The 144179-nt window shown below is 35.7% G+C and overlaps 1 protein-coding gene across 2 annotated transcripts; it reads left to right on the top strand.

The window, feature by feature from the left end:
• The first annotated feature begins 66130 nt into the window (after positions 1-66130).
• CHD1 (chromodomain helicase DNA binding protein 1) lies at positions 66131-134136 on the top strand. Of its 2 annotated transcripts, XM_058276619.2 has the most exons (37): positions 66131-67113; positions 69163-69362; positions 84798-84999; positions 85973-86083; positions 86930-86994; positions 88800-88949; positions 89082-89353; positions 90486-90711; positions 91064-91164; positions 91390-91568; positions 91911-92038; positions 92525-92741; positions 93391-93480; positions 94490-94680; positions 95373-95561; positions 97823-97985; positions 98714-98866; positions 100721-100792; positions 101359-101508; positions 108340-108488; positions 113174-113270; positions 113363-113458; positions 114569-114745; positions 117935-118095; positions 119410-119451; positions 120284-120414; positions 121105-121243; positions 121483-121633; positions 122668-122790; positions 123580-123708; positions 124149-124409; positions 124768-124908; positions 128962-129140; positions 129685-129781; positions 130700-130751; positions 131005-131215; positions 132573-133570. In XM_058276619.2, the coding sequence occupies exons 2-37, from the start codon at positions 69310-69312 to the stop codon at positions 132919-132921; spliced, it is 5397 nt and encodes a 1798-aa protein (XP_058132602.1). In that variant the 5' UTR covers positions 66131-67113; positions 69163-69309; the 3' UTR covers positions 132922-133570. The 2 variants fall into 2 exon arrangements, with proteins under 2 accessions (XP_058132602.1, XP_058132606.1); XM_058276623.2 differs by lacking the exon at positions 124149-124409 and having other exon boundaries at positions 132573-134136.
• Positions 134137-144179: the final 10043 nt, after the last annotated feature.

Below are 144179 nucleotides of genomic sequence, written 5' to 3'. Positions count from 1 at the left end.
TATGCAAATAAAAATGCAGGGTCCTTTGTTCAAAATGTGTTTAAAATTTCAAGACAGCAACAGCAGAGCATTAACCAAGTGCCAGGTGCTTCTATGCATGAAGTCCTGTGTGACTGCTCAGCTCACACTCCCCTGAAGCCAGCCCTGGTTGGGGCAAGAGTTTGATTTAAGACAGCAAAGGACACCAGATGGGAAAGCCAAACAAGACACCCCAGGGAAAAACAGAGGTCTAAACATTTGTAAACATTAAAGCACACACACAATGTCCAAACAAGGGGGGCAGAAAAGGTGTGCGGTGGAGATGAGATGTGAAAAATCACCACACATTCAGGCGGGTGCCTGGGTCTTCCTTTTATGGACCAGCAGGAATGGGGGTGGAAGAGAAGGTGATCAAACTCAGAAGCAAGACGAACTGTGTGGGAGCCACAGAATTTAGGATAAGGCAGGCAGCTATATAGATAGAATGGTCAACCACTACAGTTGGACCCTTCATATTCCAGGATGAGAGAAAATAGAGCAAACTAGGAGGTGACAGGTGGGCAATAGGAAAGTATACAAGGGAGTGGACACAGAAAAAAGCTAAGGCAAGCTGGAGTGGATGTGGTTCAAGCAGTTGAGCACCTGCTCATGTGGGCTGTCCCAGGTTTGGTCCCTCATGCCTCCTAAAAAAAAAAAAAAAAAAAAAAACAATAACAAGCAAACAAAGGGAAAAACCAAGTAGGGGAGCCCATGTGGCTCAGTGGTAGAGCACCAACTTCCCATATACAGGGTCCAGGTTTCAATCCCTAAGGCAAATTGCCTAAGCAAAATAAGAAACCAAGATCCTTGGTATTCAGTTTTATCTACCAACACCTGGAATAATTGTATCTAATGTTAATTAAATATACAAATATAAATCTGTGCTAAGATTAGTTTCTCTGGGTTTCAGATATTCAGGTATATTGATTATGGTGATGGGGTGGTTATATGAAAAGTCAATAGTAGTCCATAGAATACACCTCAGTTGTAGCTCATCTAACTGACATTCACTTAACAGACACTTCTCATTCCCACTGGCTGATGCCCACAGCTTGAGGAACCTTGAACCAATAGTCTCCTTTCTGGTGCCTCCTCATATTCTGTTCCCCTGAGATGAGTTGTAAGCTTTCTAAGTGTCAGCTATGTGTTTCCCAACCTATTTATGCCTGTTGTAATTTTCATTGTAATTATTTAATTTACAAAAGGCTATATTTTATTAAATGATACATAAATGTTAAAATGTAATTTAGTAAAATTTAAAAGCCAAGAAAATACGAATGTAGAAAAAGTTATATCTATAAAAAGCTAAATTGTTTAATGCCTTGTAAAAACTCAATAAAGTAAGTCATTATTAAAATGTTGCTGCCAAATTAAAATGGACAAGGTAATTATAAAGAATTGAGAGAAGGGTCTTAGAAGCCCAAAGTGTCTGCACTCAGTATGTGTCATTAAGACCCATTTCACTTTAAAGAAATAGAAACCAGAAATCAGAAATGATGCAATTTGTATATTGTTCTACAATTTTGAGCATTTTTTCAGACCAGAAATATATGGAAATCCTATAGCAGACTTCACTCTAGAAAAATTCCTGAGTGAATGAGCATATATATGTTTTAAACTTAAATAAAATATTTAAGATTTGTTTGTGCCTTTTAAAAATGATTATTCCATCTTAGTTGACTTTTTTGACACAACCCAAACAATAATGGATCATTTTTGGGTGCCGACTGCATGGATTTAAAGGTTTTTATTGCTGTTTTTGATTTGTATCTGAATGCGTTTATGCATTTGTTTCATGAGGTTGTATTGTTTTATTTCCAGGGAAAAATAAATGACATTATAGAACTAGAGGAAATTTTTTAATACATAGAGCATAATGTATATGTAGAGCACAAAAAATAGGTAAATAACGGACAGATTACTCAGACCACCAATAAGCCATAGCTTTCCAAACAACCTTAAAAAATTAGGCTATGTTTGGAAGTCAGTTTTTGTACTTAAATTTTTATTTAATAACATTTTTATAAAAAATATTTCAATAATATTGCACAAAAATTTTTATATAAAATGCATACTATAGTAATATTCTGTAGACAATTAGTGGAAATAATTTATTTAATGTTAACTGAAACTTATTACAAGAATTCTAGAACAAATTCATATTATTACATTCCAGATGCAATACTCAGAGTTCCTTCCCTTCCTTCTAGCCCAAATTGTATAAATTAATCATAAGTGTTTGTAAAAAGCCTAATGAATGTGCAAATATACAGGTGACTTTCAACTGAGTCTAATTCTACACAGCAGCCCAGGTAACCAAAAAAGTAGTTATCTATATTTATCTCTTTTTTCTTTTCATTTGTTTGTTTTTAGGAGGTACCAGGGATCAAACCCAAAGTCTCCTACAAGGGAAGCAGATGCTCAACGAATTCAGCTACATCCGTTCCTCATCTTTTAATGTTCTAACACACTTTAGAAACTAGGAGATGAGAAGGAGCTATATTAAATCCTAGCTTTGAAATTAAAAATTTTTATGTTAATAGTACAAGTAACTTATTTAATAATTATGTTTGATTTTACATAGATTGCCTTTCTAATCATATTGGCAATAAAAGGACAACTTTCCAATCACAGTAACAAATGTCTAAGAGAAAATTTTTATACCCAAGGGAAATTTTTAATTCTATTTATATTTACTAAATATAAACAGAAAAAAAAATTTCAATTTGCAAGTACACTCCAGTCATAACTCACCTGTGTTCCCTTAAAAAGCATCTTCCTTATCTCTTTTAATTTATATTGCCAGGAACAATAATATATTTAACATTTCAGCAGAATTACTGATTAAACTTTAAATAAAATTCTAAAGTTCTTCTCATTAGAAGAGTTTTATGTGACAAATTATTCAATAGAAAGTAATAATAAAACTCTTCTCCCCTCTTGGAGATTCAAAAATGATAAAAAAACACATTATGAGGTTCTACAAGGATAATTAAGTATAACACTTAATCTAACATTCTTAATGGCACATGTTTTCGAGTTGTTCTTTTAAAAAAAACAACCAAGGACATATATATTATCCCTTTTTATTTATAATGAGTATGGGAATTAACCTACTTTTCCCTAACTGGATAGAAATCTTTATTTCTTCACTTAAAAATTAGTTATTGAATACTAATGATGACTGATGCTATTCTAGATTCTAGAGATAAAGCAGGAAGCCAAATAACCCTAATATAGCTTATATTGTAGCAAAGAGAGATAGTCAATAATAAAATTAATAAATGAAATACCGTCTTTCACCTGGTGACAAGTGCTATAGAAAAACAAAGCAGGGAAGGGAGTTCAGGACTGTGGGAAATATGGGGCAACACAGAAAGTATGTCACAATTTAAAAATAGAATGTCAAAAAAGGTCTCACTAAAATGATGTTGGTAGGGCTTATAGACATATACAAAGACTTGGGCTTTTTATTCTAAGTAAAAAGGGAAGCATTTGGATGTTTGGGAAAGAAAAAAACTTAAATGTCTTATCTTTTAAAAGGATCCCTTGCTGCTCTTGTGAGCATAGACATGGGGAAATGGAGAAAGCAGGTGATGAGGTTATGATGATAAACTAAGTGTGAGATTAAGATTGTTTTAAAAGGTGAAAAGTATTTGGATTTTCTCTCATGGGGGTTTCTCCTAATAAAATTTTTTTGGATTTTTTTTTTTCGTGTAACCCGACTTTATTAGCCCTATCTTACCAGTGCTTAAACCAGGTATTCAGGAACATAACTTTGTACAAGATTTGAGAGCTATTCATCAGATAGTGGAAGACATTCATCCAGTGGTGCCCAATCCCTACACATTCTTTTTTTTAACACATTTTTTTAAATTAAAGTTAATAGATGACACAGAATGTTACATTAAAAAAACATGAGGTTCCCATATAACCCACTCCCCATACCCCACCCCATCATTTTTGTAAATTGTATTTTTTAAGATATATACATCACAAAAAAGGTTATATTAAAAAAACATAAGAGGTTCCCATACGCCCCCTACCCCAACCCTCCCACACCAACAACTCCCCCATCATTGTGGCACACTCATTGCACTCGGTGAACACATTTTGGAGCACTGCTGCACTACATGGATAATAATTTACCCTGTAGTTCACACTCTCCAGTCAGTACATTCAGTGGGTTATGTCAGGATTTATAATGTCCAGCATCTAACCCTGCAATATCATGTAGGACAATTCCAAGTCCCAGAAATGCCCCCACATCACTTCTCTTCTTCCCTCTCCCTGCCCTCAGCAACTACTGTGGCCACTTTCTCCATATCAATGCTACAATTTCCTCTATTATAGTCATAATAGTTTTATAGTAGAATATCAGTAAATCCATTCTAGTCCATATTTTATTCCTCCATTCTGTGGACCCTGGGATGGTTTTGTGCACTCCACATATATATATATCAAAAGGGGGCTTAGTTTCCACATGTATAATGAATGCAATTCTTCTGCTTGCAGTTGTAGGCACTCTTGATTGCTTGGCGTGGTGGTTGACCATCTTCACCTCCCTCTTAGCTGACCTGGGTAAGTCCAACAAACCAGAGAGTAGGAGTTGCAAGTCTGCTGAGGCTCAAGGCCAAACTGGCATATGGGCAGTCCAGAGATACAAGTCCCCTGAGTATACACCATCCCTAGCACCAACCACAGGTTCAGTAAAAGTGACAGAAGAGGCATGTGTAGAAGGGTCACAACTGAGTCAAGCTCCATCACTCTCAGAAGCACAAATTCCAAAGTAGGGTCCACTGACATGGCACAGAACTCCAAATCCATCTGCCATGACCATATACCCTGTGGGTCTCAATAGCCTTCAGGAGAACCAGTACCTAGGGTTGTATCTACTTTGACTGTTTGTGGGGTCCTGCTGAGGCGTGCATAAGCACGACCCCTCTGATGATCTCCCGATTCTTTTTTGAAGATTCTTAGCCATATAAACTCATTTGTCTTTGCCATTTCCCCCTTTTATTCAATGTCAAAAAGCAGTTGTTAAGACACAATCATACATGCAGCCTGAGATATTCTGTTGGTCTGAGTTGACCCATTTATTCAAGGTCTCTTTCTAGTTGCATCACCAGTTAGTGATTGGTAGTAATCCCTTGGAGCCAGGAAGGCTCATCCCCAGGAGTCATGTCCCATGCTGGGGGGAAGGTAATGCATTTACATGCTGAGTTTGACTTAAAGAGTGGCCACATTTGACGCTCAAGAGGTAACTCTTAGGCACCCTGCGGCTCTAGGTCTAGTTCATATTTCAGGCACACAGGTTCATAAGCATAGTCATCAGTATCAAGGGCTCATCATTAGGCCATCCTTCCTGGTTGGTCTTTGCTGTTTCACTTGGGGGATTATTGATGTTCCATTGGGGACTGTGACAGAGCTCCCCTGAGTAGGACCTCAGCACTCCCTCAGTTGTCATTTGTAACTGTAACTACTATGAAAATACCTAAACATGTATCAGAACATTTTTATGTTTCCTATATACATGCTCTAGAGAACTCCCTCCTAACTATGTACCCTCCATCAGTAACACCCCAAACCAGTGTTCCTCCCCTGCCATAGTTGAACCTATCTGTGGTCCAAACTTCTTCAACAATAAAGCCTAATATATTGCCGAATTCAAATAATAGGAAAATGAAATATAGTGATGGGTTTAAAGATTCAAAATATGCATACTAATTTAGAAATACTAAAATAAAGTAAAAATAAATTGGTATATTAAAAAATATTATAAAACTTTGTTTTTGCGATTTTGCCTTTCATCACTGTAATAGGTGTTGCCCTATATGTACAGTGACAAGGCACTTTCTTTCATTTCTTCCTCAGTGCCTACATCCTTTATTTTCTAATTTTTAATTTTGTCTTCAAAAAAGTTTTAGATAACAGTAATTCACATATAAAATATAGGGGACTCCCATACTTATCTCCAGCTTATCACAGCCTTCACCCATGTAGGCATCTGCTCAAAATCTTCCTCTCCCCTCTAAATTCCTTTATGCCTATCTTCCAGTCTCTAGCTTTCTGAGACAGCTTTGTTTGCTTATTTCATATCAGAGAGGTCATGTAGTATTTGTCCTTCAATGCCCGGGTTGCTTTACTCAACAAAAAGTCCTCAAGATTCATCCATGTTATCACATGTTTGTACTGTACAACTTCTTATAGCTGAGTAGTGTTTCATTGTATGCATATACCATATTTTATTTATCCATTCATCTGTTGATGGGCATTTGGGTTGATTCCAACTTTTGTCAATAGTGAATAATGCTGCTATGAACGTTGGTGTGCATATATCAGTTTGTATCCTTATTTTCAGTTCTTCTGGGTATATACCTGGCAGTGGAATTGCTGGGTTATATGGCAAATCTATAGCTAACTTTTTGAGAAACCAATAAACTGTTCTCCAGAATGGCTGGATCCTTCTGCATTCTCACCAACAGTGGATGAGTGTTCCCATGTCTCCACATCCTCTCCAGCACGTGTAGTCTACGGTTTTTTTGATAGCTTCCAGTCTTATGGGAGTAAGGTGGTATCTTATTGTAGTTTTGATTTGCATTTCCCAAATAGTCAGTGATTTTGAGGATTTTTTCATGTGATTTTTAGCCATTTATATTTCTTCTTTGGAGAAACATCTATTCAGATCTTTTACCCATTTTTTAAATGGTTTTGTTTGTCTTTTTATTTTCAAGTTATAGGAATTCTTTATATATGCAAGATATGTCTTCTCTCAGATATATGGTTAACAAATATTTTCTCCCATTGGGTAGGCTCTCTTTTCATTTTCTTGACAAAATCCTTTGAGGTGAAAAATGCTGTAATTTTGAGTAATTCCCATTTATCTATTTCTTCTTTTGCTGCTTGTGCTTTGGATGTGAAGTTCATGAAGCCATTTCCCACTATAAAGTCTTGTAGATGCTTCTCTACATTGTTTTATGATCTTGGCTCTTATATTTAGGTCTTTGATCCATATTGAGTTGATTTTTGTATAAGGTGTGAGATGGTAATCCTCTTTCATTCTTTTGCATATGCATATCCAATTCCCTAGGCACCATTTGTTGAGTGGGCTTGGTGGCCATATCAGATGACTGTATATATGAGGATTTTTATCAGAACTATCAATTCAGTTCCATTGATCAGTGTGTCTATCCTTGTACCAATACCTTGCCATTTTCACTACTGTAGCTTTGTAGTATGTTTTGAAGTCAGGTAGTATGATTCCTCCAATTTCATTTTTTCTTTTTCAATATGTCTTTGGCTATTCGGGGCCTCTTTCCTTTCCAAATAAATTTCATTTAGTTTTTCTGGTTCATTAAAAAATGCTGTGTTGATTTTTATTGGGATTGCATTGAATCTGTAGATCAGTTTTGGCAGAATAGACTTCTTAATAATATTTAGTCTTCCTATCCATGAACAAGGAATATTCTTCCATTTATTTAGGTCTTCTATGATTTCCTTGAACAGTGTTGCATAGTTTTCTGTGTATAACCCTTTTACATCTTTAGTTAAATATATTCCTAGGTTTTTTAAATTTTACTATTTCTTAAATTTACTATTGTAAATGGTATTTGTTTCTTGATTTCCTCCTCAGATTGCTCATCAACAGTGTACAGAAATGCTACTGATTTTTGTGCAGTGATCTTATAACCTATGACTTTACTGAACTCATTTATAAGTTCTAGAAGCTGTGTGGTAGATTTCTCAGGGTTTTCTATGTTTAGGATCATGTCATCTACAAATAAGGAAATTTTGACTTCTTCCTTTCCTATCTAGATCCCTTTTATATCTGGTTCTTGCCTCAGTGCTTGAGCAAGTACTTCTAACACAATGTTAAATAGAATGATGATAGTGGGCATCCTTGTCTTGTTCCTGATCTTTGAGGGAAAGATTTTAGGATTTCACTACTATAAATGATATTAGCTATGGCTTTTTTATATATACCCTTTATCATGTTCAGAAAGTTTCCTTCTGTTCCTATCTTTTGCAGTGTTTTTATCAAGAAAGGGTGTTGTATTTTGTTGAATGCCTTTCCTGCATCTATAGATATGATCATGTGTTTTTTTCCTTCAATCTGTTTATGTGGTGTATTACATTAATTGATTTTCTTACGTTGAACCATCCTTGCATACCAGGAATGAAATGTAGTTGGTCATGGTGTATAATTCATTTAATGTGTTGTTGAATACAATTAGCGAGTATTTTGTTGAGGATTTTCACATCTAGGTTCATTAGAGAGATTAGTCTGTAATTTTCCTTTATCGTGGTGTCTTTGTTTGGCTTTGGTATTAGGGTAATGTTGGCATCATAAAATGAGTTAGGCAATGTTCCTTCTATTTCGATTTTTTGGAAGAGTTTAAGCAAGATTGGTGTTAGTTCTTTCTGGAATGTTTGGTAGACTTCACCTGTGAAACCATGTGGCCCAGGGATCATCTTAGTTGGGAAGTTTTTAATGACTGATTCTATCTCTTTATTTGTGATTGGTTTGTTGAGATCAATGACTTCTTCTTTCTGCTTATGTATTTCTAGGAATTTGTCCATTTCCTTTAAATTGTCTTTCTTGTTGGAATATAGTTTTTCAAAGTATCCTCTTATAATAGTCTTTATTTCAGTGGAGTCAGTGGTGATATCCCCTTTCTCATTTCTTATTTTGTGTATTTGCATCTTCTCTCTTTTTTTCTTTGTTAATCTAGCTAAGGGTTTGTCAATTTTATTGATCTTCTCAAAGAACCAGCTCTTCACTTTGTTTATTTTTTTTTGGAGCACTTTCTTATTTTCTATTTCAATTCATTCTGCTCTGATCTTTGTTATTTCTTTCTTTCTTTCTTCTTTCTCTGGGGTTAGTTTGTTGTTTTGTACCTAATTCCCCCAATTGTGCAGTTAGTTCTTCAATTTTAGCTTTCTTCTTTTTTGATGTATGAATTTATGGCTATGAAATTCCCTCTCAGTACAGCTTTTGCTGCATCCCATAAGTTTTGGTATGTTGTGTTATCATTTTCATTTGTTTCAAGGTAGTTATTGATTTCTGTTGAGATTTCTTCCTTGAACCACTGTTTTTCTAAGAGTGTGTTGTTTAACTTTGATATCTTGTTGCCAAATCTGGGTCTCTGGTCCTTACAGATTTTCAGCTTCATTCCACTGTGGTCAGAGAAATTGTTTTGTATGAGTTCAATCATTCTGAATTCACTGAGACTTTCTTTGTGGCCTAGCATGTGGTCTATCTTGGAGAATGATCCATGTGCACTTGAGAAGAATGTATATCCTGCTGTATTTGGGTATAGTGTTCTGTATATGTCTATGATGTCCAGATCCTTAAATATACTGTTCAAAGTCTTTGTTTCTTTGTTGATTCTCTTTTGAGATGTTCTGTCCAATGGTGATAGTTCCCATTATAATTGTAGAGGCATCTATTCCTTCCCTTAGCTTTTCCGGTGTTTGCCTCATGTATTTGGAGGTACCCTTATTAGGGGCATAAATGTTTATGATTGTTCTTTCTTCTTGAAAGATTATCCCTTTCACTAATATGTTGTGTCCATCTTTGTCACTCACAATAGTTTTGCATTTAAAGTCTATTTTGTCTGATATAATATAGCTACTCCTGCCCTTTTTTGGTTATTGTTTCCTTGTAAGATTGTTTTCCAGCCATTCACTTTCAACCTCCTTGAATCCCTGGGTCTAAGATGAGTTTCTTATAGACAACATATAGATGGGTCATGTTTCCTTATCCAATCTTCCAATCTGTGTTTATTAACAGGTGAGTTTAATCTGTTGTATGTGATGGCTCTCTTTTCTCTTGCTGCTTTTTGTATTTTCTCTTTGTCTTGAGCATTGGATAATTTGACAAGTATATGTCTTGGGGTAGGCCTGTTGGGATTTATACTGTTCGGGGTGCATTGTGCTTCCTGGACATGTACATACATCTCCCTCAATAGGTTTGGAAAGTTTTCAGCCATTATTTCCTCCAACACCCCTTCTGTCCCCTTTCCTTTCTCTTCTCCTTCTGGGATGCCTATAATGCATATGTTTGTGTGTTTTGTGCTGTCATTCAGGTCCCTAAGTATCTGGTGGATTTTTTTCTTTTTATCAATCAGTTCTACTATTTAATTTCAGAATTACTGTCTTCCATATCACTAATTCTTTCCTCTGCCTCTTCAAATCTGCTGTTATTTGCTGAGAGTGTATTTTTGATTGCTTGGATTGTGCTGTTCATCCCCATAATATCCATTATCTTTTTGTGTATGATTATAATTTCTTCTGTATGTTCTCCCAGTGTTTTCTTAATATGCTTAATCTCTTCCTTCACTTCATTGAATTGGTCCATGATATATGTTTTGAGAGCTTTAATTAGTAGTTCAATGTTCCTTTCCTCTTCCTGGTTTTTAGTTTGTTCATTGGATTGGGTCATATTTTCCTGATTATTGGTGTGGTTTGTAGTTTTTTGTTGCTGTCTGATCATCATTTTATCTTGATGGGTTTATTCAGTTGATCAGCTTCTTCATCTTGGGGTTTAATTAGTTGTTGTTTTTGTGTGTGTTAAGTCTTCTCTTTGTCACTTTGTTCTTCTTATTCTATTTCCTTATTGTTTATTGCGGTCACCCCTCGGGCTGAAGTGTGGTTTGCTGGCCTGGCGAGGGGAGCGGCCACGGTAGGCCAAGCTGCTGCCCCCATAATAGGGTGGTTGGTCGGGCCCACCGCCACCCCTGAAGGGAGCTCGGCATGGGCGCAGAGTGCCCTCGGGTCTCCCCTTCTCGGCAGCCATGCTTCCGCGGCCGCCCCTCCTCCCAGATGGCGCCACACGATGCCTGTGGGGTGGCACCCTTCTTCTTCTTTCTCCCTGCGCAGGCACAGGGTGGAAAATTCCAGTCTGCCCTTTTCCCCTCCCCCGACAGCAGCAACAGCCAGGCGTGGGCGGAAAATTCCAGTCTGCCCTTTTCCCCTCCCCCGACAGCAGCAACAGCCAGGCGTGGGCGGGAAACTCAAGTCTGCCCTCCACCCCAGCAACAGCAGCCACCAATCCCTAAACCCTGCCCCTTCCCCCAGCAACAGCGACAGCCAATCCCTAACCACCACCCCTCCCCCGTCCAGTACCGCCCACTGACCTTTCGCCGGCAACCAATCAGAACAGGGCGTGGCTTTGACCAATCAGCCTTCCCCAGCCCCTATAAAACTGTTGCCTCTGCCTCAATAAAGTGGACTTGTGTGTTTACCTTGTCTCCGCGGTAGTTCTTCTGCCGTGCGCCCTCCAGTCCTGAGAGCCCCCGACAAGGGCCTGGCCTCCCTTGTCCCCAGTTCGTCGCCTGCTTCTCCGGGCAACCCCTTCGTCGCCTGCTTCTCCGGGCGACCCCTTCATCGCCGGCTTCGCCGGGCGACCCCGTCAGCCGAACCGCACAACCCCTTGTGAGACCGAGCCCTCGTCTGCTGCCGGACCGACCCCTCGTCCCAAGCGGGACCGACCCCTCGTCCAGAGCTGGACCCACCCCTTGTCCGCAGCCAGACCCCACCTCTACCGACCGAGCAAGTCGCCGCAGTTTATTAAGTTCTCTTGAAGGAAAATATTAGGACCAGAGAAAGCAAAAGGGGTAAGAAAAGAAATATATAATAGTAGTATTGGTAGTGAATGTTAGCAGAAGAACCATGTAAGATCTAGGAGAATGGATAATGAACACATGTAAACTGTGTAGTTACAACAGTAAAAAAGTGGAGTACCTATAATGAGACAGTAAACTGAATATGGGGAGGAATATAGTACAAATTAAAAGTCCAGTATGGTCAGGAGAGAGGGAAAGAGAAAAGAAAGAACAGTAATATAAAAAGTGAATAAAAGATAGAAAACAGAATAGAGGTGTTAGAGATAAAAAGTCAGAAATATTGGGGGCTAAACAAAGAGAGGTGGAATGAAAGAGAAACAATAAATGATGGAGGGTAGAAAGATGTAAAGGACAGGGGATAGCATTGGTAGCCAAAATCAGTACACATAGGAAAGAGGAAATTGAGGATGAGGAAGTACAGCCAATAAGAAATGTTGCCTGCAGCACCTAATATAAAAAGAAGGAAAAAAATGGAAAAAGGAAAAAAAAAAAAACAAGCAAGAAAAAGAGAAAGGAAAAAAGGAAAGAAAGGGCCATGGGGGGATAATGAGGAAGGAAAAACTAGTAAACAAACCAACAAAACAGACCAGACAAGGTCTCAAGCAAGGAATCTTCTTTGCAACTGAATAAACTGCTTAGGAATATGACCTTCCCCCTTTCTCCTGTCCTCACTTCCCTCTCTCCCAGGGCAATAGGAAGACGGTGTGAGGGCTCCCAGAAGAGATTCAAACCGGTAAACCAACTCACCTCAGAAAATAACGTCTCTTAATTTCTTGAGAGAGAGAGCACCCACCCCTTGCCAGGAACCCTAAATATGATATTGGAAGCCTACAAAGCACATTCTACTGTCCCTCTCCTTTACATGTGCTACAGGGGGGCTAGTTAATTTTCTGACTACACCTTTTCCCAGACCAACTTTCCTATCGCAGGGTGTTCAGGTAAATCAGGCTCTCTCAGCAGATTTGCCTCTCCTCTCTTCCTAGGCTCTCCCCAAGTCAGCTGGTATGCTCCTCCAAACTCAATAAAAGGGGGGTGGGGACCAGAAAATTGAACCTGCACTCCTTGGGGCCCTCTGCACCCCTCACCTAGACCTTCCCATTCTTGGAGTTAGTCTGAGACCAGAGTGCTAGGGCAATGCCAGATTTCCAGCAGTGCTGGGTTTGGGAAATAGAGGGCTGGGAGAATATGAACTCGGGGTATGTGGGTCTGTGAAATGTGGGTTGCTAGGGTTCAGGGAATGCAGGCTTGTGGTTCACACATTTGGAGAACACGAGACTTGGGAACTCTGCCGCACAATCAGCAGTTCTCAGGGAACACCGCAGCCCTTAGCGCTAGGGGGAATGGATTTACCTTCCCACAGCTTTCGAGGTCAGTGTTAGAAACCCGCAGTTTTACCTTAAGCAAGCACTAATTTTGTTGCAGTCTCTCCAGATCGACATCCAGACACCTCTTGCTTTGTAGGTTCCTGAAACTGCCTGCTCCAGCAGGATTCCATCACCACTCAGCAGATCCTTTACATGAGAGATGATGATAGTGTACTTACTCGGACATCATCTTGCCCCACCTCCAAATTTTTTTGTATTTAATCCCATCTTGGCTTCTACTTCTTGGAGGACACAGACTAGCACAAGACCAGGATTCAATATATGATTTTGTGCCTATATGATTATAATTTATGATTTTAGTATTTTAAATTTTAATTAATTTTGATTTTATTAAAGTAATTTATGCACATAATTGGAAAGTTAAATAGCACAAAAAAGCTTATAACAAAAATAGAACTGGGGAGCAGATATGGCTCAAGTGATAGAGCTTCCGCCTTGTTGTGGGAAACTTGCTTATCTAATAGCTGCTTCCTGTTATTGTAAATTGCCTTATTGTAACGTTGCAAGTTGCTTCCTGTTATTGTACAAGATGTTCTAAGTTGCTACCCCTGTTATTGTAAATTATCTTATTGTAGATGTTGCAAGTTACTTCCTGTAGCCCACAGCTGCTCGTTAGCTTTCACATAAATACTATGGGGAAACTAGTGTTGAGTCTCTGAGTTTCAAAAGCTGTAAAGTCCCTTGGTCACATCTTTGTTTCCTTTCTTGTGTCTTTCTTTCTGTCCTTTTATTTCTTCAGTTCTGCATCACCTTCCCTTCATGCAAATTTATTGCTGAGCTGGTCTTAGCACTACCTACCATATTGGAGGACCTGGGTTCAGTCCCTGGGGTCTCCTGGTAAAAAAGAAGAGAAAGTGTGCCCTCATGGTGAGCCAGTGCCCGCATGATGAGCCTGTGCCCACATGAGTGCCTGCGCAAGTGCCCATGTGGTGAGCCAGTGCCCTGTACAAGAGAGTCATGCAGCAAGATGATGATGCATCAAAAGAGAGACAAGGGGAGAGACAAGGTGAAGTGCAGCAGAAACCAGAAACTGAGATGGCACAATTGTCAGGGAAACTCTCTTCTTATCAGAGGTCTCTACAATCAAATCCAGTGAATCCTAGGGAGAGAAAATGAGAAGAAAAGACAACACAGACAGCAAAAACAGCAGGGTGGGAGGAAGGGTAGGGGGGGAAATAAGTAAATAAATAAATCTTTAAAAAAAATAGAACCTGCCCCCTCCTACTTTTTTTAAGAGTACATTTTGTGTTGAGATGTTTTAGGGAAGAAAACCTCTTTTCCATTGGCAAATTATAATCTATAAAAATATGCAGATACCCACAGATTGGCAATTTCATAAAATGTTCTGGAAAGCCTTTTCCCAGTAATCTTGATGATATCTGAAATATAGAGCAAATTCTCAGATAATGAATTTATGTTCATATGTCTATTATTAAAATATATAATGCAGTAAAATCTCAACGCTGAAAATTTCTGGGAGACCTGAATCTATAAAACACATCCCCCAAGACAATGGCCCTTCATTCCTTTTCTTCAGGGATCCAAATACACCTTACACTCTGTTCAACTTTTACACTCTTTGTCCACATTTAAAAGTCCACTCCATGAATTAAATCTTGGAAGCAGCTAGAAATTACATTTAACACAGTGGAATCATTATTTATTGTCTTTATTGTTCTTGGCCCAGTGTCCCTGATTGCATTAGGCCATGCTCTCTTCACTGCCCCCTGGGAAGTCGCTAGCATGGCAGCAGCTGAGCTTTTTCACCCAGGCTATAGAAAGGAGAGCAAATTCTCTCCAATGTTGCTGCAGGGGAATGAAACTTCATCCCGTCCTCTGGCATGCTATATCCTGTTTCACACCTTCCATCTTCAGCTTCTCTTTCTTCTGCAGAGGATTTCTTAATTTCCCCCCTAAATCTTACAGTGACCTCTGCCCACAATCTGAAGCCAATTTCTAGTGTATCCTTGAGTTATGGTTCTTGCTACATTTACAAATTGCACTAGTGCTTCAATGAGGTGGCTGGAAGGGAAAATGAATTCCTGTCACAAGTTTCTATCAAAGTACTCCTTTAAAAGTATGCACCCTCAATCCTGAAATGAATTCTAGCTCATTTGCAGAAGCCAGGAGGGTGATAACACATTTATAGCCAATGAAAATAGGCAGTTCCTAGATTTTAAGATTAATACTTTTGGAAGTATCCTAGAACGGTGTGACTGTGTGAAGCTGAGTGGACCCCAAAATGTTCTTAGACCTAATCTATTCCTGTGCATGTAAACTTATTGTGGGTAGGACCTTTTGATTAAATTATTTCAATTAAGGACCTTTAGTTAGATTGTATGACCCAGGGTGAGTCTTAATGCTCTTAATGGAGTCCTTTTTATAAATGGGAGAAATATACAGAGACAGAGAGAGAAACTCCCTAGGAACTGAGAGGGAAGGCCCCAGGAGCCAGAAGCTGAAGTCATTGGAACACAGAGGTTGAGAGGAGGCCACTGAAGCTAGACATTGAAAGCAACAAGGCCTAGAGGAGAGGAGAGTGATCAGTGGATGCTGCCATGTGTTCATCACTCACAGCTGCAGCTCTGGGAGAAAGCATCACCTGCTGATGCCTTGATTGGCACGTTCATGGCCTCAGAACTGCCAGCTTATCAGTTAAACATCTCTATTGTAAAAGTCAACTCACTTCTGGGATTTTGCCTAGGCAGCCTTTAGGAAACTAAGATAACCAGCAATTCAAGCACATAAGATTAAGGGAAGATAGGGGAAAGAACTGCAGAGCTGCTCGTGGGGCTGTAAGACCTCCAGTGATATGTTGTTAGTGGCTGTTATTATGATTGAAGTGACACTTAGGCAAGTCACAGTCTGAGCTTATTGTTCCAGCTACAATTTCTAATGCTTGGGAATTTGTAGATCCATCTAGATCCATCCTAGATCTACAAAAGCTCCAGGACACCAAACTACTCCCAGATATGTAAATGCAATAATGGAAAAAAAAGATTATGTCTACTAGTTTCCACCTTCATTTGTTGGCCAAGACATAGCCTAGGGAGGGTATTAGGGTGCCTAATAAAAGACACATCCACATAAACAAGCCATAGACCTCAGCAGAGTTTGTGCCTGGCATAACCATTCGTGAACTCTGTTCTTCCGATGTTTAGGTATCAAGTTTCATGCCTTGGGCGGTGGCTGCTCTGTCTAAAATATCTAGGAGCTAGTCTTCCCCTGGGGCATCTATCCTCCACCTGAAGAGTGAGGCAATTCTGTAGACCTTCTGGAGTTCAAGAATGTAGCTCGATACCAACAACCAACTTAATTTATTCTAATGACATTGAAAGAAATCCTGGGCACCCAACATGGCATGAAATGCAATGAAGGTTTCTGTAGTGCAGAAGGCAGCAGCATTTTCCGGCAGGAAAGGACTGAATTTAACCCAGTGCCTGTGTTAGGTTGCCTCTCATTCCAGACAGTTCACTCATCTTGGATTCAAAATACATATGTCCATCCAAAGTACAAATCTAGAAGTTCAAGGGACTGTTAAAACCACTTCTAACCTATGAACATCTTTGAAGGGCTCATCTCTATGTTATCCTGGGCCTTCTACTAAGTGGTGGGAGTGGTGGTAGACAGATCTATTCAAGGCCATTCTCAGCCATTGGCACCACAGCCCTTTGGTCCTCCATGGTACGCCAAAACATTCTCAGTTCATCTTCAGTTTTTGGAAAATATAATCTCAGTGTAAAGATGGAGAAATTCTTATTTTAGGAGTTACTATGAGTATTTCTTATTGAGAGAGAGCTGTTTACATTGGGAAAATATTTTTCTTAGAGTTGAGGGTAGAAGCTGGGGTTCTGAAAGTCTGGTCATATGCTGTCATGATGACTTAAGAAGAAAGGAAAAGAAACTCTTTATAATAGAAGGAGAGGAATTTTGAGTTTCCAGGGGATATTTGAGAGGGAAAAGAGGAGTGAGTGAAGTCGATGGATGTGGATGGAAGGGCGAGAGAGAGGAATAAACCCATGTCATGACATCTAAGAAATAACTTGGAAAATCAATAATGTCATAGGAATATGAACTGGGGCATGTAAAATCCTCTTCCTTCTCCCTTATGAAATATCAAATGAAGTCTATTTTTCTCGCTAATACTTGAAAGTGAGTGGATTTTTATGTGAAACATCCAAATTCTGTATCTTGGATGAGATGGTAAAATAATGTGAGAATATGGAGGTGCAAGAGGCAAAAGGAAAGGCATTTCCCTGTTGATATGTTCATACATCTCTAAGACATCCATACCCAGGTGCTCCCATCCACTGTCCACCAGATGGATTGTTTAAAACTTGTTCTAGGAGAAATCCTCAAATACTATTCCCAGTTGGTAGTTTTGAAGGAGAAATTAAAAGCATTCATCAAAAGGGGAGTCAAGAGTAGAGACCAAGGGAAATGTGATAGTTTCTCCTGAGTAATTTTCCTACTTGACGGAGGCCATAATTCAATGTTCTCTAAGTATGTTGACTATCCCAGTGAAAGAGTCTGGCAGACACTGTACACTCACAAACCCACGTCTCTTCCTAGGCAAACAGCTAAACAATATTTCCCAGCCTTTCTTAGAATGAGATGTGTGATAAGATTGTGGAATATGGGTAAATGTAACATGAGCCACTTTCAGCCACCAAACAATATTCCAGAAATGGATTGACTGTAACAATGGAGATTTGTTAACATATAAGTTTATAGTTCTGAGGTCTTGAAAATGTCCAAATCAAGGTATCATCAGGTGACGCTTTCTCCCTGCGCTGCAGCTGTGGGCAATTAGGCACATGGTGGTGTCTACTCATCTCTCCTCTACCCTGTGGGCCTTGTTGCTTTCAGCTTCTGGCTTCCATGGCTCCCTCTCAGCTTCTGTGTTCCATTGATTTCAGCTTCTGAATCCTGGGACCTTCTCTCAGCATCTAGAATTTTTTCTCTGTCTCTGTGTCTGTGGCTCTTTCTTCCACCATTTATAAAGGACTCTAGTAAAAGGATTAATACTGACCCCGGGTAATACGATCCAATCAAAGGCTCTTAATTGAAGTAATTTAATTAAAGATTCCCACCTATAAGAAGTTTACATGCACAGGAATAGATTAGCCCTAAGGACATAATTTTCTAGTGTCCACAAAAATTTCAAACTGCCACAGCCATAAAAACCTCACATATAACACCTTCCATCTACCACCTGATTGGAGAGATCTTGGAGGACCTAGAATAAGACAAAACCTAAATCCTTGAAAAAGTACTTGTGAGGCCTCTCAATCAGGAACTTTAGAAAGAGTGAGAAATAAACTCAATGAGCTTAGCCACTAAAATTTGGTGTTCCTGTGTTAGAGAAGATAATGTTACCATCTAATTAATACAAAGAAATAGATTTTGCAGTACAAGGAAAGATACAGATTTTCCTATGGGAGCTTGAATCATAAAATACTGGAGTTAAGAGTGAAATAAGAAATCTTCTAGTCCAAACTATATTCTGAATTTAATGAACCCCAAGTGTATTAAGAATTCTTTGTGAACTCTCTCTTCTAAGTTAGGTTACTAACATCTACTCATTTCCCACATCCTTTGCTATTCCTAGACTGGATTTGGGTACACCATTTCCAAGTATGATATCTTAACTATACAGGGAATAGTGCTTGCTTTTAGGTTAATCCAGTGACAATGTAAGCTCATAGGCAAATTACTTAAGATTTTAAGTAACAAATGTTCAAGGAGCTCATATTGTTCCAAATGTAGTTATACTACAAACACTTGTATAAACCCTTAAAAATAAGGTCCAGTACTCTCCATTTAAATGAGCAATATCCAGGAATTCAATACTAGGAACATGTGTTCCTATCATATAAGGTTATTGTGATGTTCCATGAATTTACCTCAGTAGTTTATATTTTCTCATGAATTTATTTCCCCATTTTGATTACCCTGTTTCTTAGTTCAATGCTTAGTAACATTAGTAGCTTTATTACATGATAAGCTTGATAAAACATTATTTTGTGGCAGATCACCCAAGAGCACCTAGAGTATTCTCTCATATTCCTTTTTCCAAGGCATTCATGTTTCACCCTAAAGAACTCATTAGTTGACTTTTATGGTGTGAAAATGTCTTTATACCTTATATTCCAATTGTTACAGTGAAAGTTTGTGTTGTAGCAGTTGATATGCAATAAAGTATATATTAATAAATTACATGTTAGATGTTTTATTTAAATGCCAAAATAAAACTTTATCATTTTAATAGCTCATGACAATAGTGGTCATTTTCAAGTTGCATGTATTTTCAAGTTTTATGTCCCATTACTGAGTCAGCAATCCTTTAAAAAGAGCATCAAAATGATTCTCTAATAACAGAAACGTATGTAGCCTTCCTGCTTCATAGTTAACAGTTGCCACCTGATGTTTTCCAGCACATTTTATTCTCATTCTTCCAAGACAGATCTCTTGCTTCTTCTAAAACAGTGACAGAATTCTTACCATCTTTGAAAAATTACAATCAAGATTTTTCATAAAACATATATTTAGTGTTATTTAGAATTCTGGTCAGTGAATTTCATTTTAATGGCTTTTTCCATTTGAATGTCTGAAATTCTTTTCACCTAACCCAAGTGAAAGCACATACAGTTTGATTAAACATTGGTATACCTTTATTTTCAGAATAAAGAAATATTATTTCTAATTGTATGGCTTCAAAATAGCTTCATATTGCATTACTCTTTATGTACAATATCCTTCAGGAAAAGGTTTTCTTTTTTCCTAAATCGTCTTCCTTATTAATATCTTATGCATTATTCCATTTTATCTTTTTCTGTTGACACATACTAGTGAGCTAGGTATTGATCCCTGTATATAAATATGACTTCGGAAGATTCCTCATTGATTTCTCTGACTTTAAAAACTCCAGTCTCTTCTGTACACAATGACCTTATTATTCTTCTTAATATTCCTTGTTCATTAGATTATTTTCTTATTCAATAATTTGCCAGTGTTGCCCAAAATACTAATATTGTTGTCTGTCAATCATATCGTATTCATTTTTGTATTCCTGGTATCTAATGCTAAGTATATCTTTGCTAAAGAAACAGTTTTGTTTTGTTTTGTTTTTTATAATTAATGGATTTTATATTATTCCAAGTGAGTGCTAGGACAGTTCATAGTAGAAAGTCAGTAAGACTGCCAAAGAAAAAGGAAGGCAAAGGCAAATAGAATATTATGAACCTTCACCATATCATCTCATACATTCCTCCCAAAAGCCTGTAAGCTAGATATCATTATTCTTTTCTTTCATAGATAAGAAATTGAGACTAAAACGTTATGTAGAGTGACCAAGTGCTCAAAGCTTGATAGTGGCAAGCCACAAGTCAGAGCAGGCTCTGACTACAAAATATTTGCTTCACTCTATGGCTTCAAGGCAATGCCATGTATGGTTGTTTTGTTTTGTTTTGGATTTGTTTTTTTTTGTTTTTTTTTTTAAGAAAGTACCAGGGATTGAACTGGGGACCTCTTACATGGGAAGCAGGTGTTCAACCTCTGAGCTATACCCACTCCCCACCATGTATGTTTTGAATCATGATTATGTGTTCCTCATTTGGAAATTAAGGGGAGATATCAAGCTAGGAGAGGGAACAGTGTGAAGAAGCATACATGGACATTGAGGTATTGATCAGAGGCTGGTCCCTGGAAGGACAGTGAAGTGGGAAAGTAGGGATGAATAACGTGGTGATAATGGAATGAGATGATTGGCTGGATGGGTAGAGCAATGCATTCTTTGCAAATTCCACTATATATTTGCCCTGTATGAATTAAGCTGTGGACATTTAGAGGATATAGCAATGGAACTATTCTTACAGGGTAAAATTTGTGCAGTCATAGGTCTATGATGACGGGTCATGGGCAAGTGGATGCAGAAATGGAGAACTTTGAACAATACCTGCTGGAAACATGAGGAGAACAGGCTAAGTGGTAGGAGATCAGTGTTATACAAGGCAGGTTTCATTTTTAATAAATTGTATGACAATTCTTGGGGGAATTGGAGATTCAGTAAAGAGAGTGAATTCTGCCATTCTGGTGAGTTATCTACCAAGATTGTGATGTGATCCTTGGAAAGATGCAAGAATTTATGAATTCTAGGGTAAGGATTTTCAGAGGAATTAGGTGGTTGTTGTGAATGAAGAAAGTCCTCCAGGACTTCCTTATCCCATTGTGCTGGGAAAGGGAACAAGCACATGAAATTCCAAGAGCAGCATGAGCTTGAGGGCACAATTAAGACTTTGTTTTGTATTTCCTCATTTGAAATATAAAGCAAGATGTGTTTGTCTCATTTAGGGCTTGACTGGGGCTGTGTGTGGTTCATTATAAGACACTATTAGGTGGCAGACTTGGCCCAGTGGTTAGGGCGTCCGTCTACCACATAGGAGGTCTGTGGTTCAAACCCCGGGCCTCCTTGACCCCGTGTGGAGGTGACCCACCCGCAGTGCTGATGCACACAAGGAGTGCCCTGCCACCCAAGGGTGTCCCCCACGTAGGGGAGCCCCATGCGCAAGGAGTGAGCCCCATTAGGAGAGCTGCCCAGCGCAAACGAAAGTGCAGCCTGCCCAGGAATGGCGCCGCATGCATGGAGAGCTGACACAAGATGACGCCACAAAAAGAAACACAGATTCCTGTGCCACTGACAACAACAGAAGCGAACAAAGAAGACGCAGCAAATAGACACAGAGAACGGACAACCAGGGTGGGAGGGGGGGAGAAAAATAAATAAATAAGTCTTTTTAAAAAAAAGACACTATTAGGCATAATCTCCATTTCTTGTTTCTGCCTAATTGTCTTTATTGTCAGCTGAGGTCAAATGGTAGACTCAGCAATCTAGGCTAGCATCCTGGTCAGTGCTCTCTTGAAGCCTTCCTGATCTAAGACATACATGTAGGGCAATATCAGGCCAATTGCCGTTAGCAGAAGTTAAATTCTGCATGGATACTCTCCAAAACAGAAGTGCTAAATTATTTTGTTAGGGTATGTTAGACACTTCAAACATAGTCTAGAATAGGATTCTTAACCCTTTTTGTTCCACTGACCCCTTTGCCAGTCATGTGAAAACCATGGATCCCTTACTAAATCAAAACAATATAGTGTATTATTTAATAAGCATATCACACCTGCACCAACATGTCCCCACAAGAATATGTGGTGTTTTTTTTATTTCGATTCAAGCTCATGGACACCTTGTTAAGAACCCCTGGTCTAGAAGATGGCCAGAAACTCCCACATTGTTCTTCAGGGAGAAGTTGACCATTTATCTAAATAGAATTAACCACCTCTTTATGTGTAATTAACAAGAGATTAAAATATACTATTTTTTGGATTCGATATTCATTCAAAACATTATTTATTGAGCACTTATTATGTGTCAGGAAACTTTTTTAGGTTCTGGAAGTGTTTCTGTGAATTCAGCAAGTAAACATCCCTGCCTTCATAGAGCTTGCATTCTAGTAAGGAAAGACAGACTTTAAACAAAATAAAGATAACGTACCGTATGGAAGAAAATGCAATAAAGCCTGGGATTTGTTTTAAAATACTCCAGAAAACAAGGCTAACCAAAAAATGGTGGGGGTGTAAATTTAGTAAGATTGGTAAACTATTGGTAATTATTGACGTTTGGTAATGGGAACATGGAGGATTCATTATACAGTTCATAGACACACATACACAAACACACACCACAATTTGTTCACTTGTGATAAGTGGTATATGGAAAAGTAAAGAAGAGGAGGATAATAAGGAGTACAACTATAAACAGGGTAGTCAGGGAAAGGCTGTTGAAAGGTGACATCTGAGCAAATGCCTATGATTCTTCTTTACTCCCTACACTCAGATGTATAAGCACATCAGATTTTCATCTGATCTTTTTTGAAAGTTCCTACCATTTTGGGGAACAAGGTGGGGGGAAATCTAAGTTGAATGCTACCCAGTAAAATTTTGGTCTAATCTGCTTCTTACCTCAAAGGTATAGGATGGGACTGATAAGGCAATGTGAAGACACAACTGTTAATAACTATAGTGAACAAACCTTATCAGTTAGTTATAACAGGTCTAAAGCACCCAAGTACTTTCCAAGTATGCAAGTCTGTACATTCTTCTTGCACAACTCCCTCCACCCTCCTGCTCCTCAAATGCTCCCTGGCCTTTTCCTTTTCCTCAAGATGGCACTATCTAGACGACAGGTTGCTCCATTACAGACAATCAATTATTTCATTCTCTTGTGTTTTCCCTTATTATAATATCATCATCATAAGGGGGAGATTCCATTAGCCAGGACATCAGGAATGAGGGGCTGTACAGTTTTATGTTGGTTATAACCTATACTTCTTTGGTCAAAATCCATTTGTGGTTTCAGCTCATTTTATGCTTATCATCATTAGAGTATAAACATTGCCTCAAACTTATCTATTTTTCACAATGTTTTAGTGACCTTAACTTTCCCCTAATTTCAGTGACTGCCTACATTCTGCTTTTTATAACCTACATTAATCTCCCCTTCCTAGAGGAAGCAGGCTTTACCTCTTTCCTTTGCCTTCCAGGCTGGTATGTTATTATTATTATTTTTAAGTTAGTTCAGAATTTAATGTGTTGTGAATAGCATATTAAAAATAAATGAAATTGTAGAGCATAAACTATATCAAAGTACTTTGCAAGCAGTAAGTACTTTTGGTGTGAAACTTTTGTTTAAGCTAAAACATATACATATATTGAATAGCAGACATATGTGTGAAATGGGCCATAAAACAAAATGTGTTTCCTATTATGGGTGGTGGAAGTGAGAAAGCCTAGTAACTAGCAGCCTAGTAGCTAGCAGGCCTAGTTTTTTAAAAATCTTTTTTATTTATTTTTTTTAGGAGGTACCAGGAATTGAACTCAGGACCTTGTACAGGCAAAGCAGGTGCTCAACCACTGAGCTATACCCTCTTCCCTCAGGCCTAGTTTTTTGTTTTGTTTTTTTTAAAGATACTTAGATTACATAAATGTTACCAAAAAAGTGCAGGTTATACCTCTATGCCCCAATCCCTACCCCTCTCACCCTTTTCCACATTAACAACATTCTTCCTTAGTATGATACATTTGTTACAATTGATGAACACATATTGGAACATTGGCACTAGGTGTGGATTGTAGTTTACATTAGAGTTTAAACTATCTCCCACACATTTTTGTAAGTTATGACAAGATATAAAATGGCCTGTATCCATCAATGCATCATCATTCGGGACAACTCCAGTGTCCCAAAAATGCCACAATATTACATCTTTTTTTTTTTTAAGATACTTTGGTTACATAAATATTGCATAAAAATACAGGGGATTCCCATATGCCCTACTCCCCACACTGCCAACATTTTCCCATATTAACAACATCCTTCATTAGTGTGGTACATTCATTGCAATTGATGAACACATTTTAGAGCATTGCCACTAAGTGTGGATTAAAGTTTGCATTGTAGTTTATACTCTTTCCCACCCAATTCTGCTTATCTTAAGTGCAAGTAAAGGAGTTTGGGAAAACCTTTTCATTCTAGGCTTGCAAGACAATTCTCTTCCTAGAGAGGCCAGGAAATCAGCTTTTGATTCTCAAAGCTGATCAATGTCCTTTTTTGTGTAGCTCCTTTTGTGTAATAAATCTCTGGCTCCTTTGGAATAAGCCTCAATCTGCCCAGCATGAAATAAAGTGCAGCCTGCCTAACAATGGCACCACACACACGGAGAGCTGACACAAGAAGATGACGCAACAAAAAGAAACACAGATGCCTGGTGCCACTGATAAGGATAGAAGCGGTCACAGAAGAACACACAGCGAATGGACACAGAGAGCAGACAACTGGGGTTGGGGGGGGGGCGGGTAAGGGGAGAGAAATAAATAAAAAATAAGTCTAAAAAAAAAAGATCCTATGGTATGTGAATATATCTCAATAAAACTGATAAATAAATAAATAGAAAGAAAGAGAGAGAGAGATGTGCAAGAATTGCCAGATATAGCAGCTATATACAGTGGGGGAAACAGAGAGATTGAAAGGTGAAGAATTTTCTTGTTTGTTTATCTGTCTTTTGTTTATTATTATTATTGAAATAATGAAAATGCTCTAATGACTGACGTGATGACTACACAACTACGTGATTATACCAAATACCATTGACTGTTCACTTTGGATGAACTGTATGCTTTATTAATATGAATCAATAAAATTGATTTGTAACAAAACAAAACCAAAAAATGGGGAAGAATGCTGCAAAGGAGCATTAAGTCTTATCAGTATAACATTGTAAAATATCATCACTATTAAACATGTCAGTCATATTTTGGACTTCCATATGGATTTGTAGCTGTTTAAGCTAGCAAGGCAGTTTTTCTTTTTGACCCCAAGATATGTTCAAGGAAGATGAAACAGTAACAACTTGTGGGAGGAGATGCTGGTACCAACAAGCAAGAATAATCTCTCTCTCTTTAACAAACTAGTTCAGCAAGTGGGCAAATGTATACATGGTGTTCAGCATTCCCTTCTCTCATTTCTGGAGATTCAGATGCACTTACCCCACAAGAATGTACATTCCATGAAGACAGGGATATTTTATTTTATTTTATTTTATTTTATTTTATTTTATTTTTATTTTATTGAAGTAAATCATTCCTCTATGGACATACATAAACAATAAGTATATAGTAAAAGCTGTGAACTTAAAAAAACAAACATGCATAACATCAAACAGGGGTCCCATACACCATCCTACCACCAACACCTTGCATTGTTGTGAAATATTTGTTACAAATTATGAAAGAATATCATCAAAATATTACTACTAACTAAAATCATATCTTATATTTGGTGTATTTTCCCCCCAACCTACTCTATTATTTTTTTAAAATATATTTTTATTACAGAAGATACGAACGTACAAGATAATCATGTACATGTGTAAATCTCCCATACAACCTCTCTTACAACATACCATACCATGGTGGAACATTTGTTACAGATTATGAGATAATATCATCAGACTATTACCACCAATCATGGTCCATAGCATATATTTAACACACTTTTTTCATACCACCCATTACCAACACAGTGCATCTTTGGTATAGATGCATGAATATTACAGTATTGCTGTTAACCCCAGTCTGTAGGTCACACCGTTTGTATTTTAACCATGCTTCTCCACATTCCCACCACCCTGCAATAGTGATGTACATTCGTTCTCACAGAAGGACGTTCTTGCATCTGTACCATCAACCACAGTACTCATCCACCTCTGGGTTCACTGTGCTATTCAGTCCCTTCTAGCCTTCTTTCAGTTGACATTTACATCCCTAGACTACCCTTTTCAGCCACATTCCCATTTATAAACCAGTTGCTACTCACTATAATGTTTTACCATCAACTCTATACATTTCCCCGCTTTTACAGGAGGACAGGGATTTTTGTTGGCTGTTATATCCTTAGTACATAACAACAGGACCTAGAATGTAATGGGTATTCAAAAATATTTGTTGAAAAATTGCTGATTTGGAAAAGTATTTATGCACTTAACTTTAAGAAATATATGATCCTAGAATCAAGAGTTAGAAATAAAATGTCCATTATCCCCACAATTAGGCTGACTGGGCTGCAGATCATTGGAAAACAGCTGCAGGGACTACATCACCTGCTATGGCCCAGAGTAGAGAAAGCCAAACCAGAACCTTACTTACCATCCGAGAATAAGATTCAAGGGCCAGAACTCACACACAAAGACCCTATCTAGGGAAGCCGATGTGACTCAAGAGATTGAATTCCTCTCTACCATATGGGAGGTCCAGGGTTCGATTCCTGGGGCCTCCTGGTGAAGGCAAAGTAGCCTGCATGGAGAGCTGGCCTGAGTGGAGAGCTGGTGCACATGAAGTGCTGGCCCGCATGGCAAAGTGGCCCAAGCAGAGAGCTGATGCAGCAAGATGACACAACAAAAAGAGACACAGAGAAGACACAATAACAGATGTAGTAGACCAGGGAGCTGAGGTGGTACATGAGATTGAACACCTCTCTCCCACTCCAGAAGATCTTAGGATCAGTTCCCAGTGCCACCCAAAGAGAAGAAAAGAAGACACAGAAGAACACACAGCTAATAGACACAGAGAACAGACAAAGAGAGGGGAGGGAGGAGAAATAAATAAATAAATAAATAAATATTTTTTTAAAAAAAGACCATCTAGGGAAGCAGATGTGGCTCAGGTGACACAGTTCCCACCTACTACATAGGAGGTCCAGTTTAAGTTCTCAGTGCCTCCTTAAGATGATGGCTGGTGTGACAAGCTGGTGTGACAAGATGATGCAGTGAGATGACACAACCAAGAGACACAGCAAGGAAACGCAATGAGAGATGCAACAAAGCAGGGAGTGGAGGTGGCTCTAGTGATTAGGTGACTCCCTCCCACATGGGAGGTCTGGGTTCAGTTCCCAGTGCTTCCTAAAAAGAGAAGACAAGCACACAGCAAACAGATACAGCACATGCAAACAACAAGAGGGTGAGGAGAAATAAATAAATGAAATAAATCATGAAAAAAAAAAAAGACTGTATCTAGGGAGCAGATGTAGCTCAAGTGGTTGAGCACTTGCTTCCCATGTATGAGGTCTCAGGTTCAATCTCCAGTATGTCCTAGAAAACAACAACAACAACAACAGCAACATACCTAGAAAGTAGAAAAGATGGAAGAAAACACTGAAGCTATGTATAAGAAATAGATTAAACAGAGAAGTGGAGTCCAGAATGATTTTTGCAAACACCAGCAGGTATATTCTTTTATAGGCCTACAGTTAAGAGGTACAGGTGAATTAAGAAATACATGATTGAAGAGAAAATGGGGGAAGCAGGTCTTAAAGAAACAAAACTAGAAAGGAAGCAAAAAAAAAAAAATTAAGTGAGGGCCTGGATAAAGCAGAGGAAAAAAAAAGATTTTAGATACAGTTTTGATTAGAACTTTAAATATATAGTCACCAATCATTAGTATGAGATAAGGGAAAAATAAAAATAAGTTAATTTATTTAGGGGAAATAGACAGACAGTAATTGTATTTTTTTAAAAAGATGAATACTATGTGGGAAGAGGTTTTGAAAGAAGATGAGTTTAGTTTTAGATACATTGAATTTGAGGTGCATATTGGTTTGGAGCTTTATGTACCCCCAGAAAATCATGTTCCTAAAGTTAATCTACTCCTGTGATGTGAAACCACTGTAAATTGATAGGGCAACTTCAATCAGGATTGCTCTTAATCCTATTACTGGAGTCCTTTATAAGAGATTTAAATTCAAACAAAGAGAGAAAAAGCTACAAGAAGCAAGAAGTTGAACATCAACAGAACCTGGAAAAGAGACCGGTAGATACTGCCATGTGCCTTGCCACGTGACAAACTAAGGACCAAGGATCACCAGCAGCCATTCCTATTATGTCACAGTCTTCAGGGAAAAAGCACTTCCTTGATGGTACCTTAGGATTTTCCTTTAGCTTCAAAACTTTAAGTTAATAAACTCCCATTGTTTAACCCAATCCATTTCATGTTATTTGCTTCGAGCAGTATAGGAAACTAAAACAAAATATCTGCAGAAATTTCAGGTTGAGAGGGCAAACAGATCTTTGGAATTTCTTATTTAGATCTCAGAAGAGAAAAAAATTATAGCTAAAGATTTAGGAATCCATTTGGTATAGGTGCTAATTTCAAGGGACAAACTTAAATGGAAAACAATTGTTTGTGGTATCATATAAAGAAAAGAGAATCAAGGATGAAAAGATGAGGTACTCTAAAATTTGAGTAAATGAAAGAAATTAACCCAGTATTGGAGACTGAATGATGTCCCCCACTAAAGACATGTTTAAGTCTTTATCATCTGAATTTGTAAATAAGCCCTCTGAAGATGCTATTAGTTAAGATATGGTCTTATTTGTGTATAGAACCTTGAAGATTCTCTTTAGATGCAGCCAAATTGAACTGGGAGGGCCTTAATCCTATAAGCAAAGGTAATTCAGATGTAGTCAGTTGGTAGAAGTTAGAAGTCAGCAGAAATTAGAGGAGCAGACACAAGGAGAGGGAGATAACCATGTGATTGAGGACTGCCAGGATGCTGTAGACACTGGGAGAAAGCAAGCCCTGTTGATATCTTGATGTTGGACTCCAAAACCATGAGACAATAAATTCCTGCTCCTAAGTCAATACATTGTGTAGTATTTATAGCAACCCCAACAAACTGGTGTCTTACCCAGTGAAAGGAATATAGATAAAACTAGACCAGTAGTACATCAAAGGAAATGAATTACATAAACAAGTCTTGTTTTCTTGTCCTCCCTCCCCCGCCCCCGAATATGCCACATGTGAGAGCAAAAATTAATCAGTTCATCAGTTTTCTTCCTTTCTGTCCTCCTATTTCTATAAATGCTTATGTGTATACCATTTCAGACTGGGATCCCAGGAAACAGACACTGAGATTCTGAGATCTGTGTATAGGAGGTTTGTTGGGGGATGTTTTTATAAACAAGACCTGTGAGGAGTGAGGAAAGCAGGATTGTTTCAAAGGAGAAGTGGAAATCTTGCAATTACAACATAAGCCTCAACTGACCCCATAGGAGATCTGAAGCCCCTTCAGAGAAGTCCTGAAGTAAAGCAAAGGAGCCAGCTTTTGTGTGTCTGGTGTCAATAGACGGGGTATAAACTTGAGTGAGGCAGCTTCATTAGGGCCAGAGAAGGATGCACTTATGAGCATTCAGTAGCCAACACTCAAGACAGATGGGGAAGAGGGCCTCAGTTCTGAAGGGACTGGAATCTGATAGCATGCCACAGCATCCACTACAGATTCTTGCTTAAACACCTATTGGTATATGTAGTTGATCCTCATTATTTGAGGATTCGTATTTGCGAATTTACCTACTCATTGAAATTTATTTGTAACTTCAAAATCAATACTCACAACACTTTCATGGCTATTCACAGACATGTACATAGTGGGAAAAAAAATATGTTGCCTGTTGGGCATGCTCCCAGTTGAAGTTGAACAGTCTGCCTTCTTGTTTCTCATACTATGAGTATGTGTTCCTTTCAAAGTGTATTTAGTGCTACATTTTTCTCATTTTTGTGTTTTTGTTGGTGATTTTGCTGTTTAAAATAGCCCCCAAGCATACTTCTCAAGTGCTCTCTAGTGTTTTGAAGTACAACAAGGATGTAATGTGCCTTATGAAGAAATTATGTGTGTTAGATAAGTTTTGTTCAGACATGACTGACAGTGCTGTTGGCCATGGCTTCAATATTAATGAATTAACATTATTTTATATTAAATAAGGTGTATTTTTTAACAAATCAATTTTATCAATACATATTAATAAAGCACACAATTCAGGCAAAGTGTACAGTCAACGGTATTTGGTATAATCATATAGTTGTGCATTCATCACTTCAATCATTATTAGAGCATTTTCATTATTTCAATAATAATAATAACAAAAAACAGTCAAAAAAACAAGAGAATTCTTCACCTCTCGATCTCTCTATGCTTCCCCTACTGTACATAGCTGTTATTTCTGGCTATTCTTGCACAATTATTTATTTATTTATTAAGCAGTTTTATTGCAATATAGTCACATACCATATTATCTATCCAAAGTGTATAATCAATGGCTTTTAGTACAATCACATTATTGTACATTCATCACCAGAAAAATTTTAGGACAATTTCGTTACTCCAAAAAGAAAAACTCCATACCCCTTAGCAGTCATTTCCCAGCCCTGCATAACCACTAACCTAATTTCATTTTTATAAATGGTTTTATATTCACATTTTATATAAATGGAATAATAAAATATGTAGTGCTTTGTGTCTAGTTTCTTTTACTTAGCATAATGTTTTTTTGTCTGATATTAACATTTTGTAGTATTAACACACATTTTTTCCACTTCAAAGAAAAAGTCTTATATATGCAATTTTACCCATATTCATATTTCACATATGGTTTTACTATGCTATACTGTTCCATGTGACATTTTTTAGCTTTTCTTTTAGTAAGATACATGATCTTAGACTTTCTAAATAAGATGTCTTTAAACAGTAGTGCACATAAAACAAGATTATATATTGATCCGTTGACAAAAATGTGTGACCAGTCACTCTCAGGAACCTAATGCAGTATTGTCCATAGGAGCAATGGCTCAAAATTTGCCAATTCAATGTTTGCAGTGCCTTTATAAAACATAACTACCCTGAAAAATGAGGACCAAACATATGCATTCTCTGATTTTTGAGAAAGTATATTTTAAACAATTATTACTGAGGACAGAAATATTCTGGAGATATAACAAATATATTTGTAAACTGGCTGAGAGAACCTGCTTCTGTAACTGAAACCACTGGTGTAAACAATACTCTTATCCCAGAGTCAGAGACAGTATAAACTTGGGTAGCAAAACCAAGTATGAGTGTACTTACCTCTTCCTAAGAGAAGCAGTCAATAAAAATGTCACTTCCTATGCTTCTGCTCTTTATAGTTTCCTCACATTGCAAAATTAGAGTTGTAACCACGTGATACTATTAAGAGCTATCTAAATAACAACAAATACTATTTTTGATTAATTTTTTCAAAGCCTATTATTGTAAGAATAATTTTTTACAAACACAAAAATGTCACTGTGTGTTGTAAGTAATGATTTTTGCAGATTGTCCAAACTTATTACTATAGTACAAAGAAAACCTAAAAAGGAATTTAAATAGCATGTGGAACATACTACCAGAGGAAATATTTTTAAAGCAGAATATAAAAGTTTACCTCTGAAATATACATCAACTATAAGCTTCTTAAACATAACTTATGTCTGCCCTCTCCTGTTAATTATATGGTGAACACAAGAAATAAATCAAATAATACTTATAAGATTCCCCTCAACAACAAATACTCATTTACTCAGAAAGGAGCAAGTATAATAAAACATTACATTCATAAAAGCATAATGAAACATTGTAAATTTTTATAGTTAATTAGAAAGCCCATGACTCTCAGTGCATTAAGAAATGGACCCAAGGAAATAATATGTAACTTATTAGGCACCGTAGCAGTTTGATATAGTTATGAATTCCAAAAATAGATATTGGATTATGTTTGTAATCTGGTCTGTACCTGGGCATGATTAAATCATGATTAGGGCTTTGATTGGGCCATGTCAGTAGGGCAGTGAGTCCCCACCCGCCAAGGGTAGGGACTCACAGGTAAAAAATATGCAAAAGGACAGAGTTGAGGGTTTTTGCTGTTGGCGTTTTGATGTTGGAGTTTGATGCTGAAATGTTAAGAAGCTGGAGCTCCAGGAAGTAAGCACACAGAGGAAAGACAAGCAACCCTGGGAAGAGAGGAACCCTGAGCCTGGAAGAGGCCTGAACCCTCACAGACGTTGGCAGCCATCTTGCTCCAGAATGTGAAAATAGACTTTGGTGAGGGAAGTAACTTATGCTTTATGGCCTTGTATCTGGAAGCTCCTACCCCAAATAAATACCCTTTATAAAAACCAACTGATTTTTGGTATTTTGCATCAGTACCCCTTTGGCTGACTAATACAGACACCTTATAAGTTAATGTTATTAAATGTAAATATAATACTTACAAAGTATAAAAACATTTTTAAAGTACCATAAAGAGGAGCAAAATCCTTCTAGCCACTATTTTGCCTCTAACAAAAGTAGCAAGGAAATTTCTAACATGCTTGCCAAAATCTCAAAGTTTAATGATGTATCCCAAATATCCTAATAATAGGATGGTACTATTAGTATTTGATTTAAATATACTTTCTTTTTTATTTCATTTTGTTTGTTTTTGTTTTATTCTGAAGCTCAGAAGTCATGATTTGAAAATTGCAGCATGAATTCCCTTTCTTCTTTATTCAAAAATATAACTACTTGATTTATTCATCCATTCACTTAACAATTTTCGTTAAGATATAATTCACTTACCATAAAATTTGCCACCATAGAGTGCATAGTTTGAGCAATTTTTAGTATACTTACAAGGTACAACTACTATTTTTGAAAAGCTACTATGTGTCAGGTTTCTGTTCAATTTGATACTCATACACCAGAAGTCAATTTTTAAAATTTACAACGTAAGTGTTCCTTATCTATGCCAGAGAAACCAAACAATCTTGGAATAACTCTTGGTTTCTGAGCAGAGATGAATTTATCCAATGTGGAAATGAAATATACTTCTAGAATTAAAGACAATGCAGTGTGTAGAGTCAAGAATTGTTTTCTCTTTGGCACAGCCTGGCTTTCTTGTCAGTTTAGATTAAATCTCTGGCATTGGCTGGACAAATGCAGAATGATTTTTCACCAAGTGAGATCATAGAAATTTAGAGCTGGGAGGTACTTTAGAAATCATCTATATCTAACACTTCTACTTTACAGAGAAGGGAACCAAAGATCTAAGAGAGTTAATGACAAGTTCGAAGTCACAAACTAGAAGCAAAGCTTTCAGATTCTTATCTATCTTGTTCCTCTACAAATTTCCAAACTATTTCTCAAGGACCCATGATTCCTGGAGAAGCCTACAGAGCTTCTAAGATGATGGAGGGATGGATGAGTGAAAGAGCCTCTGCATCTCATCCCAGCCTCAACTCAAGTATGTCCAATTTTACCTCCACGACTTCCTAGGATTCTAAGCAAGTTTCACTGCTTAAGGAAAAAAAAAATTTTAATGTTTTGAAAATCACTATACAACTTCATATTGTCCAGAGGAGGTGTGTGTCTATTACTGCACACACAGTTTAAATATTCTGCTTAGAAAAGAGCTTGACACCACTTGAATGCTTAATATATGCCTTAGTAGATGGTATGCATTTTAAGAATTGCTCCTCTATTTCATGCTTGTAAGATTTAAAATAAATATTGTGCATGTTTGAAACCACAATAAGGAAAACATTTTCCTCTTATTAACCTCAAATTCAAGTACTGCAATTGCAGAAATAATAGACTTGGATATGTAAAATTGTACTTATAACTGAATGCAAATTTATTTAAATTCAAATACATTTTCCTGACTATATTCTGTAGTATTAATCTGAATTGAAAACAAAGAAGGAGTATCTCAAAATACTTCATTTTTCAAAATACTTATAAAACGTTCAGTCAGATTATGTCAAAAGGAATAATAAACATGTTTTGCCTAATTTACATATTCTAGTGTTCACTACACAACAGTTGATATTTATAGTATTGTTTACTATATTAATAGTAAAGACAGTTATATCTCACACTATTATATCTCATTTATATTATCCTCTATTAGATTTATTAACAATTATTTTTTGGGTCCTGAATCTGCTTTTGCTTGATGGAATTTAAGAGCACTAGTGAATAATGTTATAAAATGTGTTTTGTCTGGTTCGAAAATAGTTAATATTGTGAGTGTTCAATCTGTGAAATAAATCATAAATCTTATGGCATAACACATTTATAAAGCCAAATGAACCATCTCAATTTACATACTTAATAAATGTGGAATATCATGTCAGTGGGGCTAACTGACATGTCACATTTTTCTTCAGTAAATGTATTTGCTCCTGGAAAGTTATATTTAAGTTGAATTTGAGGAAAAGAACATATAATTTCATGACTCTATTTCCTTAATTTTTAATTTACTTTGAATCAGTAGTGACCATTGTCCCCACCACTTCAAGTTTCTCTGTCCTTTTACACTCTTCATTAAGTTAGATAAAGATGTAAGATAAATATTTAAATCCTTCAGAACTCTCCTATTACAGCTAGTGTAAATATAGATACATGTATATTGGGCATTCAATAAATATTTATTGATTTTTTTCAAAATTAGTAAAAAACTTACAGTTAATTTGTTTTGTATAAATGTACAGTACTAATAGGGTAAATCCTGTTTCAAAAGGGCTAGAGGAATAAAAGGTCATTGGATACATTCTGTGAGATTATTTCATTCTCTTGAGGTCTTAGACTATTTACTTTCCTAATCAGTTTGGCTTTTTCCCACTTAGAAACAACCTAAGCCAAGTACCAGAGAAGTTTTAAGACTGAAAATCATGCTAAGCCGAGAATGGTATATTCATTCACTTACCCTTTCCTCTCAAGGGTCTTCCAATAAAACTTATACCCTAAACAAAAGTCAGGTCAAGGTGTCACTCATTTGGCTTAAAGGATCATTCCTGGGATGCCCCTTTAGCCTGCTATTAGCTATATCTTATGCATATTTCCTAGCTATTAACTTTGTCTTTGGAATGAGGCCAACAAAAGACAGGGTACAGAAGGTCAGAGGGAGTGGAGCTGTATTGCCTTTCTCTAAGATCACTATAACCCTGATTCTAGAGTTTTGTTTATTATTTCCTAGGGGGGCTGGTCTTCAAGAAGTCCAGGGGGTTAACTTGGCACCTGAAGTGCCCAATAAGTTTACTAAGTGTCACCGAAATACAATGGGGGTAATAAAATGGAGCACAGATTCTCAACAGATCAAAGCTCTTTGAAATTCATTTAGATAAATTTACTTCTGCAGAAACTTTGAAGCTTTCTCAGGTTGCTGACCAGGCAGTGGTAAATGTTGCTGGGTAAATGTTTAACAACCATCTCTTGAAAAGAAAAGTCCTGAACTGTAGTCTTTGCTGTGGTAAAAATTCACTCATGAGGGCCAATTTCAAGCTACCAACATGATTTCACTGAATACAGAATTGGAAAAAGATATGCAGCAGCACATTATTACATAGTATTTTTACCATAGAGATATAGAAGTATAAAAAACTCAAGAGCAAGAGCAGGGGTTAGTAGGCTTTTCTTAAAAAGGGCCAGATGGTTAATATTTTCACATTTGCTTTTGCTGAACTCTGCCATGTTGGCATAAAAGAGGCCATAGATAATATGTAAGTGAGGCTGTATTCCAATAAAACTTCATCTATGAACACTGGAAACTGAATTTCCTAAAATTATCACATGTCACAAATATTATTCTTCTTTTCATTTGTTTCAATCATTTAAAATTGTAAAAATAATTTTTGGCTTGCAAGTTGTACAAAAACAGGCGATGGGGAAGCAGCTGTGACTCAATCAGTTGGACTCCCATCTACCACATGATTGGCCCTGGGTTAGTGTCCCGGGGCCTCCTTGTGAAGGCAGGCTCGACCACAACGTGTGGAGAGCAGCCTAGCCCATAAGCGCCGCAGAGAGCCGACTCATCAAGGTGACACAAAAAGGGAGACAAGCAAAAAATGCAGAAGAGTGCAGTGACAGAAAAAGAGAGCAGACAGCAAGAAAACCTCAAGGGGACAGGGGGGAATCTAAATAAAATAAATACAGACACAGAAAAATGCACAGCGAATGGACACATAGAGCAGATAGCACACAAAAAGCCGCAACGGGGCGATTTAAAAAAATTGTTAAAAAAACCAAACAGGTGATGGACAGGATGTGGTTCACGAACTGTAGTTTGACAATTCCTCGCTTAGATAATAGTCAAATAGAACAAACAATTACAGGGAATTGCTGAATTCTGAGCAGGTACTACTTTGGTTTTTCTTATAATTTATTTGTAAATTTACATAATTTAATTTAATTTTTTAAAATGGTTGTCTTTAGTGACTGACTCACAAAATTCCTGAAAATTTAAACATCAGTTTTTGGGAGCCAGCTCACATTGCTCCAATGAAATATGAGAGATCCGTATGCAAACTTAAGCAAAACACTGAAACAATGAGCTTTCAAAGACACATGGATCACAAAAGATCAGAAGTTAATCACTTGAGAAAGATTTATATCTATTCTTATCTTTTCAATACCATGCCTACTGGCATAATCCAAAACTTTAACAATTCTTATATGAATTCTTAAGATGTTATAATGACTGGTCTGCCTGCCTCTAATGTGTCTCAACTCCTTCCCCTGTACAGCTCATTTCTTTTATCATGTTTCCAGGAGCAAATCACAGAAAACCAACTCAAAGTGGCTTAAACAACAAAGATAGATAGATAGATGATAGATAATTCATAAGTAAGATAATGTGTTTCAATTAGTACCTAACTATTTTCAATAGGAATCTTTCCATCCTAATCTCTTACAATTATCAAATTCATTTTCTGGCTTTTAGAGAAATTGGTAGAGAAACGCCATAGCAGTACCTGGTCTTTTATCCACACATCTATGTCAAATGGAAAAAGGGCATTTCTTTTGGTGATTTTCTCTTGAAAGAAAACTTTATTTCCCAGATGTCCCAAGAAAATCTCCTCTAGAATTTTTTTCAGCCTGAAAATTGATAAAACAGCAGAAGGCACAATGATAATCGTTCATAACATGCCTTGAGTTACACTGCTCTAATCTGGGCTGGTTGTCCTCTAGACCTGTCATCATGAGATCTTCCTTTATCATCCTAGAAGTTCATTCACCTCTTATCTATTTTGACTTTCTGTTTTCTATATTCTGCATCTTCCCTTTTCTTGGTTTAACTTCTCATTTAAGTAGAGATTTCTTAGAAAGAGTACATAAGTATTACATTTTTGCTTACTTACCTGGCAGAAAATGCCTTTATTCTACTCTTCAACTTAATTGCTAATATGGCTGGATATAAAATGCTAGGTTAGAATTCCATTTCCTTTTGAAACTTGAAGTCATGTGCTTTGTGATCTTCTAGCTTTCCATGCCACTACTGAACTATCCAAATTTTTATTGTTTCTCATCCTTTTTATGTGGTATGATTCCTAGATGCTTATAGCATCTTTTCTTGGTAGCCAATATTTTGAAATGTTGCTATGATAGCTCTGATTTGAGTCTTTACATACATACTGTGCTGGCTACTTGAACAGACTTTTTAATCTGAAAAATCATGTTCTTTAGTTCTGGGAAGTCTTGAAATATATTGTTGTTTTTTTTCCCTCACCCTTTTTTTTTTTTTCTCCTGTTCTTTCTAGAATTCCTATTATTTGGATGTTAGACCTCCTGCCCTGGTGTTCTAATTTTTAAATTACTATTCTTCCATTTTCTAATTTCTTTGTTTTTTTCTTGACTTTCTAATTTCTTCAACTTTCTCTTCTAAATATCCTATTGAGTTTTCAATTTTCAAAAGCATGATTTTTGTTGTACTTTGAAGTTTCCTTTTGGATAACATCCAATTCTTATTTCATGGGTGTACTATCTTATTTTGTTTCTGAGTATTTTTATTTGTTTGTTTTACTGTGTTTTAATGTTTTCTTTCTCTGCATAGCCTCTATTTCCTCCAACTTTATTTTGCTTGGTCTTTATCACATTAGAGACTTTCTTGTATACTGGATATCAATGTTCAAGTTTAAGGGTGGGATAATTAAATCTGATAAGAAACTCTAAAAACTAGATGGCATTTTTCAGATTTGAATGTCACTATGGGGTGATTTGATTGAGTTGTTTGTTGCAAAACCTTTACCCCTTCTTTAGTATCTTTAAACCTTCCTCTGTGGTCATATTTCCCAGGGAAGTATTTGCAAATTGCCTGCCTGGAGGATAAAAGCGTCATTGCCAGCATCCTGGGACCCTAGGGTGAGAAGAGGGCCAAATAATTCAGAATTCAAGATGTACATATTCACATTATACTCTGTTTTCAAAAAGTTGTCTCAGCCTTCGCTGTGCCTGGTGTCTTCCTATTAAAAACCCTCCCTTTTAACACCACAAGCAATGAAACTCCAAATTTCTGTAGGGAAAGGCCTTTGCCTTTGTGGAAAGTCAGGGTCTAGAAAGAGATACAGTGTTCTAATTGCTTCTTCCACAGTTTTCAATCAACATCCTTGTTTCAGTCTCCATGTCCCTCCCCAGCCTGTATTAGTCAGCCAAAAAGGGTGCTGATGCAAAGTACCAACAATCTATTGGCTTTTATAAAGGTTGTTTATTTGGTATAAAAGCATACAATTACAAGGCCCTGAAGAGTTCAACTCAAGGCTGCTTTCTCACCAATGTCAGCTGCCACGTGTTGAAGCAAGATGTCAGATGATCCTCTGCCTGGTCTCTCTTTCTTCTTCCTGTTAAGGCTCCATGGGCTCAGCTTCTTCAGATCTCAGCTGTAGGCTGGCATAGGGCTGTCTCTCAGGGCTTCCTGTATCAGTATGGCATAGGCACATTTCTTTCCAGGCTTTCTCAACTGCTTAGCTGCAAACTATCTGGTGAATGGCTTAGCTAGCCCAGGGCTTTCATTGTTTGAGTCTTCTCTTTTCTGTCACATGGCAGGACCAAAATGACCAAGTTCTCTCCTCTTCTGTGTGTCTTCTTGAGTGTGTGTCCATTTATATCAGCCCACCAAGGGGGTGGGGACTCAATCTGAGTCATGTCCTACTGATGTGGTTGAATCAAAGTCCTAATCTTAACAGGTAATTTAATCAAGACATGTCAGCTAAATCTAATGTATTCAAAGGGAGAGGAATGGATTCATTTACAAACATAATCTATCTTTTTGAGATTCATAAATAATCTCAAACTGCCACATTTCTCCCCATACCTGTTTTTTCACTTCTTGGCACTCCTGAGCTTTCTGAAAAGTCTCAGACTAGAATAGTGGGGCATTCAGGGAGGAACACTACTTAACTCTTTCTTCAAGCTAGAACTTGCCACTCAGCTGCAATGAGTATAATTAAGATAACTATCTCCAATCACAGTGCTATCAAGATATGCTACAGCATTCCAGTTGAGAGGATTTCTTTCTGGACAGCCCCCAGCCAACGACTGAGCATGGTAATGACACTATTGCCTGCCATTTCTTCCCAATGTAGGACTTCTCTAGAAGGCAATATGGGCATTATTTGCTCGAGAGCTCCACATTGGGTTAGCTGAAAATTTATCAGATCTGCAACCACAGTCTCGCAATCCTGCTTTCTCCCCCTTTATTTTTTCCCAACAGACCCCTTTCAGTCTAGCTTCATGTCCATGTCACCTTTTGTTTCCGAGAGCACCAATGTGAACCCGTAGATAGAAGGAGTGGTCTGAGAAAGCAGGTATTAAAGTGGGGTTTGAGGACCGTTGTCAATGATGACTTCATCAGACATGATATATGGGGACATGATGAATTCTTTTCAGAAAGTGGTTGCTCAGTTATTAAAGCTTTCACCAGTAGGGATTTGGAAAAATATTCTGATGGCAAGGAATATCCTGGCTGGGGCAAAGATTCAGGTGTTTCAAAAGTATGTGTGTGTGTGTGTGTGTGGACAATATATACAAGGAAGTGGAATTGATTGGCTATTAATTGGCACTGAGGCCTATAGAAGGTTAATGAAAACCTGAGGGCAGTGAGAATTCATTGTGAAGGCCATATGGCTTCTTTAGTAACTTACAAAGTGGCACTTATCTTCTGTCCTGGAGAAACAGAAAATGCTTGAACACCAAACACAGGACTTAATAATCAAGAAGGAAAAAGTACAGTTGAATGTTCAGAGCATATTAGGTCTTTTGTTGCAAAGGCTAGAACCCTGACATGTGGAAGGGAGATTCTGGCTCCTGAGACTCTATTGAATACTCAAAACATACAAAGAGGGCCCACCCTTCTTCTTAAAAGCTAGCAATCCACCTTCTCCACCCTGACAGAAACCACTGCAGAAAGCTCTCCTGAACTGGACAAGAAGTCCCTCTTAGATACTTCCCCTACCTTTTTTCATGGCTGCTAGACTAGTAACTAGGGTTAAATCACAGTATTACTCAGATGAGGATATGTTCCTTGCATAAACCCCAAAGAAGCTGCAAGCCTTAGCCAGCACTTACTGGCAGGAGACAAGGTAATATGTGAGACCGGATTATGAAGTAAATGCAGTCCTGGCCAAATTCTGACAAATAGTGGGTACAGTGGGTCTGTGGAAATAGCTTGTAGTCATTTCCCCAGTCCCTGCAGGTGATTGGGATTGACATGCTTGGAAATTGGAGTGATCCTTATATTGGGTCTTTAGTCCCTGAAGTAAGAGCTATTACAGTGGGGAAGCCAAGTAGAAACCTTGGAAGCTGGTTCCCAGTCCATCACAGAGGAAAGAGTAAATAAAAAAAATAATAATATAAATATAACATTCTGAGTAGGGATGGCAGAGATTAGTGCCCATATTAGCAATCACAAGAGTGCCTGGGTTGTGGTACCTATCATATCTCCATTTAATTCACCAGCTTTCCCCCTGCAAAAATTGGACAAAACAAGGGAATAACTGGACACTACTGCGAGTCAACCAAGTAGTAGCCCTGATTGCAGAAGCCAGAACAGACCTTTATCTTTACTTGAGCATATTAATATGACCTCAAGTACACAGTATGTGGGGAAGCAACCTGAGTACAGAACTTTCTTGATGTTTACGCTCGTTCCCATTTTGGTAACAGTTGCTTCATCCATACTGCATTTATCTGATTTTTTTGGCAATTAATTGGCTTTCAGTTTTTCAAAATCATTCAACAAAATTTTTCATAGAAACAACTCTGCCCTCTTTTTACATCAGTTTACATCATTTCTTTCAATTACATCAGTGCAATAAAAAGTATTACTAACATTCACAGGCTTGAGGGAAAAAACAATGAAAATACAAGCAGTGTATTTTACAGGTGGGAAGGAGAGGGTCAATTATTCATACTAAGGAGTAGAGTGGAGCTGAGTGCATGGACTCTGAAAAAGACATGATTCTCCTCCCCTCCTCCCTATTCCCTTTTGTATGTAGGGAAATATTTGTTTGCTTTCATCAATACCAAACAGATCTGATCTCATTTGTCTGTTCCCAAACCACCATTAGTTCCCACTGCCTTAAAGACTTCATACCAGTCTGGGCTTCCCAATCTTCTCAGCCATCAAATTTCTTCCTCCTGCCATTCCTACCTCCAGCACTCTTTTCATGCCAAAATAGAAGCGCTCATGCTTTTTCACTTACCCATGACTTTACCATTTAGTATGAAATTTCTCCTTTTTTTAATGTGAAAACACAAGGTATTGACCAAACTGACACTCATTTGAGAGTGAAAGGAGACACTAACCAGAAGGGATGATGGGAAAACAGATGCAAACTGGGGTACTCCTGTGCAAATGGGCCTATGGTCACCCAACTCATTAAAGGCATGATGAATTCATACTCATCCTCTAAGGACAATTCAAATGTGACCATCTATATATCTGCCCATGATTATATAAGGGTTATTTGTACATATCTCTATCTCGATAGAATTACAAAATATATAAACAAATATTCATGATATAATATTTATGATATATGCCTCAATAGATCACCTCCTTAATGAAATAACATTTTATTCATCTTTGTGATCCCAGCATCTAACATTCAATAGGTTCCAGTCTTTGTTGAAATTGATTGCATACTCTGACATTCTTCTGTTGCAGTTATTCTCTCTCCAACTTTGTCACTACTAATATGTACAGAATCAATGTGTGATTACAAAATGTGCCCCTTCTTGACAACAAATTCCAAACTTCAGGGTGTGTGGACGCAGTCTAGATTTCATCCACCACTGTCCCCTTCATGTGGGCATTTTGTGTACTGAAAAAAACTACTCAACATGTCTCCAAATATTTATCTTTTATAAAAATTAGTTAGTTGTGGAAGTGCTGAAGCTTCACACTAAAATATATGTCCATTGTCATTTGAAATCTGGATGGGAAAAGATGCCAAGTGGATCTGTAGTAAGGAAAGTATCAATCTATCTGGAATTTTATGCAGAGTGAATATGAGAGCACTATGAAAATCTATTCGAGAGTAATAAATTTGCTATACATAGAAACAGTGAAATTTTTTATACATGGACTATGGAGTCATAATATCACTTAGGGAAAGAATACTATCAATATCAATCTAAGCGAAAGAAAAACCAACTTACCTTTCAGAAATATGCTATGATAACCATATAATGTATAAAATGTCCATTTCCTTTTAAGAAAACTAGCTTAACAAGTAAGCATTTAGTACTTTTTTGACTGATCAATACTTTTGCAGTACTTTTGTAGCACAATACATAAATTAAAAAATATTACCTATTAGGCACTGTATTCGATTGCCAAAGGGCTACTGATTCAAAATACCAGGAATCTGTTGGCCTTCATGAAGGGTATTTATGCAGGGTAAATGCTCACAATTCCAAGGTCATGAAAAGTCCAACTCAAGGCACCATAAGAAGTGCTTTCTCAGGAAGCGGACTTGGCCCAGCAGTTAGGGCATCCACCTACCACATGGGAGGTCCATGGTTCACACCCCGGGCCTCCTTGACCCGTGTGCAGCTGGCCCACACGCAGCGCTGATGCGCACAAGGAGTGCCCTGCCATGCAGGGGTGTCCCCCGCATAGGGGAGCCCCATATGCACGGAGTGTGCCCTGTAAGGAGAGCCGCCCAGTGCGAAAAGAAAGTTCAGCCTGCCCAGGAATGGCGCTGCACACACAGAGAGCTGACACAACAAGATGATGCAACAAGAAGAAACACAAATTCCTGAGCTGCTGAAAACAACAGAAGCCAAAGAAGAACATGCAGCAAATAGACACAGGGAACAGACAACTGGGGGGGGGGGGGGGGGGGGGAGTGGGGAGGGGTGTAAAATAAATAAATAAATCTTAAAAAAAAAAAAAAGAAGTGCTTTTTCACCAAAGTCAGCTGTCATGTGTTGCACAAGATAAGCCATCTCTGCCTGTTCTCTTCCTTCCTCTCCAAGCATCCTCTCTTAGGTTCAGCTTCTCTGCTTTCTTCCCAATTTCAGCTGCAAGCTGGCATAGGACTTTTCTCTTCCAGGCCCCCTATATCAGTCTTGGCTGTCAGGCTCTCTTCCCAATTTCCAATGTAAGGTATCAGGCAAATGGCTCATCTCTCCCTGGGGCCCCAGCTGCTTGAGACTTTCCTTTCTATCACATGGCAGGATCAAAAATGGCAGAGCTCTCTCTCTCATGTCTGTCTGAGTGTCCCTTTATGTCAGACCTAGCAAGAGGGTGGGGACTCAACCTGCACCACACTCACTGACATAGTCCAATAAAAAGCTTAACAGGTAAACTAATCAAAGGTCCCTCAGCTGAATTGAATGCAATCAAAGGGTATCACACCAGAGGAATAGATTAGCTTACAAACATAGTCTTTCTTTTCTGGGGATTCATAAAATCATCTCAAACTGCCATAGGCACTTAAAAAAAAAAAACTTCAAACTTCTGATCCTTTAAGATCCTGCTTTTTCTCTCATGTCTACTCCACTTACCCCACTGTATTACCATTTTTCTACATCTAGAACACCATTTTTAAAAATTTTAAATTGCCTATGCTAAAAGAGTAATTTCAAATATAACTTTTAAAACTGGACACAATTTAACATTCAAAACTTCTTTAGGTTCTTTTTGAAAAAATATAAATAATTGAAACACATGTTAAAAAATTGAATACTTTGGAAAGACAATTAAAAAATAACCTGTGCTTCATCCCTCTCCCCCCACTCCAACTCCCTGTTTTGCAAAGGCAAACACTTTTCAGCTATTTAAGCTGGTTTTTGTTTTTTTGTTTCTGGTATGAAGCTCCGTTTTTATAAATAACATTGTTTTTAGTTTCCTGGGCTGCTCAAGCAAATACCATGTATTGGATTGGCTTAAAAAATGGAAATTTAATGGCTCAGAGTTTTGAGAGTAGGTAAAAGTCCAAATCAGGGCACCATCAAGGTGACTATTTCTCCCAGAAGACTGTGTGTTCTGGAATTGGCTGCTGGCAATCCTTGATCCTTATTTTGTCACATGGCAAGGCACATGGTGGCATCTCCTGGTCTCACCCTTCTCTTCTGGGTTCTCTTGATATTTAGCTTCTGGCTTCTCCCTCTGCGGCTTTCTCTCTCTGTGTGGCTGAATTTCATTCTGCTTATAATGGACTCTAGTAATAGGATTAAGACATATCCTGGTTGAAGAGGGCTACACCTTAACTGAAGTAACTTCATCGACAGGTCTTACTTACAATAGGTCCACACCCACAAGAATGAATTAAGTTTAAGAACATGTGTTTCTGGGGTACAGACAGCTCCAAATCACCTCACATATATTAACATTTATTTCTTCATTTACATATTTTAGACATTATAAGACATTATTCCTTGACTCCTTTTTAAGAGATAGGAGGATTTTATCAGTTACAATGCCTCTGCTTCTTTCCACACAAATCTCAATCCACTAGGTTTAAGAAATAAGAAATGCACTGATTTCCACAACTGGAAGCAAAAAGTTTATGATGTTTCTCAACGCTGACTTTATCCAATGGTTCTGTTTCCATTTCTCTGTGCTTCAATCAGTTCTGTTCTCTTCTGTGTAATGTCTTTATCCTTGAATGGCTACTCTTATGAAGGTGGAAGATGTAAAGCATTTACTCATTTCACAATGACAAAATCAATATTCAGAGGGAGAAAGAGGTTCACTTTCTGATTTTTATATTAGAATAAGGAAATCTTGTTTCCTGAATTCATAGACAAGCCTCTCCTCATAGCACATGGGTCACATACCCATTGCTTAACCAACCTCTAGGCCTAGGAAATGTCATGAATGTATTGATTTAGAATTGCCCATCTATAAACTTATTGGAGTGACAAGGGAAATTGGATTACAGTATCAGTTTAAATTAATCAGACTGACCTCTGAAGCTGAAGTACATGGCACTATGCAATAGGGAAAAGGTTGAATGGATGTTGGATCAATAATGCCAATTACAACCGTGGGCATTTAGCACTCACACACCATTTCCACCTCCTTCTACCACTTCAATAGAATTATATTGCCTTAGTCATTTAAACCAGTAACAGTGTTTACTTCATTACGAACATAAAAGATGGCAATAGAGTACTATGAGTTTATTTTCTTTCTGTATAAGCATTTATGTTTTACTTGTAATTTTTAACTGCTACTTTTTAAAAATCCTGCAAATTTTACTTTTAATATATCCTCTAATATTTCATCCTATCAGTTTATCAGAAATCTTACCTTCTAGCATGGGAGAAAACAATAGAAAAGTACACAATAAAAAAAATTACCATCATTACCATGAAGAAAATAAGCAGGGTAACTAGAAAAAGTGAGGAAGCTCTTTTTATATAATATTGGGCAGATGACCTCACTGGGGAAGTGACATCTGGCCTGAGACCTAAAGGATGACAAATAGTCCCACATGGGAAGAGTTGAGAAGAAAAGCATTCCAGGCACAGAAAGAACCAGGGCACAAGCCAGGAAATGGAAAAGAATTAGGCAGGTGTGAGGATCGAAAAGAGGCCAATTGGCTAAAACCTAATGAATAAGGGGAACGATGAGAGGGGAAAGGGCTTTGGAGAGTTAAAGTGAAATGAGATCATGCAGGCTCTTGCAGCACCATGAAAAGGAGCTTAAATTTTTCCTAAAGAGTATTGAGCAGTAGAGCAATATTATTTGCTTTATGTTTTAAAGACTCCCTCTGGTTTCTACGTGGAGAAGAGATTTGGGAGGGGTGGGCAGAGCAGAAACGGAAATGTGAAAAGTGGATACTCTTGCTGTAGTGTACCAGAGAGATGAAAATGGTTAGAATAAGGGAAATGGCAGTGGAAATGGAGTAAAGGTAAAGGTTTTGACTTGTAATCTGGAGGGAGAACAAAAAGGTCGTAGGTTCTTATGCCTAGAAAGATTAGATAGATCAGGGGTTCATGGTCTGTGAGTTTGAATTGAAATTCGGAAAAACATTATTCTTGTGGGGACATGTTGGTGTGGGTGTGATATATTTATTAAATAATAGACAATATAGTGTGGACCTAGTAAGGGGTCCATGGTTTTCACCTGATTGGAAAAGGGACCAATGGAACAAAAAAAGGTTAAGAACCCCTGTTATAGATAGATAGATAGATGGATAGATAGATAGATAGATAGATAGATAGATAGATAGATAGATAGATAGACAGACAGACAGATAGATGTGTGCATAACATACAAAATAAAAATTTAAGTGACAGCAGCACTGGAAAAAATGCTATAGGTTTTTGGCAGATAGAGAAACCATAGAGTGTTGGTGTGTGAGAGGATTTGTGGAGCTGAAACCTTGAAAGTTCAAATAGGACTTTCATTGAATGGTTGATGGGAGTTAGGAATTACAGGTAGAGGGAATATATGAGACTCAGAGGAAGGTATTAAAACCATGATTTGGCCAACATAACTAAATAATTTTGATAGGAAAGCAGTGGGATAAATTTGGAAAGCAGAGTGTGGCAAGATTGTGGAGGGTTTTTGAAGAGCCAGGCTAGAGAATTTCAATTCTTAGTCACTTTATCACTGCTATCACTTAATATTTTAATAAGAGAAATGGAAAACTGGTACAAATTTGTGACATAGTAAATGCATGGAAGTGATCTATTTATATTGCTGAATTAGATGTTTATAGTCCTAGAGGAAAAATAAAATTTTGAATTTAATACCGTCACATTTATTAGGTAACCATGGTAAAGTACTAATAAGGAACAAACCCACAAGAATTTCCTGCATGATATGGAAGGCCAGCAACAGGGTTTTAGTTTTTTGAATCTCAAATCCTAAATAATCACCTAATTGAAATAATATGGGATTTACCATGTTAACCCTGGGCCCCATTCTTAAGTCACATTAAGATTCCACTTTTTGTGTGCTTTTAGGAGCATCCCCCCTACTGCTGCTTGCAATATTGAGTTTCTGAGGTCAGCTAAGAGATTAAAAGAGCTTATTTGTATCAGAATAATGTTTTAACATTTATCTAGAGGTATTCATTGCTATTCCCAAGAAAACTATCATAGCAACAACTGATGATTTAAAATTTTAAAAAATAGTTTTGTTTAAATAGGTAATATATTCACACAATTCAGAAACTACAAAAAATATATAGATTGTAATTCTTACTCCCACTCCTGTGCCTTCCACCAAGTTTTCTCACTATCCATCCATGATAGGACAAATCTTTTATTGGTTTCCTATTGTATTCCTCCAGTGTTCCTTTAAACACGTGCAAATAAATGCAAACATACACCATCCAAAGGTAATTTCATTTTCATGGAGTTAATTTATACTAGGATTATCAATCACTCTCTTAGAAGTCAATTAGAGCATCATTCTATAAACTTTTCCAATATTCATGGATACCTAAAACATATTTCCAAACTACCCTCTTCCTTTTAGCAGTTCTACTGGACTGTATTTTGCCTTATAATGGTAGCTTTTTAGAAAAAAAAAGTTTAAACAATTTTGAAAATACCTAATCAGATTTATGTCTTAATCTATTATCACTTAAAATTGAATTTTAAATTAACTATGTAGACTTACAAGTCATCAAACTTGGAAAAGGAAATTACACTTATTTTCCCTGCCCTTCAGCTCTACCTATTTGTCTCCATTAATTATTTGATATTACTCATATAGCTTATCTACCACCCTCTCTGGAAGTTTTGTTAGTGATATATATGAAACGATCCTATTTTATGCAATTTTTACTTACATTTCTCTAGTTAATGTGATATTAACTAGACAGAAGGCAAAAAATCCAGGTGACCCAAAATAAAAATTTTAAGAAACTTTAAAATCACCTTAATATTTTAAAAGAAGGATTCAAGTCACATATCATAATTGTTATATCAAGTGTCCAATTACTTCAAATTTCAGGTATTTGAAACGTTAAGACCTATGGAAAACTTAAAACATGAAAAGGGATAAAGAAGCTTCTAGCCAAAGGAGTACTCTTACTTCTCAAATTAGAGTTAATACAAAAATTACTCCCCAGTGTAACATAATTGGACTCAGTTGTGGTCTCCCTACACATAGTCCCTTCTATTTGAACCTATAGTCTGTGCTGAAGGTGGTAGGTGTACGTCCAAGAGACTTGAATCTTTGGGCTGTCCAAGGGCCAACTGGGCCCTGAGCCTCAACAGAGTTGCAACACCTACTCTCCAGTTCATTGGACTCACCCAGGACAACTAACAAGGAGTTGAGGATGGACAACCACTGCACTAAGGATCCAAGAAAGTCTACAACTGCAAGTAAAGGAGTCCCATCCATCAGTCATATGGGACTGAAGTCCCTTCTCATTTAGAGGTGGAGTGGGCATCACCATCCCAGAATCCTTGAGATTGGGGAAAGAACTGTAGACTAGAGTGGATTTACTAGTATTCTACTATAGACTTATTGTGATTCTAGCAATGAAAGAACTTATATCATTGATACGGAGGCAGTGGCCTCTGGAAGCTCTGGGGTCTGGGAGAGGGAAAACAGGTGTAATATGGGGGCATTTTTAGGACTTGGGAATTGTCCTGGATGACATTGCAATGACAGATACAGGCCTTTTATACATCTTGCCAAAACCTACAGAATTGGGTGGGAGAGCATACTTAGTGGCAATGGTCCAAAATATGTTCATCCAATTGCAATAAATGTACCTCACTAATGAAGGATGTTGCTAATGGGGCAAATGGGGGCAGTGTGGGGAGCAAGGTATATGGGAATCCCCTATATTTTTCATGTAGCATTTATGTAATCTAAATAACTTTTTTAAAATTAAAAATTTTTAAAAATTAATACATGAATGCTCACTCTTTTGATGCCACACTAGAATCTTTGCTGTGGTACAAGCATACCAGGCACACTCTGGCCTTAGGATTTTGGTCCTTGTTCTTTCTTGCCTCCACCAAATAACTGCAAGTTTCTCTTCTTCACTTTATTCAAATGTTGGCTCAGATGTCTATTACTTCATCAGAGAAGTCTTCTTTGACTCTGTTTAAAATATCATCCCCATCACTCTGTATCCCTCTCAGCATGCTCTTTTTTAATAGTATTTAACTGATATATGTTATATGTTTAGTTTTATATAATATATAGTCTTATTTTTTGTTCCCCTCATAAGAATATAAGTTCCAAACATGCCAGGACCTTCAGCTCAACCAATGGCCAGCCCTCTATGACATCTATTCCCAATCACTCTTTTATTTATTGTCAAGTTTAGTTCCTAGTTTACTATTGTTCCCTTTCCAAGCCTACACATAGTCACTTTTGGTGACTTTCAAAATATATGTGGATGGGAGTGGATGTGGCTGGGAGCAGATCTGGCTCAAGCAATTGAGTGCCTGCTTCCCACGTGGGAGTTCCTAGTTTGGTTCCTAACATGTTCCACCCAACATGACAGTCTCTTTTTTTTAAGATTTATTTTTATTTATGTACTTCTCCCCCCAACACACCTTCTTATTTGAGCTCACTGTCTCACTGTCTGCTCTCTTGCTCTCTGTGTCTGTTCATTGTGGGCTCATCTTTTTTTTTTTTTTTTTTTTTTCAGGAGGCACCAGGAACCTAACCTGGGACCTCCCATGTGGGACGGAGGTGACCAAAGGCTTGAGCCAACTTCTCTCCCCATGATAGTCACTTAATTCCTTAACCTCATCACCTCTAAAGGCTGTTTCCCAACCTCAGATCACACCCTGGACTAGCAGTGGGCCACATAAGCACTGATAAATATACTACCTCTGAAATACCAATTTTGAGCACATGATTCAGAAACCTTCTATCCTTTCAGCTCACTTTAAGTTGGCAACAAGTCTTCAACCTCTTAATGACCTCCAATTCAATTGACCCCCATTATTTTTTCATTATCTGTTTCTACTCCCATGCTTACCCAGCTTGGATTTCTTGGCTCTTTATTATATTTATGTCTTAATTTGCTAAGGCTCTGTAACAAAGTACCATAGACTAGTTGGCTTAACCCACAGTAACTTATTGTTTCATAGTTTTTGGAGTATAGGAGTCCAAAATCAATGTGTCAGCAGGATCATGCTTTCTCCCAAGGCTGTAGCATTCTCATTATGGCTTGTGGACAAAGCATAACTCAATCCTGCTTCTGTCACATGGCCATGTCTCTCCCCACCTGTCTCCTCCTCTCTCTTTCTTCAGCGTTCAAATTTCTTCTGCTTAAAAGGACCCCAGTCATACTGGATTAAGGCCCACTCTGATTCAGTTTGGCCTTATCTTAATTAATAACATCTACAAAGATCCTTTTACAACTGGGTTCACAGCCCCAGGGTTAAGGACTTGAAAAAGTCTTTATGGGGGACATGATTCAATCCATAACACCATTCCTATTCAAACACAACCAAATGCCTTGGCCCCATCTCTCTCTGCTGAACTTAGATGGCAAAACCCCAGACCTCTCTGAAACCATTTGGTTCTCTGTTCGCAAAGCCAAACAACTTAATAAAGAAATGAAACAACTAGCTGACTGATTTCTCTTTAAATTCATGACCACAGACCACAAAAGAGCACTCATCAACCTGGCAACCCAATTTTACTTCTCATTCTCATTTCTCTGAGACAAAAATATCATATTTTTCCTGTTTCCTAAAATCCCTTAACCATACCCATTCTTACCTGATAAACCTACTCCATAATGCACTACAGGTAAGAAGCTATCAAAGAGGAATTACCTTATTTTTATTCCAACAAATCCTCAAACCTCTCTGCATCCATACTTACCTCCTCAGTCTTCTTTTCTGTTAAACTGAAAAGGTGCCATTTCTCCTATCATGGGCAATATTTTTTTAAGCAGGAAAATTTAATGTAAAGTGACAGTACACACTCAAGATGGGTGTGGGAATGCACATATGAATTGCGTGAGTCAACCTGGATACGACTGGGGGTGCTCTTTTACTAAGGCTGGGCTTCCCCCCTTCTTTCCCCTCCATGTAAATGAGGACTTGTAAGTCCCAATGTTCTTATTGGTCTACATATGCAAAGAGGGATTGAAAACCACAACTTTTTACTGGCTCTGTATCCCTTGGAGTAGGAACTGTCCAGGTGAGGGGTCCGTGAAGTAAGTGGTAGTCAGGTGATGGCTGGGTCTTTTGTCATCTGGTATACTCCGGTATTAGGCCTTGGGTGGGTGATCTTCCACTGAAGTTAGGTATTACCTGATGGTAATTTTCCCTTGGTCCTCCTCCTTTGCAGAGCTATTTCCCTTCTCACTTTCCTTACTTCATTGGCCCTCAGAGAATTCCATCCTTTAGTCTTAAGGAGTGATAAGAGGATGATCTGTCTTCTGTAACCACTTCATGCTGTCAGTGAAGTATTACCATACGGTAACTGAGAACCTCAGTTCAAATGCAGTTACTTCTTCAAAATTTATCTTGATTCCATCTTTCTACATCACCAAAATACTCCCTCTAATCCTAATGACCATTTTATACTACCATTTTATAGTTTTTTAAGTGGAGATCTAAAGAATGGAGAGGTACTCCCACCCTTGTTACTACTATCCATTCCCTTGTAGTAGCTAGAATAATTTTATCAAGAGTAAATCAGTTTATGCTATATATCTGTGTAAAAATTTTCAATGACATGCTCTTATGTTTGGAATTAAGCCCCAGATGGTTTCAGTAGCCCACAAGACTCTGGACCAAAGTGGACTTCTTGCCTTTTCAACTTCTTATCAACTCAACTTCTCATTCTTTATGCTTCAACTATATTTGCCTCCTGTCAGTTACACATGTGACAAACCCTCCCCAAATTTACAGACTTTACCCTTGTTTTCTTATCCTGCTTTCTCCTGTAATTCTCCCTAAACACATTCCTCCTTATCTTTCTGGTTACTGATAAAGGACTCCATCTCTGACCACCTTCTCCCATTGAAGTGTCTCTCCTTACCCTAACATTACTCCATCTTTCCTTTTCATGACCTACGCCAATTTGTAACTTTATTTCCTAATTCATCATCCTCTCTCTGCTGTAATTCCATAATCTAGATTGTCAACTCCAAATGAGAAAAACATTTTTCCATCTTAATACAGGTTTCCTGGTCCATAACCTGAAGACATGCATATAGAGAACACTCAAAAAATATTTGAACAAATTAATTCTGCAAACTGTGAACTAAAATAAATTTAACTAGACCAACTACAGTGAATACTGCATACAGCAGGAGTGGAATAGCAAATAATAGCCTCTTAAAATTTTATAAAGCATGAGGTTATTGATCTGCTTCCTAGAGAGTTATTAAAAAATCTGGGGGTGTAGGTGTAGCTCAGTTGTTGAGTGCCTGCTTCACATGTACGAGGTCCCAAGTTCAATCCCTGATGTTCACTTAAAAAAAAAAAAAGAAGAAGAAAGAAAAAAGTTTCTTCATTTGGGGCAGAGGTATTAGATAACATATTCTGGCCAGTGCAGACTCCACAGAACTGAAGAAAAATAAGTGTCTGAGGGGCTCAGTCTATAGGTCTATAGCAGATTTTGGTTTTTTTATGGCATTCTACTGTTCAGTTATTCCATCCACCTGTTATTGGCAGAGGACTGCTTGCCAATTTTTCTTTGGGGGCTTTCCTTTTACATTTAGTTTGGTGGGTCAAGTTTCTCCTTAAGTTGTCAATTCTTTTGGACTTCTGTTTCTTAGCAACAGCTGGGGCTCTGCCCATCCCCATTGTTCTGTGCTTTAGCCTTAAAGCAAACAAGGGGAAAAGTAGGCATGGCAGCTTGCAATTTGCTCTTTAGTAATATTCCCAGATACATAGTGCATTCCAAGCCAAGTGGCTATTGATAAACGATGTGAGGGAGCATCACATTTTTGTGAGGCGTGGAAGAGGTTGCCCATGGAAAGTGTTTGGGGAGGAGCTGAGGAATCAGAATTCCTTCGTATCACTGACTTCTTCCTCCTTGAGAGTCCTTTATCAAGATTTGTTTTTCTGGTATTTAATGTAAAAACTTTAGTTTTAGAAACAAAGTGCAAAAATTATGTTGGAATTCAATGACTACCTTGAGTAATTTTTTTTGTTTTGCTTTGTTTTTAGGAGGTATCGGGGATTGAACCCAGGACCACATGCATGGGAAAAGGGCACTCAACCACTGAGCTACATGCACTCCCTTTGAGTAATTTCTTTATGTAGTTTTCACATTGTCAGACCATAAGCTATAGGTAGAAATGGTTTATGATAATTGCTAAATTTGGAGCAAACTACTAAACTTGCTCTAATCTACTTTCATCTGAGAATCATATTTAGAATTCCCATTTTCCAATGTAGTTTTTGAAAGTCTATATGTAATAACCAATACACTCTAACATTTTATATTTGGTTACAAAGTTCTCTAATGCCCTACCTCAAGGATATACCTCAATATATAGTCTTGAGTTCCAAGACACTGTTGGAGAAAGCCTAGCCAAAAAATGCGCTACTTCATAACCAAGCTAACCAGTTCCCATCTTTATTCAGCCAGCTTCAGTTTCTCTGCCATCTGTTATTTGCAACCTCAGTCACAGTCAAGTATTGAGGCAAGACTCTTTCAGTTGCTGAAATCTACCTGTGAACTTAAGCAGAGAAATGAGATTCTATTATAAGAATAAGGTATGATAAATAATTCAAAGATAGGGAGTAGAGTCAACTCTCTCAAGGAATTAGATCAGGAACCAGAAAGGAACCAAGGCAATTATTATAGCTGTGTCTCATACGTCAGCACTGCTACATAAGAGCACAGCCTTATGGATCTGTCTGGATCTGTATTCTAGCTTCAGTGAGAATGAGGCAAGGAAAGAATCTCTCCTATACGTTTCACAGGGAGCATGATTCTGCCAATGCTTTGATTTGGAATTTCTAGCCTCCAGAACTGGGAGGCAATAAATATCTATTGTTTTATACCATCAAGTTTACGGACAAAATGTTGCTGTTACTAGAAATATGAATTTTAAAGGTGTTTCTGATGAGGCCTCCTCAAACAAAAATGAGGAATATATAATTGGACACTGGAGGAAAGGCAATCCTTGTTATGAAGTGGCAGAGAACGTAGCTGAATTGTGTTATGTTGGATGGAAAGCAGAACTTGTAAATGATGAACTTGGACATTTAGCTAAGATTTTTAAGCAAAATGTTTAAGGTGTAGCCTGGTTTCTGCTTTTTCCTTCTAATAAAATATGAAAGGAAAGGGATAAATTGAGGAAGGAATTGCTAAGCAAAAAGGAACTAGCACTTGATAACTTGGAAAATTCTTGGCCTATCCAAACAGCAAGCTCTTAGACAGCACCAAGGCTGTTAAAGAGACAACTTTGTTAAGGAGATTACACATGTAACTCAAGGATCCCATCAAATCATCTCAGCAGAAGTGAAGAATAGAGCTGTGGTTATCTAGGAAAAATCTGTAGAGGATCCTCTTTTCTGATGGCTTGGACCCCTGTGATTGCCTGGGAAACTGATAAGATTTTTTGGGAATTTTTTTACCAGCAGAAACATTGCCAGTCCAAACTGAAAGGAACAGAATAAATCTGAGGAAACTGCTTTGGATGCAGAGGCCTGAGCCCATAGTACCTCCTGGTGGGCCAAGAGGGAAGGTTGACTTCCACACCAATGGTCAGAAAGGGCAGGTTTGCAACCCTATTTGTGAGGAGGGCAGAGGATCAAGCTACAGATTATTCTTCTCAGACTTTGGACATACCAGACAAAGACTTTTAAAAAAAGGATCCTCGATGTGTTCAAGGAGATAAAGGAAACACAGAGAAAGAACTAAGATATCAGGAAAACAATGAATGAACAATATGAGAATCTCAGTAAAGAGATAGAAATTTCACAAAGGAACCAAACAGAAATACTGAGATTGGAGAACAAAATAAATTAAATGAAAAATATCCCTAGAGGATTTCAACAGCAGATTGGAGATGGCAGGAGAAAGAATCAGTGATCTCAAAGACAAACAAAAATTGAAATGATTCAGGATGTGGAGCAGATAGATAAAAGAATAAAAAGGGAAAAAAAAAAGGAAACAGAGCACTGAGACCTGTAGGATAGGAAACCATCAAGCATACCAAGATACGCATTATGGGAATCTTAGAAGGAGAAGAGAGAAAAGGACAGAAAGAATATTCACAGACACAATGGCAGACCACTTTTCTAAATTTAACAAAAGAGATGAATATGCACATTCAAGAAGCCAAATGAACCTGAAATAGGGTAGACTTGAAGAGAAATATGTCCCAACACATAGTTGTTAAACTGTCAAATGCCATTAGGAGAGAGTTCTGAAATCTGCAAGAGAAAAGAAAATTTTTACATATAAGGGTGGTCAAATATAGTACAAAATATTAAAGTGCTGGAAGAAAATAATTACTAACCGAGAATTTTATGTCTGGTGAGACACTCTGAAAAATGAGGAAGAAATTAAGACAATCCCAGATAAACAAAATTTAAAGGCGTTCCTCACCTCTAGACCTGCCCTACATGCAATGCTAAAGGAAGTTCTTCTGACTAAAAGGACAGGATACTAGACAGTGGGTCAAAGCAGCACAAAGAAATAAAGGACTATGGTAAAAGTAACTGTATGGGTAATTATAAATGCCAGTACTACTCTATTGCATTTTTTGGTACATAACCCCACTTTTTAATTCTTAGATGTTCTAAAATGCAAAAGCATAAACAGTTATGATAGTGGAGTGTGTGTAGCTCAATGGTTGAGTGCCAGCTTCACATGTATGAGGTCCTGGGTTCAATCCCCTGTACCTCCTTAAAAAAAAATGGAGAAAAAAAGTAATGATAAATCTTTGGTTTGTGACATAAATGTATAAAGATATAATTTGTTTCATGTACAAGAAAAAGGGAGGGGAACAGAAGGATATATGAAAAATGTACATGTATGCTATGGAAGTTAAATTGGTATCAAACCAAACGTGGTTTACAGATTTAAAATGTTAAATTTAAGCTGCATGGTAACCATATTAAAAAAAAATACATGAAAAATAAACACAGAAAGAAATGAGAAAGGACTTAATGTGATACAATGCCAAAAAAAAATCGAATAAATATAGAAGTAGACATTGAAGGGAGAAATGAACCACTGTGCATTAATAGTAGGAGACTTCAATACACCACTTTCAATAATGGGTACAACATTTGGAGAGAAGATCAGTAAGAGAATAGAAAATACTCTAAACCAACTAGACTCAACAGAGATATACAGAATTCTTCACCCAACAGCAGCAGAACACACATTCTTTTTGAGTGCTCATGGATCATTCTCCAGGATAGACCATGTGATAGGTCACATAACAAGCCTCAATAAATACAACAATATAGAAATAATACAATGTATTTTCTCCAACTAGATGGAGAAGGAAAACTGGAAAATTCAGAAATATGTGGAAATCAAACCCTGCACTCTTAAACAACAAATGAGTCAAAGAAGAAATCACAATGGAAATTAGGAAACATCTTGAGGCAAATGCAAATGAAAACACAAAATACCCAAACCTATGGGATGCAGTAAAGGTAGGTCTGAGAGTGAACTGTAAAGTTCTAAGTGTTTATACTAAAAACAGAAGAAAGCTCTGAAGTCAGAGTCCTAACCTCACAGCTGGAGGATCTAGAAAAAAGAAGAGCAAACTAAAACCAAAGCAAGCAGAAGGAAGGGAATAATGAAGACTAAAGTAGAGATAAATGAAGTAGAGAATTAAAAAAAAGAATCAACGAAACAAAAAGTCGACTGAAAAGATCAATAAAATCAACAAACCTTTAACTACAAAGACAGAGAAAAAAAGGATGCAAATAACTAAGATCAGAAACGAAAGGGGCTAATATTTCTACCAATCCCACAGAAATAAAAAGGATTATAAGAGGATACTATGAACTCTCTGCCAACAAATTAGATAACCTAAATGATATGGTCAAATTCCTAGAAACACACAAATTACCTATACTGACTCAAGAAGAAATATAAGATCTCAACAGAAAAATAACAAGAAATTAAATCAGTAATTATTAACCTCCCAAATAAAGAAAAGTTGGACCAGTGAATTTTATTAAACATTCCAAGAAGAATAATTTATCACCTATACTGCTCAAACTCTTTCAAGAAATTGAAGAGGACAGAACACTCTCTAACTCATTCTATGAAACCAACATCACCCTAATACCAAAGCCAGATAAAGATATCCCAGGAAAAGAAAACTATAGACTCATATCTATTACAAATATAGATGCAAAAATCCTCAACAAAATACTAGCAAACAGGATACAACAGTACACTAAAAGAATTATTGGAAGGCAGATGTGGCTCAAGCAATTGAGCTCCTGTTTACAATATGGAGGACTGGGGTTCCATCCCTTGGACCCCCTGGAAAAAAAGAAAAAAGGCATCTCAGACCTGCACAATGAGGCGCAGGCCCCTGCCTGGCACCAAGAGGCACAGGCCCCTCCATAGCACTGCAGCAATGCTAAAAAAGGATGATGCAAAAAAAAAAAAAGAATTATGCACAATGATCAAAGGTATGCAGGAGTGGTTCAGTGTAAGAAAATCAATTAATGTACCATACCACATTACTAGAATTAAGGGGGGAAAAGCGCATGATCATCTAGATTGATGCAAGAAAGGCAACTGACAAACTCTAGCACCCCTTCTTGATAAAAACACTCAGAAAACAGGAATAAAAAGAAACCTCTTCAACAAGTTAAAAGAAACATGTGAAAAATCCATAGCAAACATCATTCTCAATGGAGAAAGACTGAAAGTGTTCCCTCTAATATGAGGAACAAGACAAGGATACTCACTGTCACCACTGCTATCAATATTGCACTGGAAGTTCTATCCAGAGCAATTAGGTAAGAGAAAGAAACAAAAGACATCCAAACTGGAGAAAGAACTGAAACTTTCCCTATTTGTAGATGACATGAGCCTGTATAAAGAAAATTCTGAAAAATTCAAAAGAAAGTTACTAGAACTAATAAATAAATTCAACTAAGTGGCAGGAGATGAGGGCAACTGACAAAAATCAGTAGTGTTTCTATGCACTAGTAATGAACGATTTGAAGAAGAAATTGAGAAAAAAAATTCCATTGACATCAGCAACTAAAAGAATCAAAATATCTAGGAATAAATTTTACTAAGGATGTGGAAGACTTATACACAGAAAATTATAAAACATTGCTACAAGAAATCAAAAGACCTAATTAAATGGAAGGATATTTGAGTTTATGGTTTACAAGACTATATATTGTTAAGATGCCAGTTCTACCCGAAGCAATCTACAGATTCAACATGTAATTCCAATCAGATTTCTAACCACCTTTCTTTCAGAAATGGAAAAGCCAATCATCAAATTTATTTGGAAGAATATGGGACTCCAAATTACCAAGTTACACTGGTCTAAAGAGCATGATACTGACACAAGGTCATAAATCTGCATATAGACAAATGGAGTCAAATTGAGAGTTCAGTAATAGACCCTCATTTCTATGATGAGTTGATTTTTGACAAAGGTACAAACTCCATTCAATGGGGAAAGAATAGTCTCTTCAATAAATGGTGCTGGAAAAACTGGATATAGATTTGCAAAAGAATGAAGGAGGATCTCTAACTCATACTATATACAAAAAGTAACTCAAAATAGATCAACAACCTAAATATAAGAACGAAAATATAAATCCCTTCAAAGAAAACATAGGGAAGTATCTTTTTTTTTTTTAAGATTTTATTTATGTCTCTCCCTTTCCCCCCGTTATCTGCTCTCTCTGTTCATTCACTGTGTGTTCTTCTGTGTCTGCTTGCATTATCTGGCAGCACTGGGAAACTGCATCTCTTTTGTGTGTGTGTGTGTCATCTTACTGCATCAGCTCTCTGTGTGTGTGGCACCACTCTTGGGCAGGCTGCACTTTTTCCACGCGGGGCGGCTCTCCTTGCGGGGTGAACTCCTTGCACATGGGGCACGCCTACGCAGGGGCACCCCTGTGTGGCACAGCACTCTTTGCATGCGGCAGCACTCTGTGTGGGCTAGCTTACCACATGGGTTGAACCCTGGACCCTCCATGTGGTAGACAGACACTCTATCAGTTGAGCTACATTCGTGTCCTAGGAAGCATCTTCAGGACCTTGCATTAGGCTTTACAACAATAGCATAAATCATAAAAGTGAAAATAGATAAACAGGACTTCAGCAATATTAAAAAATCTTTGTTCACAACAGGACTTCATCATGAAAGTAAAAAGACAACCTACAGAATGGGAGAAAATACTTGGAATCCATATATATGTAAGATCTTAATATCCAGAATATATAAATAAATCCTACAACTCAACAACAAAAAAATCCAATTAAAGAATATGTAAAAGACATGAGTAGACATTTCTGCAAAGAAGATATACAAATGGCAAAAGCACATGAAAAGATGCTCAATATCATTAGCCATTAGGAAAATGCAAATCAAAATCACAGTGAAATACCATTTCACACCCAACAGATTGGTTACTATATAAAAACACACACACGCACACACACACCCAGAAAATTACAAGTGTTGGAGAGGATGGAAAAATAGGAACACTCATTCACTGTTGGTGGGAATGTAAAATGATCCAGCCTCTGTGGAAGACAGTTTGGCAGTTCCTCAGAAAGTTAAGTATAGAATTATCCTGTGACTCGGAAAATCCCACGTCTGGTATCTATCCCAATGAACTGAAAGCAGGGACTCAGAGAGATATATGCACACAGCATTATTCACAATTGCCAAATGATGGAAGCAACTCAAATGTCCATTAGCAGATGAATGGCTGAACAAAATGCGCTTTATACATACAATGGAATTTTATTCAGCTGTGAAAAGCAATGAAATTCTGATACATGCAATAACATGGATGAACCTTCAAGATAACATGTTGAGTGAAACAGCCAGATACAAAAGAACAAATATCGTATGATCTCGTTGATATAATTTAGAATAAGCAAATCTATAAAGTTAGAAACTAGAGCACAGATTGCCAGGGACAAGGGTGTGGGTAGAGAATGGGAAGTTAATACTTAATTGGTACAGAATTTCTGTCTGATGTGATGGAAAATTTTAATAATGGATGGTTGTGATGGTAGCACAACACTGGTAGCATAATTAACAATATTGAGTTAAATACTTGAATGTAGTTAAAAAGGGAAATGGCAAGTTGTATGTTACTAGAATAAACATTTTTTAAAAAATATCATAGGACTGTACCACAAAAACAGTGAACATCAGTGTAAACTGTGGAATATAGTTAATTATAAAATTATAATATTCTTCAGATGTAACACAGATATAACACTAATACAAACTGTTAATAATGCAGGTGGGGGTAAGGGAACTCTAGTTTTCTGCATGATTTTTCTATAAAGCTACAACTTTATTCATTAAAACAAATTTTAAAAAAACAGTGGCATTCCACAAGTAATTCCATGCTATTATTTTTTTTATTTTTTGAGGTACCAGGACCTTGTATATAGAAAGTTGGTGTGCAATCACTGAGTCACCATAGGCTCACATGACTTAGTTTTTTCCATTTGTTTGTTGTTGTTTGTTTGTTTTTAGGAGGCACTGGGGACCAAACCCAGGACCTCCCATTTGAGAAGCAGAAGCTCAACAGCTTGAGCCACATCCACTCCCAGTAATTTCATGTTGAGACGTATCCTAATGAAGTAGTTTGCAACACAGAACTAGATTCATAAAGTTGCATGTCTTCTGATTTAATTTAAAAGAAAATGCAAATTAAAATGATTAAAGGTAACATCCTAATTATTTGAGATATATTCATATGATGGACTGTTTTATGACTCAAAATTGATCTTATTTAGATTTTTAATGAAATGAGAAAGTGCTTAAGATATGCTAAATGAAAAAAAGTAAAGAGGCAAAATTGTGTGCTTAGCATGACAAATTTTGTTACCAAGTTAAAATATTCTTAACTGTGATTTGAGATAAATAGGTGATTGCTATTTTTCTTAATTCTTTTCTCTATTTTTCAAATTTCTGTAAAGAATTTGTGCTTATTTTAAAATTATAAAATTTACTAGTGTTTAAAATGCCCATATTAGAGTCAAGGAGACTGAAGATACACAATACACCCCTAGTTATTCAACCAGTTATTGTCAGAGCCAGGATGGACACCTAGTTCTTGCCAGCCTGCTTTCTCCTCTTCCTCCCTTTCTTTCCCTCACTTCTACTTTAGGTCAACCCTTAGATTTAGCTCATCATTCCAGCCAGTTGAGATCTTATGGAGAATTCCAATTCATTAATTCAACAACAATTTTTTTTACCACTGTCATCTGCAAATTTAATGAACGTTTCCCAAAGCTGTATCTGCATGCTTGCCCATAGCTCCAGGAAGCCACAGCCCTTTAAGTACACTGCCCTCAACATTCCATCAAATTTTCTTTACAATATTAAAAATCAGTTTTTAAATAAATTTCAAGTAAGGCCGAATGAGATGTCTCTTATACATTTAAAAAACTATAGCAAATGTCATTATGATAAATAATGACATTTTTTATGTGTTATTAGATATTTCTGAGACTCTCCTGAATTCTCAATATCCTACCCTTCACCTTTCTAGACACACACCATTCTATCTTTTTTTTTTTTTTTAAGAATTTTTTTTTTTTTTTTTTAAAGATTTATTTTTATTTATTTAATTCCCCTCCCCTCCCCCGGTTGTCTGTTTTCTGTGTCTTTTTGCTGCGTCTTGTTTCTTTGTCCGCTTCTGTTGTCGTCAGCGGCACGGGAAGTGTGGGCGGCGCCATTCCTCGGCAGGCTGCTCCCTCCTTCGCGCTGGGCGGCTCTCCTTATGGGTGCACTCCTTGCGCGTGGGGCTCCCCTACGCGGGGGACACCCCTGTGTGGCACTGCACTCCTTGCGCGCATCAGCACTGCGCATGGGCCAGCTCCACATGGGTCAAGGAGGCCCGGGGCTTGAACCGCGGACCTCCCATGTGGTAGACGGACGCCCTAACCACTGGGCCAAAGTCCGTTTCCCCATTCTATCTTTTAATGAACACATATGTCATCCTTCTGGACCATAAGACCAATATGATTTATTGTTTCGCTTTTTGCCTTAGCTACCAGGAAGTCCAGAATAGAGTTGTTGTTTTTTTAAGACGGTACTGGGGATTGAATCCAAGACCTCATACGTGGGGAGCAGGTGCTCAACCACTTGAGCTACATCCACTCCCCCAAAACTAAGTTTTACATTTAATTACTGTAGTGTTCCTCAACCCAGTATCTCCTTTCTTATTTATCTTTTGACTTTTATCCAGAGCAAGTTGATTCTGATTTCATTATAGCTAAGGTTTTATTTTCAGGTAGTATATTTTTATGAGAATTCAGGGCATAATAAACATATTACACAAATGAAAAATACTATGCATGCAAAAGGGACATATATATATATGATACATATTAATATATATAAGCATATATATTTAAGGGCATGTATTTAAAGCAAGGGAGTGATTTCATTATCTCAACTTTGAAGGGTGCCTAAAGGCTAAGCTGAAGAAAAAGATGCAGAAAAAATAGGGACCTAAACTAAAGGATAGTAGCTGGGATTAAGAGTAAAGACTGAATACAACATCTCAAGTGTAACAGATATTTGTACAGAGGTAAATAAGGGATTTGGGAGAAAGTAAGGAATGATACATCAATATACCAATTCAATATTTTTAAATTAGCTACTTAACTTTTTTTTACTTTTTAAGTAGAGGAAAAATATGTTTAAGTAGAGGAAGAAGGCTCTTTGTAGCCACCTCAGGGCGTATAGGATTTTTTACACAGTTGCACCTTAATATCATCTTCAAAAACTCATCAGTTGAAATTTAACTTATGTCAAAATCTCCAAATACAATGACCAGAAACAAGGTGGATGAGCTGTTGGTGGCTATCAGAACAACCTGGGAACGTTTCCAAAAACTTTCTGGAATCCCAAAATTCTGCATATCAGAAGAGGGGAATAATGGCAGGCAATTGTAGTTAGGAAAAAACTTCTAGGTGGTTGGCTCCTGTTCCTTGCCCAAGCATGGGAAACACAACTACTTTCCTATAATTTATGATTAGGAAAATATATTAGGAAATATTAGAATATACATGATTAGGAAAATAATCACTATACAATGATGGGGTTTCACCGGGTCTATTCAGTGAGGAGTGTAAACTTAAATAGCATATCTGGAAAGAGCTTCTATTTGGCAAGACTTGGGGGTGTCATGGGTAAAGATTCTAGTATATTTTAATACTGTCCTGATTGAGGTTTCTCACATGCAAATCCTGTTGCAATGAACAAAACTATGGGATTAAAACTCACAAAAGAGCAAGTTATCCTCTTACACATCCCACGGTTTTGGATAAGTGGCTCTCAACCTATTTCCACCTAAAGATACCCACTGGTAACTAGCCCCATTAAAGCATGCCAGAATCAAGGGCCCACAGAATGATGTCCTAGATTTGTAAAAATAGCAAGGAATATGAAATTTTCCAAAAGGGAATTGAGACAGTAATAAAAACCTCCTGGTTAATATTAATTTTCAGATATTTTTGCTAGTCATGCATTCGGGTCAACTGTTTTTCTATTGTTTTAGTACCAGTAAGTAGGGAGACAGACAGGGTTTTCTCAAATTAGAATCAAATCTATCTGCACAGATAACAAATGGCCAGAAAATTACATTTGCCTAATTTACCAACTGACTTTAAAAAATCTGAATTGTCAAGATTGTTGCAATTTTCCTCTTTTCTGTTGTTTTTCTTCATAAATTCTAAAACCCTGCATAATATGTATAGTACTTTACCTGAAATATAAATCTCCATTATTCAATATTTTATTAAAATTTGGCATTATTTTCTATAAAAAAAAAGTAGCTAGTGGGGAGTGGATGTGGCTTAAGCAGTTCAGCAGCTGCTTCCCACATGGGAGGCCACAGGTTCAGTTCCTGGTGCCTCCTAAAAATAAAAAATAACAAGCAAACAAACGAAAAAATCAACTCAGGAAAGCCAATGTGGCTCAGTGGTTGAGTCCTGGCTTCCCATATGTCCAGGGTTCAATCCCAGCCACCATACCTAAAAAAAACAAAACAAAACAAACAAAAATAGAGCTTATATGTAGCACAGTACATCCAATTGCACAATCAGTAGTTAAATAGGTTAGTCTATGGAGTAATTCCATTTGCAAGACTGACAAAATATAGTTCTATTTTAATACCTGAATCATGCTTGCAATTACAAAATTCATTATTTGTTGTAATTACTATTTTCTGGCGCTTTCCTACCTCTCTATAATCCAAGAAAGAAATTAGAGGCATAGGACGTTCCATGACAGCATCTTTAACTTTCTTTTTAGAAAACTATTAAAAATTAATCCTTAGCTCACAGTGCTTTTCAGGACTTGAAAAATTTGTAGTCTTGTTATTCTGCACAACCCAGGATTATAGCTATTTATTTTGGAAAAAAGGAAATAAAATAGATTGAACACAGACCCTTTTGCAAACCGTGATAGTGTTCCATTTTTTTCATTATTCAAGGAGTACAGATAATTTTTTTTTCAAGTAGGCTATGTGTACCTGTTTGTCTCGCTCCACTCCCCGAGGATACATCCAAATAGCAAATAAGGAGAGATATGTTTCGAGATCTCTTCAAAGGCTTTCACCCTAACTGTTTAAGTGCCGGTAGACAAAAAGTTTGAATATTTCCAACATGGGAAAAGAATTAATTTGGGAATGTACGCCACTTCAATGAAACTCATTTGATACAGAAGGTGGGACTTTACACCAAGTAAAATGAAGAATGAGGTTGTAAAGTTTTAAAAATTATCATTAACCTCTAGTGATTCAAGACCACCCTGGGGCAGAAAAATAAATGAAATGTAAGAGAACTGTGATTTAAAAAAAATGTTTTCAGAGTGTGAAAGGGACACGAAGCTTAAAAAGATAGTGTTTCCTTCAACTCATCGAAAAGATTGTGAGGCCCTCAGTTACAGTTATGAAAGAAACCGTCAACTAAATTGCCGCACGGTAAAGTGAGACAGTTACTAAAGTTCCTAGAGTTGCTTTTCTGTTGCGAGTCGGCGTCACACCCTTCACCCCGCCCTACAGGGAAAGGAGGGGCTGTAAGGCTTTTTTTTCTCTCCTCTGTCAAAGAGGCACAAATGAATCAAGAAGCTTCGGGGAATGTCAACAACTAGGTCTCTATTTCCTCTGGTCTCTAGTGCCCCGCCCGCACGGGACATCAAGCCCCCGAGGAAGCCTCTGTCGCAGGTCCAACTGTAGGAGGCGGGCGGAGGTGACCACAGTTGCCCAACAGTTGGGTTCCCAGGCTGCCCGGTGTGACGCAGCAGCCCCCGCCCAGTCCCGCGGGCGGGCACGCAGAGCGGGCCGGGCACCTCGAGGAGGCGCAGGCCCAAGCCTGGGCGACCGGACCTCACGCGCCACACGGCCCCCGAAAGGCTCTCCCGTCGACCCCGGAGCCGCACCGCCTTCTCCACTCTCCCCAAACCGTCGCTTCCCAGGTTCCTTCTCAGCCTCTCCGCCGTTAAATCCTTGCACAACTGTCCCGAATGATAGTGGCGTCCATACCCGCACGGAGCGAGCCTGCAGTACCCAGTTCCTGGAATCCAACTACGGGGTGCTAGGGGCAAACGCCCCACGGAAGAGCCGCCGGCAGGAACCGGGAACAGCGGCTCCTCTGCGCGGGCAGCGTGCGCGCACCCACGAGCACGCGTACGCGCACTCGTTGGCCCCGCCCCAGCACCCACCGATTTTTTTCCTACACCCGCGACTTCAAAACGTAGCTCCTCCCGTGCCCGCGAGCCACAAGGGGTTCTGCGTGCGCGCGCCCGCTCGCCTGCGTCGCGCGCAGCGGGGAAGGGGAGTGAGCAGAGGAGCTGACGTCGCGCGGGAGGCGGAGGCGACGGCGACCTCGGTGGCAGCGGCGGCGGCGGCTACGGCGGAGACGGTTGAGTTCGCTCGCTCGCTCGGCGTCATGGCGGCTGCCGGGGGCCGATAAGCGGCGGGCGCGGGAGCGCGTGCGCGACGGAGACGCCGTGGACTCGTTACTTCACTTCTTGTTCTCGCTGCCCTCGCCTTTGGTGCTTCAATAATGAATTGATTGTTGGATCCGCTTCGCCTGGGATTGCGCGTTGGTGCCGCGGGCCGGGGCTTCCCCTTCCCCTCCGCGCCCTTCCCCTTTCCCCTCCCCCTCCCGGACTCCTGCTTAGCCTGAGCGCCCGGGAGCCCGAGGACTCGGCTGCGGAGACCGCGGGCCCAGGCGCGGGGGAGGCCGCCGACCCGAGCCGGCTCCCTCCACCCCGCGAAGCCCGCCTGCCCTCGGGTAAGAAAAGGGGGCGGCGGGCGGTTCAGGATGTGGCGGGGGGCGGGGGGTGGGGGTAGGAGCCGGCCGGGTGGAGGGCGGGGGCGCGCGGTGTCCGGGCGGCGGCCCAGCGGCAGGCGCCGGGCGGAGGCCGGAGCTGCTCCGGGAAGGCCGGCGACGTTGGTCGGGCCCGGCGCGCAGGGGGCGTGTGAGCGGAGGGCTCGGGCCGGGGACCGCGGAGCGCATCCTCGTTCCAGGCAGGCGGCCGGGCCCCAGCCTCCTCGGCGTGGAGCGGGCGGGCCGCGCGGGGAGAGCCGCGAGCACTTGGCCGCTGCGTGGGTCCCACCGCACCCCCGGCTCGCAACACGTGGGGAGCCGAGGGGAGGGGGAGGGGGCGGGGGCTCGCGTGAGCCGGGGAGGGCGCGGGGCGGGTCTGCGGGAAGTTTGAGGCGGGAAGGGAGACTGTGGGACCGGGATGGAGGCCTTGGGAGAGGTTGGGAGGGAGAGGAGGGCATCCGAGGAGGAGGCTGATTGGAGCAAAGCTGCGATGGACGGATGAGGGAGGAAGAAGCTTTCCAAACCCCTTCGAGGACCGCTTCGAAAACTTAGCAGGAGCAAAGCAACTGCTAAAAGACGGAGGCTAGATGAGGATTGTCTAACTACTTTGGAAAGAGTCGTTGAGGCGCTCGGGAGAACTGCGTGCACTCACAGCTTTAGAATTTAGTTATGAAAAAGGTCTTAGAGGACTTCCTCGGAGAAGGGAGATGAGGAAAAAGGAAGTTAGTTACAATGTAGAGAGAAAGCCATTTTGAGGGGCAAAAGGAAGGAGAAATGGAAAGAACGAAACGAGGAGTGAACTTTGGCGAACAGACTTTGGGGAAGGAGAGATAGTTTTTTAGAAAACTTATATTTTGAAGACTTGTTTAATAATGCTCTTTGAGTGGGGTTAGAATTAATATTTAACATTAGGAGTAAATGCTGAGTCAAATAGTTACTTTTTTAGAGAACCCTTTCTTGCAAAAGATCTCCTGTACTATACTATAGTCTCTAGAGAATTAAAATCTTAATCTGGCTACAAGTTTGCTGTGACTGAGTTGACAAGAACCTATTTTCCCCTCCTTTTGTGGACTAGAATAATCGTAGGCGTGAATTCTCTTCGCTGAGGTAGTAGGACAGCACTGCTCAGTAGGCTGTCTCGGTACTTTCTGACTGGGGAAGGATCTGACGTCTCCTTCCCCCGCTTCTTCCTCTCCCTCCCCTGCCACAGATCTCCTTTGTTTATTCGTAGATGGCTTGTTGGTGACTGAATCTTAAGTGTTATGCTGAAATCTTGAAAGGTGGAAATGCTGTGTCTTGCCCATTATTTTTGACCGAGCCGTTACTTTAAAATTCAGATGTAGTGTTCCTTTTTCTATTATCTTTTTTAAAAAATTCATAGAATCTGCAAACCCCAACTGGATAAATATTAAGTGTTATCAGTCCACTATCAGTTTACCTGTGAAAGAACACATTTATTTTAAGGTGTGCATTTTTGATAAAATCACATGGTACCATTTTAGTCTTCAGGTTTTGGGTTGTTTTTTTTTTTCTGTGTGCATTTTCAAAACTTTGCCTTACTGGAGTATAGGAAGTCTGGGGTGAAGGAATTGGGGATTGAGTAAAGGTAATCTCCCTCCCCCACACCTTCATTTGTTTGACTAAGTATAGTAATCAGTGTAATTACTAAGAAGTAATAAAACTTCACTTTCTGTTCTTGGGATTGTATATGTGTTATATAGTATCGCTTTGTTTTATTCATCTATGCAAATATTGCTGAAGTTGAAATTAGTCTCTAAAAGTTTATTAGTCCACAAATATTTTAATTTCTCTCAAAAATATATATTAGCATGGTCGCTTAATTCTCATAAGTAATAAAGAATGTGGTTAATAGAGATATTTTAATTAAAGATCCCTACCCCTTCCTTACTACTTCTAGTCTTCTTGGTCTAGGTAGATTTGTGTCAGTCCTGGATAGGCTAATCTTTCTTTTTTACAGGACGTTTTCTTAATTTCTTATTGTGTTTTCTTTAGGTAAATCACAAAGGGTCCCAGGAAACCCGTGAATATTGGAGAAAATCCATCTGTGAATTTTTGATATTCAAGGAGGAATCAGTATTTATATTCATCTTTTAAACTGGGAAGATTTATATTTTATTTTAAAACTTCTTGGTATTTACAATGAATGGACATAGTGATGAAGAAAGTGTTAGAAACAGTAGTGGAGAATCAAGGTAAGCACTTCATTATGAAGTTTTTACTATGAGAGTTTTGAAAACTTGTCTGACTCTCTGCCTAGTTTTTCCCATTGACAGTAGAGTTTTCAGATTTCATATTCTTTCTCTCAGCTATCTAAGGTCCAAAAAGTTTCTAGCATATCTATTGAAGCTTTGCTGATAATACAGATTAGAATTATTTTTCTCATTCAGATATACAAAGAAGAATTAAATATAAAAAGTTTGGCTTACTTAAATCTATTTGAAGGTTTATATTGTTTGGATTAGTAATAGAAGCTGGAGCAAATGAAAAATGAGACATTTAAATGGATTTGACTGATAGTGCCATTTCCAGTAAAGGAAATCAGTATTTCTTTGCTCATCTTTTTCTAGCATTTTGTCATCTAGACCTGGGCTGTCCAATATGGTAGCCACTAGCCACATGTGGATATTTAAATTAAATTAATTAAAATTACATAACTGTGACAATTCAGTCACATTATACACATTTCAGGTGTTAATTGTGTGTGACTAGTGATTACCATATTGGACAGTGCAGATATAAAAATTTGCATTATTGTGGAAAGTTGTGTTAGTTAATGAGGATCTGGATATTTGTTGAAGTATTGCTGCCATCTTTGTTTTTGTTTCAAAGGAGTTTTAGTTAGGAAGATGTTAAGAGTTCTTATCTGGGTCATGTCTGCAAAGAAGATGTAGTTTATAAAAATAAACTACATTGAACTATTTTAATATATAAGGAATCTCTTTAAATGCTGAGACTAAATTCTTCTGTAGCGTCAAATTTTGAGTTCTCTGCATGTTACTAATAGAATCCATGCAGCTATATGCACTCTATGAGATTAGAAAGGAAGAGTTTGGAGTCAGACAGCCTGGTTGCTTATTCCAGTCTCCTCCTTATTAGCTCTGTGAATTAGGTCAAATTACTTAACTTTTGGGGCTCTGATTTTTGCCCCTACTAAATGGGGATTTTAGTATTATTCACCTTTTTTAAAATTGAGGATTAAGTAAGATGCTACATGTAAAGGGCTTAAAATAATTTCTAATATAAGAATTCAGTATTGCTTATAATTAGCATTGTTTTATATAATACACATAACTGACACATTAACAGTGATGTATGGACAGAACAGGAAAATTTTGGCATCTGACAGTGTTTCTGAAAAAGTTAGATAGTGAAGCAGAAGTGTAAGTATTTGACCTGTGACTTGGAATTTTCTGGGATGTCCAATTTCAATATGCATTCCATATTTTTACGTGTATATTTTATCAGTTTTCATGGGCGGATTGGCTAGCAAATCATCTTATTCTTCAAAGAAAAAGAGCATTTATGGAAGGGCAGCATGATTTAATTTAACAAGTATTTGTTTTAAGAGTTACTAAATCTGAATTAATATGATGCACTAGTTAGGTCTTTCGTAATTTCCTCAGCTATAAAATGAGAAGGATTGAATTTAAATGATTTAGAAGTATCATCTTATCACTTACTAAATTTAGTAAAGTTTCAGACAGCAAGAGTTTGAATAGAATCACCAGAGTTGAGAGTCTCAATTAGAATAATATTGAATCTTGGCTTGGATTCAAATCTCTTCAGTTAAAATGACTTTAATAGGCAGAAGAATAACTTGTCCACATTCTCTTAATCATTAGTGAGCAGAGAAATGGTTAATAGGTGGAAATATCTAGAGGAAAGGCAAGAATCAAACAATCTGCAAAATAGAAAATTAGATGCTGGAGAAGTCTTGTAGTTGGATATGCTGAAAGATTACTTGCTGCTACAGTCTGGCCCTTTGCTTGTTACAGTAGTTTTATGTATTTTGCTGCAGTATCTAACAATGGGGAGTAGTAAGTCAATTGTATCTGGTAGTATGTTTGAAAAAATTAAAAGCTATGAAACCACATTGTCTTAAAGGGATTTGTTACAGTGAATTCTCATTTTAATCATGGCAAACCGTATTTCTCTATTCTGAGCTCATATTTCTATTTTACTTGTTTTATGTGCCTCTGAGACATGTGGTTTGTCACATTATCTAGTTCTTGCAGCTGCTTTGGAGTTTATCTGGAAGAAAGTGACCTGCTACCATTTTGCTTTCGTTTTCTTCCTTACCAATGTTATGCTATCCCTTTCCTTTGCTGCTGTCATTGTTACTAGCCCTCAATTCTCATCCCTTTCCCACAAAGCTTCTATAATGAGACAATACTGAAAAGGAAGATTGTGCCTAGTGGAATGACTGAGGAGGTGAACTCTCAGATAGAGGAATTTTCCTGGGGAAAAAAGTTACTGTAAGTGTACATATTATATATAAAATAATGAGCGGAGAAATAGGCTCTGCTTTTAAGATTGATATACATTGTAAGTAGTTCTTAGGAACAGCTCGTTTTTATAGGCCAGAATTTTGAAATCTCTTTGCTTCAGAATTTTCATTTTTCCTTCGTGGAAATTTAGAACTAAGCAAGATGTCATTTGGCATTTTGGGTAGGTATAATTAACTTTCTACTTAAAAAAAGGGTGGGGGTTATTCTTTCTTTATGAAGAACTCTGTATAGTCATTGAAAGGAAGAAAAATGTTCAGGAAAATAGGTCTCTGGCTATGCTGTAACTGACAGTTTTGAAGCTTATTTACTAAGAAATGTGGGCCAGGATGCACCTGTACAACAGTTTCAGCTGAACACAAAGTTTTATATAACTGAAGTTTAGCTTTAAAGATACTACTGAAAGACTTCAAAGCATCAATTCCCAGGTGCTTGGATTTGTGTTATTTGCACCAAGTTTTTCATATCCTGGTTAGACCTTTTTTATTTTAAAATTATTTTGAGTGATGATTTATTCCACGAATAGATGTTTGGGTAAAGATTTGAGACTAGAAATATATGGCCACATTTTGCTCACTCTCGAATGGTTCATGAATGCTTACTACTCAGAACTTTTTCAATAATTTTTATATGGTGGAAGAAAATGTTGGTGATGTGCTGTAATGGTCTTAACTATTTACAATAAATATGTAGCTGGCATTGGAGCTGCTAACCTGATTCTTAGACATTTTTTTCCTTATTTCTGTATAGCTTTTTACAGCATTAACAATGCTTGATTTAATAAAATAACATTTGATTTAAATGTTTGTGTCCAAACTTCATTTAGAGGAAATCTGTTGTATGTAATTCCTTGGCTTATCATGAATATTTTAATTGTTTCATGCTTCAAAAATTTTCTTTGGATCTCAACTTCTAATTAAAGTGTTTGGGGAGGCAATGGTGGTAGGCAGTGAGTAGGAAATATGTTAATAAAAATGTAAATGAAAATCTACTTAGAGAAATTCACAGGCTTTCAAAAAAGGTTTTTAAAAAGCATCTTAAAGAAAGTTCCCCTATGTGTCCCAGATCTGCTGAACCACAATCTTTACATTAAGATTCCCAGGTGATTTGTATCATTTTAAATTCATATACAAAAGCAGTGGGAATAAGAAGTGAATCCTAATGTACACGTCATTTAGCTTGGACAGTTTTTTTATTTCCTGGCCAATCTTGTTTAATCTTTAACTTCTACCTACTCCCTCTCTCCAACTAGATTATTTTGAAACACACATCTCAAACATTAAATAATTTCTATGTGTGTTAGAATTACACATAAGTAATATTAATGCGGAAAAAAATGTTTCACTTAGTTGCTGTAAAGTAATAGAAATAGGCATTTTTCATGATACCAATATTGTTAAAAATTTTCTATGTATTTTATGAAACTCATTTAGTGACTTTGACCTGTCTGTATAAACAGCCCTTATTTTGCATCTGAACATTACCTGAATGCTTACTAGAGAATATTTACTTTTGAGTTTGCCATCTCTACCTCAGATTCAAGGTGATTAAACCAAATAATCATCTTTGAAATTAGTCATTTAGACCAGGGGTTCTTAACTTTTTTGTTCCATGGACCCTTTTGCCAGTCAGGTGAAAACCATGAACCCCTTACAAAGTCCACACTATGTAGTGTGTATTATTTAATAAATATATCACAGCTACACCAACCCATACCCACAAGAATAATGTTTTTTTGAATTTCAGTTCAAGCACAGGGACTCCTTGTTAAGAAGCCCTGTTCTAGATGTTACAAAAAGAACATTTACGTAAGAAAAAAATCAGGAATAGATACAGAAAATAGTGTTTTTCTTAGAGTATTATTTCATCAAACATTTGTTTTATTTTACTGTGAGTTTACTAGATCATGCTATAAAATGTATTTTATGGGTCATGGCCCAAAAAGTTAGAAAGCCATTTCCTTTAGCTATCGGTTCATTTTTTGCTAACTCTAAGCATTTATTCATTACCATCTTCTTTCCAGGTAGTAGTGTCCATTCTTGTTAAAATGGACAATGATTTATTAAAATAACTAAAATAAGGGCTCTGATTTAATGCATTCCAGGACCTAAGAGGAGATATGTATATTAAAATAGTTGGAATATTGTGAACGAATTAGTAATAGCATTAAGGAAAATATCATGAGACTGTGGGCTGAAACAGTGACCTGTGCGTGGGGAAGGTAGGGAAGGCTACATAAAGGACATGGTTTGGGACTTTAAGTTGTCCTAAATGATATTGCAGGGTCAGATGCTGGACTTTATATATCCTGCCATAACGCACTGAATGCACTGGAAGAGAGTGTGAACTACAGGGTAAACTATTATCTATGTGGTGAAGCAGTGCTCCAAAATGTGTTCACCAAGTGCAATGAGTGTACCACAATGATGGAGGAGGTGGTTGGTGTGGGAGAAGTGGGGTGGGGAGGTGGAGGTACATGGGAACCTCTTATATTTTTTAATGTAACATTTTTTTGTGTGATGTATATATCTTAAAAAAATACAATTTACAAAAATGATGGGGTGGGGGGATGGGGAGTGGGGTAAATGGGAACCTCATGTTTTTTATGTTAGGTTTTTTAATGTAGCATTCTTTGTGATCTATTAACTTAAATAAAGAAAGTGTAAAAATATATATATAAATAAAGGATATGGTATTCCCCAGGCTGACAGAAAAGTATGAGGAACGGTATGGAGGTTCAGCTCTAAAATCACTTCTTCATGAAGCTTTGCACCTTATTCCCCCACTGTACCTTAGTCAGGACCATGGCACTTTGGCTCTGTTAGAAACCCATGCTCAATTCTTATTACTTGAAATGAACCAGTGAATTTAAATTAAATTATATATGCTCTTTCAAAGTGTTCTTTTAAAAATGTTTATTGTACTACCATTATCCCAGTGTATTAGAAAATCAGTTATGGTGCTATATCAGAGAATCTAAATCATAGGGACTCAAAACTTTTTCTCCATTCTCATGTCATAGCCTAGAGCAAGTGTGTTTTGCCCTTATCCTGGTTATACAGGTACCCTGGCTAGTGGATCAGGTTTACCATCCTTGCCATAGGGCTTCCAGTGCTCCAATAATTGACATTTCCAGTAAGCGGGAACAAGATGTAGGGAAGGGAGGGAGGGCTTAAGGCAAACCGTTTCATTTTTTAAGGCTGTGATGTAGAAAGTGCACGTATTTTAGCCATATCATTGGCCAAAACCTATTCACCTAACTGAAAGAGAAACTTAGGAAATCTAATCTTAAACTGGGTGGGCACGTGTGAGCCAAAACTTGAGAAGTGGTTATTTAATATATACAGGGTACAGATTTGGGGTGGAGGAAGAAGGCAAAGATTGTAGGTTTTTCTGTCACATACATTAAGGAGAATAAATTCTTTTAAAATAAGTTTACTCATATTTTCAAAGAAATTAGTGGCTTTCATTTTTCCCAATTTCTTTTTACTTCTGCCTGTGTACTCATTAATTAGTACACTTGTTATAGAGTTGGTGTTACTTTATTTTCTTCACTTAGATTTTTGTGGTCTTCCATTTATTATTTGTAATATGAAAAAGAAAGGTTTAAGTGAGAACCTAGTATCTGACACATCACAGCATTTAGTAATCATGTCTTTATCAAATACTTTTATTTTGAAAAATTTAGTAATTATGTTTGGATTTTATTCATAGATGCTTCATATATTTATACAAGTGTCCGTCCAAAGAAAAACCAAAGGTTGAGAGAAGGACCAATATTTTTTTAAAATCTCTGTTAGCTACTATATATCAGGCAGTATGCTTTACTCTTTACTCCCTTATCTTCTCAATAATGCTAAGATATGTTTATTGTGTCAACGTAGCCAAAACCTAAGTCTCATCTGATGGTTGTACAGATGTGAATACAACTACAGTGAGAAGCAAGGCCTAGAAAATAGGAGAGAATGATTCATGGTTGAATTTCAGAACATCATCAGGTTAGCCCTGAATGTCTGTCAAAAAAATTCTTTCAAAAGTTTCCTCAAAGAAACATTATTTGAATGACTTTGCTACTTAAGCAGTAGTTAAAGGGGAGGGGAAAAGTCTTGGAATGAGAATTTACTGCAGTGTGCTGATTCTTTAGAATATTAAGTAAAAATGATTTGTTTTGTATATGTATAGTTCTATTTGTCAGCCACACCATCTCCTATTATATTTTTGTGGAAAAATCAGTATATCCTATAGCAACTTTTTTGGTCCAAGAATTTGATCCATCTAAATACTATTTTATCAGTTAAAAATAGGAAAGAAAAAGTAGGGAAATGGAATGAGCAAGAATGAAAATCTTTATGTGCTAGGAAAAAAATAAAAAGGCCTAAATAAAGGCAGTCTAATTTGCATAATATTTAAATACACATAAACATTTTATTTTTTTCCTCTCTAGTGCTACTGTTTTGGGATGCTTTTTTCATTCTCCCTCGCTCCCCCACACCCACTGCACATATCTACTTTCTTGGCTTTTTTATTCTAGTCCAAGATTCATCAGGGCCAGTTTAGTTCTGTTGATGATCTAGTGGTAAGGAAAGCAGCTGTCCATTGCTATCATTTTCTTAGAAGGCCATCAATTTTTTATTCTTACTTTAAGTTCCATTATAGTCTACTTCTTAATTCCTGTGTTAAAAAGCAAAGAATATTTTAATTATTTTCTTCTGAAATACAGAATACATTTTTATTTTCCATACAGTATAGATCTTGGTGTTTTCTTTAGTCCAATTCAAAGTACTGATTTGAGTGGAGAGCAGGGCGTAGAGAAAGGAGGTTTCTTCTGTCGATATGCTGGGCTGATTCCCACTGCACTCCCGTCAAACACATGAAAATGCTGGATAAAACAGGGCTAAAGGAAATAAAGTGTGTGCTTGAGCTTAAAGACAATTTTTAGGTGCCAGGAACAAAAAGGAACTCAAAGCCAGAGAGTAAGGAGCAATAAGCTCTGATCAAACATAGCCGCACAGGGGGATATTTGGAGGGATACAACCCTCAGGGCAAGAGGCTGGGGTTAGGATTAGAGCTTAAAACTTGGTGGCACCTGAAATTAACTCTTCTAAATCTGGACCCCAGCTTCCCTGAGGGAAAAAAATGGTCTAGGAAAACTTTTTACGTTGTTTTCAGTGAAAAATTTTTTTTATACGGATGAAATGGCATATAGAGTAGAAATATTATGTAAGCTATAAAGAGCTGTTTAATTATAAATTTTGTCGAAATTGGGCTGTAAATGAGAGAAAGGGCCATGGAGGCCATGCAGGATAATGAATGACGCTGTCCAAGCATAAGGTGTTTGTGGGAGGTGGCTGGTGAGTTGGAGAGTATATCCCTCATTTGAAGGAACCAGTGCTACTTAAGCACAAACTATGGTGACTATGTGGGAAGTGAACCCATTGTCTCTAGATACTCTGATTCTTTAAAAGAAGCCCCTACTTAAAGTTATTTTACTTAAAATTACTTCCCAGTTTAGAATTAAATGACTTTGAGAAAGGAAAAGCCCAAAAGAAGAAAAATAGATAACAGGAAAGCCAGAAGGAAAGAATATGAAAATTTGTGGGAAAGATTTAGGTCTATGGTGCTTTTGAATGAAAAGCAAAGAGGAGATAGTAGTAACCATTTTTTGGTTCATAAATGTATTTTTAGAGTTTACTTCAGTCAGTACTAAAATGTAAGGATATAGTATAGTTGTTAGGCAACATACTCCCTGCCCTCATATTAGCTTATGTGTCAAACAGCATGTCTATGAATTCTTTCTATTTGCATTTGTTGCCTTTGAGACAGTAGGCATTTTTGTGATCCCTATTTTGATAAGTAAGGAGAAGCCGTTGCATAGATAGGTCAATAAGTTGCTTTAGATATCAAATTATAGAGTGATAATGAGGGGGATTTTAATCAAATGTTCACATAACTGTGGTATGGCAAGTGTATTAAGTGCAGTGAAGGAAATGCACAATATCTGAACATTAAATAAGAAGCCTTTCGTATTCTTAGAGAAGGTCTAAGAAAAGCTCTTGAGAAGTGAAGGCCAACTAGAGGGCAATAATAGGGAACTGGGTGCAGTGGGGACTAACAAACCTAGGTAGAGAATTGCCAAATTCAAGGGTGGAAGGAAAGTCAGTGAAGCTGGGGTGGATAATAGAAATGAAAGAGTGGTTTAAGATGAAATTGGAAAGGAAGGCAGGAGAGGTCAGATTTTAGTCATATTCTTACTCGGTCAAAGGAAAGCCATTAAACCATCAAAATCAGCCTCAGTGCTGACTTACCCACAAGGTTAGTAGATCGAAGATGGGACCCAGGCTTATGCAATTAAAAAATTAGGAAGGGGAACAGATGAGTGCTTGCTTCCCACATTGGAGGTACAGGGTATGGTTCCTGGAGCCTCCTAAAAAAACACACACACACAATAAGCGAACAAAAGAAAAAAAACAAACTCAGGGTAGTTGATCTGCCTTAGCTGTTGAGGACTGGCTTCCCACTTAATTAAGGTCCTGGTACCTTAAAAAAAAATTAGGAAGGGGTGATCTAGGCTAAAGTCGGAGAACCATTTCTAGGCTAATCCATAGGTATAGATTCATAATATTTTGTTGTATGGATCTCATGAGAGGTGAACTGTGTTGAGGATAGCTGCTCTAAAACTTAAACATTTAACCTTAAATTTTAAAAAAATACCTAAAATGGATGTCATGTCTTATTGAACAGAATATTTGTTTCTGTTTACTCAAGTTATTTTGGCTTATAGTAACCTTGGGAATATTTAAAAAGAATATTGACTTCTTTACTAAAAACCTGTGCAGATGTGAATTTTGAGCACAGATTTATTTTTCCCATACTTTGAAGAAAAAGTAGCAGGGTTGAAAAAGGGAGCATCACCTAGCTCAGTTAGCTCCCCCTGTCTAGCACACCACTTTTATTTATCTATGATTTGTCAGAATTTAAGCCCATGGCGGCTATGTATTATTTCGTGCTGGGTGTCCATAAAATGGGGATTTCTTTTACAAGGAAGAGAAGACAGTATGCTGGAGGGAACTATTAGTTTCTGAGGTAGCTGTTGTATACATGTGGAATTTAATTTCCCTCTTTAACATTCATTTTTAACTTTTTGTGTCCCTTAAAGGAAAAGTTTTCTGCATTTCTCATGTTTCTACCTGCCCAGTATGGCTGTTTTATTGACTGACTGTATATTAGGTACTTTTATTCTCATACCATTGAATGTTTACTTACTTAACTGTTGTATTCATTTGACTTTTGCAGTCTTTTACATTTCCTCATCTTTGTGCATTTTATATATGGGCAAATGAAATTTCATAACTTTGAAAGGAAGCTTTTGGTATTGAAAAAATATTTTTATTAACTTTTTAATTTTTATACTAAGACCTTCTTTATGCCTTTTCCCCAGATTCACTGGTTTTTTTACTTTTAGGCAGAGTTGCCTGTTATCATTTTCTCTTTTTATACATACCCATGTATTATTATACAAAATATACATTTAGTACATACTTATTTTTTTCCAAATCATTTAAGAGTAGGTTGCAAAAATCGTGCTCCTTTATATATTAATAGTTCAATTTGTATATCCTAAGAACACAGGCTTTCTCTTACATAAGCATTGCATAGTTAACATTATATAGTTACTTAATTCAAGAAGTTTTTACACTGGTAAATTTTTATCTTTAGTCTGTATTCCATTTTGTCAGTCATCCCAATCATATGTTACAGGGTCCTATCACATATTGCATTTGTCTAGCATGTCTTTCTCTGTCTTTTCCTTAGAACATTTGTAGGTTTACAGAAAAGTCATGCAGAAAGTACAGAATTCTCATATACCCCCCCCAACACAAATACACAGTTTTCACTATTATTTTACGTTAGTGTGGTACCTTTGCTAAAAATGAAGAAACATTATTATTATTATAGTTACATTACTAATTATAGCCCATCATTTACATGGGGTGAACTCTGTACAATTCTATGGGGTTCTTAAATTTTGTTTCCTGGTAACTTACATACAACTTAAAATTTCAGATTTTATCCTCTTTGAAATATACATTTCATTGGCGCTGATTACATTTAAAAGTTGTGCTGCCATCACCATCATCCATTGCCAATGCTTTTCTGTGACCCCAAACAAACCAATTAAACATTAACTCATTCCCCACCCCAACCTGGCCCTTTGTAACCTGTATTCTGGTTTCTTATTTTATAAATTCGTGTATTTTGCTTATTTCATATCACTGAGATCATACAGTATTTGTCCTTTTGTGTCTGGCAACTTTCCCCATAGATTTACCATCCATTGATGATTCTTGCCTAAACCAATATTTTCTTCAATGGCAATTTTCTAACACTATCATCCTGCCCATATTTATCAGTTGATATTGTATCCTTTTCTTTACCCCCATTTATCTATCATCAGTGTGTACTCATAGGAATTCCTGTTTTATTTAATGGGTAATAATTCTTTACTGTCCTTATTTATTTTGATGCTCAAGTCAGTTTTGGCCAGTGAAAACCCCTTTAAGTTGATTTCTATGTCCTCTTGACATGCCCATCACCATTTTTTTTTTCCGTTTAAAGTACTTTATTGGATTTCAGCACAACAAGAATGCTATGTTAGTCAGTGTTCCCCAGAGGTAGAGAAGTAAAGGGGATATGTATACTTTGACAAATATATATGTAAATATTAAGTGATTTATTATAGGAATTGATTTGTGCAACTGTGGAGATGGGCAAGTCTGATTTCCACAGGGCAGGTTGCAAGGTGGAAACTCCGATGAAGGTGAGGTTGAATTCCCCAGGAGAAGCTGGCTGGCGGAAGTAGAGGCAAGAATTCTTACTTCTGAAATTCTTGATTCTGGCTTTAAGACATCTAACTGATTGGATGAGAATACTCCCCTTATTGCTGAGGGCAGTCTCATTTGTTGATTGTAGATGCAGTTAAGCCTTAGATACAATCAGTTGACCATAGATGCAAATCCATCTACAAAATACTCAACAGTGACAGGTCATTGCTTGCTTGATGAAACAACTGGACCCTGTAACCTCACAAATTTGAAACATGACATTCATCATCACAATATCTTAAGCTTATCTTGTACCGTCTCTGCCAAATTCCTAGAAGCAATTACTTCTCCAAGATTCCCTTGTTTTAGTGTGAGATAGTTTTTATAAATCAAGAAATGGGTGCTAGGTGATTATAAATTTAAAACCTCGAAGAGAAGGTATGTTTATTTTGGTCAATAAATAGCAGTTGAAAGCTTAAAGAAAGAAAAGGGGGGAAAAAGAAAAAAGCAAAGGGCTGTTTATTGTATCACTATTTGTAGTATTAAAAGACCTGGAAGCAAACAAATGTTCATCCTTGAGAACAAATTGAAACTATGATTCATCTCCAAAATGGAGTAAATGCAGATGTATAAAGGAATTTATCTACTGCTATGGAATGATCTCCAGGATATACAGTGTGTATACAATACGTATTTGATTGATGATATGTATTTGATGGACTTTAAAGCAGTGATTTGAAGGACAGAAGGAATTGCAAAGAAATACTTAACTTTTATTAATTATTGTTAGTAATAATGGTATTGTTACTTTGAAAAAGACAAAGCAAATAATTCTCTTTATTTATGCCAGATAAGTTTTATTTGGAAACAGGAAATTCCACTCAAGTCATGATATGTATGTGTATATGTGTGGGTTTAGTTATTTATATACACATATATAAAATCAAAAAGTAAAAACTTTGTGATATTTTAGTTTGAATTGGAAATACTAGTATGATCTCTTAATGTACTTTATCTAAAATATTAAGCTCAAAGTACAATAACTCATTCCCTTAAAAAGTTTTAAGACAATGACCAATAGCAATAGATTCTTCTGGTTCTTGCTTAGTCATAGTCCTATCTCATAAAACTAAATCCCATTTTTTTTTGCCTTTAGCATTGATGTAGTACTCTCTTTGTCATTGCTACAGAAATACTATAATATTACTGTGTAAACAGTAAGTCACGTTAGTTATATTTTTTCTATATAATTAAAATCTTAGAGGAACATTCTTGTATTTACATTATTAACCACATATCCCTTTCAGCCACAATCACATTTATAAATCAGCAGTTATACTCATTATAATGCGGTATGGCCAACTCTATCCATTACCATGTATTTACAGTTGACCTTATTAAACATTCTACATACATTCAGTGTCCACTCCCCCTCTCAACCCATATTCTGTCTTCTACTAATCTATACCCTGTAGTTTAATTCCATAAATTTGCTCATCATGTTTAGTTCAGATCAGGGAAACCATACAATATTCTTCCTTTTTTGCTGGCTTATTTCACTCAACTTAATATCCTCAAGGTTCATGCATGTTGTCATGTGCTTCCCCAGTTCATTTCTTCTTACAGCTGAATAATATTCCATCATTTGTATGTACCACATTTTGTTCTTTAATCAGTTGATGGGTACTTTAGGCTGTTTCCATCTTTTAGCAATTGTAAATAATGCCACTTTGATCATCAATGTGCACGTTACCTGTTCGCGTCTTTGTTTTCAGTTATTCTGAATATATTCCTAGTAGTGGGATTGCCAGATGATTCAGCAATTCTCTATCTGTTTGATTTTTTTATTATTGCTCTCCAGCATTCACTAGCTGACAGGGCAGTAACAGCATCAACGATGCAAAGAATATTTATAAGAAAAAATAAAATTTTATCCACTGACTTAATTCTTTTATGACTGGGGCAAAAGTGGTGTATTAGTTTCCTGTTGCTACTGTAACAAATTACTACAAATTTAGTAGCTTAACACAATACACTTTGGTAGATCAGAAGTCCAACAGGTCTTACTGAGCTAAATTCAAGGTGTTTGCAGGGTTGCATTCCTTTCTGGAGGCTTTAGGGAAAAATATTTTCCTGTCATTCCAGTTTCTTGTGACTGTCCATATTCCTTGGCTTGTCCCCCTTCCTCCATCTTCAAATCCAGTAATAAAAGGCTATGCTCAGTCCTTCTCATGCTGCTATCTTTCTGGTTCTTACAGTAGGTACCATAAACATTTTCTGTCTTGCTTTTTTTACTTAACTATATCCTAGGGATCATTCTGATACAGGTATCAGGTGTATGGAGATCTGTCTTATTCTTTGCATATTCTTAGTCCTACTAAAGAACAATTAAAATATATTTCTAATACTCAAAGCAAAAACATTCTGATAAATTTATAATATTAGAGTGGCCTAGCCTCAGATTTGTGATTGCTTTGCTTTCCACACCGAACTGCTATTGTGTAAAGAATGTAAAAAGAAAAATTCCTGCGTTCATGTAAGAGTGTTGATCTGTTAACAGTTTTTATTGTCCATTTGGAATGACTGGTTAGGATATAATTTAGACCCATGATGGTCTCCAAAATTCAGTTGTTCACATCTTCTGTTCAAGTATTTATTGAGCACCCACTTGAGTAAGGTAGTGTGGTAGGCTCTCTGGAAAATATATACAGTGCCCTCAAGAAGCTTAGAGTCATTTAAAGCACTACCCAGTCTGCTTAACTCTTCTTTCATGAAGAATTAGTTGTACCACACTTTCTTCCAGATACTCCCTAATTACTGTACCAGACTTGGTTGTATCTTTAGTACTCCCCAGTACACCTGGATCTAATATCTTAAACATAACATAAAATGGTATGTATTGGTTTACACGACTATTTCCTTATACCAGGTTACAAGTTTTTTAATGACTAGAATTTTGCTTTCACTTCATTCTATCTCTCCGGTGCCTACTAACACATGGTAGTACTCAGTAGAATTTATTGAATAAATGAAAGATTTCTCTTTCCAAGTGGGTTAAAGGAAAGATAAAATTCTTTGTAAGGTTAATATCTTTTCTCATATTCTTCCTAAAAATTTTCTTCAGGGACCCATCATTCTTCTAAAAACTTAAAAGGTACTTTGCTGTTTTTATGTCTCAGAACCATGTAATCTGAGGGTATAAATAGTGGCAAAAATGAGTGCTGTCATAGCCTCTAAGAGACAAATTTTTATTTATTAAAACTTTCTGTTAAACATTCCATTAGATTTCTACATCCTAAAAAAAGGGTGTTTTTATCCACACTTTATGCTAAACATTTTAACTTATATCTGTCTTTTAGAATAAAAACAATCTTCATGTAAACTTTTGTGTTTCCAGTAAGAAAGAGTTAATTCCTTGCTCTACAACATGAGAAATATGATTACTTTTAGCTTTGCAATCTGTTTTCATGGAGTAATACCTCCATCTTGTGGTGTAGATAGAAATTACAGCAGATGACAGGAAGCTTGTGTTTTTGCGCTATTATACATAAACTGGTTTCCTTGTCAAGCCCTATAATTTATGTGAAAAACCGAGTCTGCCACATGTCCCAAAAACTTAATGCACGGTTTTCAACAATTCTAGTATAAACACAATGTAAACAAATAACCTTGGAGGTAATATTAATTTGCAAAGTCAATTTTATTCAGTCCATTTCTAGGCTACCTTGGACTGAGTATTAGTAATGGAAAAAGATATTTTCTCAGTGAACTGTTAATTGATTTTACATGTATATGTATAGAGGTTAGGAAAGATTGTGAGAAATGGCTATTTCAGATTTATTACTGGGGAACCATGAGAAATATGAATGATTTTCCAAGAGAAGTAGTATTACTGATTTTTCTTAATTATAATTTATTATAACTTAATTAATAATTATAAATTACATTTTCCCACATTGCCAGAATAGAGCTATAAAATGGAATTAACCTAACAATTAAGTTTCTACCTGTTTCTGTGAGAATTTTCAGCATGTTTAACCTTTTCTTCACACAATTCCTATTTTATAATTACTACAACTCTGTAGTCTTTAAGAGTAGGGGGACCATGGCTTTAACTTCTTGTTTTCCCAAGTTCCTATCCCAGGATCCAGTATTTGGTAGATTTTGCTCATGAAGATGTTAATTGTATTGCTTATGTTTAGCCAAAACTTTACTGCATTTGTCAACTGTCAATTATAATGATAGGTTAATTTCAAATTTTAAGTATTTTCTTTGAAATCAGTTTATTTTCAAATTGTAGCCAGTCGGATGATGATTCTGGGTCAGCTTCCGGCTCTGGATCTGGTTCGAGTTCTGGAAGCAGTAGTGATGGAAGCAGTAGCCAGACGGGTAGCAGTGACTCTGACTCTGGATCTGAATCAGGCAGTCAGTCAGAATCTGAGTCAGACACTTCCCGAGAAAACAAAGTACAAGCAAAACCACCGAAAGTTGATGGAGCTGAGGTAATAAATAAAGTATCCAATTAAAGATTTCTTGTCTTACTTTGGGAAAATTTATGGAACTGCTTTATAGTATTCTTAACCTGGCTTTTAGGAAAATCAAAAAACATTTTAAACATTAAAATTTACTTTTAGTCATTCATATGTTGTAGTTAAATATCTGCAGATGAATTGCTTGGAATACACAAATACAAAATTAAGAGATACAAAATAAAAATTTCTGCCTTTTTTTAGAATTGAGTTCCATAAATAAATATATATATATATTAAGGCCAGTAAAAATAATTTATTTGGGAAATAGGGGAAAGAACAGAGTTTGCTGAGAAATGGTAGGGAAAGAGAAATACACACCAAGGTTTGGTAAGGGCCCCTCTAGGCAGAGAGAGTCGAGTTTCATAAATATTGAGCGTCATAAATTTGTGAGGTCCACTTGTTAATCTTACAGTCTATACCTTACTTTCAAGATGTTCAAAGAAGGTACTTCTGCTAATAGCAGAAGAATGTAATGAAATTGTGCTTCCTAACAAATACTTGGAGAATAGCTTAAAGGACATCCTGTTTAAAATATAATATACTAACATTTTGTCTATATTTATCACGTAAGATATTTTGAGTACCAACCATGATGAGATAAGATGCTTGGGCCAGAATATAACAATTGGGGAAGAAAATCTTGCTACAAAGAAAACACCACCAAACAAAAAGTCAGCTAAACTAAAACAATGTGCTTTAGTAACAGTTGATTTACATTCTGATGTAAGCTTTTCATTTTCACCTTACAATGATGAAAAAAATAGGTAATTGCCCTTTGAATAGCATTGATAAAGAATTTATCACTTTGTGAAAATAATATTCAACACCAAAGATGATATTGACTATAAATGTTTATATATACAGCCAAAATTCAGCATTTTATTTTAATTATATCAATGATAAGGTATTATACTTAAGCCTTCACTGTAGATTTCTATTACAGTTCTGGAAATCTAGCCCTAGTATTCTGGCTGTACAGAGATCTGCAATGCTCAAGAAGCAGCAACAGCAGCAGCAGCAACTTCAAGCTTCATCAAATAGTGGATCAGAAGAGGTGAGTTTTCATTATGAAATATTTTTAAATAAGACATGACAACTAATCATTTAAATAAATATTTATGAAATTACTAAAACAATAAATGCTTTGAAATTGTACATAGGAACAATTATATTTAATGAGTTATATCAAGAACCTTGAAATAATGATACACTTTTATCCAATAATTCCACTTTTGGGGATTAATCAGAATAAGCGGTGAAAAATTTGTGTGCATTTTCTCATCTAGCAAATGCCAGAAACTAGAGACAGGCTAAATCTAGCAAAATAGAAACAAACATGAAACATTAGGAAAATAATTAAATACATATACATCCATACATATATGCACACATATGAAAGAATATTATTCCTTTAAGTCATATTTGCACAGAATATTAACAACAGAATTCTCAACATACATCTTTAAAATGATAAGCGGCTGTTAACAATGTAGTTCCTCTGTGTGCTCACATGACATACATGTGTGTTTGCATAAAACATTAGGAAGGAACTATATCAAAAACTAATGGGGGGAAAATATTTAATCAAAATTTGACATACCAACAACCAAGATTCCTTGTAGGCATACCAGGCAACAGTGTTGTCTCCAGAGAGGGTAAATTTTAAGGTTTTATACAAAATGCTGATTTTGTGATGCTTACCTGAAGATACTTGGCTAATTTCGCTGGCTATCATAATTTTAAATGAAGCTATTGAATTATTTTAAGCTTACTAATGGTTTAAATATAACATGGAAGGAAAAAAAGTCTTTATTGTTAATGAAACAAATGGTCAGTAGCATAGCAAGTAAAAATTGATTTTAGGTTAAATTCTAATCATTAATGATATTTTTCTTTACAGGATTCTGCTAGTAGTGAAGATTCTGATGACTCATCAAATGAGGTCAAAAGGAAAAAGCATAAAGAGTATGTCAATTTTAACTGATTTTTCATATCAGGAAAATCTTAATGCTTTTATATTTCTTCCTTCATGGAAATTGATACCAAAAGTATACTTTTATAAATCTGTAGTTTGTGACATTTATTCATTTTATTAAGTTAATTCAAACCATTAGTCCTTAATATTTTTCTGTGACCATCTGTGGTTTTTGTGTCACCTGTTTTAAACTTCAAAGATCTACTTAGTCATAATATGAGAAAATCCTAACTTGGGAAACAACAGTGCAAGGACCAGTAGATAACTGTATTTGGGTGATTCTATTAATTTTTATTAATAGCTATCCGTTCTGTTCACTTGCATATGAAATTTGCTTTATCCCTAGAACCTTTCTAGACATTCACTCATTACAGTCATGCTGATTTTGGTCCAGAAAGTGTTTAGAGTACTTTGTATGCTCAGCTCATACATTTAGATGGTCTTTTTTTGCTCCCTCTCATACTTCAAAAACATTGTGCCATTGTTTTGAATATTCTGCTCATTCACTTAGGTGTGTCTAGGTTTGGATTTGTTTATCCCACAGGACTTAAGCATCTTTAATGTGAGGATTTTTATTTTTAATTAGTTCCTGAAAATCAGTCATTGTACCTTTGCATATTTTCTTTCTTGTTCTATAAGTCTCTCTAGTACTACTATTAAATAGATATATAGAGGATCATCTACTCTATCTTCCGTGTCACTGAATTAATTATGATTTTAATCCCTTTAGTGCTATTCTACATTCTAGTTAATTTCCTGAGATCTATTTTCCAGTTTATTAATTACATTTTCAAAAACTGTCTCATCCTCTGTCTAACTCTTTCACTAAGTTATTAATTTCTAAATTTAACATGGGTGCAGGCAAAGACTTTTTAAAAACAAGTAATTTAGGATGATGGATAGACTTGTTCTGATACTAAAACTATAATTTATAGTTAATAATTTCAGTGGAGACGTTTTCTGTTTTTGCTGCCTGTTGCTACTTTTAATTGCTACTTTCAGTGTGCAAACTCTGAAAAGATTTCAAAGTAAAAGAGAATTTGCTTCTTTGTTTTTACCTTACACCAGATTTTATCATATGTGCTTGCTTTCGTAACTCTTAATATAGTTGATACAAGAGATGCAGAGCAATGGAACAGAAGCAGTACTGTGAAACTAGGACTAAGTAAGAATTCAGTGTGTATTTTTCATTTGAACTTTATATGGTAGCAACATGTATACCCAGGATTTTTTCTGTGTTGATTGGAATGGTATAGATTAAGATAGTAATCATGGTAAGGAAATCACTGAATGTTGGTTTAGATGGACTGATTATCTTTGCATGTTTCTGTACTGTATTAAAGTTTTTTCCCTTAAACGTACACTGCTTTAAAAATCAGTTTCAAAAGGTTTGTTTTTAAAAATCAGTTTCTAGAAAATTAAAATGAAAGACATTCGAATCTTTTTTGAGAGCCTGAATATAGTAATTATAAAAGACTTTAAATATTAACCTATGGTTCTTTAAACTAGCATAATGTTTTCTTCTGCAACGAAAATCAGAATAAAAGCATTTGTATTTGAAATTTGTTCAAGTAAACCAAATGGCTAACAAAACTCAAGGTTATGTAAGAAATGGCAGTTATTCTGTAGACATTTAGTATTTTTAGTAAGGGTAAATTCAGTAATATTTCCTATTAATTGGCATGTAATTTGGTTGATTTGGTTATTTTTATATTTTATAGACAAAATTTGCTATATGATGTAAGAGTTATTTTGTGTGTATAATATTTATATATGTATTTTTATACAAATATAGTGAAGACTGGCAAATGTCTGGGTCAGGATCTCCATCACAGTCTGGTTCAGATTCAGAATCTGAGGAAGAAAGAGACAAAAGTAGTTGTGATGAAACGGAGTCTGATTATGAGCCAAAAAACAAAGTTAAAAGCAGAAAACCTCAAAATAGGTAAATGTAGTTTTTTCTCAGTTTGACACAGAAATTGCTATGGAAAGTATTTGTTATTTTTGTACATAGTTTCTCAGGTCTTATTTTTGCCAGTGTTTCTGTAAACACCTGTATCTTTCCCTGCCTTTCTAGAACTAAGTCCAAAAATGCAAAAAAGATTTCTGGACAAAAAAAGAGACAGATTGATTCATCTGAGGAGGATGATGATGATGAAGATTATGATCATGATAAAAGAAGTTCTCGTCGCCAAGCAACTGTCAATGTTAGCTATAAGGAAGATGAAGAAATGAAAACTGATTCTGATGACTTATTGGAAGTCTGTGGAGAAGATGTTCCTCAGCCTGAGGAAGAGGAATTTGAAACAATAGAAAGGTTTATGGATTGTCGGATTGGGAGAAAAGGAGGTAGTTTTTTAAAAATATTTTATTTGGCTATTTAAACAACATATAGTAAATAGTAAAGAATTTCTTGATGATTTTCCAGTTTTGAAAATGGCTGGTTTTATTCTATAGATATATATATTTAAAAATAGTTTCTTGCTAAAAAAAAATAAATTTAGCCTTAGTATCGTCTTCCAGAAAATATCCACTTGACACTACCTCATATTTTGTGGATAATTAGAAAATCTCTAACTTGTGTAATTTGAGTTTGTGCGAGCAGTTGCTTTTTTAGGTACTTTTAGTTTCACAAACCCCTTAGGATTTTTGAAAATGTTTCTTTCCATCTCAAATATATAGGTTATATTTATTTACCCTGATAGGTCTTTTTTTTTTTTTTTTTTTTTAATTTTTTTATTTATTTCTCCCCCCTTTCCCTGCCTCCTAGTTATATGCTCTCTGTGTCCGCTTGTATTCATGTCAGCAGCACCCAGAATCTGTGTCTCTTTTTGTTGAGTTATCTTGCTGTGTCAGCTCTCCACGTGTGCGGTGCCATTCCTGGGCAGGCTGCACTTTTTTCACCCTGGGCGGCTCTCCTTACGGGGCACACTACTTGTGCATGGGGCTACCCTACACAGGGGACACCCCTGCGTGGCAGGGCACTCCTTGTGTGCATTAGCACTGCACGTGGGCCAGCTCATCACACAGGTCAGGAGGCCCTGGGTTTGAACCTTGGACCTGCCATGAGGTAGGTGGATACCCTAACCATTGGGACAAATCCGCTTCCCTTGACATGTCATTTTTAAAGATGATTTTTAAGTATTTTGATTTCTAGCCCGTCTAATAATGTTTCTGTAATTGTTGTATGATCATCCATGTTCCACTGTCTTTGCACCTTGGTTTTTCTAATTTTAAAACTGAGGGGATTAAATTAATGTGTTAAAGTATTTTTAGTTTTAAAATTCCATAATTTAAGCCTTTTTAAAGGCTGAGTTCCTTTTATATATGTGTGTAATATAACCTATAAATTCCTGTACCCTAATATGGAGTTTATTTACTTAAGAAAGTACGCCTTTTATATTACTATTTCTGAATTTTTGAGTTGAAAGGAAATAATCTTATAACCATTATATGGAAGCTCTTGTGCTTTTGCTTTCAGCTACTGGTGCTACTACAACCATCTATGCAGTTGAAGCAGATGGTGATCCAAATGCAGGATTTGAAAAAAACAAGGAACCAGGGGAGATCCAGTACTTAATTAAATGGAAAGGATGGTCCCATATCCACAATACTTGGGAGACAGAAGAAACCCTTAAGCAGCAGAATGTTAGAGGAATGAAAAAATTGGATAATTATAAGAAAAAAGATCAGGAAACAAAAAGATGGTAAGTATGCTTTATTGTATACTAAATTTTTTTATTGTTCAAAGGTAATTATTAAACTTTTTTGTTAAAAAAAGGAATACATTGTCGAAACTCAAAAGTTAAAAGTTTTAGGGGTAGCCATAGCTAAAACTCTCTCTGATAACAGTCACATAGAATGTTTCTCATTGTAAGTTAAAAACTTGGGGAATTAAAAACTAATGATGTTTTACTTTATTTCTGTTTCAATTTCTTTGTTCAGTCTTGGCCCATATGATAAGTGGCAAAACAGAAGGTGTGCTACAAATGATGTTTTGAGAGATTGGGTTGTTTAGATTTAGAAGTCTGTTCTTGGATTAATAAATATAATTTTCAGGTTGAAAAATGCTTCTCCAGAAGATGTGGAATATTATAATTGCCAGCAAGAACTTACAGATGATCTACATAAACAGTATCAAATAGTGGAGCGAATAATTGGTCAGTAATAAATTATTCTAATTAAACTTTTCTTTTTATACTTGGAATCATCCCAAAAAATTTATAAATACTGTTTACACATTAAAAAGCATCGTTTGCTTTTAATAAAATAGACTATTGTAAATTATATCTAGGCTAGTTTTTACTTGTTTAGTCTGTTCTAAGAATTATGCCTCTAAGATTAAATGTAAAAAATATAAAATAATTACCTGATTTATCTCACAGCTCATTCCAATCAAAAGTCAGCAGCTGGTTATCCTGATTATTATTGCAAATGGCAGGGTCTTCCATACTCAGAGTGCAGCTGGGAAGATGGAGCTCTTATTTCCAAAAAGTTTCAAGTATGCATAGATGAGTATTTTAGCAGGAATCAGTCAAAAACCACACCTTTTAAAGATTGCAAAGTGAGTATTGTTTGACATTTTTAATTATTGAACGTTTATTTATACATCTTGGATCCTGATTTCAAATAGGCTAAGTGTATTTGGTTGGTAGGGTTTACAGAAAACAATGCTCCTAAACTGCTGTATAATCATAGGTGTGGCACTCTATTGACAGAAAGATGTTAAATTGGTGGTGGTCATGTTGGTGGTTGTGGGGAGTGGAATGGGGAGATCTAATTGGGAAAATTCCTTGGAAACTAGAGGTGTGTACTCAAAATATATAGTGATAAAAAAGATCTTCATCACTTAATATCATTTCTTATATTTAATAATCCTGCATATTAACATTTGTATCTACTAAAGGTATTAAAACAAAGGCCAAGATTTGTAGCGCTGAAGAAGCAACCATCCTATATTGGAGGGCATGAAGGTTTAGAATTAAGAGATTATCAACTGAATGGTTTAAATTGGCTAGCTCACTCTTGGTGCAAGTGAGTATACTTTTAATCTTCTGTTTAATTTCAGAGAGAAAGAGTTTTACAGATAGAGGATTCTGACTAGAAATAGGGTTTTAAAAGATTTTCACCTATATTCTTCCTACTCTTCCCTCACATACTTTTTCCTTATTTAATATATCTGGACTCTATCACTAATAGATTGTTTGTCTCATAGTTGATTAAAGATAAAACCGTTATTTTTTGTCTCTTCTGGCCTAAAATGGTAAACTCTCCTTACTTTTATTATTAGTGAATTGTTAAGTACTTCTTCAGTCAGTGGCCTTCACATTTATTATTTATAGATTAAAAATTGGCATGTGGTATATAGTACCTATCGTATTGATTTTTTTTTAAACAATGGTAGTATTGATTTTATTTAACTGTTTATGTAAATTCGTAATGGGTAATGTAGAAAGGTCTGTTTGTAACAATTTCAGTCTTTATTGCATATGTGATTTTCTTTTCTTTTTTTAACTGTAGAGGAAATAGTTGTATACTTGCTGATGAAATGGGCCTCGGAAAAACAATACAGACGATCTCATTTCTGAACTATTTGTTTCATGAACATCAGTTGTACGGACCTTTTCTATTAGTAGTACCACTCTCTACTCTCACTTCCTGGCAAAGGGAGATTCAGACATGGGCTGCTCAGATGAATGCTGTGGTTTATTTAGGTGACATTAACAGTAGAAACATGGTAAGTCATTTCTTCACAAATTTAGAAATCCAGCCGTACTTGTTTTCAAGGACAAGTATTTTATCTTGGTTGTCTTTAGGGTCATAGTTTCTAGCATAGAACTGGCCACAGAGTAAGTGCTCAGTCCATGTTTAATTATAATAAAAATCAACTCTTGGGTTAGTGTTAAATTTTATACATTTCAAACTTGGAAATTTCAGAAATGAAACAAACCCCCATGTACCCATCCTGCAGCGTCATAATTTTTAGCTTACAACCAGTTATGTTTCGTGTGTATTTCTACACACTAATTCCCCCTCCCACTTATGAAGTAAAACCTAGGCATCATTTTATCCATAACTTTCATGACATTAAAAGAATTACCTCTTATATTTTGTTAAAAGAACTTTCTTCGTGAAAGGTGTGAGTTATAAAAATGTGACTTCATTTTATTTATTTGAAGGTTTGGCTGTGCAATTGTATTGTGTTCAGTAAGATTAGCCTTGCATGTTGGACTATAGAAATAATAGTTAACTATTTTATTAAGTAAACATATACATAGGTTTTTTTTTTGATTGTTGAATGCATTTTAATTTTATTTTAGATATTAAAGTAGGAGTAAAATTGGCTTAATGCTGGTCTTAAAATTGTCTTTGAAATTTCTTGGCAGATAAGAACACATGAGTGGATGCATCCCCAGACCAAACGGTTAAAATTTAATATACTGTTAACGACTTATGAAATTTTATTGAAGGATAAGGTATGTGTGACTTATACATTTCTGTTTGGTTTATATCTGTTTTTCCTTGACCATATATTGCTGACATGATGAGAGGGAAATTTAAATCAGGAGTCAGCAAACTGGCCTCTGACTCAAATCCAGCCTTTTCTTTTTAAAATGGTCCTTGACTGAGCAATGGTTTTTACATTTTTAAAGGGTTATAAAAATAAACTGAACATGAGACAGAGACTACACACTGTCCTACACATCCTAAAATATTTTTCATCTGGTTCTTTACAGAAAAAATTTGCCAATTTCTGCTATAAATGAAACCAGTTTAGTTATAATATCTGTTGAATTGTAAACTCTCTGAAGAGAAGGAAGGTACATAACAGGATTAAGCTACCATTGTGTAAGGCATGGTACAAAAAATGCTTTATAGCTATTGTCTCATTTAGTTATCCATCTGCCTTACTTTATTGAAAAAATCATGGTTCAAAGAGGTTAATGAATTTGCCTAGGGTCACGTAGGCAAGAAGCAGGTCTGTCTCTGTTTTAAGTCAGAGATGCAAGTAGTTTATTAGGATTTACAGTCCACAAAAGTCATACAGTAAATTATACCCCTGCTTGGAGTAAGACACTGTTCCAAATTCTGTCATATTTTTTTCCACATTGACATTAACAGAGGTGTCTATTGGGCTTAGGCTAAAAATCCTTTGTAAAAATTTAAAATATTATTTTCTCTTTTTTCATTTATTATTAATAAATAAGCTAATTAAAAGCTCAACTAGATATTCTGTGTTTTTTAAGGTCCATAGAAAAAGTTTTATTTTGCATGTTGAACTACTTTGAGGATTTCAATAAATCTTGAAAGTAATATATAATTTTTATTATTAAAATGTATTATTAAAATGTATTAAAATGGCATGTTTTTGTTTTAATTAGCCTCATTGATAATTTGGGTTCAGTTAAATGGGAATGTTAAATTCGAATCACATTTTTCACCTATCATATTTTCTCTTAAATATGTTATTCTGTTTATCTAAAGGCATTCCTTGGAGGACTGAATTGGGCATTTATAGGTGTAGATGAAGCACATCGATTAAAAAATGATGACTCCCTTCTATATAAAACTTTAATAGATTTTAAATCCAATCACCGTCTTCTTATCACTGGAACTCCTCTACAAAACTCTCTCAAAGAACTCTGGTCTTTGCTACATTTCATTATGCCAGAAAAGTAAGACAAATTTTGTGATTGGTAATTTTGAATCAAAGCTAATGTTTAAGGGGAGAATAATTAGTGTGCAATAAGGTTGATAAGAGGCTTTATTGCCCTAAAATAATGGTTTTGTTTGTTGTCCTAAAACAGATTCAGAAGGGGGCGAAATAGGAAATGTGGTAGGATACTTCACATTTGTAATAATATTAGAGTTTTCCAATTTTGTGAATAAATAGGCATGTATAATGAATTACAAGTTGATGTTGCCTGTGTTCAAGATACACCTTGTTTGAAAAACTGTTCATTTAATTTAGCAGTTGCAGTAACAACCACAACAACAAGGTGCTAGTAATCCTATTTTCTAAATAAAGAAAACTAGCCTAGACCAAGGATAAATATACTTATTTCTAAGGTCATGTGCATGTATTTTTTTTGGTAGATTCAGAATTTAAAAATAAATTTTTGAGAAGTATTTTAGTATTAATTATTCCCATGCTTGAAAATACTTCATCTTATTTTCAAAGATAAAACAGCTACTTATTTCATTTTATTTAAAAAATAATTTGTGTATCATGGGAGGGAGAGTTCGCAATGGTGGTATAGAAATTGAGTTTCACACTTGTCTAATTTTTTTTCTAAATGTTTTTAAGACTATATAACTCACCTAATACTTCTTTTTTGTGAGTCTTTCATTTTCTTAAATTTTAAAGGTTTTCATCTTGGGAAGATTTTGAAGAAGAACATGGCAAAGGAAGAGAATATGGTTATGCAAGTCTCCACAAGGAGCTTGAACCATTTCTATTACGCAGAGTTAAAAAAGATGTGGAAAAATCTCTTCCTGCCAAGGTTGAACAAATTTTAAGAATGGAAATGAGTGCTTTACAAAAACAATATTACAAGTAAGCTATGCACAGAGCACATGTTGTGAACACTTAGTTCTAAATCTCTCCTTTATCCTCATCCTTATCACAGAGCACTGTCTTGTCCCTCATAAGGTCTTAGAGCAGTAATGATTTCTTCAGTTTAATGACAGGTTGTTCTATGTCAAAATGGAGCAAAGAGACATTCACTGGTATGTCCAAGATCATGGCTGGCATAAAACTAAAAGATTTGTCTTTTTAATTGCTTTCTTTCATATTGTACTCTGTTACCTTATATAGGATTTCTTTTATGTATTAAGATTTCTGTGATATTAAGGCATTATTATGTAGTTAAGATCATTTTGCAATTAATAGTGAGGTAGAAGTCAGAAAAAGAAACTTAGACAAAAATTTAGGCCCCTCTGCTTTTTGAAGAATAGTAATCTCATTTTGTGTAAATTGTTTATGACATATATGTAGTAAAATTTTTCAAAGATTCTAAAGGAGTATCTTTCCTATTATCTATTGAGACATTTAACTGTATAAAATGAGATACATTACTATATCCATTTTAATTCTCAGAAGCAGTTATATGATAAGATCTGTAAGTCCCATTTTTAAAATATATTATGTGATTTTAGGTTTTCATTTGGAAAAATTCAAACATATACAAAAATAAGTCTTAAATTTTAAGTCTTTTATCTATAGATATACCTTTTTATTTTTTCCCCTTAAAATTTATTTGCTGTAGAAGACAAAATTGTAGAAGACAGAATTTTCCCACAATCTAGATTTTGCACATTACATCCCTGTCAAGTAATATAACATATTCCCTGTGTTTCCTTTTATTTGGTAGGTAAATCCAGGTGCTTATTTAGAGTCAGGTTTTAATTTATGAGAGTAGTACTTTGTATTTTGTGCTGTACAGTGGTAATATTCTAATACTGATGTGGGATTCTTAAAAAAATGTAATGCTTTCTATTTGTGGGAAGTTTGGAAAAACCAGGAAAATTAGAAAAGATACAATCACCTATAATCCTCTCAATGCTAATCCTATATTATAGACATTCAACTTAAACTCTTAGAGGTAGTTTGATAAATAAATGTCTTGGTTTACCACGGCTATTGTGATAAATACCACACAATGAGTGGCTATCAACAGGAATTTATTGTCTAGTGGTTTTGAAGTCTAGAAGTCCAGAATCAAAATATTGTTATGGCCATGCTTTCTCTAAATGTCATTAGTGTTCTGTTGCTGGCAGTCCTCTATGACATGGTGAACTGTCTCTCTCTTCTCTGACTTCTCACCTCTTCATGTCACTCTTCTCTTACTGACTAAACCCAAATTTCCTCTTTTTATAAGGTATCCATTAATACAGATTAAGAACCAACCTGATTCAGTTTGGCCACACTTTAAAATAATGATCTAAAGGCCCACTTTACAAATGGGTTCACACGTGTAGAAACAAGGATTAGATTTGAGTATATTTTTATGGATTACATGATCTAGTCCCCAACACTAAGCTAATAAAATACTACTGTAAAAATGCTGTGAAAAGTTTTGGAATATCACCTCTTGGGAAACTTAGAAGAAATTTTTTCTCTTTGAGAAAAAGTTGTCCTTTAAGCCCTGATACTTCTGTGGCTTCAGACATTGACTGTGGATCTCATTTAGTTTTTAATTCCAGTTTTAGGGAAATGCTATGAATAACTGATGGTAAAGCATGATATGGAAAGGATATATACACTAGATAGTTGGACTTTCCAAGTCCTTTCTAACAAAAAAAGGTGGTAAAAGAGAGAGCCGATCATGTTGAGAGGAAGACTCTTGAATAGTTTGGAATAATTAAATACCACCAAAACTTTTGCCATAATTTGCATATGTATTATATAATTGTAATTTAGAGAAGTCAGTGGCTAAACCAGGTATCTTCATGATGTGTCTTTAAGGTCTGTGCAAAATTTAATTACCTGTCTAATACATGAAATCTGTACTTCTGAAGTAAGAAGGTTAAGATACATAATACAATTGACCATTTTTTCAGCAAATTTTTGAGAAAAGGAATTAATGCAGTATTCTCACTATGTTACACTAAGCTTTTTTGGTGTGAAGTAGGAGTTCACATAAGTTAAGTGGTCTTGTTCTTATCAGTTAAGAAAATGATTTGGTCCTTTGCATATCCAATTATGAGTTTTATAATGTAATTTTGCTTTGATGCTAGATTGTTATTTATGGTTTTATAATTCATCCCAGTAATTGCTTGTTCTGCTAAATAACATTTCATGATTTTTATTTTAAGATGGATTTTAACTAGGAATTACAAAGCCCTCAGCAAAGGTTCCAAGGGCAGTACCTCAGGCTTTTTGAACATTATGATGGAGCTAAAGAAATGTTGTAACCATTGCTACCTCATTAAACCACCAGATAATAATGAATTCTATAATAAACAGGAGGCCTTACAAGTAAGAATTTTAATTTTAAAGTATTTTTACTTTATGTTAAAACAGTTCTAGAAATATTTACTCATAATAAAGATTTTCATAAATTTATTGAATTATTTTGATCAACCTTCTAGAAATATATACCTGTCTAACCATGGGCTGGTAGTAATTTATCCAGCAAAAATCCCCTAGTATACTCTTGTGTTAAAAAAAAAAAATGCAATATTGGGATTGTATTTCCCTAATAGTGATTATGCTGAATTTATGATATAGCAAATGGTAGTCTTGGGGCATTTTGACCTTAGTTCTAAACTTCCCATCAGTTCTGAAAGGGCATATTACAAGAGTGAAGGCACAACTGCCATTCAGCCACAGTAATGCATTGAAGTGCTAAGATTGCTGACTAATACTTGTGATTAGAACATATTTGCTTACTCTTTTTAAATCTTTGGTTGCTTAGTTGTTGCTTCTTCCAGTGTATTTTTTCTCCTAGGATTTTTGAAGTAGTAGTATAATAGGGAGTGAATAGAACGAATCAGTACATTTTCCTCTGAAAATATAATGAAACCTCTGTGTTAAATGGCAAGGAAAATTTTAGCTTACATCATAGAATGAGAGGAGTAAAAGTCCTAGAAAATTTTGAACATGAAAATTTAAAATCTTTATTTAAAGCAGTTAAAGCAAATAGAGTGTTAAAGTAGAACTATCCTTTCATTGATTGGTTAACATGTTGTAATTTATTGTTTTAGCACTTAATCCGTAGTAGTGGAAAATTGATTCTTCTTGACAAGCTGTTAATTCGCCTAAGAGAACGAGGCAATAGAGTTCTTATTTTTTCTCAAATGGTGCGGATGTTAGATATACTTGCAGAATATTTGAAATACCGTCAGTTCCCCTTTCAAGTAAGCATTAATTTTGTTTCTTTAGATTTAAAATGTCATCTACTTGCTGAGCATGTTCTACAGATGTACCTATGACATTATTTTGTAAATGAAATGTAGATTTTTATAAACTAGTTTCAAAAAATTCTTTGGTTTGTAGAGGCTTAAAAGAAATCTATTACCTTTTTATTTCTTCTTGACCTTACATTTGGCAGCAAAACAATTTTTCTTTCTGTTTTGTAAATTTTTGTTTGACTCTGTATTTCTCTTTTCCTCTATACTTGCTTTAGATTTTTACAACTGGACTAAGGTAGTTTCATTTGTGGAACAGATCTGAAAGGGCAGCCTTATGTGTTAGGCTTTAGTTTGAGAAAAGAAAATATTTGAATGGTAGAGAGCTCCAAATCAAAGAGCAATTCTTGGGAATGACCAGGACCTTTGAAGATTCTAATGATCGATGTGCTTATTATTCTAATACGTAGTAGTTGGCTGACTAAAACAAGACAACTAGAGAAGTTACCGAGGACCTGGTTGTGCTTATCTTCCTTTCATCTATTCATTTATTTTGAAATACATTCAACATAATTAAAACTAATTTTGATGGGTGATGTTAGGGTCAGGTACCCTTCTCAATACTTTCCATCTATTAATTTGAGCCCTATGACAGTTTTATGAATGGAACCTGGAACATAGCAGGCACTAAGTATATAAAGCTTGTAAATGTGTTGTATATTTTGTGCTGGCAGCATAATACTAGAATTATAACAGTAAGTCCCAACATACATAATTCCTGCTCTGTTAGATCTTACAGTATGGTCTGGCTGCATTAAGCAGGTGATTATGAAAAATATAACATTAAAACTCTTATAAATGCTATATAAAGAATCGATGTTTGGTGATGTAAACATGATTGAGAAATGTGTAGTCATTTGGGCAGAAAATTAGAAAGTGTATCATTTGGTTTGTTGGTTTGTTTTCAAACAAATTGTTACTTGTACATGGTCAAACAAAAAAACAGTACAGAAATGATGATATAAACTTCAGTTCCCTGTGTCTAATCTTGTCTAATTCCACAATAACTTCTTAGAGAGCACCATATTCCCCATTCTTTTAGTTTAGGCTATGCCTAAATAAATGATATGGCATCATTTAAATTAAAAAAAAATTTTTTTACTAAAGCAATTTTTGTTTTAGTAAAAAAAGAAATGTTATTTATAATTTTTTTTTAGACTTTGTTGTTTCCCTACCATGTATGATAGGTGACAAATTGGGCCATTTCCCTTAGACAGTACTACTGAGAATAAATTATTTAAAACATTCTTTCAGTTCCTTTTTAGTCTAGCTACAGTTTATGTAGTAACAAAGCAAAAGTGAGCATTATAGCTTTCAAAAAATTATTATTTTAATGCTTGGATCATAATGGGCAAGTTGTTTCTAGCCTGTAATCAGTTAATAATTATAAAGTTATATATAATTAGAGTGAAAGTTATTTATAGCTAATGTTTAGTATGCTCATTTTACCCTAGACACCATGTTAAGTGCCTTACTGCATTCTCTCATACCCTCTGTATTCTGTGAAGGAGATAGTACTATAATATCCATTTTACTGAGGAGGCTTCTGACACAGAAAAGTCACATCACTTGCCCAAGGAAGCCAATGAATAAGATACAAGCAGCCCGTGATGCTCTAAACCAGTGATTCTTATATTTTGGTGTGCATCGGAATAAACTGGAAGGCTTTTGTTGGATTCCTCTCCTAACAGTCTTAGTAAAGGGCAGGTTACACATCCGTACTCATGTAACTTCATGATTGGTTCTAATTGCTTTTTAACATTTTTACTGTCAAATGCAGCATTTTAATGTGTTTTATTCTAGAGATTAGATGGATCTATAAAAGGGGAGCTCAGGAAACAAGCTCTAGATCATTTTAATGCTGAAGGATCAGAGGTAAGAATGCTTTTTAAAATGTAAATATGTTTACATTTTCGTCATTTTTAGTTGTCATAATTTCTATATACTTTGTTACAAAATTATTGATGCTAGCCAGCTTGGTTTGGCAATGACATTTTTAAGTTAATATTCTATGTTAAATCTGAAATTCTACTCTTATCAGTACTGTTTTACCATAGAGCAGTTAATTTGCTTTAAAATAAATTAGCCCACTTTCATTAAATTCTTTTTGTATATGTACCTTTTGTTTTTTAAAGAAATAAATTCACAGATATATTTGTGGTCTCATCCTTCTCCTATTTTGTTCCCTCTCTTTTTCGTTAGAGATAACCCTATATTGAATTTGGTATCTATTATTCCCAAGCATATTTGTATTTTTGAGTCTTTTTTTGTTGTTGCTTGGCATTGCTAGAGGCAAAGGTAGTTTTTAATAAAACTACCTTTGATTTTATTGGTAAATTGTCTTTTAAAATCAAATCAATTATAAAATTATTCTCATTTTGATTATTCACAGTCAAAGTTTAAAAGAATTTAAAATCTTGCCTGTTTGTAATTCATTTCAGGATTTCTGCTTTTTGCTTTCCACAAGAGCTGGCGGTCTAGGGATTAATTTAGCCTCTGCCGACACTGTTGTTATATTTGATTCTGATTGGAACCCACAAAATGATCTTCAGGCCCAGGCTAGAGCCCATCGAATTGGGCAAAAGAAGCAGGTATTTTTTATTCACCTTATTTGATTTCTTCTCCTAGGAAGATCATTTGAACATAGTCATGTTGCCATTTAACAGATAGGGTACTGAGGAGTTCGTTTTACCATTTATTTATTTTACCATTTTACTCACCTATCACAGTCTGACAGAATTGAGATAATATACCTAAATAGGATTTGCGTATTTTTAAATTTTGATAATTAGTTTACAACTGTAAAATACAAAGTTTTACACTATAAACATTTTTAATGATATGTTTGCTTGTTTAACTCTTTTTTTGATAATCACAGTGCTTTCTGTTAATCTATGTTTTGTCTGTGTGCTTTCAAGACTTTTGTGTACAACTGTTTTATAGTTTGCATACAACTGTTGAGCACCTATACATGTAAAAGGACTTGAGAAAAACTACTTGTTATGCTTTTGATACCTTGGTTGTACTGCATATCCAAGGCACGAATCAGATGTAGAAGAGCAGAGAAAATCTGATCCCTTAAACATGGGCTGTCTAAAGGTTTAGAGAAAGTTGGACCAAGACTTAAAGAAGAGCCTTAACACAAAGTTAGTCAACAATAAAACCCTAGACAAGAGAGAGAAACTGACCTTCAGAGTTATCTCTCAAGGTAATCAGATTCTTAGACATCAGCAAAAAAATCACAAGCCATACTAAGAAACAGTAAGATATGGCTCACTCACAAAAACAAGTTAAACCTTCAAATGATACACAGAAATTGGAGCAACTAATCAAAGAAGGTCAAATAAATCCCCTAAATCCATTCCAGGAGAGGAAGGAAAATGAATAAAAAGGTAAAGGATATTAAGAAGAAGAAGAATTTGAAAGTAAAAAAAGAAATGTAATAGAAATGATGGAGATGAAAGGCACAATAGTAGATTAAGAATTTACTAGAGGAATAAAATAGATTTACACAGGCAGAAAAAAGAATCAATGAATTAAAACACAAGATGCTTAAAATTATATAGGGAGAAGAAGAGAAAAAATTGAGCAGTGTCTCAAGGATTCCGTGAAAACCCAGAGCACGCAAACATGTGTCAAGGGTGTCCCAGAAGGAGAAAAGAAAGGGAAAGGTAGAAAGAATATTTGAGGAAATAATGACTGAAAACTTCCCAAGTCTTATGGAAGACATATGTGTCCAAGAAGCACAACATATACCAAGCAGAATAAACTCTTAGATACTAATCAGAATGTCAAATGCAAGTGATAGAAAATCTGAAAGCAACAAGAGAAAAACAGTTCATCACACACAAGCAATTTATTGTCAATAAGACTAAGTAACGATTTCTCATCAGAAAGCATAGAGGGTGAGAATGTAGTAGTATATATTTAACGTACTGAAAGTGAAAAACTGCCAGCCAAAAATCCTTTATCCAGCAAAGCTACTTCAAAATTAAGGGAAAATTTTAAATAATTATAGATAGATAGAAACAGATTTTCAGCAAAAGACCTGCCCTGCAATAATTACTCAAGGGAGTCCTGCAGGTTGAAAGAAAAAACATGAGAATGGCTTTAGTGTAAATGCAAAACCCAATAGTACTGTAGTCTCAATATACGACTGTACTGTTTTAACTCCTCCTGTAAGTATCAGAATAACAACAGTATACTTTCAAATCGAATCCAACAGCATGAAAGAATGATACACCATTACCAAGATTTTATCCTAGGTATGCAAGGGTGGTTCAGCCTAAGAGTTTTTAATGTAATATACCACATTAACAAAGGAAGGGGAAAAACCACATGATCATCTCCATTGATGGAGAAGACATTTGATAAAGTCCAGCATCCTTTCTTGACTAAAGTCATGTAGAAAAATAGGGATAGAAAGAAATTTCATCAACATGATAAATGGCATATATGGAAAACCCACAACTAACTCAATGTTGAAAGACTGAAACCTTTCCCTCTGAGATCTGGAACAAGGTAAGGGTGCCCACTCTCATCACTATCAACATTGTGCTAGAAATTATAGCCAGGGCAATTATGCAAGGAAACGAAAAGACATCCAAATTGGAAAGGAAGAAGTAAAACTTATGCTGTTTGCAGATGACATGATCCTATATATAGAAAACTCAGAAAAAATCAAAGCTACTAGAGGAAATTCAGCAAAGTGGCAATGTACAAGATCAACAAGCAAAAATCAGTAGTGTTTCTGTATACTAGTAATGTGGAATTTGAGGAGGAAATTAAGAAAGCAGTTTATTTATAGTAGCAACTTAAAGAATCAAATACTTAGAAATAAATTTAACCAAGGATGTAATGAACTTTGTACACAGAAAACTATAAAACATTGCTAAAAGAAATTAAAAGCCTAAATAACACATTATTGTATTCATGGATTGGAAGATTATCATTAGGGTGCCAATTCTACCCAAAATAATTTACAGATTCAACATAATCCCTGTCAAAATTCCAACAACCTTCTCTGCAGAAATGGAAAAGCCAATTATCAAATTTGTTTGGAAGGGTAAAGGGCCCTGGATAGCCAAAAACATCTTGAAAAAGAACTTGCTGACTTTAAAGCATATTCCAAAGCTACAGTGGTCAAAACAGCATGGTATTGGCATAAGGATAGATATATTGAACCTGTGGAATCAAATTGAGAGTTCAGAAATAGACCCATAGCTATGACCAACTGTTTTTGACAAGGCTGCCAAGTCTGCTCAGTTTGAAAAAAGTCTCTTCAACAAATGGTGCTGGGAGAGTTGGATATCCATGTGCAAACAGAGTGGAAGGACCCATGTCTCAATACCAAATACGAAAATTAACTCAGAGTGGATCAAAAATCTAACCGGGACCATAAAATTCCTAGAAGGAAATGTAGGGAAGTATTTAGGATCTTGTGTTAGGCAGTGGCTTCTTTAGACTTTACATCCAAAGCACAAGCATCAAAAGAAAAAAGTAGATAAATGGGACTGCCTCAAAATTAAAAACTTTGTGCATTAAAGGACTTTGACAAAAAAGTGAAAAGACAGCCTACTCAGTGGGAAAAAATGTTTGGAAACCATATATCTGATAAGTTTTAAATATTTAGGATATATAAAGAAGCCCCACAATTCAACAATAAAAAGACAAGTAAGCACATGGGAGGTCCTATGTTTAGTTCCCAGTGCCTCCTAAAGGAGATGTGCAAAACAAGAAGTTGACATGGCAGGCTGATGCAACAGGCAGGGAGCAGAGTTGTCTCAAGCGATTGGGCCCCTACCTCCCACATAGGAGGTCCCTGTGTCTTCTAAAAAAAAAAATAAAGATGACAAGCAGACACAGCACACAACAAATATGTACAGCAAGTGCAAACAACTTGTGGGGGCAGGAGTAAATAAAAATAAAATCTTTAAAGAAAAAAGACAACCCTTTTTAAAAATAGGCAAAAGAGGGTATACAAATGACTAAAAAATATATATGAAAAGAAGTTCAGCATCACTATTAGGAAAATGCTAATTAAAACCTAAGTGAGATATTTTATACCCACTAGAATGGCTACTATTTTAAAAAGCCAGAAGTTGTTGGAGAGGATATGGAGAGAGAGAAGCACTCATTCATTGCTGGGGGGAATGTAAATTGGTGCAACTGCTGTGGAAAACAATTTGACAGTTTCTCACAAAGCTAAGTATAGAATTATCATGTGATGTGGCAGTCCCTCTGCTAGGTATATACCCAAAAGAAGTGAAAGCAGTGGTTCAGATATTTGCATGCTGATGTTCATAGCAGCATTATTCACTTGCTTTATTTGCTTGCCAAAAGATGTAAGCAAACCATGTGTCCATCGACCTATAAATGAAAAAACAAAATGTGGTATGGCCCCTCTTTGGAAATGGTGTTTATGTGTGATGAATCTGGACTCAGATGGGATCTCCCTTCATAAGACATTCATGCTAATGTGCTGGAGGTGCAGTTAATGTTGGGGTTTAAGATATATTTAGGGGATTTGAATCTCTGGACTGACAATGTGATAGCCAGATCCTGAGCCTCAACAGACTCCAGCACCTACAATCTGATTTATTGGACTTACCACACTCAGCTAAGATGGAGGTGAAGAAGGACAACCACCACACCATGGAGCCTAGAGTGATTACAACTGAAAATGGGAGGATTGCATCCAGCATCCAGGTGGAATCTGAGCCTCCTCTTGACATAAAGGTGCAATGGACACAACCAATCCAGTGTCCACATAGAAGAGGTGGCATTGGATTGGGAAAAGTGGACATAATGGACAAAGGGTATGGGGAAAGGCAGGAAGAGATGAGAGGTGGAGGCGTCTTCGGGACATGGAGCTGCCCTGGATGGTGCTTCAGAGGTAATCACCGGACATTGTAAATCCTCACAGGGCCTACATGATGGAATAGAGGAGAGAATGGGCCATGATGTGAACCAATGTATATGAGGTGCAGAGGTGCCCAAAGATGTACTTACCAAATCCAATGGATGTGTCATGATGATGGGAACGAGTGTTGTTGGGGGGGGGGGAGGGGGGGGGGCGGGGTTGAATGGGACCTCACATATATATTTTTAATGTAATATTATTACAAAGTCAATAAAAAATAAAAAAATTAAAAAAAAAAATGTGGTATATAATACAATGAATTGTTACTCAGCTTGATGCATGTGACAATGTCAGTGAACCTTGAGGGCATTTTTGTTGAGTAAAATAAGCCAGGCACAAAAGGACAAATGTTGTATGATCTCACTGATACGAACTCATTGGTATTCACAAACTCAGAGTTAGAATGTAGAATATAAGTTACCCGGGAATTGATTGGGGTTAGAGAATGAATGGGGAGTTGATGCCTAATTTATGCAGAATTTCTATTTATGTTGATTGTATAGGTTTGAAAGTGGATGATGGTGATGGTAGCACATTATTGTGAGTGTGATTAACAGTACTGAGTTTTGTAGGTGAATGTGGTTAAAAGGGGAAACTTTAAATCAAATATGTTACTAGAATAAAAACTAAAATAAAACATAAGATTAAAACGTGAACCCTGTTGTAGATGATGGACTGTAGTTAATAGTGCAAGTATAAAAATGTTCTTTCATGAATTATAAATGTGTGACCCTAATGCAAGGTGTTAATAATAGAGTGGAAATGAGAAACTATGGACAATAATATTACTATTTCAATAATCTGTCGTCAGTCATAACTAAGGTAACTACTGTAGTTAAAATAATTTGTACATCAATATGTATGACTATACTAGAATGAAAAGAATAATAAGTTTAGATTTAGAAAATAAGCAGAACTCAATCTCTATTATAATTACAAAAGAATAAAGGAAATGGGTATTTTGTTCCACAAGAGAATAAAATGTAATAGAGAGGTAACTCACTTGAACTGAAGTAAGAATAACATGACAAGACAAATTAAAGATGGTCAAAGAGGAGAAAGTGATTATATTATCACAAGTGAGCCGGACCTAATGTATATGCTAAGCATCAAAATATCTCATTGTATTATGACAAAATGTAGACTAGTGATTCATTACACTTAATGTTTATTTCCTATATTGAAAAGTCAACACATGGCTAGACTTACCTTCCATGTATACTGTTTAAAAACCTTGGCTACCATGTTTTGCAATGGTTGATTGAAAATAGATGATCAATTAGGAAAAGAAACAGGAAGGTAAGATGCTAGAGAAAATTGCGTGTATAGTCATAACCTCTGGGAACAGTATCTGAGTGAATAATATTTAAAATAATGGTAATACAGATGTCTTATGGTTGGGTTTTTGAAAATATATAAATATGAAATATTTTTATTAATAGAGTCATTCATTATTAGTTATTAATAAAATATAAGGTTCCTATGCTTTGAGTGACTACTTTAGTAATATTTGTTTCTAAATATGACCAAAGAGGTCTAACTCTATTGTTAATAAATACATGCGTGTAGCCAACTATAAATAAAGACTGATAGAGATGGGTTTTATTGGTGATATCAAAACTGCAAGCATTTGGAAATAACTCTTGATAAAAATTCAAATAAAACAATGTCCAATTATCTACCAAATTACATGATAGTCAAAATCCTGAGAAATCAATGTGTATTTATACCCTGCAAAAGTCTGTTTATGTTAACATAGAGGTAGAATTTAGACTCAAGATAATTATAAAAGGGTTTTTAATCGTTTGAAAGATTTGAAAGACTCAGGTTAATACTTCATTATGCCAGAAAGTAAAATTTAGTGCACAGTGTCTAGTATCCTGGGTCCCTGCCCCTTAAATGATACCAAAGCCCATCTAATCATTGTGAAAAGTGAAAGTGTCCCCATAGATTTTTTAAATAACCCTACATGGTACTGTTTTCATATAGGACCGTGAGAAATAGGGCAAAATTGTTATGTGAATTATTTTCAAGTTTGGAAAGTTTTGTAGCAGGGCTTCACTATTGTGGGGAGTGAGTCACAAAATTTTAACCTGTATACTGCCAAAGTGAGCACTAACTGGTTTGTAGAATTTTGAATTATGTGGAATGAAGAATCGTTTGTTAGAGTTGAAGTAACTGGTATAAGTTTGTCATTTCTACCTCACCAGGTGAAGGATAATTTTAAAATTGCTCTCATTTCTTTTAAAAAACAAAAAAAGTAAATAAAATCTCTTATATGTAAGAAGGAAGAATGAAAGGCATTGTCCCAAAATTTGAAGAAACTTACCTTTAAACAGACTGCTTTTATTCTTTTTTTTTTTTTTTTTAATTTTGCTTTTGACAGTGAAAATTCATATGGGATGAGGTCCAGTCTATGTACCAGTATTTACAAACTTCTCGTTAACAAAACAAGGACTTTTTAGTGAAATTTGTTTCATCATGCATAATTCTTTTATAGGTGAATATCTATCGTCTAGTTACAAAGGGATCAGTTGAAGAAGATATTCTTGAAAGGGCCAAAAAGAAGATGGTTTTAGATCATCTTGTGATTCAAAGAATGGACACAACTGGGAAGACAGTACTGCACACAGGTTCTGCCCCCTCCAGGTAGTTATTTTAAAATATCATTTTATAATCACTAATTTTTAAAAAAATATTTTTATTACAGAAGATGCAAATTTTAAAAATCATGCACATGTGTAGAATTCCCATACAACACCCCTTCCCCAACACATAATACCATTGTGGTACATTTGTTTCAGATTATGAGATAATATCACTATAGTCCATAACATGTATTTGGCATATTTTTTCTGTACCCACCTATTATTAACACAGTAGGTCTTGGGCGTTGATTCAAGAATAATACATGTTGCTGTTAACTATAGTCCATAGGTTACTTAATTGTATTTTTCCCATGCTTCTCCACATTCCCACCTGCAATATGACATTATATTCATTCTAGTTCACAGAAGGGCATTCTTGCATTTATACTATTAACCACAATTCTTATCCACCTCTGGGTTCACTAAGTTATTCAGTCCCTAGATTATTCCCTAGCTTTCCTTTGATTGATAGTACACCCCTAGACTACCCTTTTCAGCCACAATCCATTTATAAACCATCTGCTACTCTATAAGGAGTATTACTCTCAACTCTATCCACTTCCATGCTTTTACAATCAAGTTAATTAAAACGTCCACATACATTAAGAATCCATACTTCTTCATAGTCCTTCTCTTATCTACTACCAACTTATACTCTAGGTTTTAACTCCATGTGTTTATTCTTTGTATTTAGTTCATATTAGTGAGACCAAGCTATATTTGTCCTTTTGTCTGGCTTATTTCACTTAGCATAATGTCTTCAAGATTCATCCTTGTTAGCCATCATATATGCGCCAATTTCATTTCTTTTCAGTGCAGCATAGTACTCCGATGAATGTATATACCACATTTTGTTTATCCATTCATTAGTTGACGGACACTTGAGTTGTTTCCATCTTTGGGCAATTGTGAATACTGCTGTGAACATCCATGTGCAAATGTCTGTTCATGGCAGTTTTCAGTTCTTCTGTATATATTCCTAGTTAGAGGAATTGCTGAATCATATGGTAGTTGTATATTTAGCTTCTTGAGGAACTACCAAACTGTCTTCCACAAAGGCGGCACCATTCTACATTCCTACCAACAGTGAAGGAATATTCCTGTTTCTCCACATCCTCTCCAGCACTCATCTTTTTTTGGGGGTTTTTTTTTTTTTAAAGCCATTGTATGAGGTGTGAAGATGATATTTCATTGTCGTTTTGATTTTCCATTTTCCTAATAGCTCGTGATAATTGAACATTTTTCATAATTTTTCACCATTTGAATTTCCTTCTTGGAAAAACGTCTTTTTAAGTCTTTTGCCCATTTTTTAAATTAATCTTTTCATTTCTAAAGAAGATTTAGATTACATAAATGTCACATAAAAAATATATGAGATTCCCATATTCGCAATCACTCCCCCTCCCACACTTTCCATTATTAAGAACAGTCTTTATTAGTGTGATACATTTGTTACAATTGATGAACACGTAAGTATTGCTACTAACCAGGGACTATGGTTTACATTATAGTTTATACTTTGTTCTGTACAATTTTGTAGGTTATGACAAAATGTACAGTGGCCTGTATCTGTCACTGCAGTGTCATGCAGGGCAATTCCAGTGTCCTCAAAATGCCCCATATTGCACCTATTCTTCCCTCTCCCATCCCTCGGAACCTTTGGTAGCCACTTCCTTTATATCAGTGATATAAAGATTGCTTCCATTGCTAATAGGTCTATAGTAGAATAATAATAAGTCTACTTTAGTCCATTGTTCATACCCCAGTCTTGAGGATTTGGGGATGCTAATGCCCACTCTGCTTCTAATTGAAAGGGAGCTTAGATTCCATGGGGCAGATGGATGGAACTTTCGTGCTTGCATTTGCAGATACTCTGTTCCTTGGGATAGTCATTGCCTATTATCTCCATGTTAGTTGTCCTGGGTGAGTTCAGTGAACTGAAGGGTAGGTTTTGCAACTCTGCTGATATTCAGTGCTCACCTGGCACATGAAGGGACCAAAGATTTAAGTCTCTGGGACATATATTTATCAAGTACAGTGTTAATTATAGGTACAAATAAAAGGATCAGAAGACCATGTGTAGAGAACCTATAAGTGAGTCTAATAGGACAGCAAGAATCCCCTGAGTACAAGGGCAGTGCCTAGTGAAGGAAGACAGATCATGAAGCCAGGCCCTTGATACTGAAGATTGTACTTAGGAACCTTTTCTTGTGAAGTTGAAACTTAGCCTAGTATTATATATTGCATAAGAGTTACCTCCTGAAAGCCTCCTTGTGGCCACTGCTCTCTAAGCCAAGCTCAGCATATAATTGCACTATCTCCTCCCTCCCCCTCCCCCCAATGTGAAACATGATTCCTGGGGATGAGCCTCCCTGGCACTGAGGGATTATTATCAAGAGCCAGCTAGCAATGCATCTGGAAAAAGACCTTGACCAAAAGGGGGAAATGATAAATACAAATGAGTTTTTATGGCTGAGAGATTTCAAAGTGAGACAGGAGGTCATTCCAGAGGTTACACTTATACAAGTCTCAGCAGGATCTTATTGATTGCCACAGTAAACAGTCCACAATAGTGGGGCTCCTGAAGGCACTAGAGACATCCAGAAACTATAAGCAGGGCAGACAGCTCAGGAATTCAGCACTCTCTCAGTTTGCCTTACTTTAGAAATTAAGCTACCCAGTGTAACAGTTAAATTCATTTATTTTTTATTTTAATTTTTTTAAAGGCACTGTCATTTTTTTCTTTTTTTTTTTTTAAAGATTTATTTCTCTCCCCCCTCCCCATTGTCTGCTTACTGTCCATTCGCTGTGTGATCTTCTGTGTCTGCTTGTATTCTTGACAGGCAGCACTGAAGATCTGTGTCTCTTTTTGTTGCATCATCTTGCTGCGTCAGCTTTCCATGTGTATGGCACCGTTCTTGGGCGTCCTGTTGTTTCATGTGGGGTGGCTGTCCTTGCGCAGGGCCCACTCATTGTGCAGGGGGCACCCTTACACAGGGGCATCCCTACATGGGCCAGCACTCCTTGCACGCAGCAGCACTGTCCGTCAGCCAGCTCACCACACGAGCCGGAGGCCCTGGGTATCAAACCCTTGGACTTCCTATATGGTAGGCGGACACTCTGGTTGAGCCACACCTGCTTCTTTTACATTCATTTATAGGTTGCACATTTTTGTATTAGATTGCGTGCCCTTTTATCTTTCAGTTGTGTTATCTTTTTTTTTTTTTATTGATTTTGTAAAAATATTACATTAAAAAAATATGAGGTCCCATTCAACCCCACCACCCCCACCGCACCCCTCCCCCCCCAGCAACACTCACTCCCATCATCATGACACATCCATTGCATTTGGTTAAGTACATCTCTGGGTATCTCTGCACCTCATGGTCATTGGTCCACATCATGGCCCATACTCTCCCCCATTCCATCCAGTGAGCCCTGGGAGGATTTACAATGTCCGGTGATTGCCCCTGAAGCACCATCCAGGGCAACTCCAAGTCCCAAAGGCACCTCCACATCTCATCTTTTCCTGCCATTCCCCATACCCATCAGCCACCATGTCCACTTTTCCCACTCCAATGCCACCTTTTCTCTGTGGTCCTTGGATTGGTTGTGTCCGTTGCACCTCTATGTCAAGAGGAGGCTCAGATTCCACATGGTTACTGGATGCAATCCTCCTGCTTTCAGTTGTAGGCACTCTAGGCTCCATGGTGTGGTGGTTGTCCTTCTTCAGCTCCATCTTAGCTGAATGAGGTGAGTCCAATAAATCAGATTGTAGGAGCTGGAGTCTGTTGAGGCTCAGGGCCTGGCTATCATATTGTCAGTAAAAAGATTCAATCCCCTAAGTATATCTTAAGCCTCAATACCAACTACAATTCCAGTAAAGTAGCATGATAGTCTTATGAAAAGAGATCCCCTCTGGGTCCAGTTTCATCACGCAGAAACACCAGCTCCAAAGAAGGGCCATCTGACATGGCAGTGAACCCTATCTGCCATGACCGTAGAACCCGTGGGTCCCTTTAGCCCTCAAAGGAACCAATACCTGGGGATTGTATCTACTTGTATTATCTTTTTATATATCATGGAAATCAAACCCTTATCAGATATGTGGTGTCGATAAATTTTCTCCAGTTGAGTAGGCTGCCTTTTCACCTTCTTGACAAAATCATTTGAAGCAAAAGCATTTAAGTCTGAGGAGATCCCATGTGTCCAGTTTTTCTTTCACTGTTTGTATCTTGGGTGCAAGGTTTAAGAAACCACTTACCACCAGGTCTTGAAGATGTTTGCCTGCATTTCGTCTAGCAACTTCATGGTTTTAGCTTTTATATTTTGGTCTTTGATACATTTTTAGTTAATTTTTGTATAAAGTGTAATCACACTAAATTTTATGGAATATGAAATCACTGTGAGTAGCTCATGGAAGTATTTATTGTAAATTTTTACTTCTTTTAACACTGGGCTAATTTCTAGTCCGAAAGTTACATTATCAGTTTCACCACTCTCTGGGGGAAAACTCCATGGACTTCTAGGCTTCAGGTTTCTTAATTTTAAAAGAAATATGCTAAAACTTCACATGTCTATCTACCTCACAAAATTATGAAGGTGACAGTGTCAACAGTTAGCAATAGTGATATGTTTTATTTTTAACTTAATTTATGTATTTTTATTTGTCTTTCCTGTGTTTAGTTCTACTCCTTTTAATAAAGAAGAATTATCAGCTATTTTAAAGTTTGGTGCTGAGGAACTATTTAAGGAACCTGAAGGAGAAGAACAAGAGCCACAGGTAAAAAGAACTTGCCTCAGAATGTGTGTCATCTATTTGGTAGGAGGGAGGGACTCAATATATTTAAAATAAAGATTTCTATCTAATTACAGGAAATGGATATAGATGAAATCTTGAAGAGGGCTGAAACTCATGAAAATGAACCAGGTCCATTAACAGTAGGAGATGAATTGCTGTCCCAGTTCAAGGTAGATGACTTTTTTTTTCTTTTTAAAAATTTTCTTTATAATTATACAATTTTAGGGTGTATGTAGGTTACTAGAATAAGTTTCTTAAATTTTATTTAAGCTTCTTGAATTTTATTTAATCCTCACAAAAGCTACTATGCTGTTATTTATTTTCTTTTACTTAGACAAGGAAACTAGGACTCAGGGAGCCTAAATCATTTATTTAAAGTCAGGCAAACCTTGTCTTTGTCTCTAGTTCTTTATGTATTATTTTATGAGCATAAAAATAGGAATATTGGATTGTTTTGCAGCACTTGGTGGTTAATGGACTCATCTCATAATTCCTACTGAGGATTGTTTAGCATGTTAATGGTATAAATTACTTTTTGCTGTTTACTTCCTTATTAGATCCACTGTAGTAATAATTATTGAGCAGTAGGATGAAAGGATCATTCCTAAAGAAGATTCTTAAATTCAGTTGATTTGATCTACTTTGACCTAATGAAGAAACTAACCTAGATAGTTTAGCAGTCATACTCAGTTTAGTTCACCGCCATACTCATTACCAAATACTCATTATCTTTTTTTTTTTTAAGATTTATTTATTTATTTTCCCTCCCCCCCCACCCCAGTTGTCTGTTCTCTGTGTCTGTCTGCTGTGTCTTCTTTGTCCGCTTCTGTTGTTTTCAGCAGCACGGGAATCTGTGTTTCTTTTTGCTGTGTCATCTTGTTGTGTCATTTCTCCATGTCAGTGGCACCATTCTTAGGCAGGCTGCACTTTCTTTCACGCTGGAAAGCTCTCCTTACGGGGCGCACTCCTTGCGAGTGGGGCTCCCCTACGCAGGGGACACCCCTGTGTGGCACGGCACTCGTTGTGTGCATCAGCACTGCGCATGGGCCAGCTCCACACGGGTCAAGGAGGCCCGGGGTTTGAAGTGCAGACCTCTCATGTGGTAGACAGATGCCCTAACCACTGGGCCAAGTCTGCTGCCCAAATACTCATAATCTTGAGGATAGATGTTTTATTCTCTTATTCTGGCATGCCAGCTCCTCCTCCAGAAAAGAACAGTATACTGTAAGGATTCATTCCTCTCTAATGCTTGTTCTTTTAAAATTCTGGAAATTTGTCAGGTTGCCAACTTTTCAAATATGGATGAGGATGACATTGAGTTGGAACCTGAAAGAAATTCAAAGAATTGGGAGGAAATCATTCCAGAGGATCAAAGAAGACGGTTAGAAGAGGAAGAAAGACAAAAAGAACTTGAAGAAATTTATATGCTCCCAAGAATGAGAAATTGTGCAAAACAGGTAACAAAACTATAAATTTGAAACATTTCTATAATAAAGAGTATTCTCTCCAGGAATGATCTCTTTCTGTTGTTGTTGTTATATATTACCCTGTAGCTTTCTTAATGTGTTTGTTAGGTTTGATGATGCCTCAAAAAATTAGTTGGGAAATTTTCCCTCCTCTTCTTTTTTTGGGAAGAGCTTTTACAGAATTGGTGGTGTTATTTTGTTACATGTTGGGTAGATTTGGTCAGAGAAGCTATCTGGGCCTGGTGTTTTCTTCTTGGAAGATTTTTAACTATAAATTCAATTTTTAAAAAGCTATATAGACTATTCAGCATACTCTTTCTTCTTTAGTGAGCTTTGATAATTTGGTTTTTTTTGAGGTATTTGCCCATTTCATCTTTGTTGTTGAATGTATGGGAATAAAGTTATTCGTAATATTCCTTTATTATTTCTTGAGTATCTGTGGGATGCCCCTTTTTTATCCCTAATATTAGTAATGTTCCATGATCTTTCTAATTAGAAATATCTCAATTTTACTCTCCTTTTTTAAAACAAAAATCTTCTGGTTTCATTGCTTTTTCTGTTTTTAAGTTCATTGCTTTCTCCTCTTTAATATTTCTTCTGCTTAATTTTGGTTTGAATGAGCGCTCCTTTTTTTTTTTAGTTTCTTAAAGTGGGTCATTAATTTCAGACCTTTATAGCACTATTTTATCTGAATCTCACAAATATTGATATATGCTTTGTTTTCATTTTCGTACATTTCAAAACATTTTATAATTTCCCTTGTGACTTACTGTTCGATCCATAGGGTTTTTTTTAGAAGTGTGTTTAATTTCCAACTATTAATATTTAGAAGATTTTGCAAGTATTTTGTTGTTGATTCTTAGTTTAATTCTTTTATGGTAAGAGAACACACTTGGTATCATTTGAATTTTTAAAAAATTGTTGGTATTTATTTTATGGCCCAAATGAACAAAATATCAGAATTTTAAATATCAGGGTCAACCCTGTACCAAATTATATTAGAGTCTGCAGCAAAAAGAAAAATCCATAATACCGGGGTGTGTTTTGCTTTAATTTTGCCTTTTTAAAATACTGCATTACAAGATTGTCTTGATTACTGAGTGTTTTGGTTTTGGAAGATTTTTTTGTACCTCCTTAAATTGACAATGGGGAGTTGATTGGAAAGGGGAATTAATGCTTAATGGCACAATGTTCTTCTTTTTGAGGTGATGGAAAAGTTTTGGTGGATACTTGTATTGCTAGCACAACATGTAAACATAATTAACAACACTGAATTTTATATTTGAGTGTGGTTAAAAGGGGACATTTTAGGGTGTATATAGGATATTATAATTTTAAAAAAACATAGGGGACTGTACACAGTGAACCATAATATAAACTGGACTGTAGTTTATAGTATAATTATGATGATATAGCTTTTATATAGTTATATAATATTATATAGCTTTTGTATAATTGTACAATATAAATACATAATAATATTGTTTCATTAGCTGTGACAAAGGTACTACGCTAATGCAAAGTGTTAACGATAGGAAAAAACTGTTTGTGAGCAGGGATATAAGTTCTGCAAGACTAGAACTTCTCTAATTAAAAAAAAAAAATTAAGTCTAAGGCAGGTGAGGTATTTACCCCTGCTACCTCTCCCCAAGTGTAGTTTTTTTCCCCCTACAACCATATTAGATCTTCTGTGCCCTCATTTAAGGTCACAAAGGTCTGGCAAGTCTTCCTGCCTGTCCCCACAATGGTGATACCACCCTTTCTCCCAGCTTGTTCAATGGAGGCAAGTTTTCTCCAGTCTTCCACCCTTCTCCCAATCTTTCTCATGAGTACCTGGTAGAGGTTTGTGGAGAAGTTCCTGAGTAGATAAAAACTACTTCCAGTGTCTGTCTCTTAAGGGGTCCTGTATTGGTTGCTTGCAATTTCAGTTCTCTCATGCATTTAAGAAAGGTTATGATTTTGTAGATTATCCAAATTTTTCTTGCCAGGGTAGGAGCATTGCCCCTATCTGCTTTTTTTTATCCATTCCTAGGTGGAAATATAACCAGTAATGTGATTTTGACCTTAAAGTTACTAAATATGCAGTTTTGTGTTGGGGTTTATTTTTACAAATTTCACAATTGTTTGCTTTTATTGTGCATGGAAATGATAGCATTATATTAGATTTTAGGGAAAAAATGGGAAGAGGTTAGAAATAATAAGGACTGAATACCATCCTTTACTTCAGTACATGTGTTAAAAGACTTTAGAAAAATTCAAGAGACAGAAAAAGTTTTTGATGTATCTGATAAACAACTAACAGATGTTGCAAATGGGCTTTTATGTAGGTTCAACTGATGATATTTTTGTTTATTAATTTTTGTGTGTTACCAGGGGCCAGTATTGGGGGAAGCTGGTGCTCAACCGCCAAGCCACATTGGCTTCCCTGAGTTGGCTTTCCTGCCTGTTTTGCTTGTTGCTTGTTTTTATTTGTAGGAGGCACTGGGTACTGAACCTGGGACCCTCCCATGCAGGAGGTGGCACTTAACTGCTTGAGCTACATCTGTTCCGCTTTTACTTTTATGATGTAAATGACTTTATTGGTAAAACAAAGTATTCCTTCCCATGTTTTATATCCTTAGGAAAAATGCCTAAAAGTGGTTTTGCTTGGTAAGAAGAATGATCATTTTTTAGTTTTTGATTCTATATTGCCAAATTGTGCTCTTTTGCAGTTTACATATGTACCAGAGGTGTGTGATTGCCCTTTTTTCTGTACTTTTACCAATATTGGCTTTCTGCTTAGTCTTAGCCACTTTAATGGATTAAAAAGAAATGAATCTCATTATTACTTGAATTTGCATTTTAAAAAATACCAATGAGACTATACTTTTCATTATTTTTATAAACAACATCATTTGGTTAATTGCTCATTAATAACCGTTCTCATGGTCTTATAAAAGTGTATTATTTTCTTACTGATTTATAAGAGTGCTTTATTAAGGCTATTAATAACCTTTTGTCATTAACTTGTTATATTTTCCTTTAATTTTGTTTAGAGACTCTTTTTTATTTATAGAATATTAAAATTTAAATCCAGTAATTCTGTCAGTCTTATGTTTTATTGTGTTTCCTTGATGTTAGGTTGGAAATCCTTTCTTTACCCTAAGCTTGAGTAAAACAATTTTTTTCCCCAAATTCCAGATCAGTTTCAATGGAAGTGAAGGGAGGCGCAGTAGAAGTAGGAGATACTCTGGATCTGATAGTGATTCAATCTCAGAAAGGAAAAGGCCAAAGAAACGTGGAAGACCACGGACTATCCCACGGGAGAATATTAAAGGATTTAGTGATGCAGAAATTAGGCGGTAAGATGCTATAAGACCATTTTGCTCAACTTGCTTTTTTTAGAAGGTGAAACTAAAATATAAAATTCTTTTCATTTTCAAAGAGGAAGGTGAAAGTTTTAGAGGAGGCAAATAGATCTGAGTAGGACTCACATTGATTCTGCTTTGAATGTCTTATAACACTGAAAAAAGAAGTTTGCTTCTAATCTTTATATGTTATTTATTTGTTGTTAGAGTACTTAGACTTCGTTTTTTATTATTATTGTTATTAATGTGGTTCAGAATAGTTGCTGTTTTGAATAATAAATGTATATTTTGATACTTTAAGTTTACGTATTGAAAACTTTGCACTATATGATTCCCAACATCCTATTTTTATGTGGAAATAATGTAGTTCAATATTTTCCTAATTTATTAACACTGAGATGATTTGCTTTTTAAAAGTAACCATGTTAAAAGCATTTCTGATATGTCCAAGGTAGGCACTGAGGTAAGATTGGTCATACAGGATAAATTGTAAAGTCCTTTCAAAATACTTATGTTTATATATGTTCATTTCTTTGTGGAGTGTAGGATAACTGCTTACTTTTTGTTTATGTAGTATTTTTGGTTATGAAATTTGTGAAAAGGCTGTTCATTTTTGTATTTTGAGAGTTTCTTTCAAGCCATTGTAACTCTTTTCTTTGAAATCATAGACCTGACTGATAAAGTTCTTCCTCATTCTTTCTACCAGAAAACTAAATTAATTGTTAGCTTTTGTTAAGGGTACTCTTATGACCACCTGAGTTGCTGGACTCTGTCTTTAGTTGAAGAAGCATTTCAACTTCTACTTTTCCTGGATATTTTTCCTCATCTATCAACTACTTAAGTAGCTTTGTTCTTAAGTAAAATTTTTATTTTCCATTGTTGGTATAATACCACATGTCTGAATTAAAGCTATTCTCAACACATGAAATGTGAGGAGGTGTAACATGATTGACAGTTACTCTGAAGACACTTCCTGTGGTAGTTTGAAACATTTTTTTTGTCTTGTGAAAATAATAAAGTAATTTCTGAAATTAAAATTAGCTTCTATTGTTTTATTTATATTGGGTTCTAAACTCAGGATCATGCTGGGTGTTAAAATATCTTGTTATTTGGTACATCTTAATGTTTTAAAAAATATGTATCTATTTAGCTTAATTCATTCATTTTTGTTAATACCTTGAATTAATTTTTGCTCTCACCAGTATTCTTTCCTATATACATTTTAAATATATACATATTGGTGTGTGTATGTATTTTTAAGTAGATAAATGAAGCCTATATTTAAACTTAACAATTATTTTCTGTTAGGTTTATCAAGAGTTACAAGAAGTTTGGTGGCCCTCTGGAAAGGTAAATTTAGTTACCATTCTCGTATAACAATATGAATGTGTTACATGCTCTCAGCTTTTACTCTTTATGTTAACACTGTTTATCTACTTTGTTAAATTTGTTTTTAACAATCATTTACAAAATCTATAGAAAGTCAAGTTCAAATTGATTTTCAAAAAATTTTTACTATCTTTAATTCTTTCTAGTCTTTTAAATTTGATCATGTTTAAGTTGTCTATAAAATACATGTTTATTTTGCCTTTTTATAACTATGAGGCATAGTCACATGCTTTTATCTCATTCATCACAAACTTATACAATATCATAAGTAGATTCATCCCTTGAGTGACTGAGTTGCTAAAATCCTAGTCTCTGACTTCAAATTTAGCTGTTTTCACTAATTATGGAAATTTCCGTAAATTTTCCTAATGCCAGCTACTTTTTATACATACTGGATTTAAACTCAAATTGTCACAATAGTTCCTTTGAAGTTACCTGTTAACCCCAAGAATAGTTTGTAATACTCTACTGTGGCCAAACCCACTATATAATTATAGAACAACAAAGATTCAAATTGTTTTACTTCTGAAGAGAAAATTTTATCCTCTTAAGATTTGGTCATTTATGGAAAACTTGTAAATTGATACATGAGCCATTGATTAACTTTATTTTTATTTTCATCATTTATTATATAAATGGATTGTTTCTCCACCAATTCCTCCTGGTTTTTAAATGTTTCATGCCAGTTATATGAACTAGAATTTGTCAGAAATGCAGTAGAGAGTAGTGTCTTTTAGAGCTTAAATGGCACACCTTAATTATACATAGTTACCTGAAAATTGTTTTCTTACAGATTGGATGCAATTGCACGAGATGCTGAATTAGTTGATAAGTCAGAAACAGACCTCAGACGACTAGGAGAATTAGTACATAATGGTTGTATTAAAGCTTTAAAGGATAGTTCTTCAGGAACAGAACGAACAGGTAAGATTAAAATGAGAACGATTTAAAGAGCGTTATAAATGTAAGTTTCAAAATACATTTTTATCAAGTTTAGCAGGTATATCTTAAGTTACCATTTGTCTTAAAAGATTCTTTACGAATCAAAGCAAAGCCATTCTTTTGCCATAGGAAATCAGAGAGCAAAACTGTTTTTGAAGGCTAGCTAGAATCCATCCTTTAGAGTTGTGGGTATATGCTGGCTGGTAGCTAACATCAGGAATCATTGTTAATTGTTATTTTTAGTATTGATAATTGAGAGACTATGATGTAAAAATATGCATATGGCATTGGTTTGTGGCATAGTTATATCATTATATCTATGTTGCAGTTCATCTACTTGAGTAAAAGTATTTAGGTAAAAGTAATCAAGTACATCAGAAAAATCATACTAGCACTCTTACTTAGAGGCTGATAACAAATATATTTATCTTCTGTAATTGATAAAACAATTACCTGAAATACTTTTTGTGAATCCAGATCTGCTAGATTATAATCACTGTTGTGAACTGGAACATCTTGTAGTGAAATTTTTTTTTTAGATTTGATAGTAAAGCCCCTCTCCCCTTAACAATATAAGTAATGTAATACTTATTAATATAAATAATACATTGCTTTGTGTTTTGTAAAATTACATATTTCATGCTTTTTAAACTTTCCTTTAAAAAATTTAAGGTGGTAGGCTTGGAAAAGTGAAGGGTCCAACATTCCGAATATCAGGAGTACAGGTGAATGCCAAACTAGTTATTTCCCATGAAGAAGAATTAATACCTTTGCACAAATCCATTCCTTCAGATCCAGAGGAAAGAAAGCAGTGAGTCATTTCATTTCTCCAGTGTAAAAATTTTTGTTGTTAAATAATTTATACATATATTCGTGTTTTAAAAAAAAATGCTCCTTATGGTGTACTTGGCTAGTTTTGAAGCAACAGGTTTTAAAAATAAAAAACATAACATTTTGGAGTTCTCATGACTCAAATAAGTTTTTAAAGTTAATTTATTAATAAGGCCATTATAAACTTAACTTGACAGTGGTTATTAATTTTAATGCTAGGTATACTATCCCATGTCACACCAAGGCAGCTCATTTTGATATAGACTGGGGCAAAGAAGATGATTCCAATTTGTTGATTGGTATCTATGAATATGGATATGGAAGCTGGGAAATGATTAAAATGGATCCTGACCTCAGTTTAACACACAAGGTACTTAAATATTTCTTGATCCTATTAACCATTAATGTGGAGTTGAATTTAGTCTAATTTTTTATTTTTAATTATGTTTGAAACTCAACCTAGGAGTCAGGAAACCAAGGCACTAGCTAGCTGTGTGGCCTTGGCTGGCTGCTTTAGAAACATGGTCTTCATGAAGAAATTGAATTCAAATGATCTGAGGATTACCTTACTTTATAAAATTACATGTTATTATTAAGTTATATATATAGGTATACTGTTTCTTCAGATAATTAGGTTAAAAGTAAATCTTATATCCCATCATTAACTTGATTATTCATGTAAATGCAAAAAAATGATTCTTAAAATCTTTTATAAATTTTTCTTAATGTCCAGTACTGTTTGGAATTCTGTGTGATTTGATGCTAATGTTTTACTTAATGTTATTTCTTTGCCTAAAATGGAAAATATTGGAGGCATTTCTTTATCCTTGTCAGTTTAGTTATCCTTTTGTCATTTTGCCCATTCACTGACAAATGGGAACCTTCGATATTGGTACTTTTCATTTGCTGCTATGAAGCAAAACTTAAATGGGTTAAAGATTCCCATTTAAGTTTGCCTGGCGGTGCCTCATGGTGCACACTTTGGGTCATCCTGTAGGTAGATGATACTTTGTATTCTAAGGAACTTTGTACATACTGAAATAATACTGTTACCAAGCAAGTTAGGGAATCTGAAGAATATTGTAACATTTAATCACACTGGATATTTATGTATTTAAAAGAAGTTTATAACCTCATACTTTTCTATTCTCCTTAGGAAAGATAATAACATGAAGGAATTTTTTATCACATATTTCTTTAGAATTTATTCCCTGGAAAATTATATCATCAGCTGTGGCCTAGGAATATTTTTTAAAATGTACTTTGCATTCTGAGTTGTTTATTCCTACAAATTTTAAGAATTATTTGGTAGTAAATTTTACATACTTTAAAAATTGTTTAGCCTTTTTTAGCCAATGAATTTCTCGTGTTATTTAAAGGCAATCTGAAAAATTAACTTTTCAGATTCTCCCAGATGATCCTGATAAAAAACCACAAGCAAAACAGTTGCAGACACGTGCAGACTACCTCATCAAATTACTTAGTAAAGATCTCGCAAGAAAAGAAGCTCAGAGACTTTCTGGTGCAGTAAGTTAAAAATTTGGATGCTTTAAAAGCAGTTTACTTTCCAGTAAGATTAATGTATTGATCACCCTAGACATATATAGTTAATATGAGCTTTTAGGTATATTTTTCATAGTTATGAAGTTTTGAATATGGTAATGTTTTCCTTAAAGTTTCTGCATGTTAAAACTAGTGAGTCATATCTTTCAGAAGTGGGGTCCTGTTTTTTCTAGTATTTGGAGTGATAATGGGGGAAAACTTTGATACTTAGAGTATGGAATACTTTCTGAGGGACCAAGCCTACATTACTATTTCATTTGGAGGCATTGGAGAGCTTAAGAATCAGCATCAAAAGTAACTGAACTGGACTATGAGGGAGCTCCAAAAAGTTGGAAAAGGATGCTGAAAGGGAGATGGTTGGAAACTAAAGGAGCCTTTAAAAGTTTTTCTGTGAACACAATGTCAGTAACTATCTGTGCAATATTAAAAATCATCTCTAATTCTTTCTGTGGTTGCATTGTATTAAGTTGAAGGTATATTAATCTAGGAGGGCGAAAAATCTGTTTTCCATTTCTGTCTTTCTAATCCTCTTTATTAAAAGAATAATTATAGTTTGTTAGTATTATTCATATCAACATTTTATTTGATTATTAAGTTACATAATTTATGTTGACATTCTAAGGTTGCTGCAACTTATTACCAATGGTATTGTGTAGAAATGTGTTTTTCGAGCTTTTTAGGTTCAGTATTTTTAAAGGGTTTTTGACATAGAATATATAGAGAGGTGGCTAAAATGAAAATTATTATTTTTAGGGGAGTTCAAAGAGGAGAAAAGCAAGAGCTAAGAAGAATAAAGCAATGAAGTCTATGAAAATGAAAGAGGAAATAAAGAGTGATTCTTCTCCCCTGCCCTCCGAAAAGTCTGATGAAGATGATGAAAAGGTACCAATATGTTTTAAGAAACAACCTTTTCTTTATGGAAAGGCATGTTTTAGTAATGTTAAAATTTGAAATGAGGCCTGAAGTTTTAATTTTATACTAATCCTTTTTATGGTTCATTACATAGTTTCTTTTGTAGAACAGAATTCTACCCACCCAATAAAAATATTATGTGTATCACTATAAGAGTAGAGCAGAGGTCTTTCCTTTTCAGACATTTGCCAATTGAATGAGCTCCTGTCCCTTTAATTTTATTGATTGTGAATGGGACTGGTTTACCTTAGTTTATAGGATTGTAAAGATTGCATGTATCACTATTAATGGGATTCTGGACTATTTCTTTCAGAATCCACATAAATGCAATCTGTAGTCATGCAAAGAAAAGAAATTAGTCTACATCAAGATTTGGTTAGTAATACATTGGCCATACTTGCACTTTCTAGGATGAGATCACTTCTGTGAAACATCCAAATAAAAAAATTAAAACAGAAAGAGACAGTGAAGAAATACCTGAGCCAGATGTTTGTATAAAGAAGGAACCAGAAGAAAAAAGGGAAACAAAAGAAAAGGAGAATAAAGGAGAACTTAAAAGGGAGCTAAAAGAAAAGGAGAATAAGAAAGATATAAAGGAAAAAGATTTTAAAGAAAAAAGAGAAAAAGTAAAAGAAGCTATGCAGAAAGAAAAAGACATAAAGGAAGAAAAGGTATGCAAATTATAATGTAAAATTTAGAAAGTGTGAAGCATTCATATTTAGATTTTTAGGAGAATAAATTGCAGATTAGACCAAATTGGCCTCAGTAATTGAGTTCTTTAAAACTACATGTGGATGTCTAACCTAGTAGAGAAGAAAAATAGGTTCGAACAACTCTTTCAATGCCTTATGTAGAGTAATTATAGAGTAGTTTTATTCTTTGGTTTCTTCAAATAAATTGAGAAAACAGTAAATAGATAAGAATTTTCAGTGAGAATAAGCACTTGTAGACTGAAATGAGACTAATTGTTTTCCAGAAGTGTTAATCATTTTCATTTTGTTGGATTTTTTGTTTTCTCTTTTTCTTCAGTTGAGTGAATCCAAGTCTGATATCAAGGAAAGATCCAAAAAAACTTCCGGGTCAGATGCTCCAGTTCATATAACTGCAAGTGGTGAACCAGTTCCCATATCTGAAGAATCTGAAGAGCTAGATCAGAAGACGTTTAGCATTGTAAGTAGTAGATTATGATTATTAGTAGTAATTCACACTGAATCTTAACTTAAATGATCATTTTGGGGCTTTTGAAATTTAGAACTGTATTTGAATTTGGCAATACTGCATTTCAGATTGATAAAAGCAATAGATTTAAGTGTTTAAATTTGGAATAAACTTTAAAAAAAAAACCCTTCTTAAATTAAAGACTTTAAAGAGCAAGAAACTTAGGGACTACTTAAAGGATGTTTATTTTCTTCTGCGTTAGGATCTTAAAAGTTTTCAATTCTTGAAAAGACTATTATCTACAGTTTAGTACTTTTTATCTATAGTGATGGACTAGTTTTTTCCCTCTCAGTCTTTCACAGACCAATAATTTTATAGAATACGATAAAAACAGAAGGTGAAATAAGAAAAACATATAAATATACAAAATGAAAGCCCCAGTGTTAAATTACTAGATTCAGTAGACACAGAATTGCAATAAAATCAGGAGCTAATAAAGTGGTTGCAACTATGAAAATTCTAGACATAGAGCAAAATCGGAAGGGATTAAATGTTTTAAGAGAAAAAGGATGAGTGGTAATAGACTGGTTAGAACCTTTTTTGGAGCTTGAACTAGGAAATAAATCATTACAAGTATCAACTGACGGGAAAGTTTATAATTAAAACACTATAGTCACTTGTTAGCCTTGGTTATAATCTTAAGTCAATTAGGTCACTAGTATCAATCGAATGCTGTCATTAAATATGTAAAATTTCATCTTCTAAAGTCATGTTTGTGTTGATTCACATTCTAGATCTCCAGCTCACCCTCTAGTCCTATTTTCTCCTCTTCTAGACCTGAGTAGAGAATTTCTTTAATAGCTGAACACATTTTTTTTTTTTAGTGATTCCACGATATTCCCTAGTATAGCTTCTTTAAACATTTTTCATGCTCTTTAGTCCCTCCCACAATTTTCTTGTCCTTCTTACTTTTGGGTGATTTGACATCCGTCCAAATTCTCTGAAAGCATTAGGGACATTCAAAATAAGTTTTTGCTGCCTCTGTTTTCTAATTTATTTAATTGGGCATATATCTTTCTCTAGCTCTCTTCTCCAGATTCACATGCTGAGATGCCTAACCTTCTCTTTAAGGCTAGTTGTTTTCTTTTTTACCTATATCTTAATCTGACTTCCCTGTCCATTTTCTATTAGTTTCTGTCCTTCCTAAATTAGGTGGGAAAGATGATGGTGTGCTCTACTTTTTTAAAGTGCAAACATTAAACTCTTAGGTTGACCTGCTTCCCTTCCTTTAACTGCTTCATTACTGAGTTAGGAGAGTTTGCAAGTTTTGTCTCTTTTCTTTGCTAACATTTCTTCCTTACTCTTCTGACTTGTTCCTGTAACTGCTGAAATAGAAATTTTACTACTGTACTCAATGCATGAATTTTCCTTCTTTTTTTTTTTTTTTTTTTAAGATTTATTTATTTATTTAATTTCCCCCCTCCCCTGGTTGTCTGTTCTTGGTGTCTATTTGCTGCGTCTTGTTTCTTTGTCCGCTTCTGTTGTCGTCAGCGGCACGGGAAGTGTGGGTGGCGCCATTCCTGGGCAGGCTGTTCTTTCTTTTCACGCTGGGCGGCTTTTCCTCACGGGTGCACTCCTTGCGCGTGGGGCTCCCCCACGCGGGGGACACCCTTGCGTGGCACGGCACTCCTTGCGCGCATCAGCACTGCGCATGGCCAGCTCCACACGGGTCAAGGAGGCCCGGGGTTTGAACCGCGGACCTCCCATATGGTAGACGGTCGCCCTAACCACTGGGCCAAAGTCCGTTTCCCTGAATTTTCCTTCTGTTAACCTTTTTACTGATCTTAAAAACCTTGTGTTATGGAGAGGAATCATGGAATAGTTTTAAACAGGACTCTTAAGCCTACTTTCTGTGCTTGCATGATTAGAATTTTACCACTACATAAGGAATTCCATTTTATTTGGGAATATCTCTGATTAACAAATTCAGTGGCCTTGTGTAGTTTCCATTCTCCTTGACATCCTTGCCTCATTTGACTCCTTTTTTTCACTTATTTATTTTCCCAAATTGGTAGTATAATTTAAGCAGTCAAGGAAGAGCACAAGGTTTGAAGTCAGTTGGACTTGGGTTTGACTCCTATCACTTCCTTCTAAGTTTCAATATCTTCTTCTGCAAAATAGGTTAAATAGTACATCAAAGATCTGTTGTCAGGATCAAATGAAGTACATTTAAAGTAAAGCACAGCCTTTGTCACCTAATAAGTGCTTTCAAATCCCAAACTTCAAGCCTTGGCTGTAGCATAGATTTTAGTCATTAATTCCTCCCTTTGTCCACCGTAACTGTCTTTCCTGGATTATTTCAATAGCCTCATAGCTTTTCTCACTACTTCTACCCTCCCATCCCACCCTCTACTGTTCTGTGGAGAATAAAGTCCCCTCCTTTCACTTTGTCTGCTTAAAATTCTCAAATGACTTTCTATCATTCAGGATAAAAGTCCTAACAGTGGCCTTAAAGGGTATAGAATCTAGTTTACTCCCATTGTCTTCTCTCCCATTTCCTTTCACTCGCTTGGTTTCATTCACTCTGGTCTTCATTCTGTTCTTTAAACACGTCAAACATATTCAGGACATTTGCACTTGCAGTTCCTTCTGCTTGGAATAACTTATTCATTTTCTTTGGGTGTCTACTCTAATATCACCCTTTCCTGAAATCTTACATAAAATAGAAAGTTCCTTGCTCTTTTTTCCTTGATCAAAGTTAGCACCATTGAACATAAAATATGTTTTTTTTTAAAAATTTATTGGCTGTAGTCTCCTTCTAGAGTGCAAGTTACATAAAGGCAGGATCTCCCTGTTTTATTTACTTCTCTTTCCTGGTTCTAAAATAAAGTGTAGAACATAATATATGCTCAACTTCTATCTCTTGAATAAATCATTTTCTAGTAGAACATAAACTACCAAACTTGAACAAGAAAGAAAGAACAGGTAAATAATGCTAAAAATCAGAAAGGAAATTATTTTCCTTTCTTTAAAAAAAAAAAAAAAAGGTATCAGGCCTGTCTGAATCTTTGATTTTACTATAAAGAACAAGTGTTATTTAAATATTACTAACAAAAGATGGAAAATCTCCCAGATGATTTTTGGACAAGTAGATTAATGAGACAGAATAGATCACTCAGAAATAAATCTGCACATATATTGACAATAGTTGTAGTGACCCTTCATAGCATTGGCAAAAGGATATGTTTTTAAGTAAATGATTTTAGATCAACTTAATATATTGTCTGGTGGTGTTACATACTTAGATTCCTAGAACAAAACCAACTCCCTACTCATAGATAAAATTGTTAAATTTAAATTTGTGTTTGCAGTTATATTCATAAATGAAATTTATGTAGAATTTGCCTTTTTAGTAATATCTTTATTCTAGTTTTAGTATAAGGTAATAGCTTCATTATACAAATTGTGCTTCACCTGAGTTATATAATTTTTGATGTTCTCTTTGCAGCATATCAGGGGCCATGGGAAAGGTTGATCTTTATTAAACACCGTTTACTCTCCCGCACGCTAAAGTAGTAAAAGTCATTATTTGTTTTGCCCCAAAGGTTTGGAAGAATAGACAATTTGAACATCTTGCTATGCTGATTAAACTTTGCTAGTATATTTTATTATATAAAGATCCTTATCTTATTTTTTTAACTTTTAAAGTTTTATTTTCTACATTTTACTGTATATTATGACAATAAAATCAGATAATAAGGATATCATAAAATATTTTATTGTTTAGTATTCTGTTTATGACTGCTTCAGATAATATGCTACAGTATAAAAAAGCAACCATTTTTGCAAAAGCTAAATGAAATCCAAAGCTTTTACTTAGTGACTAATTCTAAATAATGGAAAACCTCACTTTCTGAAGAAAATATGAAGGAGAGAAAAACTTGGTACTTCAGAGCTATACAGTGAGATTTAATGCTTAGTTTGGCATTAGACAGTGTTGTATTTAACTTGTCGAATTCAGGTTTTTAATATGTGTATTTACGCTCTAATTTCCCCATTTTAAAGTGTAAAGAAAGGATGAGGCCTGTCAAAGCAGCTTTGAAACAACTTGATAGACCTGAGAAAGGCCTTTCAGAAAGAGAGCAATTGGAGCATACTAGACAATGTTTAATAAAAATTGGAGATCATATCACAGAATGTCTGAAAGAGTATGCAAATCCTGAACAAATTAAACAGTGGAGAAAGTAAGTGATATACTTTTCAGGAACTGTTAAATTAATATTTAATGTAATTAGTTGTCCCTTGTATTTCAGTTTAATTTTCTACTTCTGAAGTTTAGGCAACGAAAAGTATCTTTTAAAGAGGTAATCTGAAGGTGATTGTTTTTACTTTTCACCTTTAATTTTAAAGCTTTTTTATTCATGAGTGATTGCTTAATTATACATCATGAGAAACCACAAGGTGACATCTCTGCCTTTAAATAAGAAACATGAAAGCTTGTTTCATTAAAAATTTAAATTGCATTTTATTTTAAAGTCACTGCCCTTCACCAAACAAATAGATTTATTTGTTCCATAAATTTAGTAAATTCATTTTCTGTGAAAAAATCCTATCCTTTTCTCTTTCCTTCTTAAATTTAATCAAGATTCATTTGAAAGAAAGGAGATAGGAAATTGACCATATCACTAAACTTTTGCACACAAGTAAAACTGATTTGTCATATGTAGGGAAACTGAAACCATGCACTAAATATTTTCCACCAGACTAATTTACCTTTTCTCCTTCTAGAAACCTGTGGATTTTTGTATCTAAGTTTACTGAGTTTGATGCAAGAAAATTACACAAATTATACAAACATGCTATTAAAAAACGACAGGAATCTCAGGTAAATTAATGCATTTTCCTGATAATTCTTTAATATCATGAGGTATTCTTTCTTACAGAAGAGTTGAATAAAGTTGAAGGAATGAGAAATAGAAAATCACTATTAGAATGCCACAAAAATTGTTGCCATAGCATCCACTGATGACAGCTAAAATCAGCAGGGGAAAAAAGCAAAGTAACTTTATAGAGGAAAAATCCAGCTGACACGACCTTTTAATTAAGTGACTAAATGACCTAACCATTCATCATGAGCTCCCTGATATAACACTGAGAATATCACTCACTTCTGTGATAGTCTTGCAAAAATGTATAGCCTCAATCTAATCATAAGAAAACATCTAAGAAACCCAAGTTGAGGGATATTCTACAGAATAAATGTCCAATGCTTTTCTAAAGTATCAAGATCATGGAAGAAAAGACTGAGGAACTAACTGTGTGTCATTTATTAGTAAAAACATTTATTAGTTAAGTCTATGGGGTTTCCAATTAGATCCTGGGACAGAAAAAAGAATATTAGTGGGAAAATATGAACTCTGAGTGAAGTCTGTAATTCAGTTAATAGTATTTTTGTACCTGTGTTAATTACTTGGTCTTATAATTATGCATCGTTTTGATATGGTTGTGTAAGATACTAACATTAGGAGAAACTGGGTGAAGCATATGGGAACTCTTGGTACTATTTTTGCAACTTTTCTGTAAGTCTAAAATTAATTCAAATATAAAAATTATTTAATTTATGGGACAAATAGTTTGTGCTTAGAAAAATATTGGTTAATGTTACATTTGTACATTCTAATACCTTGTGTGAGGACTTATTTCAGTATCAGGAACTTCTTTTTAAGAATTTTCTTTTTCCCTATTTCCTAAGAGGATTTGAAGCCACTTATAAAAGATTCTTATGTATGTGCATTTATTTTAGCAAAACAATGACCAGAACAGCAATTTGAATGTCCACGTTATTAGAAATCCAGGTCAGTAAGCTTCGTTATCTATCATAGTTATGAAGAATAAATTTAAAGTTTTTTCTTTTGTTTTAAATCAACCAAATTATAAAAAGCATTCTTAAGTTTTTTTTTTAATTTAAAAATACCTTGATACTGAGAATGTACTGGGATTCTAAAACATACTTACATTACTATATAAAATCTGTTAAACAATAATCCTTTCTTAGCTTATTTTACAATTTTCCATAAATGATAAAAGTTGAACTTTTTTCCTTAACAGATGTGGAAAGATTGAAAGAGAATACAAATCACGACGATAGCAGCAGGGACAGTTATTCATCTGATAGACACTTGTCTCAGTATCTTGATCATCATAAAGATCGATATCAGGGAGATTCTTACAAAAAGAGTGATTCCAGGAAGAGACCCTATTCATCATTTAGTAATGGTAAAGATCATCGTGATTGGGATCACTACAAGCAAGACAGCAGGTAAATTTGACAGTCACATTTGAAATTTTGCTTACATTTGTCTTTTTTCCTTTTATTTGCTGCATTTGACCTGTCAGCCAGTGCAGTCTTTAGTCAAAACAAGTCTTACGTGAAAGAAAAGTATTTGCTTTTCATTAAGAAAAATCAGCATGTAGTACTTCTTTTATATTAAATTGGTTCTTTGAATTAAAAATGTAATATCAAAATATGCAATAAGGTGAAAGGTGTACTGTAAAGAATGTGATTATGGGATTCATTTTTGCTAATTTTGGAGAATATTGGTCAAATATGCTTCAAATTATGTTGGGGTAAATAGGAGTAAAACACTTGCTGGAATATGATTAAAATTTGGGGGGAATTCTGCATACCATATTTTTTTAAAAACTCACAGGGGTAAAAATTTATTTGAACACACCTCATGAGGTTAAACTTAATCTCCACAATCTGGTTTGAAGCCTTTAAGCAGTAAGGAACCTGAAAATAATAACAGCAGCATTTATTTTCTGAAATTACTGATAAAGGAATATCATTAGTTAATGATTGTTACTACAAATAAATTCAAACTGAGAATTAAAAGGTTGAGGGGGGTGGGAATCGGAAACTCTTTCTTCCACATTTTACTTGTGCTCACTGCAATAATATCTTCTTCCTGAGAAGTACTGCCATGCTATGACTACATCAGTCGTAGAACAGCTCTTTAAGTTAGAAAGGGGGATATAATGAAAGTGGAAAGCTCTATTTGTCAAAATTTCACACTTACAGACTTACAAAAAATATTAAATTATGTGTATTTAATTCAGTGTATTTTATTTGAAAAGGCAAGTATTTTAGGGTTTAGTTTTTATTGAACTGCCACATTTATGTATGGAATGTATTTCTCAGTAATTCATGTGTCAAGTCCTATAACTAGTCAAACTTGAGGAAACTTCGAATAGGCAACACCAACCAATCAAAATTCTCCTTTGCAATTATTTCATAGATGGCATTGTTTTTTCCTCACTCAGAGGCTTAAAAGGTTCTGATTTCAAGGGTGTTCTAGATAGTTAAAATTCTCTTAATTCTAACCTTGAGATAATTAAAATGCATTAATACAAATTATGTGTAGAATAAAAAGTAGCAACCTCTCTAAAATTAGGTGCTATCTGAGGTGTTCTGGCTCACTTTAGTTTTATGAATTGAATAGTTTTTCCTGAGGTATGTAGTGATACTGTCCAATAATTTTTAAGCTGTTTTATGAAGTTTTATAATGAAACACTGAACAAGAAGACATCTTTAAGGATTTTTTTATTTCACTTTTTAGTAATATTTTTTATTTGGAAATATTTTAATTTGACTAAAATTCCTTCTCTTTTATTAGATATTACAGTGATAGAGAGAAACACAGAAAACTGGATGATCACAGGAGTAGAGATCACAGACCATCAAATTTGGAAGGAAGTTTAAAAGATAGATCTCATTCTGATCATCGTTCTCATTCAGATCATCGATTATATTCAGACCACCGGTCAAGTTCTGAATATACACATCATAAATCTTCCAGGGATTATAGGTATCATTCAGATTGGCAAATGGACCACAGAGCTTCCAGTAGTGGCCCTAGGTCACCACTAGATCAGAGGTCTCCTTATGGCTCCAGATCTCCGTTCGAACACTCAGTTGAACACAAAAGTACACCTGAGCATACCTGGAGTAATCGGAAAACATAACAAAAACTGATATTTTGTCTTTCTGGACTTTTCTTTTAGCCATATATCATAAACCAACACAGTAATTGCCTTACATGACTTGAAAGATATAAACAGATCTTCTATCAGTAGCAGTATTGTTACTTCTTTCCAGGATGCAAGGTCTATTATCCCAACAGAAGAGAAAATATTTTTATATTTAAGGATTATGCTGCACTGTACTACAAATGTTGTAGTACTTTTTTTTTTTTCTTTTTTAAAGAAATGGAAAATGTTTACTATTACAGGGACCTCAACACTGCCCTCCCATATAGGCTGGATAAAACTGTTTTTTAAGTCAGTGATTTTAGACTGACTTTCATTTAAATTATGTTTGTATATGAACTTTACACTCTGACCTGTGATCATGTTTCAGGAAGGAATGAAAGAGAGTTCTTTTCTTAATAAAGAAAAAACACTCAAGGACTTTGTTCACTTTCCAAAGCTACTTGTTTACATTGTACACTGCGACCACCTTGCCGCTTTTCATCACAAGCTTGAATATTTAAATTCTGTACTTATATCTGTAAAATAGCCAGAAATTTCCTGTTCGTGATCTATTATTATGCCTTTTTTTACTAAAGAAAATGGCTGTAAATTAATGTAAATGAATTAAATGAGCTTTCCTTAACTTCCTTCCCCTTCTCAGGCTTTTTTTGACTGTTCCTTTCCCTACCAACTCAGGCTTTCTTATCATTAAAAATATATATATATATATCAGTGTAATAACACTTTTTAATGATTTATCTTGATGGAATCATTGTTTAGAATGTTAAAAAAAAATGGGGAAAGGGGCCCCTAAATTCCTTTAGTTACCTTTTTATATTGGATATTTTATTAGATACATGTTGTTTCTCCCCTCCCACCCATCCTCCCCTTTTTTTCTTTTTCAGTCAGGACTGTGTTTGTAGTAACGATGAGATGATATGTAAAATCTAAATGCATGCTCTGGAAACTTTTTTTTCAGATGCATTTGGTTTAAAAGGGTAGGTGTATGAACACTTCCAGAATCCAAAATGGCCAAAAGTTATTGTAAATCCATTTGTTTTCCCTTTTCATATGGGCAATAATGTCAAATGTGCTATGCAGTCAGGTAACATTTTAGATAAACTTGATTGACTTTTAATATTAACTGTTACAATGCACACTGATTGTATATAAAAACCTTATATATGACAAATTAAATTTAAAAAAGGATATGTGGGCTCCTGTAATTTTCTGCTGCATTCTTATTCCCTCAAGCACTTAACCTTTTTAAAAAATAACATTTAGCTGCCAAAAAAAGGTTATTTTGGTAAGCAGTTGAATGTTGGTAATGTGTAACACTACAGCTAAATCTGTTTTAAAGATTTTATATGAATCTTGCTATGAAGTTAACAGTTCATAGAAAAATCTTTGGACTTGCTGGCTTCCTGCAAATATTATTTTAGAATGCCTTATATTTATTCACAGATTATTACTTTGTTATATTCAGTGGGAATTTTCAAATGATATGAAATACATTCTTGGATGTATGCTGTGATGTAACAAATTTGAGTCTTAACTTTGATAAATAATGAGCGTGTGTGAATATATTCCTATACGTGTCCCTGTTATTAGATATGGGAGCAAGCTACAAAAATTTGTCCATAGGTATACTGGTTTTTTTAATATTATCCTCCTATCCAGTTAGGTCTCAAATTTATATTACGTACAAAAAAAGCTTTACTTTTTTTTAAAGCCATGATCCCTCTTTTAGAAACAATTGCTCTGAAGAATAATGAACTGTTTCTTTCCTGGTATATAAGATAATATGTGAGGGAATTACTCTACTTTTAAACACCTAATTTATAATTAAATGCAAAAGTGTTGAAATACCAGCACTGGTGCATATTTTTTAAGCTTGTTCACTTTTCTCCACACGTACTTATAAATCACAGTACAACATTTGACTAAAATTATGGTTAATGAAGCTATAATAGTAACACAATAAATGGATCAGGGTTGGCATTTTTAATTCAACATGTAGCTAGAACATTTGCATTATATTCCATTTTGCAAATTTCTTAAAGCAATATTGCATTTTTTGAGACAATAGAATGGGCTCTTGATTTACAATACTACATATAGTTCTATATATCAGCAATAAGCTGCATTGAATGAAACATCTAAAACAATTGTTGGAAAATGCTTATTATTTGTAAGAAGTCAGCAATTAAGTAGAACAAGAAGCCATAAGTTTATTGACACAAAGATATTAGTACATAGATATAATAGGGAACATTCCTTATACATGCTTATTTTTCATCCTGCATACTCATTCTGCTTCACTTATTTTTATCCATTTATTTTTTAAGGATGAGAGATTATGCATAGTATTGTAACAAACCCTCCACTTTAATAATATATAATAAATTATTCTTACTAAAAGTAATGGCCTGTTTGCTTATAAAGAAAATATTCTTTGTTTAGGTTTTGTTAGAAAATAGTTTTCAGACTGGAAAGCTGTTTGGAATTTGAATGGTGTGTTAATTAGGTTCAGGATGAGTAGTTTAATAAAACGACAGCCTTTACAATTGGGTACAAAGAAATAGATTATATGAAAATTTATCTTTTGTAATCTATTTTTGTAGGTTAATGAAAGGGGTGAGTAGATATGTACTAACTGATCTCACACAGATTTATCGTTCATTTTCATGAGACAGAACCTACACTTAGGGGTAAGGGTAAATGGCATGATTATTCTTTGTACTGCATTATTCTATTTTTGACTAAGAAGATGGTCTTTGGACCGTAAATAATACCATGTAGCTCTTTAACAGCTGTTTTTTTTTTTAAAAGGAGAAAGTGGCTTGGACAAAAGCAGCTATTCCTTATATGTAGATTTTTGAAGGTTTTTCCAGCTTCCATTGGAAACTTGAACTAGTAAATGTGGCTTAATTTGGTAAAAATTTTGAGTAGTTCATTACTAGCAGATAATGTGAAAAAATATTAAATTTGTATGAATTGGTATATTTAAGCATGTTAATATAGATTTCTCTATCAAACAATAGGTTACTTAAAATCAAGACAGTTAAAAATAGAAAATTATTACATATTATGTTGCATTTATACAAAATCTGTGAGGGAAGTGACAAGACAACAACGCAACAACAAAAATATCTTGATACAAAACACCAAAACTTCTCTTGTAGAATTCCTAAGGCATCCAATTTTAGGTCTTTGGAAGAAAATAATTCAGTTGAAATTATATTTTTTCCTGCTAATGACTAGTAAGTGATTTTGTGCACTGTTTTATACTGATTTTCCTAAACTAATCGATTTTATTACAGGAAATCTTTGGATTCCTTTTTATAAAGAAGTAAGGATAGGAAATTTTAACTGTTAAAACCACTAAAGACCAAATTGGGAAAGTTGCGATTAAAGAAAATATTTCCCAGATTTTGCAAAATGCATATACAAATTTACCAGTGAGGTTTCATGGACCTGGTTTTTCTACCCTAAAAGACCATTGGCCACCTTGCCCTTTAGTTTTAAAAAATAAAAATTACCCTAAGTTTTGATTTGAAACAGGATTGATAGTTTAAACTCTCAGTTGAGTAAAATGCTATTAATCCCATGTTTCACCATACATTTTGTGTCTTGATCTAAATATTAAACTGATGAGGTATAAACAGTCTCCAAAAAAAAATCTTTTTCAACGAACTAAGGATATTGGTTTTATAGATAAAAATTATCTGGCAGAAAATGTGGGTTGTGTTGTAATTTCATTATAGTAGACTACTATAAATTATGTTTCCAAGCTTTAGACTAATCTGTGGAGCTTAACTATTCAGTACTTGTTTTTTCCTGTTTACTTTTCAAATCTTTTTATGTCTGTGGTGCTCTGCAGTCTGTATGTTGAGTTGGTGTGGTTTTACTTTTTAATTTTTAGCTGAACAGGTCTTGCCTCTTACCCATTCTTTTCATTTCCAGGATTTCTATAGTATTGCTCTGTATTGTATGACTTGATTTTTGTCCATCTCAGTAGTTTAGCTGTTTTTCTTTCTCTTTGTATTTCTGTGCTGAATTATCTTCAGCGCCATCCAATCCTATAAACTCATTTCTACTTAAATATCCAATAGAAAACTAATTTTGAAATATGCAAAACCAAGCTTAACCTTTCTCTACCAATAATATTAGAAAAATATTTCCAGTTGTTCCATAGTTTTGAATAAATGAATGGAATCAACATTCACAGCTCTATCTGACCTAAGGCATTTCCCTACCCCCTACGATTTCTGTTCTTTCTGCTCAACTCACACTGTGCTGTTTTTACCATACATCAAAGAATCCTGTTTTTTTGCACTGTTTGTTTCCTCTACCAAGAATGCTTTACCCCTGATTTGTGCAGAGCTTGTTCCCTCAATTCAGGTCTTATTAAATGTCATCTCAGGGCTCCAAATCGGCACACCCCATCATTTTTAATGTCCAATATCTTGTTTTGTTCTAGCACTTAACATTATTTGACCTTAGTTATTTTGTTCATCATTGACTGCCTCCCCAACTGGAGTGTAAAAAATACAGGGGCTTTATTTTTCTCGCTGCTGTATCCATAGCACCTAAAACTCTGTGTGACATACAAATTGATTTTGGCATCTCCTTATAAATGGCCAACATTACAAAATTCTGTGTTTTGCTGATCTTCCAGTTTTAAACCTGACTGATAAAAATCAACCTTCTATAGAAATGCAGAAAGACTGTCTTATTTTTAGGAATTAAGATCAATAGAGAAAGAACCCAGTAATGTGGTTTCAGGGATTTTAATTCTTTGACTTTAATAATGAACATAATATGCTTACGTAAAAATGAAGAGAAACTGACTTCTGTAAATTATTGCTACTTAGACAAAATCATTGTAATACCTTGCAAAATACTATGCAGAAACATGGTATATAATAGGGATATATAAAACATTTCACTTTTATCTTTTGAACGGAAACATTTTTAGGTAGCATAATACACTATCTTTCCCTACTCACTAGTAAAGAATATAATTTGAAGAGGGACTAATGAATGCAAGAGAAATATGTTCCATTTCTAATGTTTTATATATGAAGTCACAAGAATTCCCTTCTCATGGTACTTAATATTTTCCCATTAAAAAATTAACATGTTTATATAAGTCAAATTCATCCTCTCTAGGTGTACAATTTGATAAGTTTTGACAAATAGTTGTGTAATCATCAACGTTCTCATCCCCTTTGCATCAGTCCCTTTCCCCCCCACTCTCAGCCCCTGGAAACTTGATTTCTCCCTGTAATTTTACCTTTTCCAAAATACCATTCAAATGGATATATACAGCTGCCTTTGAGCCTGGCTTCTTCCACTTTACAAATAACACTTGAGACTCTTCTGTGTTTTGTGTTTATCAGTAGTTAATATTCCTTTGTATGGGTGTACTACAATTTGTTTATCCATTCACCAACTGGATGGATAATTGGGTTTCCAGTCCTATGGCTATTATGAATAAAGGTGCTATAAACATTTGTGTATATAGGCACATGAAATGCATCTTAATTTTTCTTGGGTAAATATCTTGGAGTGTTATTGCTGGTAAGTGTATATACCATTTTACTTTCCTGCCAGCTATATATATGTGAGAGTTCTTACTCCATGCTTGCAAGCACTTTGTATTGACAGGTTTTTGTTGTTTTTATTAGCCATTCTAATGTGTAGTGGTATCTCGTGATTTTAATTTGCATTTCCCTAATGACTAATGAAATTCAACATCTTTTCACATGTATTTGCCATCTTTATCTCTTCTTTGGTGAACTGCCTGTTGAAATATTTTCCAATTTTAAAAAAGTGTTTCCTTCAATTGTAAGAATTTTTTAAAAATATCTTGGTTACAAGTCCTGTACCACATAAACTTTGCAAATATTTTCTACTAGTTTATGGTTTATCTTTTCATTTACCTAGTGCCTTTTGAAATGCAATTTTAAATTTTTTATAAAGTCCAATTTATCACGTTTTTTTCTCTTATGCTTCATTCTTTTTGTCTGGACATCTTTACCTAACCTGAGATCACAAAGATTTTTCTCTAATTTTTGGAAGTCTTACCCTTTTAGGAATTATGTTCAGATCTATGATCCATTTACAGTTAATCTTTGCATATGGTATGAGGGATGAATCAAAGTGGGTTTTTGGTTTTGTTTGTTTTTCTTTTGCAGATGGATATCCAATTGTTCCAGCACCATTTGTTGAAAAAACTATCCTTTTTCCACTGAATTTCTATTGTACCTTTAATGATGAAAATCAAGATCTGTTTCTGGGTTCTCTATTCTGTCCCATTAATTTCTATTTCTGTCTTTATGCCAACACCACAGTATCTTGATCACCATAGCTTTTTTAGTAAATTTTGAAGTCAGTGTGAATTCTAAATGTTGTTCTTTTTCAAAATTGTTTTTACTATTCTAGATTCCTTTGCTTTTCCACATACATTTTAGAATCACCTTGTCAGTTTCTACCAAAAGCTTTCTGGGATTTAATTTGATATTTCATTGAACCTGTAATGAGTTTGGGAAATATTGGCATCTTAAAAATATTGCGACTCCCAAATTATGAATGTAGTATATATCTCCATTATTTAGGTATTTAATTTCTCTCATCATTGTTTTGTGAGTTTGCAATGCACAAATCTTGATAAATTTTAGATTTACCCCTAGTACTTCATGTTTTAATGGTATTGTAAATGATTTTTCTGTTTAAAATTTCATGTGTTCATTGATTTTTGTATTTTACCTTGTATCCTGTGACCTTGCTTCACTCACTAATTAATTCTAATAGCTTTATTGCAGAATCTTGGAGATTTTCTACATGGATGATCATGTCTTCTATGAAAAAAATTCTGTTTGTTCCTTCCCACTCTTTATGCCTTGTCTTCTTTCCTTAATGTACTTTTTAGAACCTCTAGTGTAATGTTGGCTAAAATGGGCATTTTTTTCCTTATTCCCATCGGGGGTTTGGGGGTGGGAGTGGGGATTACGAATTCAGTCTGCAACCACTGAGTGTGATATTAATTATGGGTTTTGTTGGGGTTTTTTTGTTTGTTTGTTTGTTGGTAGATAGCCTTTATCTTGTCAGGGAAAGTTTCTTCCCAGTTAGCTGAGAATTGAAAGAAAAAATATTTGTATTTCATACCTTAAATATTTCTTCATGGGAAATGTGCACCTGTTGCATAACTTCTCAAATCTTGGAATGAGATTGGAGACCACTACCCTCATTATTTGTTCCATATTCATTTTCTCACAGCACTTGCTTTTTATCAAAGAAACCACCAAACTCAGCTTTCTGATGCAGTTAAATCTAATGTTGAAACTGTGGACTATCTTGAGCTAGAGGTTCATGTTGTTTTAGGCAGATAAACACTATCACTGTTTTCCTCAAAATTTGTAAAGTACCCTGCAGCACTCCTATTTTGCAGACCACAGTGCTAGCTCACACTCAACCTTTTAAAATAATTTATTGTAATTTAGCTAATTTATTTTTATCTCCTTTATGTACTCCTCCTCTTCCTGACATTCTGTGCCAAATATAGTATTCAGTTGATGTTCACAATCTCCTTGAGAGACTTGTCACTTTTTGGAATTCTTACTTGGCTGCCTAGTGACAGCTCTTTGATGGACTCAAGAAAAACTGATTTTATAGGTTTTTCAGCTTTTTGTTGTTGGTAGGAGGGAGAAATATTCTTATGGCAATCTGTTTCCTAAGGATACAGGAAATTCTCAAATGAGGTTTTTTGGTCAACTTCATTGAAGTATAATATACATAAAATGCATCCATGTTAAGTGTGCAGTTTGACTAATGTATACACTACCATAATCATGATTTGGAATATTTCCAATATCCCCAATGTTTCCATTGTGTACCTGCTCACAAGTCCCCATCCTTAAACTGGCTCACTAATCTACTTTCTTTTACTATAGGTTGGATTTGTCTTCTTGAGTTTCAAATAAATGGAATCATACAGTATGTACTCTTTTTTTGGTCTGGCTTCTTTTGCTGATGTAATGGTTTTGCGAATAATGTTGCATGTTAGCACTTTCCCTTTCATTGATGTGTAATATTCCATTGTATGAATATATTACTCAGTGAATGAGTTGTTTCAGTTTTTGTCTGATATGAATAAAGTTCTATGAACATTTCTTTACAAGTTGTTTTTTACATGTTTTCATTTCTCTTGGGTAAATACTTTGAAAAGGAATTGCTGTGCTATATGTTAAGTACATATCAAACTTTCTAGGAAACTGCCAAACTTTTTCAGTGACTGTGTCATTGCAAAATGTGCAGTATGTGAGAATTCTAGTTATTTTGCAACCTTGGCAGCACACTATTATCGATTTTTTGAGCTATTATGATAGTATAATGGTATCACTTGTGGTTTTAATTTGCTTTTTTTTTTTTTAAAGATTTATTTTTGTTTTTATTTAATTCCCCTCCCCTCTCCCGGTTGTCTGTTTTCTGTGTCTTTTTGCTGCGTCTTGTTTCTTTGTCCGCTTCTGTTGTCTCAGCGGCAGGGGAAGTGTGGGCGGCGCCATTCCTGGGCAGGCTGCACTTTCCTTCGCGCTGGGCGGCTCTCCTTACGGGTGCACTCCTTGCGCGTGGGTTTCCCCTACGCGGGGGACACCCCTGTGTGGCACGGCACTCCTTGAGCGCATCAGCACTGCGCATGGCCAGCTCCACACGGGTCAAGGAGGCCCGGGGCTTGAACCGCGGACCTCCCATGTGGTAGACGGACGTCCTAACCACTGGGCCAAAGTCCATTTCCCTGCATTTTCTTAATGACTAATGATACTGAGTTATTTTAATGTGCGTTTTCAGACATTTGTATGTCTTATGTGAAATACCAGTCAAATCTTCTGCCCATTTTGTAAAGAATTGTAAATATATATCCTGAATATTAATTCTTTATCAGGTATTTGTATTGTGAATAGTTACTCCCAATCTGTAGCCTGCCTTTTCTTTGAACTGTGTCTTTCAAATAACAAAAACTTTTAATGTTGATGAAGTCCTTTTTTCTTAATATTCATTCCATTCTTTTTGGGTCCCCTCTAAGAAACCCAACCCATCCAATTATTAGCATGCTATATTACTATTATATATTTGTTATCATTCAGGAGAAAACATTCTCATATTTGTCCTGTTGACCACAATCCATCATCCACCACTGGATTCCCTGTGTTATACAGTCCCATGGTTTCTACAGTTCATTCAAAGTGTACACTCAGTGGCTCTCATTTTTATCAAAGAGTTGTGCTGTCATCACTTCAGTCACTTTCAGAACATTTTCATTACTCAAAAAGGAAAAATCCCATATTTTCCCTCTATTGTTTCCCCTATTTAGTCTTCAAAAAATCTTGCCATTGCTGCAAAATATATTGCTGTTAACTATCATCCATAAGTTACATTAGTTGTAATTTTCCCATGTGTCATCATATTCTTAGCACTTTGTAAAAGAAGAGCATTCTTATATTTATACTATTAACCACAATCTTCATCTGCCACTGAAATCCCAAGATTATTCTCTAGTTTCCTTTCAATTGACATTTACTTCCACAGACTACCCCTTTCAGCCACAATCACATTTATAAATCAGCAGTGTTAGTTATACTCATTATAATGTGTTTCCATCAACTCTATTTATTTCCATGCTTTTACAATTAACTACATTAATAATGCTACATTAAGTATCATCTCCCATTCTCAACCAACCTTCTATTTCCTAGTAAGCCATATTCTATAGAGTTTACCTCCATGAGTTTACTCATTGTATTTAGTTCATGTGAGTGAGACCATATAATATTTGTCCTTTTGTTTCTGGCTTATTTCACACAAATAATATCACCTAGGTTTATTCACATTATATACATCCTGATTTCATGTCTTCTTACAGCTGAATAGTATTCCATTGTATGCATATACCACATTTTGTTTAGCCATTCATTGGTTGACTTGGACTGATTCCATATTTTAGTAATTGTGAATAATGCTGCTATGAACATTAGAGTGTAGAGGTTGGTTCACATCTTGCTTCCAATTCTTGAACACATACCTAATAATGGGATGCCTGGATCATATGGCAGTTCTATATCCAGCTTCTTAAGGTACTCCCAAACTGTTTTCCACAGAGGATGCACCATTCTACATTCCTACCAGTGAAGGGGTGTTCCTATTTCTCCACATCCTTTCCAGCACTTGTAGTTTTCTGTTTATTTGTATTTTTAAGAAAATATTAGCCATTCTATTAAGGTGTGAAATGGTATCTCACTGTAGTTTTGATCTGCATTTCCCTAATAGCTAGTGAAGTTGAGCATTTTTTCATGTGCTTTTTGGTCATTTGTATTACCTCTTTGGAGAAATGTCTATTTAAGTCTTTTGCCCATTTTTTAATTGGGTTGTCTTTTTATAATTAAGTTGTGTGATCTCTATATAATATGGATAGCAAACCCTTATTGGATATGTGGTTTCCAAATATTTTCTCCCATTGAGAAGGCTGACTTTCTACTTCATTGAAGAGCAAAAGTGTTTGGTTTGGGGGAAGTGGACATGGCTCAACTGATAGAGCATTTGCTTACCATATGGAGGGTCCAGGGTTCGATCCCCAGGGCTTTCTTACCTATGTGGTGAGCTGGCCCACACACAGTGCTGCCGCGTGTAAGGAGTACCATGTCACGCAGGGGCATCCCCACGTAGGGGTGCCCCATGCACAAGGAGTGCACCCAGCAAGAGAGCAGCCCCACATGAAAAAGTGCAATCCACCCAGGAGTGGCACTGCACAAATGGAGAGCTGACACAGCAAGATGATGCAACAAAAAGATGCTTTTTCCCAGCGACTCTGGATAATGCAAGCAGACGCAGAAGAACACACAGTGAATGGACACAAAGAGCAGGCAACAGCAGACAATGGGGGAGGGAGGGGAGAGAAATAAATAAATAAATAATAATTTTTAAAAAGTGTTTATTTTGAAGAAGTCCCTTTTTTTTTATTCCCTACCCCCATCTTGGGCTTGCTTGCTGTCTTCTCTCTGTGTCCATTCACTGTGTGTTCTTCTGTGTGTCTGTATTTATTTTCACTTATCTTCCCCCCTTGTTGCTTGCTTGTTGTCTGCTCTCTGTGTCCGTTTGTTGCACATTCGTCTGTCTTTTTACTTGTCTCCCTTTTTGTTGCATCACCTTGCTGAGTCGGCTCTCCACGGCGCTTGAGGGCCAGCAGCTCTCTG

Source organism: Dasypus novemcinctus, chromosome 2 (assembly GCF_030445035.2).
Source record: "Dasypus novemcinctus isolate mDasNov1 chromosome 2, mDasNov1.1.hap2, whole genome shotgun sequence".
NCBI lineage: Eukaryota > Metazoa > Chordata > Mammalia > Cingulata > Dasypodidae > Dasypus > Dasypus novemcinctus.
The sequence above is the reverse complement of the archived record's forward strand: the minus strand, read 5'-3'. Positions and strand labels throughout refer to the sequence as shown.

Excerpts from the sequence above, each read along its gene's own strand:
- CHD1 (XM_058276619.2), top strand. The coding sequence starts at position 69,310 with ATGAATGGACATAGTGATGAAGAAAGTGTTAGAAACAGTAGTGGAGAA. Across the intron at positions 100,793-101,358 it reads TTAATGCTGAAGGATCAGAG|GATTTCTGCTTTTTGCTTTC; the intron begins GTAAGAATGCTT and ends AATTCATTTCAG. Across the intron at positions 101,509-108,339 it reads GAATTGGGCAAAAGAAGCAG|GTGAATATCTATCGTCTAGT; the intron begins GTATTTTTTATT and ends ATTCTTTTATAG.